Source organism: Pelecanus crispus, chromosome 1 (assembly GCF_030463565.1).
Source record: "Pelecanus crispus isolate bPelCri1 chromosome 1, bPelCri1.pri, whole genome shotgun sequence".
NCBI classification, from domain to species: domain Eukaryota; kingdom Metazoa; phylum Chordata; class Aves; order Pelecaniformes; family Pelecanidae; genus Pelecanus; species Pelecanus crispus.
In genome coordinates this window covers 94299752-94442701 of record NC_134643.1, presented here as the reverse complement: position 1 = coordinate 94442701, position 142950 = coordinate 94299752, and the positions used below count along the sequence as shown (strand labels likewise).

At 49.4% G+C, this 142950-nt stretch overlaps 3 protein-coding genes across 3 annotated transcripts in view; all 3 read right to left on the bottom strand.

Moving 5' to 3' along the window:
• GPR156 (G protein-coupled receptor 156) overlaps positions 1 to 13231 on the bottom strand; it is a 15726-nt gene extending 2495 nt beyond the window's left edge. The window contains exons 1-7 of the mRNA XM_009487188.2: positions 13127 to 13231; positions 10266 to 10402; positions 7809 to 7944; positions 6793 to 6903; positions 5633 to 5758; positions 4988 to 5083; positions 1328 to 1564 (exon numbers count right to left, since the gene is read on the bottom strand). Coding sequence (XP_009485463.2) covers positions 1328 to 1564; positions 4988 to 5083; positions 5633 to 5758; positions 6793 to 6903; positions 7809 to 7944; positions 10266 to 10402; positions 13127 to 13231 — 948 coding nt within the window. The remainder of the gene's footprint in view (positions 1 to 1327; positions 1565 to 4987; positions 5084 to 5632; positions 5759 to 6792; positions 6904 to 7808; positions 7945 to 10265; positions 10403 to 13126) is intronic.
• A 28399-nt stretch (positions 13232 to 41630) lies between these two features.
• Positions 41631 to 54664, bottom strand: LRRC58 (leucine rich repeat containing 58). Its single transcript, XM_075710707.1, has 4 exons — positions 54165 to 54664; positions 44902 to 45030; positions 43309 to 43586; positions 41631 to 41839 (listed from the first exon to the last, which is right to left on the bottom strand). The coding sequence occupies exons 1-4, from the start codon at positions 54662 to 54664 to the stop codon at positions 41631 to 41633; spliced, it is 1116 nt and encodes a 371-aa protein (XP_075566822.1).
• A 5868-nt stretch (positions 54665 to 60532) lies between these two features.
• FSTL1 (follistatin like 1) lies at positions 60533 to 116341 on the bottom strand. The gene is made up of 12 exons (XM_075710601.1): positions 116254 to 116341; positions 115220 to 115347; positions 114224 to 114283; positions 71608 to 71712; positions 70213 to 70342; positions 68968 to 69000; positions 67209 to 67339; positions 64309 to 64427; positions 63419 to 63531; positions 62112 to 62222; positions 60841 to 60938; positions 60533 to 60577 (listed from the first exon to the last, which is right to left on the bottom strand). The coding sequence occupies exons 1-12, from the start codon at positions 116339 to 116341 to the stop codon at positions 60533 to 60535; spliced, it is 1161 nt and encodes a 386-aa protein (XP_075566716.1).
• Between the last annotated feature and the right edge of the window lie 26609 nt (positions 116342 to 142950).

Genomic DNA, 142950 nt, shown 5'->3' with positions numbered 1-142950 from the left:
AAATAAAATGTTCAAGGCCCCCAGGCTACAGCAGAAAAAATGGTACAGGCAGAGTGTAAGTATAGCTCATCAGCTCCTCCACCCTTGCTCCAAGAGACCTCGCGCTTGGCAGAGCATCGCCAGCAGGCTTGGTGCTTGTCAGAGGAGGTTTGGGTCCTGCTCCCATGGGCTGGTCATCTAGTGAGTTGGGACTCTACAGTTACACTGCATCAACTGAGGTAGGAAGGGACCTCTGGAGATCACCTAGTCCAACCACCCTGCTCAAGCAAGGTCAGCTGGAGCAGGCTGCCCAGGACTGTGTCCAGCTGGGTCTTGAATATCTCCAACTGTGGAGACTACACAACCCCTCCAGACAACCTGCTCCAGTGCTTTACAGCCTTCACAGAACAAAAAAAACCCAAACTTTTTCTGATGTTTAAACAGAATTTCCTGTGTTTCAGTTTGTGCCCATTGTCCCCTGTCCTGTCAATGGACACCACTGAGAAGAGCCTGGCTCCCCCTCCCTACTTCACCCCTACAGGTATTTATGCACATTGGTGAGATCCCCCAAGACAGGGCTCTCTCTTGCACAGATCTGCTCTTTCTTCAGCTTCACCTCTTCCTCCCTTTCTCACCTCATTTCCTTGAGCCCAAACATCCCTCCAAACATAACGCTGAGTAAACAACTGTTTCCTCTCCCTGTAACAATGGGAGCATTTTTCCCACTAACATCGTGGCCAGACACGCCAGCCTGCTCCTGGAGGACATGGGAAGCAGAAGAGCCTCGCCTTGCCACAAAAGGCTTCCTCAAAACATCTCCATGTCCTCCCCCTCACTTGCGGCAAAGCCCAGCTTCCTCCTCTGAGAGTGCAGAGGAGGACAGCCTCCCCTGGGGACTGCCAGCAGCCACGAAGCCTCCGAGCCTGGCGAGGCCATCTGGATTGCTGGAGCCTACCTTCGTCCCTGCCATGGACAAAAACCTTCGGTGGGAGCGGGTGCATGGGGTATGAGGAGAGGACAACTGCGTGACGGACCGATCCCACCACCCATGTGGAGGAGGAGGAGGGCAGCAGCTGCCTCGCCTCCACGCATACCCTCTGTGTGGCTGCCAGCCACAGCACGCTCTTGCAGGAGGGTTTCTGAGCAGCAGCTCTGCAATGCGCCTGCTCTCCTTGGAGACTCAGGGGACTTGCTTGGGGAAGCAGAGCCACTGGGGCTGTGCAGGTGAGCCCAAACATTTGGGGAAAGAAGCAGGAAAATAAGTGCTTTGGCCCACACAGCTGCTGCTGTTAAACTCTGAAAATGTGCCTGCTTCCAGCCAGGTGGTGGGACGGAGGTGGCAGCATACCTGTGGGACAAAGATGAAGCAGTTGATTGTGGTTGTGCACATGAAGATGCCTCCAGAGGTAAAACCAAACAGCAAGTTGTGCCAAGTGCGAAAGAAACGGTGAACTAAGCAGACAGTGCCAGCAGCCAGGAAAACGAGGTTGACCCCGACGATGAGCGTCAAGGACTGGTTGACTGGCGGGGAGCTGACATTGTCAGTCAGACCGGCCAAGTAGGTCCCATACAGCAGGAGGATACTCTGGAAGCAGAAAAAAGAGGTTTCCAAAGTGTGGAAAATTACAGCCTGATGGTGTCAACCCCCACCTCATACCAAGCCCGGTGAGCTCAGATACACTCAGCGCAATCCTAATTAATGCTCTTTGATCTATAATGCAGACCTTCAGTGTGCAGCGGTGATGCCACAGCAAACACCCAGCATGTTGCTGCAGGTCAGAAGTGGGGCTGGGGAGGGAAGGCAGGAGCGAAGGCACTGGCAGGCCATGGGGGTCCCAACTGAGGGGCATGAGGAGCCTGAGGGTCAGGTCAGCAGGCAATGCCGCGGAGCAGGGCATGGCCCGGAGAGGCAAGATGTGAAAACCCTTGGGCAGCCTGGAGCAGGAGCAGCAATGATGGAGAGACAAGAGATGGAGGTCCCTGTGGGGATGCAGCGGTGGGGTGCCATCAGGAGCAACGACATACCTCTGAAGGAGCAGGAAGGAGATTCAGAAGGACATTCAGAAGGAAAAAGCAAGGCAGAAGAAGCGGAGGTTTAGACTGGAGGGAAGAGGATGCACTTGGTGCCTCTTTAAATAGAAATCCTGGAAACTACCAGGTGCAATTCCTCTCCCTTCCCTTTGCCGTTTCCTGCCTGACTCCAGCAGCGGTGAAAGGGGCTAGAGAAGTGCTCTGTACACTGAGGCCCTCCCTCCCCCAGTGCAGGTCACTCAGAGCAGGCTTTCTTACCATGCTGCCCCTCAAGCACCCCACGCATGCATCTTTTCAGTGCGCTCAGGATTAAACTACCCAGCAGGCTGAATCCCTCCTTCCCTAGGGCACACTGGCAGGAAACACCGAGTATTTTTTGCCCACCTCTGTAGCACAGGGCATGGTCTGAATCATAGAATCATAGAATGCTTTGGGTTGGAAGGGACCTTTAGAGGCCATCTAGCCCACCCCTCCTGCAGTGAGCAGGGACAGCTTTAACTACATCAGGTTGCTCAGAGCCCCATCCAACCTGACCTTGAATGTTGCCAGGGATGGGGCCTCCACTACCTCTCTGGGCAACTCCTTCCAGTGCTTCACCACCCTCATTGTAAAGAATTTCTTCCTTATAGCCAGTCTAAATCTATTCTTTAGTTTAAATCCATTACTCCTTGGCCTGTCACAACAGGCCTTGCTAAAAAGATTGTCCCCATCCTTCCTATAGGCCCCCTTTAGGTACTGAAAGGCCGCAATAAGGTCTCCCCGCAGCCTTCTCTTCTCCAACAACCCCAACTCTCTCAGCCCGTCCTCGTAGAGAGGTGCTCCAGCCCTCGGATCATTTTTGTGGCCCTCCTCTGGACCTGCTCCAACAAGTCCATGTCCTTCTTGTGCTGGGGGCTCCAGAGCTGGACGCAGGGCTCCAGGTGAGGTCTCACCAGAGCAGAGTAGAGGGGCAGAATCACCTCCCTCGACCTGCTGGCCATGCTGCTTTGGATGCAGCCCAGGATACGGTTGGTCTGCCTTCAGGATCATTTGCAAATACCATCTAACAAAATCCCTGCTCCTGCAAAGACCCCGAATACTGGGAACATGACTCCTACATTATTTCTGTGCTACCCAGTAAGTGCAGCTGTCGGCCTTTTACTAAGAAACATTAAATTGTTATTTGGGCATCAAGAAGTGCTTTGTGACCTGTGGTGCAGACATTCTGTAGACCCTTCTGGACCCCTCCATGCAGTGGCTGCTTGATGACCATGACAGCCACTGCCAGGGTTAGGGTCTGGAGCGACACTCCTACAGACAAGAGAGGCTCACATGCACGGTCTTTGGTGAGACTCCCAGCTTCAGAGCACCATGAATTCTCAGGAGGGTTGTAAGAGAGAATGAGACCTGCCTCGCTGGGAACTAGGCTGAGACCCTGCTTCGTAGGATCTGCACTGGATCATAACCATGTTTACCATGGGGCACCTCCAAATACATGGCCCAAAAGCAAGCCAACTCCTAATCCCTGACCAAGACGAAAACCAGCACCAAAGTCCCATTTAAAATTCATATAGTCTATCTGGGACACAGACAACAGCACTGCTGTCTGGGAAACTAGGACTTTCAGTAAGCACAGGACTAAGTTTTTTGTTTGTTTGTTTGTTTGTTTGTTTTAATCTTGAGCAGAGGACTTTGCTCCTAATTCCAGGCATGTCCTTGGCAAGTCATATCTGCTTATTGTTCTGTGCCAGTAAAACCAGGATAATACACTGAGCGGCTTCACAAAGGCCTGAGCACATTAATGCCGTGGAAGATAAGAAGTGCTAGTACACGCAGAGATAGAGCCTACTCTCACATTAGTATAAATCCAGATCAACTCCAGAGAAACCACTAAAGAAATAACTCCATGACCCCCAGCAGATAGATAGGATCAGGGCCAGGTTCAACACAATGATAACGAAGAGTACCTGGGACTGGTAATGAGAATGTTCTATTCCAAAAAGCAGTTTGTAGGAGCTGTAGGCAAAAGCATTACCTGTCTAAACCCTAACACAAACTGCAGACAAAATCAGAGGCAGAGACACAGCACTGAAAGCCCAGGGAATGCCTGCAATCCCTAGCACCAAAGGACTTTTAAGGACAGGCTAGATTAATGTCTTTAAAATGAAGTGTAGGGGAGAGAAGGAGTTGGCCGTGGCGTGAGGTCTCTTCCTGCTCTTTTTCTTATGATTTTGGGTAGATGGTCAATGAGTATTTTACAGTGAATCAGAAAGGAACTGCCTGTACTGCACGCAGAGGTGGAGCCATTCTCAAAGAAAGGCTGTGATCTCACAAGCTTCATCAACATCAGCTTTCTGAAATGCATCCAGCCTCTGCCAACCCAAAGACACATAAGACCACAGATAATTACAGCGATAATTATGCCTACATAGTTACATCAGTATAATGAACTCTTCTGGAATAAGAACGGCCACGTGCTAAGCTACACCAGTGAAAGTGTACTTCAGTGGTATAATTAAGCTGATATACATCTTGTAAAGGTAGGCACCAAGCACTTGTCATCAGCACCTCCCTGGAGTCAGAGGACTCGGGCTGAGCTGCAAAGTGCATCACTGCGGTGGATGGTCATCTGAGGCTTTTATGGAAAAAGTGTGCTTTAGAAAACAGTAAGACACAAGTTTTAAGAAGCGAGATAGATGAGGTGTAGGGGGGGTTGCAGGGAGTGAACTAGAGAGACAGTATGTGCACGGTATACATAAAAGAGATGGTGAGGCAGGGAAAAAGCGTCTAACGGCTTTTACAAGGGAATGCAAGAAAACATCAAGATGGGAAACACTGGAGATGGGAGGGCTTTCAAGATGAACAGGAGTAGCTGGAATCCGCATTTAGGCATGTAGCTTGGGAGGGTAGCGAAACTATGAATGCTGCTAAACAGTTTAGGCTATGAGACTGGGAGGAGGAGAGATACAACGCAAGAATCAATAAAGAGGTTACATACCTTAAACCCTAAAATAAGAACGAGCCAAAGATCGGAATAAAGAGATGCACAGGACTGCACCCGGCTCACTGAGCAGGTCATGCCTTTCTCCGTCGCCTAGGAGGCAAGCAGAAGGCAGAAGTGAAGGCTGCTGCCCGGGAGCAGGCACAGATCGATGGGCAGACAGGTCTACACATTTGAGCCGGTCTCCTCTGTAAATTCCTAAAAGGAAAGGCCAAAGCTGGTGCTGCCAGGGGCAGAGGGTTAAAGTGAGGAAGATTTTGGCACTCCGCTGCCAAAAGGACTGGTTAAACCTTTCTCTAAAGCTTCTGCAGATGCCATGGGCCTCTCCTTCACCAGTCCGCGTAGGTCACCTGGGTGACACAGATCATCCACCAGACCCCACTGCTTGGCAAACCAAAGCCCTGCAACCAGCTATCCCTTGCCAGGCTTGGGTGCAAAGACCTGGAAATTTTGCAGCGGAACCTCATCTCTGTAATAGACCAGACATAAACCCAACCTGGAGAACCCAGAAGGCTTTCTGGCCTTTTTTTCTTTCTATTTTTTTAAACAGCACCTCCAAACGCCCGACCACCCACCAACTTTGTCCACAGAGATCAGACAGGACACAGCACAATGTTCCACCGCCCCTCCTCATCCCTTTACCCGCAGCGAGACGCTGAGGCTTCGGAAACACTGGACTGGATCAGAGAATACCCACGTCAAGAGCAACACAGCGTCTGCCAGCACCAACGCTGCCACCATCGCCAGCAACTGGAGGTCTTTGATAATCTGCAAACACTCAAGAAGTAAGCATTACTGTGGGGGGCAAATGGGCACCAATAACCTCTGTCTCCCAGGTCTCTTTCTGGTTCTTTCTTCCAAGGGACATGTCTATCCTAATACTTCCCCCAGACTGGAGTCCAGCGGCTCACCTACATCCAAGTTGGCCACAGGATCTCTGTCTCCAGCTCCCAAACTCTTGGAGACCTAATTGGGCTTGGGGCCAGGCATAAACACTCCCTGATGGTGTGACTAGCTGGTAAATGCTATGACAGAAATCACCTCTTCCAAAAGAAGAGTAACATCCATTATGCCCATATCACAAGCAGAGACAAAAAGGGTGGGGGGGAAAAAAAGGAGCTGGTAGGATTATCATTTTACAAGTTTAACTCAGCCCCCGGTGGCTCAGGAACGAGAGTCCTTGCTGGCACCCAGTTCCCCTGCAAACCCTCTCATCTCACCTTTCCTCTGAGACCTACTTTTGTTGCCGTTGGAAAGTGGCCGCTGAAAGCTGTACGTGCACTGTTATATGCAGAAATTTATACAGGTGGCTGCCATTTCCCTCCCAGCTGCTGTATCCCCTTCCTTCAGTGCTGCAGAGGAGTTCCCTCCCTCCCTTCAAGAGGAGATCAGATGCATCTGGGGGCAGCCCTACATCAGACGCCCTTGAGGATACCTGGCTTATCGTCATCCCACAAAAACAATCAGCCCAGACCAGGACACAAACACCGGCGTGTAGCGTAATGAAGGCACATGGCCGATGTAAAATGAGAACAAGACCTCGCTCGGTGATGGGGCTGGGACTCCACCAGGAACAGGCAGCCTGGCAGGGCACCCGCCTGCCTGTAGAGGGGAAAAGCTCCTGCCTCATTGTGCAGGAAAAAATGAGGAGCTCATACCCAGCTAGGTGTGAAAGCAGACCTGTGACTGTGCCACCCATCCCTGTCATGTGGTGGTTTTATCTGCTATCCCGCACCGTTTTGGGACTTGCTAGTGTTCACCTGCTTGGAGACTCTGCCTCCCTCCGCATGCTGTGTACTCACCACCCGCTTGTCCGGCACCCGCTGGGTGAACACCTTGTAGAGCCGCCAGCTTTTCCCCAGGATGGGCCCAAACACCAGGGAGGTCCCCACGCACAGCAGGCAGAGCCGCACCTGCCGGGGGGGCAGAGCGAGGGGGCTGAAGGGGCAGCCACGGGGATCGCAGGGACACCCCGCGCCCTCCCACCCAGGGATGCGATAAAGATGGGCAGGGATGCGTCTATGGTCTTCTGGCTTCTGGAGGGTCATAGCAGATACTAGAAAGCTGACTGCAGGGTGAAATAAATTAAAAGGAGTGTATTCCTCTGCAGGCATGCCTGCTGCCTGCCTCTTCTTCCCCACCCCGAGAGGCTCTTGTTGGAGGAGCAGGCAGGGAGAGCCAGGCAGCTTGCGAGCAGCGGGGGCACGGAGGGTCCCAGCACCAATAAATCACTCGCTGGCACCTCCATTAATTATCCTCAGCCCGGCAGCTGAGCAGGACGGCAGGGTGTGCTCTCTCCCACATCCTGCTCTCCCACCCAGGTGCATGCACAGTCCCCGGTCTGGCAGGGTGGCTGCCCCAGGTCAGGACATGGGGGCTCATCTGACAGGTCAGCATTTTGATGAAGATCTGCTTTGCAGCCAAAAACCTTGCCTGCAACCTCGTGGCATCTGTGCCGCATTGGGCAGTGGCTGTGCAGAGGATCTCATCTCCCTTCAGGCTCCCCTCTACCTGTTGCACTTTTACAAGCCCAGCAGCCTGCCTGCCTGTGGGGCAGCTGCCACAGGCGCTGCCGTCTCCCCTGGGGACCTGCCTTGCATCCCCCCCGGTGCGGCTGTGGTTTGCAAAAACAGTGAAGGCCATTCAGACAGAAAGCATCTGGTTGTGTTTTGCGTAAGTGAAAACCACAGCCCAGCCGAATGCACCCAGCAGCAAGGTGGCGACAGGCTGCAGCTAAGAGAGAGCACATACAAACATGCATGTATACGCATGCGTGTGCATGTGTGAAGGCACCTGTCCCAGCAAACCCCCCGCTCACCTGAATAAGCTTTTCCACTGAGTCTCCGGATGGCAGGCTCTGCTCCTGAATCCCAAAGAGGTAAGCACTAGTGTAAGTCAAGCCACTGCCCAGCAGGGTCACAATGTTCAGATTGGGGCTGGACATCTTCACAATCCTCCAGGAAACAAAGCAGGGAAGGCGGTGACAGTTACTGAGCGTCATGACCTGGCAGCACAGGGGCAAGGTCCCCTTACAGGGATAATGATGGCCATAAGGAATGCTTGACACACTGTCCCCCCCAGTCCCTGCTTTCCACTCCTTCTCCAAAAGCTCAGCCATTGCTCCATGGTGCATACCCCATCCTCTCCCCTGTACTGCTGGAGTGCTTCACTACCCTTAAAGTATTCATTTTGCCCTACCCCAACAGTCCAGTAGGACAGCAAGATCCGTTCTCCCCAAAATAGATGGGTACCAGGCTTTCCCCATGGCACCTCTACCCCCTGCATGGATCTGCAGCACAGAAAAGTATCCCTGAGGCAGCTTCAGCCAGTGTCTTTATGGATAAAACTCTGGCAAGTCACGGGCTTCTAGCAGCAAAGCAGACAGGGTGACCGCAGCCATGTCTCTCTGCTACCAGAGCCCGTGCCAGGCAGGCAAAGCCGTGCAGCAGTGCCAGCACGTGCTGCGGCCGCACATCCCCACGGCAGCACAGCCCCACGGTCACGCAGGTGGCATGCAGCACAGCGCCCAGCTCGGCCCCCCAGGTTCAAGGCCAACATCTTCCTCCGCTGTCCTCTGCTGTAAAGGGGCAGAAGTGGAAAACCTCACCAACGAAGCCCCGGGGTGACTGACCCCAGCAGTGAGCTTCAGGTACAGCAGCTACAAATGCCTCCAGGAACAGGCTCTTCCCACTGCTCCTTCCTTTGAGGAGATACCTCCACCCTCAGCACAGTCTCAACTTCAGGAAGCTGCCAGCAATGCTCAGGTTACAGCTTCCCCTCTGTAATTTCACCCATCACTCATAATCCTCTAACTGTATTCAGGGAGGGGAGAATCGACCCACCAATCTCTCCTGACCTGTCACTCTTCTCCAGCAAGCCCATCAAGTGAAAGCTGTAGCTCCTGCCATCCCCCCTGCATAGCTCAGTCCCTTCGATCTGCTGCTAAGTTATTGCATTTCTCTACCCTTGAGCTCCCTCCTGGCTTGCTGCCTCGCAGACACAGAGCCTGAGATTCAACCTGGCTCGCTCCCTCCCTGCCTTCCTCTGCCTCAGGCCCTGGGGAAAGATATCCATCAGCTCACCCTCTCAGCTGCATGCTGAAAAAGGTCTCCTTTGCCCTCCCACGTTCAGCAGACAGACCTGTATTTATTTGCTGCAGTGCAAATAAATAACGCACATTAATTACAGCTTCACTCTGAGAATATCTTCAGAGGCCTAAATAATTTGGTAATCAATTAAGATGGCCACCAAACTCAACACCACTCTGCTTCAGTAAATCAAGTGCTTGAGACCGGGATGCAGGTCATGCAGCTACTGCACCGCAGTAGGCACGGGGCTCAAGATAAACCCTTACGAGCAGGACCCTCCTGGCTGTACAGTGGTTATAAGAAGCATTAACACAACCAAAGCACTGGAACAGCAACAGCCCGGGCTGCACACAGATGTGCCTCTCTACAAAACAACAGCACATGGAGCACAAAGGCTTTGCTAGGTGAAGCGTGGGAGAGGGCTGTATCTCTATGGGGGAAGCAGTGAGACCAATGAAGCTGAGAAGGTTAAGCTGAGAGGAAGGCTAAGCGCTGGCTGAGACAGTTTGAGCTACAAGGAACTGCTGAGCCTTTTGCTTGATTTATGCTGCATTCAGGGGAGCAGGACTTTTTACATCCTTTGTGCAGACTGAACAGCACCAAGGAAAGCCTGCACTTCACCACCAGCTTCTCTCATCAATGGAGATCATGTTCCCCACCAACGTGGACAACCACCAAGATCAGAAAAAGTTAGCAATAACTTCAGAGTACAAGGGGCCCAGCAGCAGGAAGGATATGTGCGCACTGTGGAGAGCACGGTGGCTTTGCTCATGGGGCTGCACTGCTCAAAGTGATGCTCTCAAGACTGTGGAGTGGAGAAGGAGACCAGCTCTCTTTCTGCTCAATCCTGTTGATGGTTTTATTGAATAGCACCTTCGGGATGAGACCATGCACTGCTGCCTGTGCTATGCCGGAGGGCATCCATGCTCTGTCTTGTTCACAGCTCCCTGACTTGGGGAAGAAGGGAGCAGGCCAAGCAGGACTGTCTCCACCAGTGATCAATACTGGGTGTGATGGAGAAAGCTGCAATATTCCTGGCATTGCCCTTGCTTGCCCCATGCTGCTGCTTCAGGCTTGCACCCTCCTGATCCTTAGCCGGCCATCAGCTCAGAGACTGGCCCTGAAGGAGCCCAACCCCACTGCCCCAGCTCAGGGGAGCTCTCATGGCAGAAGAGGGAAGCCCTTACCTGTTTTTCCTGAAGCGAATTGTGAAGACAAGAAAGAAGAGTGCTAGCAGGACTCCTCCAGTCAGGAACGTCCACACAGTTCCCAGGAGAGCAGCAGAGAAGGACGGGGAGCTCTTCCCACTGCGGTCAGAAGATGTCTGGGGGATGCAAAGGGGATGAGGAGGAAGAGGATGTTGCTGGCATGGTCACTCCCACATGTGCTCCTGCTCAGCCAGAAAGGACTCAAACCCACATCTCCCAAACCCCTCCTCATGAGCAGACACCCTGGCACTAGACCGAGAACTGCTGGCCAGGCTAAGGAGATGTGTGTAGACAGGACACATACTCTGCCACTTGCTGAGCGCACAGGAAGACAGGGCAGTACAGGAGCCCTCTTCTTACGGCCAACTAGCTAAATACATAATGAAGCCGTGCAAGTGACTCATAAACCTCAGGCAGCCCTAGTCATGGGAGAGAAGAAAATGGGTGATAGTTCCCCACTGTCCTTCGCTGGAAAGAAACCTCTGGAGAAAGACCTCGTGGCACCCCACTTTGTAGCACGCTTCTTTGTAAAGTTGGGTAGGGCAAGTTCCCACCCTTACCCCTACATGCAGCAGATAACCAACCAGCCGGCTGACGTGACTGGGAGCCAGCAGCAGAGCTGCCAGTCAGTGCAGAAAACGTAGAAAAAGGGAGTGGGACAGCGTTTTTCAGCTGCGTTACGCAGTGACGCACTGAGCTGGGCTCCACCCGTCTCCCAGCTGGCTGGAAACTAACTTGGTCCTAGGCAGACATCAGCTGAGAACTGGCTTTTGAGGGACACTCCCAAAGTGGGTATGATGGAGGCACCTCTCTCCTTGCACACAAGTGACCTTATGGTTTTAAATCTCCATTTTAAAATAGTCTCTGCTATCTCTCTATTAACATTGGATGGATAAAATGATCCTATGTGAAAAAAGAAACCTGTTTCCACTGCGGATCTAAAATACTCCAGCATTTTTAACGGGGTGTGCACGTGTGGGTTCATTCACACATACTATGTGTGCATGTTACTGACATTTTTTTTCCCCCCCTTTAAAAAAAGCATTACTTTTACGCAACTGCTGGCACATCCCCTTTAAGGGGAAGGAGGAGGATGGGGACTGAGCTGGGAACACACACCTCCTCACTAACTTCCCTGGTGCTAAGCCCTTTCTCAGGTATTCCAGTTCACGTGCACGCAATTTCTATAGCAGAAGACTATTTTCCCAACAGCTGCCACTGCCCCAAACTCCCAATTCTTCCTTCAAAGTCTGAGCTGTTTCTGCTTCCAGCCTTGCTAGAAATAAATCTAGCAAGGAGAAGTAAGGCAGTCATTTTGAGCCATGCCTAGTCTCCCTCTTCCCCCACTGGGCTCCATCTCCTCTGTGCGAGCAAGAACAAGGCACAGCTTGGAGAATGAGAGCCAATGCGTAATTCTTAGAACAAAAATGCGTCACTGCCAATGCGAGCATGGCTGCTCTGCGGGCTCCCGGCAGCTCACATGCTGGTGCCACGCTGGTCGCAGGGCTGCTGGGGAAGGCAAACCCCTGGCTGGGAGAGACAGCCAGCCGAGAGCCGATGCTGCTGCTGCTGCGTTATGCTGGGATACAGCTGCATGCACAGCTCAGCCCCGCTTTGCAGCAGCATGGAGGGATCCCTGGGGAGATACTCATCTTCCTCCTGCAAACTGCTCCCCACCTCCTCTTCTCTCTCCCCATCCCCTGGGGTGTCTTTTGGCTCTCTGGGAAATGAAGACCACACCAGACGGTGGAGAGGGTCAGCCAGGTCGGTCCCCCCCCATGCCTACACCAGTACTCGCTGTCCAAAAACCCCATCATTTGGCATGAATCGGGGCCATCCTCCCACCTGCCTGGAGCTCAGAGGGGCTGACGGGGCTGCTCGGGGCCAGTATGAGGCTGTAACGCCATCCTATTTCTGCATCCTGCCTGGCCGAGCCCGAGGGTAACACGGAGCTTTTGTCAGTAAGGTGAGCAGGGCAGACTCGGCATCCCAGGGCTCCCACACTTCACTCCCAGCTGCATCCACCAGCAGTATCTTTCCACCTCTGGCTGCTGCCGAAAGCGCTACTGCACCCTCTTCCCAGCAACCACCCAGGGATCAGAAACACCGCTGTGGTCTCCACCTTTCCTTTCCCAACACCCCCCCTCACCCCAACCGCTGTTTCCCTGGATGTTGATGCTACTTGAAGTTGATGGAGCGCTTCGTTTGCCGCTGAGCGGAGTAAATCCTGGCCCTAGCAGGGGGAATATTAATTGTAAAGCAGCTGCCAGAGCCAGAGGAGCCAAGCAGCTTACGGTCTTCTAATTAAAGGCCCGTGGTCACGCAGGACATGGTGGAGAGCCGAGCAGGCCAAACCTTGCTGGTCCATCCAGCAGCCCCATGTGGAGCCAACTGCAACCAGGTGCATCCCAGTGTCATTTCTGCTGGCTTAGTGGTGGTGGGGAGGTACCATTTATTATAGATGATGACTTTTAATTAAATCCTGCTCTATTCATATTTGAAAAGCACTTTGAAGTCCCAGGGGATGGGAAAGGTCAAGGGCAAAGAAGGCCATCCCAGGCCACTCCTAAGAGGCTGTCATGCCAGCTGACACACGGGAGGGCTGCTTGACACAACCTGGCTGTCGTGGCTGCTTCCTCACCTTCTGCCCAACTGCTGGGTGTCATCTGGGCAGGGCTTGTCTTGGAAGCCATCCCAGGAGGTGACAGCATGCAGCCTCCGGCTGGACCAGGATTGCTTGGTGGCTGTGCCCCTGTGCCCCCCTCTCCATCTCTCCACCCAAATCCACTTCTTCAGAGCAAACCTCATGCCCCAGCGCGCTCCCCCACCTCTGTACGTACCACTGTGACAGTGCAGAGCTCCTGCAGCACCCACTGCTGCTGCTCCTGGCTGCCAAAACTGGAGCTGCCATCACAGAGCTCAGAGCAGTTGAATCCCGGCTCCATAGCACATCCTCAGCCGTCATCCAGCCGTACCTTCGCCCCTGCCGGAAGGATGAGGGTCGGCTTTCTCCAGCGAGAAGAAGCCTTTGGCATATGCTGGATCTCCCCCCTGTCAGCAGGGCATAGGGAAGGGGTCTGGCAGCCCAAGGCTGAGCTTACCCAAAGCGATGCGGTGCACATCCAGAGCCAGGATGGGGAGCGCCCACCTCCTGGTGTGCCTAGGGGTGTCCTCTGCAGCAAGGCAAGTCAGCACAGGGCATGGCTCCCCACAGAGCACGGTGGCATCCCGATCCCTGCTACGCCACCCTGCAAACCAACACGCACCAGGGTCATGGCGGCCCCCGGCCCCTACACCCCAGTTGCCAAGCCAAAATCGCGTGCCATGCTGGTCTAAGCTGGAGCATGGCACCCCGGCACCCCGAGCTTGCTGCAGCTTTCCTCTGCCGATGCGTTTTCCTGCACCGGTGCAATTTCAGGGCATACCTTTGCAGGCCCCTCCCTGGCCACAGCAGCCACTGCTGGTTTACTGGCACCATCCCTTCTTCCAGCAAAGAACCAGCAAGTGAAAACAACAACAAACAGCAACAAGTGTTGCCATCGCCTAATGGGACCAAAACCCCAGCCTGGGCAAGCAGGGGAGGAACACGCTTGAATGACGCGCGTACCGAAGTGTTTTGGCTGGCTCGGCCCAAGCGGCAGCCTGGCTAGCTGAGGAGCGGGTTGTTTATTAAGGAGATTTAAAAGCCCAGCACCTCCATGCCCCCCATCCCTCCCGGCGCTCTGGCTGCCAGGTATTGTCCCCGCCTGCGCTCGCTCCCCTCGCACCACCTTTGCCTCTGTTCCCTCTTTCATTTCTCTTTTTGGTGGGGATTTTAATAGGCCTCATTACCATTTTAGACATGAGGTCATACTTATCCTCAAGCATCCTTACTCAATTACCATTGTCACCGGTTTTAATTAGCTTCCAGCGCACGACCATAAGCAAGTCTCCCGTCGTTAACAGCTGGGGAGGAAGCGCAATAGCTCACTCCCTATTTGCTCCTAACAACAGGTGGGAGGAAAAAAATTATCCATATCGTGCTCCTCGGGGCTGCTCCCCAGCCAAACATCCCCTGCACTCATACCCTGTGCCTGGCCGGTGCTTCATCCTTCCCTACCACTACTCCTGACACTTTGATCCCCTCTCCTCACAAGTCCTTTCTTTGGAAAAATTCCCATCATTACATGAGCAAAGAAAGAGTAAATTTAGAACAAAGCATGGTCACCAGGACCTGGTCTGAAACTTGCTGTTCTTCACAGGGGATAATCAGGATTCAAATGGCAGAAAAGCTACGGGCGTCGTTCTCAGCTCGTGCACATAAACTGATTTTCAGCTTTAGAGAAGTCGCTTACAAGTCCCAGCCCAAAAACATCAGGGACAGCTGGCCAGTCATCCAAAATTAGCAGAGCCACCTCTGAAGCAACAACTGCAACTCTCCCACTAGCAGAAGCCCCAACATACCGTGGGTCTGGATGCTGTCCTGCCTGCGCCAGGACTGTCCCCAGTGCAAGATCAGCTCACCACGTCCTACAAACACAATATCACACTTTAGCCAGATTTAAGATTTTACATGCATAACAGAGATTTTTTCCAAGAGAGCTGGTGCAAGCCAGCTCCATCAAGCCTCCCTCTCTCTCTAGCTTGTAAACCGTGGTGGCTTTTCCCCCACAGCAGGACTACCCTCTGGAAGTTTCCATGCCCTTCATCGTTCAGGCTGAGCGATCAGACAAGGGGTATGGCTGCAGGAGATATCCAGCTGCTGCAGCAAATGCCAGGTATTGCAACAACAGTAGAAGGGCAGCGGAGAGGTGGAGACAGGCTCCATGTGAACAGTTCAGGGATAACACTGGTAAATGAGATACCGCATGGAGGGGCTCCATGCAGTGCCCAGGGATTGGGGTAGGAGAGGGGCACTGAACCTTTGATGCCGAGAAGACCTGCAGGCGAGCACTGCCCAGCCTCCCAAAGGGCTCAACTCCTCCCCGTGCCCCCAGGGGTGTTTAAAGCTAAGGGGTCCCTCTATAAACCCCTGTAACCTCCTGCCATGTTAGAGGGGGAGCCCACCTGCCAGGTGGACCACTACCAAGGCTGGCACGAGGCCAGCAGGCACGGCCCTCCCACGGCTCACAAATGGAGATGTTTCCACAAGGAGCCCCCATCCCCTGGGAAGCCGCCCCTTGGCAGAGGGCAGAAGCCCCTTGGGATCTCCCCAGCCCCCACCCCACTATTCTGCAAATGGCTCCCGCGCAATGTGGATAGCAAGCCGAAGCCAATTAGCGCTCATTAGTATGCAACAAAGCAAGCACCAGTGTGGTTGTCACCAAAAGGCAACAGGCATTTCCAGCCCGGCTCCTGCCTCTGGTGAGAGCCGGCAGGAACGCTGCTCCACAGCCTGGAGAGCATCGGAGGGGGACCGGTGCTGTGGGGGATCACTGCCCTTCAGGGTGAGGTTGGGCGATGGCTGGGGGGACAGACAGCAACACAGGCAAGAAAACACATCCTTAAAATGCGAGGGTCTCTTGAGGGCAGAGACTTGTGGGGTTTTTTGGGGTTTGGGTTTTTTTCTTTTAAGGCCAAAATACCCAACAATTCTGGTGGATCACTTCCAGAGCAGAATCACAGAATGGTTTGGTTTGGAAAGGACTTTCAAAGATCATCTAGCTCAACCCCTGTGCCATGGACAGGGACTTCTTTCACTAGATCAGGTTGTTCAAATCCCTGTCCAGCCTGGCCTTGAATGTTTCCAGGGATGGGGCCTCCACTACCTCTCTGGGCAACTCCTTCCAGTGCTTCACCACCCTCATTGTAAAAAATTTCTTCCTTATAGCCAGTCTAAATCTATTCTTCTTTAGTTTAAATCCATTACTCCTTGGCCTGTCACAACAGGCCTTGCTGAAAAGATTGCCCCCATCCTTCCTATAGGCCCCCTTTAGGTACTGAAAGGCCGCAATAAGGTCTCCCCGCAGCCTTCTCTTCTCCAATAACCCCAACTCTCTCAGCCTGGCCTCATAGCAGAGGTGCTCCAGCCCTCGGATCATTTTTGTGGCCCTCCTCTGGACACGCTCCAGCAGGTCCATGTCCTTCTTGTGCTGGGGGCTCCAGAGCTGGATGCAGTGCTCCAGGTGAGGTCTCACCAGAGCAGAGTAGAGGGGCAGAATCACCTCCCTCGACCTGCTGGCCACGCTTCTTTTGATGCAGCCCAGGATACGGTTGGCTTTCTGGGCTGCAAGCGCATACTGCTGGCTCACGTCCAATTTTTCATCCACCAGTACCCCCAAGACCTTCGGCACAGGGCTGCTCTCAATCCCTTCATCACCCAAGAGGAGTTAGTTCTCATTTTCTGTGTTTGTCACTCCAGAAACATTAGGCTCCTGTTTGGGTAATTTCAAAAGAAAATTCAGCTCCTAGAAAGAGGAAGGGAAAGGCTGAGAGCACTTTGTGCTCCTGTTAGCCTGAACATCACAGAGGGAAAAGGGAAGCCAGAGAGTGATGCCGACTGAAAGTGGAATTTACTGTAGTTTGATTTTCAAACAACAGACATGAGGAACACCAGGAGAGCAGTTTCCGACAGCACACATGCCCCGTGGAAGCAGTCACAGTGTCAGGTGAAGTAAAGCCCTTGCTCAGCCTGCTGGCTCTGCTTGCCTCGTTCTCCTCCCCTTGCCACCCTCGGTCTCTGTGGTATTGTATCTGCTGGCTGGTTGGGTCATAGTGGCTAGTATTTGGCCATGGCTGAGCATCGGCGTGCACGTGGACATGATCTAACAAGCCTGAAGTTGATAGAAAACCAATGACTGGACCACATGAAAAATATTAGCACCACCATCTTCTAACGTAAAAAGGAAGCACTGACTGTTAAAAACAATATTCGGATAAAAGCAATTTGCAGTCACCTCAATGGTTGATCTTCAGGGCTGGAAAACCTGTTTAGATCCTTCAAGACCCAAGATTACTTCTCTACCAATGCTGAGCAACTGTAGACTAATGCATAAATAACCCTCAAAAAAGATGCAGTTGATGACGTCTAAATGCACATCTTGACTCTCTCAAAGTTCCTTCTTCCCTTCAAAACCTTTCTTTTGAAAAAGCAGAGGAAAAAAAACTTAGAGAAGCTGAAAAATTGATGCAGCATGTATGGGCCCAGAGCAGGAAGAAGAAATGTTTCACCCCAACCGACTCCTTTTGATTTGGCTTTGAAAGAGAGACTTCTTCCCAAAGAACAAGGCAATGTCATGGCTCGGTGAATCAAAAGGTGGAAAACTGAAGACGTCAAATCACAGACAACAGAACAGTTGCATTCAGAAAAGTGCCAGTTTTCATGAGCCCTGCAATCCTGTCTGGTCATATCAGCCCTGACAGAGAAATGGTACATGTATACTTCTGCAAGGGAAGAGCAGAGCACATCTGGAGAAGCACATATGTTGGGAAGAACCTCTTGGGAAGATGGCTCTGTGGCCAGCTGCAACCCGTGGCTTTGCTGCACGCCAGCCAGCCAGAGAAGAACAACCGGGGGGAAGGAGCAATGTGCAGAGAGCAGAGCCGCTCCTGCCACCTCGGGAGGGGAGCAGGAGGACCTCAACTCACCCATGGCGGGTCTGTGCTGCTACTGTCACTGCTGATGGGAGACGGAGGTCTGCTGGTGGGGACCAGCCCCAGCTAGACAGGATGCCAGGCCACACACTTAAAATGGGAAGGTGTATGGATAACTGTTCCAGCAAGATGAACGACAGGAGATGGGGTTTTGCAATTCAGAAAACACTGGCACTTCTGAGACAGGCTCCTGCTTTTCCCTTCTGCTCTTCTTGTCCAACAAGATCCCTTCTTGTTTGACCTGAGAAACCTGCAATATTGCCAACCTCAAGGCGATCAAAAAAAATCACAAGCTAGACTTACTGCAACACCCCCTCCAACGGAGCTAGTTAAAAATCGTGAGTTAAAACACACAGTATATCTGAAGCTTATTTTTAATTTATATTTAAAACTTCAGCGTCTAAGTTTTCACGCTTTCCTGTGCAAACACAAAAGGAAAAAGAAAGAAAACCAAGAAACTCTGCTCATCACGTAATCCTAAAACCTGGGTTACAAAGCCCCAGTCCCTGGGAACACCAGGGAGCTGCAAAGCCTTCACCCTACTTCCCAGGGACCACGCCGCGCTCTTGCTCCCTCCTGCTCTTGCTCCTGAGATTTCCAGAGGCACCTCCAGGCCTCTCAGATATCTTCATCCCTGGCAGACAGACAGCTAGCTCATTGCACAGCCACGCGATGGGTCACGTCACAGGGCCCAAACTGGGTCACCTTCCCACCCAGGCAGTGTCCCCGGCTATGCTCCCGCTCTGTGACCCATGCCCCGGGCATGGGTGATAACCACCAGGAGCTGCAGGACCTTGCTGCACGCAAAGGCAGGAGATGCAGGACAAGCTGCTTGTGTCTCCCAACACACAGGGAGCTCACTGGGTGACTCTGAAACCTGAAATTCCGTGTCGACTGAAGCTAGTTGCAATTTTGAAGCCTCCCATCTGTTTCTGATAGGATCTCCCACGATCACGAAGGCAATCGCTTCTGAACACTGACCTTACCGATCACCCCAGCGCTGCGTGTCTGTCGGCTGTAGGTCCCTCAGCTCGGGAGGATGGCACCAGGCTGGCACGTTTAGCTCTGCGTCTAGTCTTTTTAACTTTTTAAATGTAAGTTAAATACCTGCCCAGCTCTTTCCAGTTCTGTGGTTTACGTTTTGAATTTGAAGAAACCTCCATGCAAAAAAGTCATGACTTTTTTGAATCACCAAGCGGTTCTGCAAGGAGCCGACTCACCATCTCCCACCAGGGAGCTGATAAGGCTTTTAACTCTCTAATTGCTATACAATGATAGGCATGAGAGAAATAGAGACAGACTAGATTGGAGATGCTCAAAGGAAGGAAAACTGGGAGGAAATACTGAGAGCCAGGGCCAGCTTGCCGCAGATGAGACCAACATGACCAGAGCTGACAGGGAGGTGAGCCAAATGCCTGGAGCTGCCGCTGAGCAATCCTGTGCCACGCGAAGACCCGAGCCTTCCCATGTGCCCAGCTGTAGCAGCAGCTGGGCAGCACATGGATGAAATGAGTATAAACCTCCCTCCCCGAAGCAGCTGCGAGCCCAGGGGTTGGGACCCCACCACCCATCACGCTGAGCTCAACCCTGCTTGCAGCAGGCAGCTCAGCAGGGGTCCCCACACAGTGCCCAGCCACAGCAGGAAACAGCCAGAAACCCCTCGGAAAACTCCTTCCCACCGAATTTAAGTGACAGCATTGGTACCCCCAGGTGGAAGCCCACCTGTCTGCGTGACTGAGAGAGGCAGCGGGATCTCTACTGCAAGACAGCAGCCTCGCCACTTGGGGCTAAGGTGGGCGAAGCTCCTCGACCAGAAACAGGGCAGGGACATGCCCCAAGCACAGCTCTGAGACGACGCGGTGCTGCTCCTCAGCCCTTTCCCATGCCCAAACCTCTGCCCCCCGGCTGGAGGTTGCGGTGCATAACGCCCCAGCAGCCACGCTGCATGAACAATGAGGCCGAGCAGAGGTTTTTCATCACTCTGGGCAAAATCTTGGGGTTTCACTATTCCATAATGACTTCATCAATCATTTCATTTATTAGTGGGAGACCGCACCCGTAGGTGCTGTTCTGCCTCCATGGGGCAACCTCCCCATTTGCCCCCAAGCCCCAGGCCAGGAGGGTCTCCATCCCAAGCACCAGGCATGTGGTGGATGACCTGAAAGTGGGCAGCAGGAGCTACCCCTCCAAAAATACACAGCCATTTGCATGCTGACCACACCTTCATTGGAAACAGCCCCGTCCTGATTGCAGGACGAGACTGCATGGCCACCATGCCCTGTGCCCACAGAAACACGTCTCCTGCCCACCAGGCTGCCTGGTGCACCCAAGGAGAAGAAACGTTGGAGGCGTGCAAAAATCCCCAAGCATCTGCTTCGCGTTTTGCCATCCCTGCATCCCGAGCGGCCGCTGCGGGGCAAGCGGTGAGTCCCCATCTGCAGGGCTGGTCAATCCGGGATCCCTGCCGGGGATCACTCCCGCATCCCTGCCCCATGGAGGCTGGCACCTTGCCACAGGACAAGGATGCTGCAGGACACCCCGTTGTGGCTGTGTGACGCTCGCACTTGCCCATTGGGACACTGACTCAAGGCACCATGACAGCGTCCCAGCGCAGCATCGACAGGTCTCGGTGCTCAGAGCCTGGGGTCCCTGCCTATCCACGTTGCCTCCATTGCCATATGGTCCTCTCCTGCTTCCCTCTGGCCATGAACACGACCTCCTTCAAAAAACTGTCTTTTCCCAGGCCACTGCTGTCAAATGCTGCTGCTTCCCGCTTTGTGCGTGCGCCCTGATACACTGCTCTGAGGCATGGCTCAGACCCGAGCACCGCTGGCAGCTCGAGCATCCCTTGCACCATCAGCTCCCTCTGCCTTCAGAGGGAACGGCAACGGGCTAAACAGCTTTACGGGAAGGTGCAGCTTGCAATTTCTTCCTCTCTTAACTGTACCATCTTTAGAGAGCCGCCATGAATAAGAGGTAAAAAAGCCAGATGATTTAGTATTTTGATTTACAAGAGAGATCTACCTTGTGGTTGAGGTGTGTATGACTTAATTAAAAAGCAGAGGCTCACCCCCACTGAAGCTGTTTGCTGCTGAGCTATCAAATGCAGAGGAGGAAGAGGCCGCAGAAGGGATATTTTCATCAAGTTCCATTTCGGATCGAGCCTATGCCCTCAAGAGCTCTCCGTTTCACAAGCTGGCAGAGAGGCACAGTTCATGCAATCAGACACCGGCCCCTCACAGCCTCTGCAGCACCAGCTTGCATTTTCACAAGCAAGGCTAGGATGGCCGGGTTGCAAAGCTGGATGGCTGCGAGCACGGGGACAGCTGCTAACCCTAACAAGCTTGGCATCTTTTTTCTTTCTTTCTTTTAAATTTGGCAAGATTTTAGAAATCAAGTGACATATTGTCTCCCGGAAAGAGGAGGCAGCACGGAGCGCCGCAGCTCTTTCGCCTTGCCCCTGCTGGCCAAGAAGTAGGGAATATTTCCCCCTAGGAGTCAGATTTAATTTAAGGCTCTGAAAGCCAGAGATGTCCACAGCTCATCTATCTCACCTCCCAGGTACTGCAGGCCACCAAGCTGCACCCACTGATCCCTCACTCAGGCTTCTCGTCCCTTTACTGGGCAAAGCCCCCACCCCATCAAGGGACAGGGCCACAGCAAGGTTCCCACGAGGTCTGCTGGCCGGGGCTCTCTGCAGACAGGGCAGAGGCTCGCTCAGTGGTTGAGAGGTGCAGCTCCAAAATTGGAGGCACAGCTGAATCTGGGTGGAAAGCGCTACTTGTAAACTGTGCAAGCGCAGGGGTCTGCAACAAGAGAGGGGTATGCAATGCTCCGGCACCAGGTGGGTGAGGTGATGCAGCAGATACATCAAGGATGCATAGGAAATGCCAGCTGCAACTTAACTCTGACAGCTCCTGGTTACCAGGGATCCAGTTTCCTTGACCTCTTCCTTGCCCCTCTCAGGCTGCAGAGAGCCTGTGGGGCAGTGGAAAATCCAGGTCTGGGTGAGGGCTCCATGAGCCACCCTCCCCGATATGTGCCCGAGCCCCGGGGTGCTGCGTGATGCTCAACTCCGGCAGCCAAGGAAGAGCAAATGCACTGGATCCCGGAGTGCTTCCCGGGGGGCTCTCACCCCCAGCAAGCAGGGGCAGGACCGTGGATCCAGCGCTGGAGGGGCACACGGGTCCCTCTCTCTGCGTCTCCCCCAAGGGCGCAGGTTGCACTGTGGGGAGGGTTGCAACCTTTCTTCCCCCCAAATTAAACTCTGCAACGCACGCGGCTTGCCCAGGTAGCAGCAGTTTCGTTAGAAGAAGCCAAGCAGCGCTGCAACTTCGCATCTTTGCATCCTGCAAGACGGCCCTTTCCTATGGCAAGGTGCCGGCAGGCTCCCGCTCCCGCAGCCCCCTTCTACGGCGCTGCTTGCCGTGTTCGGGACGGTGTTTTCTCGACAGCTACGAAACAGCGGCACGAGTCCGCCACCATTTCGAGCTCAGGGGTGTACTCTGGGCACCGCCAAGCCAGCCAACGGAGGAGCGCTCCATCCCCAAAACGCCACCCCAAACCTGGCCTGCCGGCCACCGCCGACCCCCTGCTGCGGAGCGGGGGTGCTTGGGGGGGGGGGGGGGCACGTTTTCCCCCCGGCAGCTGCCGGCCCAGCCCCACGGCCCCGCTGCTCTGGGGGTCCCGCAAGGCTGCGCCCACGGCCCCCCGCTCGCCGCGGGGAAAGGCCACGGGGAGCAAAAGACTCCAAAGCAAAGAGGCTCCGGGGTAGAAAAAGCAGCTCGGGAGGTGAAGGGCACCCCTCGGCTCGGCCACCCCGCTCTGCTACCGGCGCGGCGGGGCACGGCAGGCCCGGCTGGAGCGGGGCAGCCCCGTCCACCCCTGCCGGCCTCCCTCTCCCCAACCCGCCCGCCCCCCCTCCGAGACCCCGACCCACCTGCGGGGACGGCAGCCGGGCCCGGGGCGCCAAACCTGCGGGGCTGGCTGGCTGCAAGCGGCGCGGGCGGGCGGCTGCCTGCGCCCTCTCGGGCCGGGCCGGGCCGGGCTGGGGCGGGGAGCTGCCCCCGGCGCCGGGGGACGCGGAGCTCCGCGCCGGCTGCCGCCCCGCAGCGCCCCGGCTCGGCTCGGCCCGGCCCGGCGGGGGCGGGCGGCGAGGAGGGGCCGGGCGGCTGCGCTCCTCCCGCCCGCCCCGGCCCGGCGGGGCTCCGGCCCCCTTTGCCTCTGACCCGGGGCAAAACTTTTCAGCAGCGGGGGGGGGAGAAACCCGGGGTTTTGTCCCGGTGGGGTTGGAGCCCGCTTCACGCCGGCCGCCTTCTCCCCACAGGCTGTCATCGCGCCTGCCCGCTTCATACAGCAGCAGCGTCACCCCCTCCCAAAAACACCCCCCGTGCCCACAGCCGGGGCGAGCGGGGACCCCCCCCCCGGCCCCGCCTGACCTGAGCCCGCCGCCGCGTCCCGTTAGCCCCAGGCTCCGTCCCGCCGCCCCACGGCAATGGCCATCGCCTGCCCCCCCGCCGCAGGTGGGGACGCGGCCCAGCCGGTCACCGGGCGCTGCCTGCAGCTGAGGCAGCACGAAACCTCCACGGCTGTGGCGAAACCGGCCCGAGAAGGTGAGTAAACGCGAGGGTGGCCAGCCTTGCGCTCCGTGACCTGCTTGTGCAGTTGGCTAGTGGTAGCCAGCGTGACTACTGCAATAGGTATGTCTGCGCGAGCAACACTCAGTGTCATGTGGACAGACCCACCGCCTCTCTCGGCATCCCCATGCCGCCCATTTCCCGCTCCTGCCTCCCACAGCCCTGACGCCCTCATTAACTTCTTGCTCTCTCCCCACAAGACATCCACTCCGTTTTACTGGATTTTCTTCCCCAGCTCCAAAAGCCGGAAGCTCTTCTCTCCTGCCAGCACCAAAGTTTCTCTCCCAGCCTGCAGCAAAGTGCCAAGCACTACTGGAAAAAGTTGTTTGCATGGCCGTGCGGGTTTTCTCTCTTTGTACGCTTCTGTTTACCTCATTATCCGACTCTGGCAGGCCTTGGCGTGAGCGGTGCTCATTTTTCACTCCTGCCCATTCCCAAGCCCACAGTGTCGTGGACCAGATGCAGCCTTGGTCCGAACGGGAGCGGAGAGGTTTGCGCAGCCCTGTTAGGTCTGCTGTGCCGTGCGGTGCTGTCGTAAACACACGGACCTGTTAGTTCCCCAGCCCAGTAAAAGCATCCAGTTTGCAGCCACTGGTTCTGGCAGCAGCTCCCCACCCCCTTTTACTAGATCTGACTGATGTCCCAGATGAGAAAGTGGGGAAGCTGCAGTAGGACCGCTCCAGTCCCTTTTCCCATCCTCTTCCAAAGAAAAACAGAGGGATGTGCCCTTCCCCAGGGCGTCTAACACATCACCCCCTTGAAAGCGTTTTCCAGCCTGGGCACCGATGGGTGACGAAGGCAGATGTGCCGGGGGCCAGTCCTGGAGCTGCTGGTGGAGTGGAGGGTCATGTCCGGAGCAGGTGAAGGAGCTAGGAGCCTTCTTACTGCCACGTGCAAAGGAGAATGAAAGAGCCCCTTGGAAAGCCTTGAGAGACCAAGGTCCAGCCCTGGTGGCCAGCAGTCTGAAACCTGGAGGCCCTGAGATGGATTAAATCTGTATTTTGGTATTGGAAGCAGCACCTCGATTTGCCGGGGCACAGAGCATCTGCAGCTCACAGTGGCTGTGATGAAGGTCCCCCATGTCTCAATATCTCTGGAAATCCAATCTCTTTTAAAACATGCAGGCTCTTAGACTGGACTTACCAATCTGGTCTCCGCCTCTGTAAAACCAGGTTCATAAACCGAAGCGTCTCACAATGAGGAGGGAGGGGAGAGGAGCGGGAACCTGACTGTTCACACAGAAACAGGAGCTAGGTGCCTTATTTCTGGTTCCTCCCAATGCCAACAGAAAGCACTCGTGTTGCCCCACTGACTCATGCTTATTACTAAGCTACTTGTAAACAGCGATAACGAGTAATCGCCGCTTTGTCCGTGCTTTGGTTTTGCTCCTGGGTTTAGCTCTCAAAAAAATCAAAGCTCCGGGGGTATTGACATTTCCGTGGCAACTGTTGCAGATGCGTGCATGTGCGTCACCTCTTATTCCTCACCCAGCAGAAGCGGGACCGTGACCTCATCCCAGTGAGCCCTGCAGCCCTCCGAGGGCTGGGGCATCCCTCCGGTTGTCATTTGGTGTTGTCAGACAACACCCGGCTGCAGCCAGGATGCTAGGGACTCCAGGAAAATGCCCGGGTGTTTCGTTTGGAGGCAGGAAAGCGAGTGCTGTGCTACAGGTACGCACCGAGGAAGGACTTGTGCTGCCGGGCAGGCAGGAACAGGAGTCCGGAGAGGTGCAGGTGAAGGCAGAAAGCCTATAGTTAGGGTGAGTTGTGTTATTATCTCTGCAGAGACGAGGCCCCTTTCATCCCAAAGGATCCTGCTGTGCCTAGAGAGCAGTCAGCAACCCTGTGCTGGGAACACATCACCCCAGGCCAGGGTATAACTGGAGTCCAGCGTCGGCATGGCTCAGCCTGAGGCTGGGTCCTAGGAAGGGAAAGCAAAAGCTGAACTCAGTTGAAATTGCTGGAGGAGGCAGGATGCGGTTTTCTCCAGCTGTTTTCCACGGCTCAGCTTGGCTCATTCCCTGCTCTCTTTAAACATCTTGTTGAAAAGTTAGACTGCAGAGCTACCCAGAGGGGTTCAGTGTCCCCCAACACTGCCCGATAGGAAGGATGAACCACCAGCTCACACCTCTTCACTGCTCCTCTGGCTCTTCATCCCCAGCACCTCGTTCATCCTGCATGGAGCTATTTACGCGTTATGCCTGCTGGATCCTTCTTGGGAGTTCTTGGCCACCTGAGACACAGCACCTCCTTTTGGAGGTATGGCCCATGTCATTTGCTCCAAGATGCATACAACGATTTTATATTTACTTCAAGTATACTGCTGAAAAAAAGTGGGCTTGGAGCTGATTTTTGTGGAATGAGACCCCCTACTTCCCAGTCGCTAGCAGTAGCACCTCTCTTCTGGGGTCCGGCAAGTAGCAGGGTTTCAGTCCATTCAACACATACACATTGTCCACCCTCAAGAGTTCACAATCAACCAGAGGGTCGCACAGACCAACATCAAAACCAGCCTCTATTTTAACTACGTCTTTTGGTCATCTGCTAAACTCTTCTTAAGCAATTCACTTTTCAGTCAAATTTCACTGGATTTGTCTAAGTTTTCTTCAGGACAAATTGCAATTTGTATTTTCTTCAGTCTGGGGAAAATTAGTCTCTTTGAAAATCAAAATTCATGTATGACTACCTACAATTGTCCTGACTTTGCTCACATTGATTGTGATGAGGCAACTAACTGCTGGTAGCTCAGCGACAAATTCTTTACCCATCACCATGAATCTGAAAGGGAGACAGCATGTGTTGGATGGATGCATCCTCTGCTGGGAAATTATCATCCAGCAGTCTTAGAAACTCTCATGAGACTTGGCTGTGGCCTGCAGGCAATCTCCACAGATGTGTCCTAGAATTAAATTATCTATGCAAATACAGTTTTCTTTTCACACATTGCAAATAAGCCTGTAGAGAGACATCCGTCCTGGGCCTCATTTGATGAGGTAGTCAGTTATACACACAGGCGTGCACAGAGTACTCCCTCTTGGGCTTTACTAATTAGCGTGTTGATCTACATACAGTCTGCTCTGAGTTACCCCTCATTCTAAAAGAGGTAATGTTGCTATTAGCATAAAGCACCACCCTTATCTCTTTCACTCACTATCTCCTTTCTCAGCATGCAGTAGCCAGCAGTTGTAACATCTCCGTTAAAGAAAGCATCTGGCCACACTTAGGCAACACCAGTTTTGTCCGATTCATTCCTAAAAGTGAAACTTTTTCACTTTTTTCCTCTTATTGACAAAGTTTCTTATTCTGGAATTTAAACAACTGATCATTTTCTTCTTTTCATATACCCACTTAGTCCACGGTCCCTTGAGTTTAAGTTGTTGAAGCTTTTGCCCATTTGAAGGTTCTCTTTGCAGGGTTTGTTGAAAACATCCTGCCTTTTCCAGCCCATTTCCAAGCTGTGTGGCTGGGTGCTGGGCTTTGGACAGGCAGGCCATTCCGTAGCACCACTCTGTCCCCACAGACCAGGGCTGAGTGCCCCACACAATGCAGCCTCTCGGCAAACACCAGCTTCGACCTCCAGGAGCTTCTGTCCTCTCCTCCAGCTCACAGGAACAGGACCTTTGAGATGACCACTTGGACTTTCTACTACTTTTCTGAGGCTCCTGAAGTCTTGTATAATCTCTTGCTGTTCCCACACCACCCTGTTGGCTTTGTGACTCTTCCTGAATGGATCTTCTTCCTGAATGGATCTTCTTTCTTAACTCCTCTTCATTCTCCTTAAGGGAAGCCACCTGTTACAATTGCTTGCCTTATGAAGGCAACTGGGGACATGTGTGGGCCACTCTTGGAAATCGAGCCAAAGAGCATCACTGAGGGAGGTTCCCACTGCTTGCTCCATTCCTCCCAGTACATCCCAGAAGACTCTCCATTCAGATGGTGAAATCTCTGCCAGGAGAAGTTACGTGCAGCTGAGGACAGCAGTATGGACCAGGTCACATTTCCTTTCAAGCCTATTTTCTGTGCTTCCATGAACCACTTTAGGATGACTTCGTAACTTACTCCTGCCACAGCAAATTATTAGGCCAGCTAGTGCTGCTCCATCCAAGGCAAGGAAAAAAAACACGCTTTCTTTGTAACACACAGCCCTGCATCTTCCCAGATTTGACATAATCTCTCAGAAAGATGATCTTACAATCTTTGTATGGTTGATATGGACCCCACTGTTGCTAGGCGGTCAAGCCAAGATCTTAGGAGTGACCCAGGTGAGGACAGGAATAGGAAAAAGTGGGGAGAACCAGAGGAATCCAAGGAAAGACTTCAAGAATATGGTGGAAGAAAAGCACCTACTAGTGACGTGAGACCCCCATCCTCTTGTAAGCAAAAGCTATGGCACTTGGAACCTGTCTAGGGCAGGGACATCAGCTCCACTGTGGTTTCCAACATGCTTAGAACTGAAGCTCACTCCCACCGGTGAGAACTGGTTTGCTAGCAACACCCTACTAATCCTGCCTGTCTCTTACGCAAAACAAGACTAAACCAAGATTTGCTTGACACCAGGGGCTCAGGTCAGAAAGTCACTTGGGCCTGAGGCATGACCTCCTTCCAGCCACCGTTTGACTAGTTCCCTGTAAGAAAGGAGCTGGTGCTCGCTGCCAGTGGAAAGGCTGGTCTACTTCAGCTCTCCCTGATCCTTTCTGCTCCACCCATTAAGCAGATCCATGGGGTGTTAAAAACTCTCTGTGAAGACTTTCTGAGTCCCACCAGTGGCAATGCTGGATGGGGATCAGCCCACCTGCAGACGGGGCAAGGGGGGCTAGATCTGCTGCAAGAGCAAGGCAGCTGGACGGAGCAAACCCTCTCTCAGATGTGGGAGAGAGGTTGCCAACCTTTTGTAAGTTGGTTTCCCACACTCTTTCTAATTATTATTTTTTGGGGATGGCATCAAGAAGAAAACATGTGGTTATGAATTAGGTACTGCGTCAAGGAAAAGGGGGCCAGGGTTGGGTTTCTGAGAAAGGACCAGACTGACCCTACACTGCAATGTGTAGCCAGTGCATAAGGAAATCGAGGGAGGCTGTGACCAAGGCGCTTGGTGCCTCCTCCACCAGAAAGCTATCTGGCTCTGGCAAACAAGGATGTTCATACAGATTTGGTGTCAGGGCTCTGCAGCAAATGATTGCGTCATCTTTGATGAGATCCTCTCCAACCAGTTAGGACCATTCCCATTTTTAGAGTGATATCCTAAGGGAATGAAGCTTATTCAGTGCATGTGTTTGTCCAGCATCCCCTCTTCACTGACAATTTTTAAACCACCTGGCAAATTGCAACAAATTTAACAGTGAGCTGGGAGTCTCAAAGCTATTACATTTCTACAAGTTCCAGTGACTGGATGGGGAGAAACCTGGTGAATCGTTCCCTCTCCCACTCCAGCACAAGGAAGGAGCATGTGCACAGCTTTTATTAAACATCAGCAAATCTCTCTCACAGGGATGGGATCAGGCAGAATCACACCTTATGGCAAAACAGAGGGTCTGCTGGTGGGAAGACAGGGCATCCTCAACTGAGCTGCCCACAAAATGACATGTTTTCTTTACCATAATATAGAAAATGGGGGAAAAAACCAAAGAATAAAGCGGTTTTCTGCTTGTTGTTTTTTCTACTTGTATTTTCCATTGGATACTTGGTTTTCTTCCATTTTCGGTGAGCGAATGACTCATGTCCTCCAAGGTTAGATGGTGCTTCAGTGAAAGACCAGTGTACCTGGGTGCCACACTTCAGAAAAGACTGCAGAGGACTGAGCTCCCAAGGGACCAGCTGGGGTTTGCCCAAGCCCAAGTGCATGCTGACACAGGATACGAGGAGTTTAGCTAATTTTAGGTAAGGGACCGGTCATGCCAGATGCAGTCAATAAGACTGCCCGCTCCTTCCTTTCATACAGAGTCTCAGTTTAGCATTTTTATTAAAGGTTTAGTATGACCTGGAACCCAGGGGAAGCATTCAGTCTCTTTGATGCTAATCTGAACCACCAAACCTTTTAAGGTTCACTTGGTGCTGCCAGCAACACCCAACCCCAGCAGTGATTAGTGGTCTTCTGGGAGGTATCTCAGCCTCTTAGGATTTGACAGGGAAACAATAAAGTCTGCAGTGGAGCCGAGTTTCAGCTGTGCCCGTCTGCTAAATAACAGGTGGTAAATGATAGTTTCCTTCAATTGTAGCAGTTCGTGACTACTCATGAAGTCATATAATGATCTCACCTCAGTTATTCACCATGTTCTTTCTTCTACCTGGCACGGTGAAGATGTTTTTCTTTCTAACAATAGAGAACAAAAACAAAAACAAACTCCTTTCTATTAATGCAGAGCTAACACACATGCAGTACACAACAGAAGCATCCCTTGTTCCTGGCCCTAGCTGCCACTTTTGAAGCATTCTTCCTTATAAGAGTTGGAAAGACAGCCCACCACCTTCCTTTTAAGGAGGTCCCTTGTCACAGCAGGGGCCTGGGACTTGTCTCCCTGGCTGCTAAGAACTCTTCTGCCAGGCAAGGACAGCACATCCCTGTTTCCAGATCCTCACAATGAAGGAAAACCCTTGTTCATGGCAGTCCTTAGAGACAAAGACTTCAGTCTGAGCCTCAGCCACGTGGAGCCGAGGGTGTTGGTGGGAGGTGTTCATCACTCAGTGTTTGTTCCTGAGGCTGATGGGAACGTGTTGAATGAGGAGATTCCCACATCCATACTGAATGGGCCATCCTGGAGCAGAGACCAGCTGGCTGCACCCTTACCCATTCCCGTGGGGACAGCTACAGCATGCTGGGGGCCAGTGGTGGACAAAGGTGTTTCTGGGCTCGCTAGAAAGAAGAGGAGGCAAGAAGAAGGAAGGACAGAAGGAAGAAAGGCCACCAACCACTTGCACAAGCACTGTGGAAAAGCATGTCCATGCGAGTGGGGATCCTTGGCAGAGTGGACATATGTGCTGGCTGCCAGAGAAGGGACTGCAACATGCGGAATCGAAGGGAAAAGGAGTATGATGGGGTCATGGAAAAATTCTTATGCAAAAGAGAGAAGAACGAGAGAAGAAAGGGGTGCTGTGTGGAGGAAAATGAGAGTAGAGATACGCCAGTAAGGCTGAAAAGCTGAATCAATCTGCTAAATCAATGTGAAGCCTTGACTTTCACAAGGACAGCGCCATTGACTTCAGAGACAAAGGCAGAATGGGTTATGAGAAACAGGGTCAGGAAATGGAAGTTACCACCATCCACATTTTGATATCTATAATAGCAAGAATAATTTTGTAAACTTGAGTTCAGGGAAGGAACCGGGGCAGGTGGGAAGGTAAAAAAAAGAGGACTCTGAAGGAACCGACACATGCCCCTGGCAGCAAGTATCTCTAAGAAATCTGCCAAGTCAGGAGAAGACCAGTATGTCCAAAGAGCAACAAGTGCAGAGATGGCGAGTAGCATGGAGAGAAAAAGGCAGCTGAAGGGAGGGCTGCTATGGAGTTCCTCCATGCCCAGGGTATAATACTCATTTACGGCATCAACACAAGATGTTGTACAATGAACTTACATGGTGGGGAGGACAAGCACATCCTGCAGAAAGAATAGGTTGAGCTTTAGGACTTGAGGAACAGTGGCTGAGCGACATTAAACATTACCGGTTTTAAGGGGTGTAATTTAAGATAGGCCACAACATTGCTGTAAGCCAGGAGTTTGTCAGCTGAAGGTAACAGAGAAAGTGGAGCAGGAACAGGAGGAGGAGTGATGACTGAGAAACAGGGCAAATGCAAGCCTGGCATGCAAGGAAACAATTGTTTCTTACTCTTTGTAAAAGCTGGCACAAACAAATTTTAAAAGCAGAACTATTGTTTCAAATGCGGCTTTGCAGCAGCTTTCTGTGGATGCGCAACACCCAATTTAACAACCGCTTAAGTATGTCTTATCCGTTATTGGCACTGATCCAAATATGCCCACATTTTACACCTAAAATACAGGTCTCATGATAGATTTTCCATGGCCTTTAAAGTTGTTTTGGGTCAAGGATGTGTACCTCAAAAATCACAGATCTCTAGTACAGAATTTTTAACTAAGCTTTGAAGCACTGATAAATAAGCTCACTGCTTTGTTACCACTAAGAAACTCAAAGCAGCGACTGCAGATTGCTTACCCCAACATTTAGAAACTGAGATGGGAAAATATATTACAACCCACAACAGTTTTTATAACGCTTTTAAATGACAGCAAGCAATCACAGACTTCATAGAGCGACACGCACCAGCCCTGACACTGTGAACTCCTCAGTCTCTCTGAAGGTTTTGAAAGCCATTCATCGTGGGCTGCTTTAAAAGTAAAAGAAACACACCTTTCTTTCCTAAAAAAAAAAAAAAAAAAGCCTTTGAAAAGTTTTATGACTAGATGTTCACCAATGAAATTTGCATAGAGAAGACATAGAGAAGACATTTACTACTGAATAAAAAAAGATCATGAAGACATTTGTCAGCTTTTTTCACCTTGGAGAATTATGAAAAAAGTTCATGACAAAAGCAACAGGACTTTCAAGTTTGAAAACGTCGTTTCTGTAAAAGGAAAGGGGAGAGGAGAAGAGAAAGTCATTGCTGAAATGGTTGGGCTGCCATGTAAAATTCAACAGTCAGGTGGAAACCTCTCGCATCTGGGATGTTCAGGCACGTTACAACGAGGAGAAAACATGGGCAACGGAGGATTTTTTTTTACCACTCTAACCAGGAATGCCAGCATTGACATCTGCTCATAAAACACCAACTCAGCTTCTGCAACGATTAGTTAAACCCAAGGGTGCACCAGGTGTACAGGAAGTAGCCTTTGGTAAATACATTACCCTAGCACCTGGAGCAGTAGCAAAAGATGACTGGAACAATCTTTTCAAATGTCATTTCAACCTTTCGGTTGCCAGGCTGTTACTCTGGGCTTCTCTGCAATTAATGCACTGCATGAACAAAGTTACCACGGACCCATGCCCACCTCCTCTGGTTGCCTGGACCAGGACTACAACTGTTACAGTTGTCTGGAGAGCCTTTGGAAGGATGAAAAGGTTTTCCATTGGTGACGAACCAGCCATCATCTTAAGGATTTGCTGGGTTGTGATAACCATGAACGTCCTCCTCATCCCCGATATTACTGAAGGATTCATCTGTTGGTGCATTAATGTGATCAATGTGAAATAACTATTTGTGAGGCATATTTCCGTATTTCTAACTTGCTACATCCATATCCATGGAAAAAGCAACATCTGTTACCTTTAGACATGATGAAGTATGTTCCACCTCTATCCATAGGGCCTGTATCACACCACCATTGCTATTTAAGTAACGTCAGACCAGAGCAGATATGGCTCATTTTGTCATGTCAAAGTATCATCGGGCTTCACCTTTGTCCCCAGAAAGCTGGGGACAACACTACAATGGTTTAAAAAAAGCATCAGGTGAGACTTAGCCTCACTAGACACTTGTGATGTGTGGGACGGCATAGAAGGCATATTCCATACATTTGTTGAAAAGCTACAGCTTGTCTGAAGAGGGACTGGAGTTCAGAAAATCCCGTTAAAGAGGATATTCCCTCCTCACTCACCTGTTTCAGAAGCCACCTTCAGACCCCATAACGAATGGCACAGATCACCACCTTGCATTGTAGTTTTGCCAGGAGACCACAAAGGATGTCAGAAGGTGTTCTCTGTCGGGACACCCTTGGTTCAGAAGCTGGTATTGGGTTTGAGGAATTATCCAGGGGGTCTATGTTCCTTCAACCATAAGAGGAGCCCCCACAAAACTTAGGTAACTAGTAGCATGACACAGCAGTGACACTTTTGCTACCCATTTTCAATATGCTTATCAAAGGTAGTCACCTTGGAGGGGCAGATCCGCGACTGTGGGAGCAGAGCCCCCATGACAACCCTGAGCAGAAGGATGCAGCCACTGAGGAACCTCTTTCTTCAAGAGAAATGACCTTTTGGATGCAAAAGCTCAACTGCATAATGGCAAAAGCACCTGCCATTTCCTAAGCCGAGGAGATACCCCACATGAGCCTCTCTTGTTTTTGTGTGCAGCGCTCAGCCAGGGCTTTGCCTCCCCCGGACCACATATGGATGTGCGCCTTTAACATCCTTGCTAGCAGCCCGGCCAGCTCTCAGGATAGCTTGTTTTTGGGACAGCCACCCACACCATCAGCAGTAACTACAGTAATTCCCCCTCCCCTTGCACATTGCACATGCATTTTACTGAGCTGTTGATGGAAGACAAACCCTGCTAATCCCCTGCTGTGCAAACGGCATTGCGTTGGGGCATTTACATGCAACTGGTGCAAGTAAACAAGCACAAGCTCAGGCTCCTCCTTGCCACAGGAACACGCTGGCCCTGGGAGACGCCCTGCCTGCCTTTGCCCTCTTTCCTGGGGGGAATTCACTAGCCACAATCCCCTGCTTGAAGTGGGGAACACAGGAGCACCCCATCAGGGCTTTGCCAGCCACTATTAATGCAGGCCAAATTTATAGCAATAAACCAGAGCAGACAGATACTTTTAAACTCCACATGAATAGCTAAGATGCCCACAGGCCTTTATCAAGAGATGGAGAAGTGAATGAGATGCTCCTGGACGTGCTCCACAGCAGTTTTCTTCCTCATGGCCCACAGTCATAGAGACCTCAGAGTGCAGGGATGAAAAGCCCGCTGCCGTGACAAGCCTGGAGTATGCCAGTTGGCAGCATTCGATCAAGGAAAGTTTTTGCCTCCTAAGGCCATACTTCTGCGCTCCACATACACCCCAAACAAAATTTGCTTTCCTAAAAGCACTACGAAGTGTTTCTAGGCAGGATGCTTGGAGGGCTGTGCTTGGGATCGTGGACGAGCCAGGGCCAGGTGCCCAGGCTTTCGGGGTGGGCTTTCCCTACAAACCATGGCAAAGGGTCATCTCTGAACAGGTTTTCAAAGTGCAAGGCAGCCAGATGGGGTTGCAAGTTGTGAAAGACCAACATAAAGTTTCAGACATTCCTGGACCGTTTCAAAACGTGTTTCAACGAGCCCAGTCACATGGGTTTTTTTGCAAGGCCTTTTATGATTATATCTCTCAGTAGAAGACTCACGACTGCTTTAAAGACAGACAGAAAAACAAACAAAAAGATGCAATTTAACTCCAAATATCTTAAGAGAGTAACTAGGGAACCCAACTTTGTAAAACACACTGCAGTGTTTATTTGAAGATAAAAACTACTGCTGCAAACCACTCCAGTCTGATTTAGATTATAAAGGGTGTTTGGTTATATAAATGCAAGGGATGTTTTAACATCTTCCAGCAAGCTGCTTTCAGTAGCGCTACGCACAATAAAAACAAAGTGCTGGGTTCAGCCAGTGCTTTCACCAGCCCCCTACACCTGCAGGGAGGTTTTACAAGGAGGGGGTTGAGTTCAGGGAGCCCCGCGGACCCTCCAACCAGGAGCAGAGGAACACGGGGAAAATCAAAGCACTGCCCTCAGCAGCTTGGAGGGATCCTCTGCCAAGGAGGCTGCAAGGCTTTGGAGAGCAACCACATAACATTGTCCGGCACAAAGGACAATGTTTGCTCAGTATTATGCATGTTTGTTATAAAGTCACTTTTGCTGCAGATGCCAGGACCCCCAGGAATTACAGAAAAACATTTTTCCACAATGGCATTTAACTTTCCTATCCATTTTCAAAGCCCTAAGGCTGAAATTTACTCTTTCAGGAAAAACCACCAAACAAAACAATCCCATACCTTTCATACAGGTCCTTTCACCGGCAGTAGATGTTTGTGTCCTTGCTGATGTAAAGGGTGATATGCTGACCTGCTGGACTTCAGCTTATGACCTCCCACCCCAATACGAACCATCGTCCAGATGAAGGGTTTGTTTGCCCTCCCACTTACCAGTTCCCCAGCATCCGTGTCACAGCACAGGCAAGGACCTTGTAATACTCCTGGTCTTGCACATTCCCTTACACGAGCAGTGGTGCAGCTTGGCGAAATCACTGATTTGCCAACACACCAGCAATGATCTTCAGAGATGTGTAAATGGCAGCCAGCCCTGTGGGGCTTTGACGCTCTGATCAAAGTGCTGTATTTAGGATAAACGTACAACTTGCTAATCAGTACTGACTTCAGGTCCTGCTTTTTCCAGAGTCAAGAAGGGGTTACAGACAGCATTTGGACAACACTCGGAAGGTACGTTAATCCTTTGCCAGTCTGATAGCAAGCTTTGAGCTGCCACCAATAAGTCCCAGGCCAGGACAAAGAGAAGGGTCCTGGGTGTTCCCCGGATGACCAGTCCTTGAACTGACACCAGACGAGCTGCACCCTCACCTCGCCACAAAAGACCAGCTGGAAGCAGGACTTGGGCTCTGCTATGGATTGCCTTCCCCTCCATCCTAAAAGGACCTTGGCTGCTGTTAAACCTCCTTGTCAAAACTCTCCACTTTGCTCACTAGTGAGAGGGGAGACTGCAGCAAGCTGTAGTACAAGAACACAGGCTCTCAACCCTCCTCCGGTAAGTCACCACAGAGCAGTGGCTATTGGAGAGGGAAGAGACACTCGGACATGGCATGCCATCTCCAGACTGTGACTAAGGGTGCAGATGGCCCTGGCCTTCTTCAATGCGGCACTAGGACTAACTTTCTTCCAATAAATTTTTTTAAATCATTGGCAACTCACAACCTTAGTGCAGAGAAAAAGGTGCATACATTCAGCTCGCTCTTGATCACCTAAGGCAGCCCACCTGAGTAGGAAACATATAGCTCTACTTTATGAAGAGCGCTTCCAGAGCATCGACACAATGCTCCCTTTTAGATCTGTGCAATTCTGCATAAGCCTAAAATGTCAATTTGACATTCTGAGCATCTGCTTTGAGCATCTATGTAACTCATATTTCATTTACACTCTTCTCATTGCATTAGTACTAGAAGCAGAGAAGAAGGTTTGAGAGCCAAGATTTGCTCCTTGAGATTAGAAGATGGGCAACTAATGTCAGGAAGACGTTGGAGACTTTGAGAGACTTCTGCACTAGGAGGAGATCATACCACCAGAGGCAGAGAGATTGTGGACTCTTCATCCTTGGAGGTTTCTAAGACTCAGCTAGACAAACCCACAGGGACCTGAACTAGCGCTGGCGATAGTTCCACTTAAATGAAGAGGTTGGACTAGAGACCACCAGAAGCTCCTCTGAACCAGCACTTCTATGATTTTGTTTCCAAATATAAGAAAGGTATTAAGAAGGCACAGAAAATAGTATCTTTAAAAACAGGCAAGAATATTCTCAGCCTGGTTATTACAGGCAAGGTCACTGCATTCCTCAGTATTTTATGTTATTTGAAATGAGGCTGCTGCATAATTTGAGAGGTTTTTCATTACATATGAAGTTGAACCATCTCTGAAACAGTTCCTGCTGAAGTTAATACCAAGTAATTCTTGTTTCCCACTGTCCCATTTTCCAATACACTACACTTCTGCACTGACAACTGGTAATTGCACGGCAGGATCTGAAACATTTTGGCAACAGATCACAAAAACTCTTCAGGATGTAAAGGGAAACATGGGATTACACAAGAAATGGGAACACATTAGCCAGTTAACATGATCAGAAAAATTAACATTCAAAGAGTCATTTACAGGTTTCAGGATTAGCGTATTAAGTGGGAAACAATTCAAGAAGTTTAGAACTGTTGCTTCATATTGCTGGAAAACTCCACCATGACACTGCCTTCTCTTGTTCATATATTTATCTTGCCCGTGAGTTACTTCTACCTTTAAACTGTGGAGCAAATTTCTGCAACACCATACCACCAGTAAAACAGGGTCTGGTCTGTCACACTCTCTGGTCTGTCACAAGTGGGCCCCAAAAGCCAAGAGTTTCAGCAGTCCCTTTGGAAGTCTCACCTACTCTTGGTTTTACACAGCACAGGTCAAATCTCATCCATTCCCCAACGATGCATAGCCCTATTTTTGGTGTTTACAATTCTGCAAGGGTTCTGCCTGCAGCAATACCAGAATCGAGATGCCGGCAAATAATGGACAGACACTGTAGAAATAACATTTTTGGTTTAGTGTTTGCAATTTGTTTTACAGCTCATAATGAAATACTGTTAGAGATATTCTACATTCATACATTTCTAGCAAAATACACTTTTAAAAACATAAGGCACTTTAAGACTCCCTAAAACAAACGCTCATGATAAAAATTCAACAAGAGGGCTGGATGAGAATCCTTTCTACCCTTAATGTTCAGGTCAGTAAAAGATCAATCCTCTAGTCAGGCAGGCAAATGAAATAATCAATAGAAAGGTTTCCAAGATAGAGTTACTGCTGTATTAGTGTGCATTCTGAAGTAGTCTGTTTGAAGTATCTTCAGTTGGGGAGGGAGGGCATGGTGTGAATAAGATGCACTAAAATAGTTCTTTGAACTGGGTAACAAAGACACATTGCAGGGATTAAATTTCATTACTTTCATTGGATTAAATTCCTTCCATTCATTATTGCCAACAAGAGTAAGGAACAAAAGGAGCTGGTTCTCCCCTCTTTCCCCCCTACTCCCATTATAATTCAACTCAAGATTCCAAAGACTTAAAATGACCAGGACAGAAGCCCATGAAAAACTGCATCTGGCCACTTCAGAGTACGTTTAAATATTCATTACTGACTTCCTCAAGTCTCACCTCTTATAAAGAAAGAGAAACATAAAAGAATTGGCAACTGTATAAGTTGCTTCCAGTCAAATTGGTATTTTGCTTCTTTTTAACACCACCCCACTGTTCACATGAAGTACCTGCATTCAGAAAGGCACCAGCAGCTCCCCTTGGCAGAGAGCTGGCGGGGCAGAGGATGAATGCAGGCAGGGCCCTGGACCCCGCGGGGATGAGGGAATGAGCGACTTCGCTTCACACGCTTGTGTCTCGGATTAAGAACTGTTTCAAAAGCCAGACGTGCTGGGCTGCTGTAGCAACAAGGGGACTGATACCAAAACACTGACTGAAGACTGCACTCAGAGACGCATCTGTAAGAACTGAAATCCACACTTCAAAACTGACAGAGCGCGCTATAATGCTCGCAAACCCACTGTCTACTTCTCAGGGCCCCTGAGAAGGGGACGGTAGGAACCATCCAACAGCATATCTTCACGTTTTGTCTTGCCTATTTTATTGCCCAGTACGTTTTCCAGCCTTTGGGGGCTAACAATTGCTGGAAAAACTCAACTCCCGCTCAGTACATTAGGCACTACAGTACAAACCTGCATCCCTAGTCCTCTCAAATCCACCTCTGAGGGAAAAAAAACCCACAACTGACCCACCATTTGTTTTTCTTACAAGTCCTTGATTGTTTTAAATTCTGACTTGCTTGAATTGCACTTTAAAGCCCAGCAGCAAAAAGAAAAATTGGTAGCTATATTTGGGAATATATATATACATTTTTAAGAGACAAGACACTTCATCAAGTCCAAAAATGCATAGAGATATCAACTGCATAAGCTGTCAAGTTTTGACCTGGCTACAGTGAAGAAGCTGTGAAAAAAGATTAGCCTGTTAGCCCTATTAGAACTGGGGCAGAAACGGGATGCCTGTTTGGTTAGGAAAGAAAATGCAGTTAAGGATCAAGCTAAATTAGAACCAGCCACCACTGGTCTTACCCTACCACACACAGAGGGGCTACTGTGCAAACAGGAACTGTGGTGAAATCTAACTTTGCGAAGTGAAAAAATGCATGACTTCTAGACAGCTGCTGATAAAGAGAAGAAAGGAAAGTGGTACCTCATGGCCCTGAGCTCAGAAGATCTTGAGATCTCAACTTGTGTGGCTCACTTTCACTGGCAGAAGAGCCAAGCTCTAGATCACTCAGTTGCTCACTACTGTTATAGCAGCAGCCAATTTAAAATTGTGGCTCTGCAATCAGTTTACTGACCTCCAGCATCGCTATGACAATATTTACTTGGGACAGGAAGAAGCATCTGAAAAAGGAGATGAAGCACAAAACACAGGCCTCTCACTAATCCCAGTTTAACTAACAGCATGCAGTCAGTTTCTCTCAAAATCTGTAGGTTCTTCTTCCCAAGCAAACCTCACAGAATTTGCTAAAGTGACATCCAGTTGCTTTGCACATATACCTTATTGTGTCTTAAAAATAGACCTTAAGAAAATGATTTGGAAAGGCACAGAGCACATGCAGTTTAGTTCCTTGTGGATCTGTGTGTGTGTGGAATCTTCAGACTAAGTTGCAATGATTAATAACGGATGGGATGCTATTTTACAACCAGATAATTTCTTTCAAATTCCAGTTCTCTCCACAGGACACCAAGGAAATGAGCAGTGCTGTCAATGAAATGCAAGGCAAGAAGTTTAGCCTGCATACCAAGACAGACTGGAACATACAAAATTTCACAGACCTTGTTCTTCAGGTCACATTAAAGTAAAAATTGTAGTCTAATAAAAAAAAAAAAATCACTAAAGCTAGTTACAAAGAACAGAATTATCAAAGTGCTTTAATATTTAAAGTGTCAAATATAATTAAACAGGACCATCAACACAGAGGTGCCATAAGATATTCAAACAGGTACATGTGTTTTCTGAATGCAGGAGAAGAGCAGAGGTTTTTAATTTCCCCTGTAGGGCCAAAGTGGGTTAAGAAAAGTTTTTCTTGTTCGTTTAGCTTCTTAACACAATGTATTTGCTCTGCTCATGCATTCGAAGGCACAGTTGGGTTTGCTCTATTTGAAACTGCATCAAAAGGACTGTCTGCCATGAAATGTTAATAAAGGGGCAGCTCTCACTGAGCAAAACACACAACCCCATAAAGTAGATTTACAGATACCTGTCAATTCAAAATATTAATTTTTATAAGCTATTTCTTGATACTTAAAAATTCTGAGCTATTTTCTGCAGCTTTCCTTTAAACATAGTTTAAGATAACTGCATGTGTTATTTGAACAATCCAACAGACTGCCAAAGCTATTATAACAAGAGCAAATGCAAACAAATAAATAAGGAAGAGGTTTCAAAACCACCTCGTGCAAGATGCTCAGACAACACGCCTTAGCCTCCCTACTGGCTTTTCCTCTCATGTTATGAATAAGAAAAAAACCATTCTCCACAGAACTTCTCTCAATACTTCCAATTCATTAAGCTGCTGCCTACTTTAAGCAGATGACCTTAAAGACGGAAAATAACTCTGTACCAAGCATAGCAAAGCTAGCTGCAGCAGGGGGACATGGTTGTTTAGAAACAAGAAATGTCAATCAAGACCTTTCCTGCAATTCACAGATACAAAAGCAGATTTGCTCCAGTAAGCTGAGACTCAGAAACATGACATCACACCTGGTCCCTTGCACAGGCATGTATGGCCACAAGTCTGAAGTAACACCAAGTCTCAATAGAAGAACTCGTCTGTTTTCTGAAGGCACCATAAAGACAGCAACACTCCCAGTGTAATGGGAAGAGGCAGAGGGAGGGAAAATAACAAATACAGTTAGGAGGAAACACTAAGAGCAGCTTCGTATAACAAGGGAGAAAAAAGGTGGCTCAGTTCTATTATGGCTGTAACATCTGTAACAGCACAGAGACCCTACACCTCTAGGCAAAGGAAGAGTAACCAGAGCTTGGAAAAATCTACTCCCAACAACAACAAAAAAACCCCAACTCCCATTTTTAGTCGATGGGTGTAAGACCTGTAACTGAAATCAAAGGAGACAGCAAAGAATCAAAATGCTATATAAAACATTGGGGTCCATACATACTCACATGGCATCATTAGCCTGTTTCTGATTTACCACAGTGTTAAAAGATCTGGACAGTCTCCTTTGCTCTGCAGGATGACTGAAGTCCAGTGAAGTGTCATATATTAAAACCCTTCTCAATCCGCCAGTGAGAACAAATCCCTCTCCCCAGCCTGTACGAGGGAGGGGGGGGCGTCCCCCAGACACGAGATGTTTCTAACAACCCCATGCACCCTACAGGCAGTACACCACTGAGTTAGTTCTCCTAAGCAGCAAGTCTAGGCTTGCTAAGATGTTCTGCCCCTTACATGGACTTGAGGACAGTTTCTCGTGAGCCCTTCAGGCCAGAGGCTCATGCTTCGCTGTTCCATTATTGCTTTTCAAACACGCTCTCGCTCCCCATTATCCCAGAAGGACTTTCTGCATCCTGCGCGCAGCGACGCTGGCTTCGTCCTCAGAGTCAGACTCGCTCTGGGAAGTAGAGCTCTGGGAGGCAGAGCTGCAGGGAGAGGAGCACTCTGGGGAGCACAGGTAGTGCATCAGCGGGAGGCGATACTTCCCACAGAAGTCAACAAACTTGATTTGTCTGACGCAGCTGTCAAAGTAGACACCTGTAAGGGCAGAAGGAACAGTAACAACATATGAGATCCTGCGTGGAGAAATCTGTAAACTCTGTGAGGTTGTTGCGGCTGGTGCAAATGCCTCAAATTAGGATTTAATTGACACTGCACTGGATGTAGAAACACAAGGGATACTGGAGGAAGAGAAGGGACCGGGACACCTATGGAAATGTGAAATTTCTTATTAAAACCAAAACAACTCCTGTAAAACTATATTGGGTAGGTGATTCAGAACAGCACACTCTACATGAAAAGACACAGGGCAGCTACTTCCAAAGAATTCATCAATTCTAACCATTAGGGAGAAATCTCAGGCTGGGAATTTGCAAATTTCCTAAGTGTCAAATGAATTCATCCACTCTATTTTCAAACTTGTAAAACCTCTTCTAGCAGCTAGCAAAAATGCATTCACAAATAGACCTTCATAGCTCTACTTTTCTTCTGCTTGAGTGAAGTCACCATGCTGAGTTTGGATGCTACTTTCCATGGCAACAGTGTGGCTGTAACACACAATTACGTTCTCTTCCTGTCACAGCAAGTGATTTTAGACAGTGACATTTTCAGAAGTTTCCAGCGGTGTTTTAAGTCCTAGCTGGTCTGGAGTAAGCTTTTCTCCTGCAGTATTAGAGCAATGCTGCAGTACTGCGCTAGTTCATAAGGAAAAGTGAAAAAGAGCAAAACCAATCCACTGTTATCCAAGCTGTGCAAAACTGAAAAAGGAAACATTTCTTTCCCTTCCAACACAAGTTCCAACCCTTCCATCTTTGCTTACAGAGCATGCTTTGATATTGTCCTGTAAGGAGATAAGATAACAGACTGCATTATGACTGCAGGGTAGATACTAATTAATGATTTTTTTTTTTTTTCCTTAATCTTCTAAAGGCCAACCGCACAGATCATTTACTCTGGATAAAGATTAAGCATTAACCCAAATTAAGCCCAGGCATTTCAGGCTTTTCTATGAAGTCCTCTCCTTCCAGGAACGACATGCTAGTAGTCTCAAGCAAGAGCTAAACAAGTTGCTCTTGGTAACTGCCAAGCGCTACAGCCTCCCTCCTCTTTTCCATCCAGAGGTGAAGCTTGCTGTTCAGCACGAGTGCTTGCAAAAGTTCTCCTGTCCATTACTTAGTCTGAGCTATTTCAGGGCAGACAGATCAGAAACTTCAGGCCATAAAAGCATAGTGGAGTGCTGAGATGAGCTGCAAAGACTCTGACAGAAATACTGCCTCACATTCCCATGCAAATACAGTAAACCAGCACTACAACTTTGAACATCGTTCCTAAGTGAACAAGGTTCCTTAAAGACAAGTTTGCAGGAGACCTGGAGCCAATGAAATACGGCTAGAATTTGGACGCAACAATACATCTAACCTGACTGAGCTACTGAAGTCGTGGCACGTCACAGGGAAAGAAAACCCCTCAGGTAAAAGCAGGAAGCAGAGCACTTAAGGAGTACTTACCCCCGCATTTAGGATTGGGGCAGTTGCTGGCCAAGCTCAGATATCGGACAAGGTTCTCTGGGAGATCGCTGGGAGCGTAGGGAACGTTGCGAGTTTTAATTGTGCGTCCAGCCAGTTCCTGAAGGCTTGGGGGATTGTAGGTCAGGTCACGGACAAACCGAACCACCAGCGGGTTCCCACGCAAGCTCAGCTCTTCCAGGTGAACCAGGTTAAGGATCTCTCGAGGAAGGTAAGTCAGCAGGTTATTGTGCAGGCTAAGGGAACGCAGGGAATGCAGCCTGAGGATGAAGATGGAAACCCAATCAAGATGTGCAAGCAAAATCATTCCACAACTGCATTACACACAGACCTGATTACTGTCCTCTCTCCCACCAATTTCTTTTCCTTTGGCTTTTCTTCCTTTTAGAAGCATAAATTCATGCTAAAAGATCGGCTGTTACTCCAGCACACACAATGCCCTAGAAAACTTTGCTCAGCTCTGGAATTCCTGTTAAAGAAACACAGTCTTAAATATCCTGCTGTCCCTCTCGGTGTTCCCCACACACACCCCAGAAAAGGTAGCACAGAACAAAAGTATACAAACTGAGTGCTTTTGGGGGAGATAATGTTTCCTTGTACCCACTGTGTGCATCAAGAACGGTTCCATGCAATACTTTGAATAAGTCACCTGTTTTCGCTCATGCATTAAAGATGATTGCTGGTAGGCAGCCAACCCTGGAAAACCCCATGTTTTCATTGCTTGCGGCTGCATTGCCTTGTGCTGTGATACCACCAGATCTCAAAAGCTAAGCAAGGCCAGGCCAGGCTAGCATCAGCATGAGTAACGAGCAGTTTTTTGGCTTTTGGAGGAGGCATTCTCCTCTCTCAGGAAGCACAAAACAATGCTCCAGCACAGCATCCAGGGATGCTCTCAAACCAATACAAGTTACAAGACAACTGGGCATTGTACATCAATAATAATCCCACTACACCATCAAATTCCAACTCAGAAAACTCCATGCTCCCATTCAGTTGCTTTTGGGGTTACAACTACACACTGAATTCTTCACCTCCCATCTTAAGCTACCCATACAGAGTTTGCAGTGTCCTCCTTCCCCCATTATGAAACAGATAAAAGCAGCAGCTTATCCTCTAAAGCTGTGCTGTAGGATTTAACAAACACTAAAACATTCTGAGATCCTAGAGTAAGAAATGCCAAGGGAACACAGGGGATGGTACAACACAAAAAGGCTTTGGGTGAAAGACAAAACCGACTAAGCATTCGTCACTAAGAATACGGTAGCATGGCAGTTTATCTCTTTTGAGTTGCCCAGGTACTTCTCAGGGCTCCCTGTACAAATCTATTAATTCACCTTAAAGTGTATACTTGGTGACATATTTTTTTTTTCCCCCCATAACCCTTTGATTGAGATTTCCATATCATATATTCACTGTCTGCCTGCAGTGCACCATGCTAAGGATCTTCTTGTTCAAGTCTAGTCACATTAACAAACTGAAGGACAAATAGGTCTTCCCAGGTGCTTTTATCCACACATGCAGAAGAAAAAGTTCAGAGTTAATTACAGCTGGTGGCTGATGACAGTAAATACTCACTGTGCCAGCTGAGGTGGAATGCTTTGGATCTTGTTGTCACACAGAACTAGATAGCTTAGAGAAGGCAGGTTTGCTAATTCAGGTGGAATTGAAGTAATGAAATTCCCTCCAAGGTACAGAAACTCTAAACTGAAAAAGAGAAGAGAAAACACTGCATTATTTCATTAAAGTCATTTCCAGATTCATTTAACACTAGGTCTTCTCATCTCCTGCATTTCTTGAAGAAAATTACAGATGACTATGTATGAGACAATTTGCTGAGGGGAAAAAAAAAAAGCCGAGTTGCACATCAAAATTACAACAGAGCTGCTGTTTCACAACAGATGATGTTGAGATTTACCTCCAGCCTCCTGCAGTCACCATTACATCTGTAGGTAGGCACCAGACAACTATGTATTCCTACACCAACCCCACACTCAAAGCTCCTGCTCCTATTTCCAAGGAAGAGCAGGCTGCGCACACAGGGTCTGCAGCACTGACGCAGCTCCTGCTGCAGCCAGTGGGAGTTCTCAGTTTCAGCAGGAGCAAAGCAAGACAGCAGTGGCTCTCCCTGAAAATCCCGGCCCTGCACAAGCGCTAGTCGCTCTTTATGGTATCATTTGACTCCTCGGTGACTAACTGCAGCCTTTCAGCAGGAGTCAGAGGCAGCCGCTTTGATACAATTCACACACTGACAACACCACAGGTGCAACACCACAGAGTGCATCTAAGTCACACAAGTACATGTATGCAATTTCTCGGGTAGACTGATTTCAGTATACTGAAGTCATGGAGCCCAAAGCTACCAAAAACGTTACCTGGGCTTAACTGCAGTTTGGGCCTAAATAAAAAGAATAATTCACTGGATGTCCTGTGAAAACTCAGTGGATGGGAGACAGGAACAAAGAGAGACACTAGAACCCTTCTGCCAGGTGGAGTATCCAGTATTTGCTGTGCACCTCTGCCCTTCTAGGAAAAATAATTGGCAAGCACTTCTCTTCAACATAACAGCTTCAATTCCCCATCGCACACAGCCAAATAGGTTTGCTCCCTGGTCCTCAGACCTTGTCTGGAAGAAGAGCAAAGGCAGGTTCAGGTTGGGTACTTCTGGCTGGCAAGAGACACCATTGCTAATCACGGTCTGGACAACACTTCTTCCTATGCCTGAAACAGGTGGGTCCTGTCTGCAGGTGTCTGCGGTACTCACGCTGATTCAATATCTCCAACACATACTCAGGGTAGCTGCCTAACTACAGCGTACATGGCCCCCTCTGATCTACCAAGCATCCCCTGCAGGTCAGAAAGGAGAAGTCATCCAGGCTCCATCAGCCTTTCTTTACAAACAGCTTATAACCTCCTTGGAGTAGGAGACACCTTCATCTCACCACAGCACCTCAGAGAGGCTACAGATACAGCTGGCAAAGGAACACGTGACCAAACCACCCAAAGGACATGGTGCTCAACCCAGAGACAGTCTAAACCCTGCAGCTGTGCCACAGCATGTGTGGAGCACCAGGGAAGCTCCTCCCTGAGGTTTCCCCTGGAATGGAGCAGAAGAACAGTAGAAAGAGACTATTTTGTTGAGTTCTTGCAAGAAACTCGAACCCCAAAGATCCAATGACAGCATCTGCTTGGGCTACAGAGACCCCTAACACAACATAGAGGTCCACCTGCCCATCAGCAAAGAAGAGAACAGCAGAGAAGAGAACAACAAAACCAATGCAACACACGAGGAGACGCTCGTGGAGCTTAACTTCCCCTGGATTCACTTACTTTTTTGGGGTACGTCAGAGGAAAGCTAAATACTGGAGATGTGACAAAGTGGGCATAGAATTAAGCCATTTCTAAGCCTTAGATTTAAACTGAATTTGACTATATGAAAGGAAGTAACTATACTTGCTTCAGCTGAGAGATCAAGTGGGACAGCACATTTGGAGGTTATTCTGAACACGCAAGGAAGTACACAGGAAAAAAACCACCACCAAAACCCCACTGTTCAAAAGCAGCCTCTCTTCCACAGACAAGCTCTAGGTGAGGAGTGGGGGTAGGAGGAAGGTTGCTGTGCAGAGACCACATCAAGGGGAGATTATTTTTAATTAAATTTTGATCCCCTAACAAAGCCCTGAGTGTTAACCAAAATTCCTCCTTCAACCTCCATTGTTTCCCAAGGTAGATTTAGGCTTCTTGGCTCTCATTAGGGACTTAACTGCTGACCATACAATTCCTAGACATATTTTAACTCCATGCCATCGCTGGAGCCCACACCAAAAACTGCTGGGCAAGGAAATTCTAGTAATGTAGATTTCAATGTTTAAACAAGGTTTAGATATGTCCAAGTTTCCACTTCCTAGGAAAAGTGAATAATTAACTCTTCATCCTCTGTGTTTGAAGACAATAATGCCCGTAAAGCCACACTGTGTACCAACACAAACTACCAGGGAAGGGGAAGAGGGGTGCAAAATATATAGTAAAAAATGTTTTTGAAATTCATTTCATGGCATGAAATGCTAAGTTTCAAGAGCAGCTTACTGCCCAAACTAAGCTTGCAAAAACACTGCCTACAAACTACTTACAGCTTTCAAATCCATTCTTTGTGAAGTCTGTGTCATGAGACCATTCACCGTTACACTAGCTAGGATATAAAACCCCAATATCAGACTACAAACTGTCTCTAACTAAAAATCCACTAAATAACTCCTTCAGTGGCAACAAAGGGCTTCTTAAAAATTGTTTTCTTCTTACCTATCTCCTGAATTGCCTTTTTGAGGTCAGTAGATGAACAACTCACTGGGCCCAGTCTTAGTACAGCAAATTCAGAATTTGCAACATCAACTTAAGATATTAATTAAATGGTACATTTATTAAAAAAAGCACAGGGAGGAGGTTTTGAAGCTATAAAGAAACCTATTTTAAATACAACAAAGATATTCTTATAGCTGAAAACTATAGCTAAGCACTGAAACGCTGCTCAGTAGGCAGAAGAGATTCGTAACTCCCATCATCCAAAATACAATTTGCTAGAAAGAAGGATCTAGCCTAGTCTTGGCTGAGCAAGATGGAGAAATTAACAACAGTCATTTCTGCATCCCATTAAAGCATCAAGAATTGTTTGAGCAAAGCTAATCACGACACAGGTGAGGACTTTCAAGAGACACAACCCTTTTGTATTAAGCACTGGCCACACCACTGGGGCCACAGGGCCACAGTTCATGTCCAGCTCATCTACTCCTGGCCTGATTTTCGTGTCGTACTAAGCCTGTACCTACAGGCCAAGGCAATGCTGGCTCTCGAGCTGTCCTACTTGGGGGACAGTTTGCTGCTCGGTAAGATGAGGAAGAGCACTGCTGAGCTCTGCCCTCCTCACAAAAGAGCCCCTCTAATGAGGCAATCCACAACATTTACCATCGTTTTTCACAGGAGGACCATAACAGAGATGGGAGTGAGCTTAGTGAATATTTATAACTAACCTTTCACACTCAGGCCCAGTTTTTCTGACAATCATTAATCTGCATAGTCATTTGGACCAGCCAGCTAAGGTCTCGTGCATCGCTGTGTACACAGAGGGAGAGCCGGAATTCTTCTGTACTTTCAAAAGTCAGCCCAGGAACTTCAAAAAGCCAGAGAGCAACCAGCCTCAAACAAATGTAAGCTCAGTTCCTATTTCCGCAGCTAGAATAAATGATATACTTCCAACCTGCGACACAGGATCTGGCTGAGCGAGTTTCAAGAGGGGACAAACACTAAGAAAATCCATCGCAACAAAACCCAAAAGAAACCCTATTTGACAGAGTAACTAACGGAGGCTGACACTTTCTCTCCTGCCTTTTAGCAGTGTTTACAAATACACTAATAAAAGGCCAGAGCCCCTTTTCAGCCCCATATCCAGCAGGCCCCTCGCTCAGCACAGCCAGCGCTAATTGCTGCCAAGCAGCAGCCAGCACGCCAAGCCCATCGTGTGTCCCCCCTCTCTAGCAGGGGCTTCCACACCAGCGGGCTGTATGGTGGCTGTGTAAATCCTTCTATATACAGGAAGGGAGTGGGGAAACGCTCAAACAACTATGAATTGATTCAGGTGGTAGCAGCAAAGTTTAACATGCCAAGAGACTGTACATTCTTGCTTGAGTATGTCCTTGAGGTTTGTGCTATATGATGATCTGGAAAACAAGTCAAAAAGCCCCAAAACACTCAGTAAGTAAGAAGAGCCCACTCTGAGTACTAGAGGTATTTTGGATACCCTATCAATTACCATGAGACTTTCATAGTCATGTTTCAAGGGGAGAATGTCTTCTGGCACAGAAGATACTCAAATTTTCAATCCACTGTTTCCCCACAGATGCTTCTTTGGATAAAATTTAACAGCTGACATCAAACAGATGCATCTAAATAGGTAATCTAAAACAGAAACAATGAGCCTGAAATAGCTCCAGGTCTTTTTAAGATAAACTTTTTAGCAAGAAATTTCCAGGGCAGTTTTGAGGCTCACGCAAGGGAGGAATTTAAAAGCAGCCCACAATACACTCCTGTTAACCCTGTTCTACGATTTGCTAATTCCTGAGAGAACTGCATAGCCTTTGCTGACACGCAAATTTAAGATCAAACAGTCGTCTGAAAACTATTTGCAAAACGTTTGAAGAGGGGAAGAAAAAGGGAGGCAGCAAGCAGATTTCCTAATGCTGTATCTTTATCAAAGCTGCACTTGCCGTTTTTCCCACACTGTAACAGCCGTTCCTAAGTGTATGCTTGTCTAACATGCTTAATACTACCCACAAATAAAAGCAAATACTCTGGTTTTCATTGCATCTAAGCCTTTACACAAAACTTGGATGAATCCAGTTAGGCGTTTGAGGCCTTTGATCCCAGCCCTTGCACAATTGCGCTTTACTAGAGGAATCCAAGCAAGAAGGAAAGGAGCATGCATGGCAGACGCCTGGAAAGGACCTGGCTCTTCTCCCAGGTCTTTCCACCTGCTCGTGGTGCTCTACTGAGCGCAAGAGTATAAACTCCAAATTCGCACCAGGAGATTCAAGGTATCAACTGCATTTTGCTAAGCTCTTGAGAATTTTTCCCATTACAGGCCACTTGCAAGACATTTCTCCAAGCACGCACATTGATGAGGGCAATCTGTGCACCCTTAAGCCAAAAGTCACAGCTGGACAGCAAAAACCAGAGCTGTATTTTACCAGACTTGCCAAACAAATTTTGTCCAGAATGGGCACAAGCAGATGACCGCACTTCTAACTCACCAGCTATATAATACACGATGCCCCTTATTGCATCCCCAGCTGCATCAGCAGAGGAAGGATACACACAACCAATGCAGCAGTGGGATGTCTATGCAGATCACAGTTCAGGAGCTGCTGGGGGCTGTGAATCGCGTCTGAGCAAGAATGACTGACCATAACATCTCACACTGAAAACACAGCAAGGTCCAGGTTGGAGGGAGAACTATAGAAAAGATGACACTTGTGTCTACTAAGCTCATTTTTTTTATCTAGCAACAAACAGGAAAGCAATGCAAAGAGGGCTGCTCTCATCCATCTGGTCCGTTTTCTACTCTAAATTCACAGCAACAGCCAATGCTGCCTTTCAGGTCTTGCACTGTGCTGACACTGCCAGCTGACAGTAACTAGGGTGGTGGGTATGCAGAAGGAGACTGAACATGATTGAAAAAAGCCCTCAGCAGGGCCCACACTTACCTTCTTCCTCAGAAACTTAAGAGGCCATTGCAGGTCACCATAGGCACTTATGGTGGAATTAGGAGGAAAGAGCATTGCTTTTTCCACTAATACCTCCCTAATGGAAAACATGAAGCAAAGGCAATAGCCAGCATGCTATGACCAGCATCACCCTGCTGCCATCACCAGAGCAATCATGATCATCCACTTGTGAAGCCATTTGAAGGAAGCTTCAAGCATTAGGACATCTACAGGTGGTCCCTTCTACAACAGCCCAGGAAGCAACTGATAATCAGGTGAAAGGCACATATGTTCTGCAGGATCTTGCACTGCACACTAAGATTTGATTGGGCAAGGATGGGGTAGATGGCCAAAGCTGGCAGGACTGGCTGTGGTTCTTATCACTGTTCATTAACTTGCCAAATCACTAGGAACATGCTAAAAGAAGTTTTTTTGCACAAAATGCCTGACCCCAGCTTGCTGCAAAGTTGTGGCCTTATTACCTTCATATGAGTAACAACACATGGCACGCATCTCTCATTCCAGGGCCTTTGCCAGCATGTTCCTTCTCCTTCGGCAGATCAAACCCATCAGCTTTCTCCTTCACCATGTAGACTCTTTACCTGCTGTATTCCTGGCCTTCATTAAAACTGACACGCTACCCCCTGAAAAACTACAACAGGAAACTGTATGGGGTGCAGAAGAAAGATGTGAGGCTTAGTTATCACAAATTTAAAAAAAAAAAAAAAAAAAAAAAAATCTCATCAGAGCTCAGACATTCCCTGGAAACATAAGAAGTATTTCTAGATCTCTGCAACTCTGCTCAGCTCTATAATCAGTGACTGAAGCAAATGGGACGGTGCCAGGGTCACAGGAAGAAAACTGCTGGCCTCAGGAACTCCCGTCAGGAGGAACGTGTCCGGTCAAAGTGCTGCCTGCATTCCTCTGTGGTCTCAGAGACCACGAGACATGAGAAAAATGTCTTTTATGGGAAATTACTTATGGAAAAAGGATCCAAGTCTTGGCTTGCCAGCAACAGCAAGATGGACACTTGCAGCTTAAGCTGCGAGGTTAACAGAAGCCCCAACACCAGCACCAGGTCCCACCTCCTGTCCCAGAGTTCAGAAGCGAATAGATGCCTCCACGTTGCCCTGCCACAATAGCTGGCTCTGCTCTGCCCTTGCTCAGGCTCGTTTTACCCACTTCACTGCTATGCATGCTCACGCTGTAGACACGTCTTTTGTTGGCAGGCAGGAGGAGGGTCTGGCAGCATATATGTATTTGCTGTCTTTTTGGCAAGGGTGTCAGGTCACTGGTTATCTGGCCCCCAAGGACTAGATTCAGGATTCCCTCTGGAGGAATATTAGATTATAAAGTATTGTTTTCTCCCAGCTCTGGCAAGCAAGTGTGCTGCTCCCTTTTGTTACTTAAACAGTCCCAGATACAGAAGAGTCACTGATGGCATAGTGGTAAAGAAGCTGACAATCCTGGTGGAATGTGGATTCACTATCTTGAGCTAGAGTTCAATTACGTTATGGTGACACGTTAACAGAAGTTCAATGAGTTAACAGTGATTGCATGGGCAGCAGACATAAGCTGGGTCTAGTCTAGTTTTTCTAGCTGACACATCACTTTGTAACGATAAAGAGACAGTTCAATAGCCTTGTCCGCATTTGCCCTCTCAGAATTGTCATTCTAGGGTTCGAGCATGACCAGCCCAAGAAAAGCTGCAGGACAGGACAAACAGGAGCCCTGCTTCAGGGCAGGCCAGAGGAACAAGGCAGAGTAACCGTGCAGCAGTAGTTTGACAGCGGTGCAGCATGGAGCATAGCACACAGCCCACTGGGGCACCACATGCAGTGCTACGAAGCCTGGAACCTTCCCGGGGTCAGCAGCATAACAAAAAGCAGGACCGAGGTTTGTCTTCGGCGGGGGGTAGGAGGAGAGAGAGAGAGAACCACAACCACAGATGAGAGCATGTAAGCAGCAGTAGGGAGCCTCTGCCTCAGAGGTGGGCGCAACAGTCAGATCCCAAACACATCCTGAATGCTACCAGGCATGCCATGGAGACAACGTGGATCATCTCCCACGCACAACTGCCCTCCTCCATTGGCCTTCTCTCCCACGAAGCTGGTGCCACTGTCCTCATTTCCTGCGTTATCCTTGAAGCAAGCTTCTGAACAGAGAGAAGGCTGATGTTCCTCCTCCTCCTCACAACAGCCCCAACCTAGGACCCAGCCCAACTCTGCCGAGAAGGGCACAAGCATTCTCTAGCACTCAAAATGCCTCATACGATCTCTCAAACTTAGCTTAACCCAGCGTTGCTCCAGATCCTCAAACAGGTGCACGCTGTGCCACCTGGGCAAAACCCGCGTGCCCAAATTGTATTATATTGCAGCAGACAAAACCATTTCCCGCCAACACTCAAGCAGTTCTGGTCCCTCCAACCTAGGGCCACAGGAGACAGCACGCCACACGCAACATCCTGCGCTTCCAGTGAATGCAGCTCTGCTGAGCCATCGGGGCGAAGGCAGCTACTTAGGGTCAAGGCTGCTGGAATTTATCTAAGAGAGGCTGCCTCTGGCAAGTCCCTTGGCAAAGAGCTGGGGTGAAGAAAGTTCAGACCCAAAGTCTTAGCACAGAGCCACACAGGGGCTAGTCTGAGGCTTGAGAAACCAGCAGAACACACTGCCGTGCCCGCGTGTAACACGCGAGTCAGAACACGGTCCCCAGCTTGCCCAGGAGGATGGCAGGCTTCAGCAGTACCTATCCCAGGTCAATGCGGGCAGTTAATACCCAGTCCTACCTAAGGCCTGTTCCCACCCCACCAGCGTTCCCAACTGCTGTGATTCAGCTGCGGGTTCCTACGCCGTCAGCCTGTGGTGGTTTGATCCAGCCCCAGAGCCGGACGTACCGCTGCACCTGAGCACAGCCTAGGGCTCTATGCTTCAGAAGATCCGTCAGCTCACCTGTCAGATCTACGTGAGCCAGGTGGGTGGAGAGAAATACAACAAAAAACCAACCATGCCAGCAAGCACCCTGATGAGACTGGAGGAGCATCGGCAGGAAGGCCCTACTGTCTGCATAAGCCACAACCAGGTCTTTATTCTCCTGTGCAGTCCATCGTGCAGCGGTGAGCTGCGTGAGACCGGGGGTTTTATTTTGCTCTGACCTAGAGATCTGTATTAGAGGGAAGCCACGGAGCGCCTTCTGCGTGTCAACACTTATACCAACCACACTGTCATTAGGAGAACCTCCCCTGCACGGAGGCAGCCCGAGGACTAGGAAATCCTGAGAGAGGTGCCCGTTTTGCGAGCGCAGAAGGCCCACCATCCGCCCGAGGAGCGGCTTTGAGCTTTGGTAACTCCACCTGACGAAGGGGAAGAGACACATCAGCAGCAGCGGTGCTTGCAGACACCTGAGGCCGGACAGAACGTGCTCCCCGAGCGGCAGCGAGACACGAGGCGTGCTGCCGGCGGCGCCCGGCTTCCCGGCGAGAAAATCCGGTTGGGTTTGCCTGGCAGCCGCCGGGGCTTTCGCCGTGGCCCCGGGCACAGGCCCGGCCCCGGAGGCGCGGGGGGCCCGTCCCGCCCGGCGCCCTGCCCTCACCTGCGGAGCTCCTGGATGTCGGGCGGGATGCCGTGGAGGCGGTTGCCGCCGAGGCTGAGGCTCTGCAGCCCGCGGAGCCCCAGCAGGGCGGGCGGCACCTCGGCGAAGCGGTTCCCGCTGAGGTTGAGGACGCGGAGGGAGCGGCCGAGCGGGGCCTGCCCCAGCCCCTTGGGCAGCGAGCCGGGCCCGCCCAGCCGGTTGTTCTTGGCCAGGAGCGTGTGGAGGCGCGGCAGGGCCAGCAGCTCCGCGCCCAGCTCCGCCAGCCCGGTCCCGCTCACGTCCAGCACCTCCAGCGCCGGGAACCACTGCGACAGCCCGGCGGGCAGCGGGCCCGACAGCCGCCGCGGCGACAGCACCAGCCGCCGCGCCTCGGCGCTGCGCCGCGCCGCCAGCTCCGCCGCCAGCTCCGCCTCCGCCGCCGCTGCCTCCTCCTCGCCCTCCGCCGCCGGGCCGCGCCGCGGTGGCTCCGGGGCCGCGCCGCCCGCCGCCGCCGCCGCCATCCCGCTCGCACCGACCGACGTCCCCGCGCGCCGCCGCCGCCGCCCTTGCGTCACCCCGGGGGCTCCCACGCCTCGCCCCGCCCCGGCCCGCCCCGGAATCTGAATAGCCCCGCCGCCCCCCTCCTCCCCCCGTCGCGGCCCCGCGGCCCCATGCTCGATCCCGGGCGCGCCGCCCGCCGAGGCGAGCGCGGCCCCCGCGGCCGGAGAGAGGCGAGCGCTCTTATGCAGGTTGCGGGGCGCCCGCGGGCTGGCGGCGGGGAGCGAGGGCGCCCCGCCGCGGCCCCGGAACGAGCATAGGAGTGCGGCGCGGAGGCGGGGCGGGGGGGGGGGCAGCGTCCCCGCAGCGGAGGCCAGCACCCCCGCGGCCGGCGGAGGGGGTCACCGGCAGCGCCCCGAGGGAGCGTCACTCACCCCCGGGTCACCGGTACGGCCGGCGGGCCTGGCCAGCCGGGCTGCTGGAGAACCGCTGGGTGCCCGCGGGGGGCCTGGAAATGGCCCCTTCGAAGGGCCAGGCTGGCTGAGCTTGGGCAGCGCTGAAGCTCCGAGTCCCTCTGACTGAAAAAATGAAAAATAACCTTCCTCCTCTCCTTTGGAGTCATCCTCACGCCCCGGGGGAAAGGCACGCTCTCCTCCGCCTGTGCCCCGGGCCTCTCCGGGGCGGTAGGGCCTGGCCCGAGGCGTCCCTGGCCTTGCAGTCGGCTGGCGCTTTGCCCAGGGTTTGTCTGCTTCGGTCCCGGCACCCGAACAAGAGGTGCCTCCCCAGAAGCGCCTTGGGGTATCTCCTCGCCGGGATGGGCAAAGACAGCTTTAATCTTGAGCTAGGGCATTGGCAGGAGTCAATCCACAACACCCACGCCTGGCAGGCGAGGAGGCCGGATGCCGGGTACAGACTGATAGGGAGCTGACCCTGGTTGTGCCACATGCGAACAGGCAACTCGAGGTGCGCGATTTCAGTCCCTCGCCCTTTGGGCACAGGCGAGCAGCAGTGTCATCAGTCATCGCCCACGGGAAGAAGCAGCAGCAACGTGTGATGACAATGAGAAGATGAACAGCCCAACGAAACTTTTGCCCTGACAAAGTCCAGGCTTAAGAAGCAGACTTGCTTCTTTCTGATGCATAGAGGAACCAAAAAGAAGGGAGCGGCAATCTCCCACCACTTAAAACATCATCTACATAAAACTTACATACAAAAAACTCTCTGTCAGCTTAGAGTGGAAGGAAGCCACAGTAGCAGTAGTGCAGCAACTCGCTAATACTCAGATGTGCTTAACTCCATAAACAGATGGGTCACAGTTTTTGCCAGGCCTCCGCTAGCAGCGGGCAACAGATGTTTTGCTCTTCTTCTCTCCCACCCCAAAATAATTTCGCTTCATTAAGTATGCACGATGCACAGTATTTATAGTGCTATCCAGCTAAATTTGTGGCTGATGCTTCCTTTCATTCCTTCTTAAAATCCTAGGAAATTCTAGCAGTAGAAATTAAAGTAATAAAGCAGACCCACTTTGCAGTTGAGCAGCAAATGGGCACAGAATGCCACAGTTAAGAGTGCATACGCAGCAGCTGGTACATGCTAAAGAGGCCATTTGGTGTGGAAAGTAACATGTAAGAGGCAATATCGAATGGTAAGACATTATCCTCCTGTTATATGACACCATTAAAGGCCATTTCATCACTCAGCTCAGCAAAGGTGACATGAGCCATTCAGCCCTGTCTTCATAAGGTCGTATCAGAAACAGAAGGGACCTCAGGAAGGTCACCAGCCTGTTCTCCCATCTTAGGGTAGGACCAGCTACACTTGATCTATTCCTGACAGCTGTAATTCTAGTCTGTTCTTAAAATCCATACGGGGAGGAAGTCTGTGAAGTATCAAGGAAGCGTCTTCCAGTTCTTCACTAACCTCGGTATTGAAAAGCATTCCCTGATGTCTCATCTAGATCTGCCTTGACCGCCACAGCTGAAGCTAGCGTCCCATCCACCACAGGGAGATGGGTATGTTCATCTTGGTAGCAGTCTCTGCCCGAAGACAAACATTTACAGCTTTCCTTCTTAACTGTGCCTAAGGCTTCTGATCTGTCCTTGTAAGTCGCGTCTTCAAGGCCTTTAGTTACCATTTTTACTCGCCTCTGCGTTCTTTCCGCCTGATCCACCTGTTTTGTCAAAGGCACTGCCCAAACCAGAAGGTACTCAGCTGAGGCTCCCCCGATGCCACACGGGACAGAGTGATTACCCCGTACTTCATTGCCCGTGTCCCTCTGTATTCTTCCCATTCTACAGTGGTTCGCCTTTCTATCGGCAGCATGATCCTAACTTATGTTCATCTTGTGATCACATCACACATGGAGAGCTGCTAGGTTTTTCTTTCCCAATGGCACAGGTGTGGCGTGTGCTGGGGGAGCGAACGGGGGATACAGAAAGGATGGTGGAGCAATCTCATCATTAAAAGCACACAACTGGGAGGCAGGAGTCATGCTGCCAGCTGCATCTCTGCCGCTGGTTCACCACATGATTGCAGCATTCCACTTCTCTCTGCTGTACCTCAGTTTCCCCATCTATAAAAGAGAGACAGTCGTGTCTCACATTTGTCAAGTGCATTGAGATCTGTGTGTAAATGTGCAAAAAGACAGCTGAATTTTTTTTTTCCTGAAAACAAGGAATGTGGCTTGTGAGAAATAAACCAAAAAGTGTGATTTTTAAAATTTTCATTTATTTGGCAATAATATCCAAACCCCCGCTTCAAAAAAATTACAAAATCAAGTAAAATAAGTGCACTAAGGAAACCTACGGAATACTGATAACTTTCACACACGCAGAGGAGGGAGCATAGAGGGAGGAGTGGGACTTGTTTGTTGCTTAAATTTGGCTTTGGGGGAGGGGGGGAAGCCTTCCCTGCCCCTTGCAGTCTGTACAGCAGTTGTCCCAGAGGGCAATGGCTGTAATTCAGCACTTCCTTCCCCAGCAGCCAAGTCATGCTGCAGAAGTTAGCGACCGACCAGCCTTCTGTGGGGTACAGTCTGGGCATCGCTCACCGAACGGTTGCCCTTCCCCTCGGTGTGGGGAGGCAAGATGTTTCAGTCCCCTTTGGGTACCGTAGCCCTTAGAACCAGCATCGGTCTCCACAGCTGTGCTTCCCTTTGAGGGCACAAGGAGGAAAAGGCTCCATAGGCGCGGCCCTTTCTGTGGAGGCATGTTACTGCACTCCTACCCTGCTGCCCCAGGCTGTCCTAGGATGTGTTGTATGGCTTGTCAGAGAGCTCAGCTTGCCTTGCCCAAGAGAGCAGCCCATCCCTCTGCCTTCAGTGCAAGCACAAGCTCTGCAAACCTCAACTGCCTGTGTCCACCTCTCCAGCTGTCCCCAGCAGCCATCCTCGTAGACCACACATCCACAGGAGACAGGAAGGGGACCAGGGAACGTATCGCACAATGCAGCCTACAGAAGCCCTTCAGCTGTGGATTGGCCTCCCCTTCCTGCACATGCTCTGCTTCTCCCAGTTGGGAGATTTTCCTGACTGGACAGTAAGATGTTATCCCCATCCAGGGAAAGCCTTTAAGGCAAGCTGTTGTGTTTTCTCTAAGGCACTTTAATGATCCAAGCTGGAAGGAAGTGAGCTGGGAGGCACGAACTATCTTTCAGAGCAGGGTCACATTTATTAACAATGTTCCTGTGGTTCCAGATCCAGCACGTGAAGCTGTTTCGCTCATACTGTTGGGGAGGAGCAAGGATATGAAATGTCTAACAGGTGCTCCTGTTCTACCCACCACTTCCTCCAGTGCCACCAGAATACAAACAATGACTCCATCCCAGTGTAGCATTGCCCCCATTACCCTCAGCTCCTATGGACTCATTACCCTCACCTTCACAGGTGACAGCTTCTCAAATCCAAACCCTCATGGGGAAAGAACCAGCCCCCTTCTGTATTTATTATGCCAAAACCTCTGAGCATGGCGGGGTAGACTATGATTCTCACTGGAAATGTGGCACTGTGCCAAAGTCAGTGGAAGTCCTCTGGGTTCACATCAGGAAAACAGCTCAAAGACCAGACAGCCTTTAACAAATCTGGCTCATAGGTGAGACCACAGGAGGGACCAAACCTTCTTTGCCTACACCTGCTAGGTACCAGCTCATTCTTCCTTTCCAAGGAAAGCACTGTGCAAAAAGGGGAAGGTTGGGACAAAAGCCCTGCTGATCTTCACTAAAGCAGAACATGCTTTTGCAAATGCAAGTGGAGTTTCACTTGAGTACGCCCTAGGGACTGCAAGACACCTGGCAACGACTGCTGAAGTGGCTCACAAACAGAAGTTGGAAGTCACAAGCAGTCATCTCAACTCAGGGTATGTGCCACTGCTTAGGATGCACAGCAGGGGCATGAAGGGAATGTGGAAACAGGATGTTCAGGTGTGCGAGTGTTATGAAGTACACTTGACAATGGCAGGAGAAAATCAGCTGGGCTTGAGGCTACAGAGGTGATTGTCAACAAAACAGCATTTTGTCTGTATCTAGGACCAATGCTCTGAGAAATGAGTCAAGGGATGTGAAGGGGGTCAAACATGGTCTGATCAAAGACACTGTGAAATGTGTCAGTAATGAGGCTTCCTCCCCTGACTCCAAACTCAGACCTGGAATCAAAGAATAATGCTGCTGCCTCACCCCAGAGGGAGACAGAAAGCCCAAGATGATGGCTAATAGCCCAGACTCCAACTGAACAGTTTTCTATGTAGTTAAGCCTTTTAAGACACCCTACTAATGGGATTGCCTGGTCCCTCTGTCTCTGTAGACTACTTGGCACTTCTCTCTGGGCAATTGAGAGGCATGAGCACATGGTCAATGCTAGCTAAGGGAGCAAGAGCTAGAAAGAGCTGCGCTGTCAATCTCTGCCTGGTAAAACTAATTACATCCAGTCCCGTCTCTTCTTCCCATGAGGACACTGCTATCCCCAGTTGAGAAATACCTGTAGTGCAGGGCTCACAAGTTGTTTGTGGTGGCTGAGCGCAGTGCAATACAAACTGTGCATGGGCTTTACAGCACTGTCAATACAAAAACCTACAGGCTGGGTTTTCTTGAAAGATCTAGAGCTACGAAACGTACAAAAGCTGAATTACTACCATAGGAAACAGAGTAATAAAAAACCAACAAAACAAAAGGGGGAGTCAGCATGTGAATGTGATAAGAAAAAAATATGATAGCACCTCTAAGGAGGAGGCAGGGAGAGTAAGAGTGAGATGAGGTCAAAAGGAACCATGTTGTGTGGGAGCCCACAATGTACTGGAGGAGCTGCTGGGGACAGTCTGGTGGAAAGCAAGGAGGAACGTGCTGGACTTATGCCAGCAGCATGGCACCACAACTTCCAGGTGTCACACCAGGCTGACCAGCTTTGAGGAGCTCGAACCAAGTAAGGGTAAGCAGGGCAAGGTCCTTGGCTAGTGATGCCCTGCAGCGCATGTGCTAAGCTACAAAGCTGCGGGGCCTGTATTTCTGCAGCCAAGGCCGGTGCTGACAATTGTATCGACTGTAGACCCCCTTTTCTATCCAGCACTGACCTCCGTCCTTTCCCCAGATCCAGGGGAACAAGAAAACCCTGTTAGCTCCTGGAGGGAGCAGCTGTCTGCTCTGGGAGAGGGTCCCAGAGGCTGCTGTCAGTCCCTCCCAGCCTTCCAAGGCCCCAGCAATGAAGCTCCCTGAACAGGTGGGCTCTGCTCCCCTTTCCTGGCCCCACTCTCTGTGTATTACAAAACAAACAACCCATCCCTATACAATGTAAATATCTGTGACTGGGCAACTGTAGCAGACGCTTGTGCATACTGAGATCAGTACTGGAGGACAGGGTGGCAGGTTGGGCCCATCCTCCTGGGCTCCTCCAGTGTGGAGGCCCCTTACATCTCCTTGGTGCTCATTCTCTTGGTCTTCTCGGCCGTCTCCTAGAGAAAGAGAGCACAAAAAGTGAAGCTCTGCACTGACACAGGAGCTGGCAGTGCCCTGAAGCCTTTGGTCCATCCACAAGCTCTGCCAACACTGGCTTATACGTCAAAGCCCCACACCTGTATTTGTCCCCACAGGCAACAGGGATCCCCCTTTACTGTGCTCCCCCTTCTACCCGAAGTCTCCAAGTGACAGAAGCAGAGGGAACCCCTCTGGCGAGGAGAGACCTAGTGCAAGCAGACCTGCCCGGCCTCCTGCTAACCTGATGCTTCTGCAGTTCCTGAACGTATCTAGCCAGCTCCTCCTCAGTCAAGTCTTGATCAGGTCGCTGTCTCTGAGCGGGCACCTTCTCATTCTTCCCTGCAAACAGAAATGGAGATCAGCGTTATCACAACTGGGGGATGCACCACAGAGAACAAGAAGCAGCAGGTCAGCCACAGCATACCTCAAGCTTAGGAAAGCTTTGCTGGAGGAAGGCATGGGTTGGCTTCTTAGAAAGAGAATGGGCCTTGTGGCTGCCTGGGACTTTAGAACCTGGGTATCCAGTCTGTCCCTGTCTCTCCTTCCCACATGATAAATAATAAAACCACAAGGAATAGGCTGTATATTACTTAAAAGAAGCATCTACAATTAGTTCAAACATCTTGGCCTCTTATAGGGAATAAACAAGCTCAGTGCTATCCAAGTACAGTAACTGATGCTTAATGAAGAGATAATTTCGCTCAGTGGAGATGCAACTTGCTGATGTATCTGATCTGATTCTCTGGTTTCATTATCTCTCTAGCAATAGCCTCTAACCTCTCTGCTGCTCTGACATGGGCAGACAGTCAAGGAATTGTCTGTTGTTCACAACTCCACCATGACTTCCCACAATTGTAACGCAGCTGTAAAAGTTTAAAAAGGATCTTCCAAAGGAAGAACAGACAGACCAACAACCGTGCCTTACAATGAACACCACCTCCCTTCATCACCATTATTTTCTTTTTTTTCTTTCTTTTGACTTCTACCGTTCTTATGGCAAGAAGCTAAAGTGCTTTCTTGACATTACTAGATGAAGTCTCCTATCTCCTCTCTGGGGCAAGACAAGACCCTAGCTCCCACTTTAGAGATACCATGAACACAGATACAGTGAGGATACTGACACACATACTGGAAAGCTGACTTGCTCACACCTACCCATATGGTTGCAGACAGCGACCTATTTGGCCTGTGCATGCCCCAAGCCAGCTGGATACAGAGTAGCTCTGGTCTGGAAGGTTTGGTGCTGGACTTTCATGACACCAAATCCAAACTACAAACCCCAGCAGCATTACCCCCAACCCAGTTACACACTTTCTGACCTCTAAAACAAAACCAGCTTGGGTTTGGCCAACACGGAGCATGGGAGGGTGATGCAGAAACCACTCAGAGAGAAACTGAGGAAGAGCTGGAGAGAGGAGAAATCTAGATAGCTGGTGCCCTTGGAAAGATAGAAAACAACCCCCTCTTTTTTACAAAACCAAATACAGTTAACTGTCTGGAGAGCGTACGGACCCTCGCATGTCATTGCAGTGCACACCCAGTTCCCACAGGCACAGACGCAGCGGTTGCACTCCACCTGGGTCTCTGCTCCATCCTCATATGTTTCATCTTCCAGGGCACACTCTAGAAAGGCAGAAAACAAGGGCAGTGGCTGTGAGATAGCAAGCAGGCTAAAGACAACATACTTTGGAGATGCCTTGAGAGAGAAGAGGTACACAGTTTTGGAAGCGGCCTTCCTTCCCTTAACTACCGAAAGTTTCATGATGACTAAAACATTCATGCTGAATTTGGTGCGTGAAACCAGCCAAAAAATAATTTGGGAAAGTCCAAATGATTTTGTTTCCTCAAAAAACCCATTTCAATTTCTCGATTCCAAATGAAATCTCAATATCGGATTTCTTTGAATTTCCTAATCTGTTATACATAGAAGAGAATGCCCAAGTGAAAGTTTTGGTTACTCTAAAAGAATTCCTGTTCCAGGTGGGGAAATGATTTGTGTATTTGCTGTTGCCCTGAGAAAGAAAGGGGAAAAAAAAGAAAGGTTTCTCATTTCAGCTCACGTTTCTTCTCACAGCTCTAATATATGTTTAAGTCAAGGCCCCCAAAGAACTCAAGGACCCGTATGGTGTTAAGTGAAAACCAGCTGATCATGCTTTCTGGGGTAGGTGCGGCATCCCTAGCTTCCCACTGAAACAGGCAACAGAGAATTCAACTTAATATTCCCTAAGAAGCATAGCCTCTGTCTGCTCCTTGGTGCCACCACAGTGGGATGTAAATCCGGCACCTTTGGACCAGCACCCCCTGAGGAGACAATTAGATGAATGGCTAAGGCACGCCTGGTAAGCAGAACACTAAGCTGCTTCCACATGAGCTGTAGCACTAAGCAGGATTTGGAAGGATAGTGAACTTTGAGATGTTCATCAGGGAGCCTCTCTGTGTGAAAGAGAGAGCATAGCCGGACTTCGGTCTGGTCTGACTTTCCTAAGTTACCCAGACATGACCCCCTCATGTGATTTATCTCCACGCTGTTAAATACATGCCTTGACCTTCCAAGCATACCATATCCATTCAACCTATGCCCTTGCTTCTAAAATCCAAACCTTTTTCATCACAAGAGCTGTGGGAGCTCTGCGACAGAAAAAGCAGTACGTTTGACAACACAGGGACAAGGGGTCCTGTCAGATGGGAGGTAGGCGTATATCAACATTATCTCTGGGAGCGGAGTTACAGCATCCGATGTCTGGCCCAAAGCTTGTCTCTTTTCTTTCCTCCCTTCCTAGGACCCCTCTGGTTTCCAAATGTAAGTGAGGAGTTCCTACTTTTCTCTGGAGGGTTGAAGGATGGGCTGAGGCACTTGAGAAATTCATTGAAGCTGAGCTTCCAGTCAGCATTTTCATCTGACAGCTCGATGAGGGCATCTACGCAGAGTCCCCTGAAAGGAAACACAGAGGCATGTTCTGCACAGGGCTGTACCTGTACCTACTGGCTTCAGACTACAGATGAGTAAAACCAGTAATAACTAGGAAGGCTCTGAGATGCCTGGCAGAAGTGGCTTCTCTAAGGAAACCTCACTGCATATAGACAAAAGAAAAACAGACACAAAATACTCTGTTGGCTGGCAAAGGGCTGGGAACCGAGGAGATATTCAGAACAGCAGGAATAGGAGGACCTTGTTGACATCTACACGAGTCACATGAGTAAAGATGCAAGCACAGCCTAACCACAAGCAGCCTGTTCTCCTCAGTCTCACTCACAGTGGCACACACATTAAAATGGAAACCTCTCAAACTACATTTTCATGCGATGCTTGCAGCAGCTCTAACTGCAGGCTGCCCATGAGCTGTGTCTTCCCACCACCTTCCTCACACTGGATCTAGCTACCAGGCAAAAGGTGAGTAAAGTCCACTGGAAAGCTAATTTATTAGGAAATAAAAGACAACAAATTTTCTGTCACCCAACTCACCCTCTGGCTGCACACCTACTAGATTTAAGGCAAAAAAGGGTTGGAATACATGCCTAATGTGAAGGGTAGGGGTGGGACTGCTCCTTTTGGTGGTATTCACACCTAATTAAGTGAGAAGCCACTTCATACACAGTTATCTTTGTTAGTCCCAGCCCTAACTGATATTTTCCATGAGTGGATTTTCATGTCCCCTTCTACCACATCTGGCCCCCTGGCCCTCCTTCTGGCATCCTGTCCACTGCCCACCTGAGCAGCTTGTTGGTCTCCTTGTCCATGTAGGTGGTGATGTTGACAGCAGTCTCATTCTGCTCCACAAACTTCAGGAATTCAGTGGAGTCCAAGCGAGAATCGCCATCGTCAAAGCTCTGTAGGGAAAGATGGGAAGATGTGAGAGGGTCTGATTTGTCAGTTCAGGGTATCCCTTCCTTCTCCCTCTTCCATATGTACTTAGCATTTTGAAAGCTTTAGTGAAACAGGTTGCATCATCCCTGTTTTACACAAAGAACAGAGGCTCAGAGAAAAGCAGCAACATATCCATACTAGCATCAGAACCGGGAGACATGATCCTAGCCTTGTTCTCACCGATAAGCTACGCTGCCTCTCATTCACCTCCTGCTGCTTGATTTATGGCTCTAACCCCATTTCTTCTCTTTGTTCCAGCCAGCTCTTAGCCTTCTTATATACTGCCTGCCTTAAAGCAGACCAGTTGCATTCAAGGAGGTGTCAGCTTTCCAATACGTGTAAATCCAAAGCTGTGCCTGGATGGTGACAGTGACAAAAGGGAAAATCACAGGAAGCAATTTTCTGCTGATCCCAAAGAAGGAACAATTTAATGCAACAGCACAATGCCTCGCCACCAACTTCGTAAGGTCCTGACAGGACTCCTGGCACTGAACAGCAGGATTTTTAGCCCTGAAATCCTGGCTGTACTCCCAAAGAAGTAATTGCATTTTGCCTTCCTGTTTGGAGATGTCATATCACAGTGCTGGGCATTCAGCAGGAACTGCTGGGCCCCCTCAGAGACAGCTGCATTGCAGGGAGGGGAAAATGAATTCTGCACACAGACTGCCGCCAGCTAATTTTTGCTGTGTGACTTGGGGCAGGTTACTGTGCCTCCTCCTGCAGTGCTTCCAGGAATGCTGGAAGAGACACTGCCTGTTGTTACCTCTATGTGGTTCAGGAGAAACCTGTAGGGCTAGGGGACTTACTCTGCGCGCTGTAGCCTGTATATAACTGCTCCACTAACGTGTTTCAACTTCTACTAGACTTTGAAGCCTCTCGTCCCGCTGTTTCTTGTGAAAGTGGCTGCAGTTCCCTTAATGACTAGGTTAAGCTAGTTTTTTTGCCTTTCAATCCTATGGTATGCATTTATGTGTTCCCCCAGAGACACTCCAAAACAGAGCAGCTTCCTACTACTGGCCTCACTCCTCCTGAAATAACGTCCTCGAAGGTCAAGGCCTGCCTGATGTACAACCCACATCCCAGCGATCCACACAAGCCAGGCTTCCAGGAGGGAAACAGCTTAATGCCACATCTACAAACCTCCTCCCCACCAAGGAGGAAAGGGAAAAGCTTCGTGTCATTTTTGTCTCCAGTGTTTATTACCTGCAGTGCAGGAATCAGGCCATTTGGAGAGCGAAGCCCCAGGGCTGGGCATGGCAGAATTTCTCCAGCGACAGCGGAGCCTCATTAGTGAAAAAAATTGTGTGTGTTTGAACCCATTTAGTTTGCTTTGCTTGTATTTGTCCCAAGTTGCTCCAAGCTCTGAATTCTGCTTTAAAATTATTTCAAAGCTTTAAGGGTTGTTGATACGGTGTACTACCACCTGACAGAGAAGGAAATTCCCCCTTTGGCCCGAGAAAAGGTATGGCTTTGTCATGGAAACTTTCACCCACTTGTGCCTGGGATCAGTGCTCCAGAAAAAGGGGGACAATAAAGAGAACATGACACTGTCTGCCTCTGAGCTGCGGCCATGGGATTTCACCAGCTCCCTGACAGGCGTGGGGCCAGGCTGTGTGGTGGCAGCGGAGCAAGCCTGTGGCTGGCTCATGCATTTCAGCAAAGGCCATGGCCTGGGGAGACTCCCTGCAAAGGCGGCTGGGGACACCACGTTTGCAGGGGGAGGGACTGTGCAGCTCCCCTCTGCAGGATGCCGCAGCTTTCGGGTGCTGGCAGGTGCCGACGGGGGTGCCTGAGGCAGTGGGCCACAAGTGGGTTTCCACAGACGGAGCGGCATTAATGTCTACAAAGGCAAAGATGCTCTCCGGAGCGCAGGGACCAGTTCCTCCATCTCACCAGGGGGTGCCATTGCCATGGCAAATTTGCTTGCAGCGCTAACTCCTGTCAGGCACCATTAATCTCTTGCTGTCAACAGCATATGATTTAAACACTCTCCCCCTCTCCCCACCTGCTCCTCCAGCTCCATCCTGAAATGCTTTGAAGTCTTTATCAGGAGCCCAGCTTGAGGGGGAGGGACGCAGCAGCGCATGTGGCAGGAGCATGGGAGAAGCGTGTGATCTGCTGGTTACAAAAGGGGGTGGGGATGGGCTGAGGGACAGACTGACAGGGAGGAGGGAAGAGGAATGGGATTATTGCAGGGCCCGAGGCTCATGGGCGGTTCCTCTCTCTCTGCAGAGCACCAGGGAACTGCCAGCTCTCAGCCACAACTGGGCCATACGCCTTACAAGCAAGTATTCACCTTGAAGCCCTAAGTGTCCCCTATCCCCATCTCAACATGGCCTTGGGACTGTCTGGAACAAAGGATCAGCAGCCCCTGCCCGAGCTTCCTGCTCCTTCTACCTGCATTTCCAGCACTTTCACCCACCTTTTGTCCTCTGGCTATCTTTTGTCCCCTGAGATCAGTTCTTTTCTCCCCTGCCACAGGCATACTTGGCCTGCCCTCCTTTTTCCCCAGGGCAGGTCAGATCCCCAGGGATGCTCCAGGTCTGGGCTGTTACGTAGCCATGTCAGTAGCTCTGTCAGCAGCTGCTGCAGGCAGCCCATAACGCATCAAGCTGTAGGACATACCAGACCTCTCCAGCCCCCATCACACGCTGGACCCTCTTGTGTGGGCACATGGCAGCTGCTTTGCAGTAACAGGGCAAGAAACATTCTCTGGCCTCTGAGGCAGGCGCTGCTCTACTTGCCTTGAAATACTTGTCCAGGACTTCACTGTAGTTGCTGCCCTTGGAAAACCAGCCATCTGGGATAATCTCAGCTTCCAGCCACTGGATGACGCGGCGACGAAGCTCGTCCCTGTCCGACTGGTAGCAGACAACTGTAATGGGAGAAGGTGTAGCAGAAGAAAAAGCAAGGATGAAAGAAATGAAGTTGGCAGGGAGACCACAGAGAGACAACTGGAAACAAAGGCCAGCCAGCCCGCCCTGATGGCAGTTTGCAGGCCCCTCGGTCCTTGGAGATGTGCCACTGCCAGATCAAAGCAGGGGTGCCATGTGATGAACGGCGGATGGGCTGTGGGTGACACCATGTGGCAAGGCCAGAAAACGACACTCCTGTCAAAGCTCTTGTGCCTTCCTGTCCCTGAAGCTTGTGGAAGAACAACCCTGAGCTGACTCATCTTGGTGTGAAGAGTCCCCAGACTGAGGGAGGAAGGTGACTGACAGTGTCCTCAGGCTTCCCGATGCTGTGCAGAAAAGGCATTCGGCCATCAACCCTCAAGACCAAAACCTCTATCCTCTGCAAGGGCAAAGACTAGACTGAGCAAGCCTTTCCACCACACTGTCCCCAAGACTTGAATTTTAGGGCCTACTATCTCAGGAGGTCTCGTTTCTCAAAAGCCCCGACTCGTCCACTCTGATTGGAAATGAGAGAGGGGTCAAGCTGGGCTTGTTCACAGTGCTCTCCACAGTCACAGGTTTCTCTAGGTAGATATCACTTTGTGTGCTAGTACCAAACCATGCATTTAGAAGCAAAACTAAAAGTCTAGATCTTCTGGCTTCTGTGAGTTGTCACACCCGCCCAGAGGTCAATGGAGCCAGAAGGGGAATCAGTGTGCATTCATGTCATTCACACACACTAAGGATCTCCTTCTGAATCCAGTGACTACAATCACAACCAGACAGACAGATGCGGGGGGAAGTCAGGATTCTGCATGTTTCATTTTGAACTTCCTTGAAACTGCTTTAAGGTGGTGGCCATGCCCTGACACGGCCCTTTGCCTTAACCTTGTACGAGGGTTTGCTCTCATCTGTCCTAGGAAGCTGAAGTTGATGATTATACAGCTCCAGCACTTAGAAGCTATGGATAGGAAAAGGGTCTGCTGATGAAGCACAGGCCATGGACCCAAAATCCATAGTCTAAGTATACAAGGCAATGCATAAGGGAGGAAACCAGGCACAGGGAATCAGAGACTTGTTGGCTGATGGAAGAAGTGGTTCGGCTACACGGCCCGACTGCCTTGACAATGTCCCATTCATTACATAGTGCTGCCTCTCTGCCCCTGCGCCCATCAGTTAATCACTCCTGAAGCGAAGTCTTCTTTCGAAAGAGTGCTCTTGGAGTTGGGAACATAGCTCCACAGTTATTGCGGCTTAGATCCCCAATGAACTATGCAAAAGCGGGTCTCTTCCTTCAGTCTGGGCGATGAACACACCTTGTGTCCCTAGGGGCAAACTGGGTTTCATTGCACCCTGTACATGCTCAGAGTCCCTGAGGCATCCCAGCACAGGGAAGAGTCCAGGAGATGTATGAGCTCTGAAAGGTTACCCAAGAATAAGGAGCTGGGCAATCACATTTCAGCTGATTTATCAACTCAGACTCTGCTACAGCCAGTGCAGAGGTATGACTTCTACACAGAGCTGTGCAACTCCCCCAGCAGACCTTCCTCCCCATCTCTTTTCCCATATTCATACAGAGGCCCCAGCCAGAAAGGAGATGGCTTCTTACCTGGACTTGCAGCTGGATTCTCAGACTTCTTCTCTGTTAATGGAAAGACAGAAGAGGACATTTCTGATGCAACATTAAGGAATATGAACCTCTTCCCACCCTGGGAACTGCTTGGGCAAGAACAGAGGAACCTGGGAGTCTTTGGAAACATGAGGGCCACATATATGATTAAGGGACTGAAACATCTGTCACCCTGAGGGGAAACTGAGGACTATTTAGCCTGGAGAAGGCTCAGGGGCAATCTCATCAACATTTATAAATCTGATGGGAGGGAATGAAGATGACTGAGCCAGACTCTTCTCCATGGTGTCCAGTAACAGGGCAAGAGGCAGCAGGCACATATTCAAACACATGAAATTCTGTCTGAACACAAGGAAACACTTTTTTACTGTGCAGCTGGTGTGACAGTGAGTTAAACAGCCCCATCATTGAGGCAAAATCCTTGCTCCTAAAGTTCTTGAGGTCCTTCATGAACATGGATCGTAGTATGGGCTTTGGGGGTTTATTCTGAAGAGTCTGACCTTTCCCCAGCAGGTAGACTGAGACACCCGCCTGGCTGAATCCACGAGCTCAGAGAGAGGCAAGCAGGAGCAAAAAGTTGCCCTGCTCTCCTGAGTGCATCCCAGCAACCCAGGGAGACAATAGCTCCAAGATCCCACCACAGCCAAGGTGTCAGGGTCCCAACTGCACTAATGAGGGCCTTAATGGACCTGCCAACCTCACCTAGGGTCTCCATTCACACTCTCTACCCACGAGCCCAGGAGCTCTATTTCAGCTGATGCCTTGGCCCCTAGTCCTTGCCTGGGATTATGTGGTAGGTATGCCTGACTCCAGCTCTGTTGCAACCATTCCCATACCTGCCATAGACCCTGTTGATCTAGGCCCTGACCTGGTGACTGTCTTCCCACCTTGATCTCAGACCTGCTATAGACTGCATTGCTACGGACTTGTCTGGCAATAACTGGCCTGTGCCTGATCCTGGTTACCATCACCAGAACTGATGCTGACCTGACTTCATGGCTTGACTTCAGGCCTACTTCATCACCACAAACTTGCCTGGTGATCTGGACTCTTGGTTGAACCTGGCTATCATTCCCAGGCTTGCCCTGTTTACCCTGCTCTGCAGCTGTAGTACTGGGTCCTGGCTGGCGAGACCTCTGCCTTACCTTGCTATCACACTTGGCTCCCAGCTCTCCCTCCCTTTAGAGGGCAGCCGGCCCTCATCGCTCCCTGACACAGGGTTACCTTTACAGTGGCCATCGTAATCCACCTGGATCTTGGAGCCAGTGAGGCAGGCATCACGGTGCAGCTCACAGTGGTTCAGGTACGTCTTGCCATTGCTACCGCACACAGGCCTCTTGTGAGGTTTGCATTGCTGTGAGAGAGCCAGAGAAGACAGCATTTTACCTGCCTCTTTGGGACAGCTAGAGGGAGGCAGGTGAGTCCCAGCATCAGCCCAACTCAACAGAAACCCTTGGCCCAGCCCCCTTGGCCCAAAAGGTGTTTGGAGCAGACTGAACACTCCCATCGCCACCCCAAAAAATCCACACAGAGAAGCTTGCGGGTGTGGATTCAAAGGCTTCATTTTGTCTCAGCCTCCATCACCACCACCACGACAAGAGCCTTCCTAAAAGCAGAGCCCAGCAGAGAAATTGGTGCCTAGCATAAATACTGAGCGTAATCCTGCAAGTGCTGCTCTGTGTGCCATGGATGTGCCTGTCCAGAGGTGCTTCTGTGAATCTGTTCTGTGTACCTCTGCTTGCTCAACTCTGTTGCATCTCTTTGTAGACTCTGCTCCACCTTTCTGCAACTGAATGTATAGTAAGACATCAGCCACAAGCAAACAGCACACCCCACAGCAGAGGGAGAGTTCACCACTGCCACTGTTCAGGCTGTGGGCTTCTTTCTTGCATCCCTTTTGGTCTGGCCAAGCCTACCCAAAGTGACAGACTCTCTTCCTGCTAACAGGGAATTTCACTCTCCAGTGCCCAGGCTGACTGCATCAGAGCTGCAGGCTCTGCGGGAAGTGGGAACAAAAAGCCTCACACCCATTCCCAGGAGCCAGGCAGGAATGGTTTGAAAGCACAGAGCAGAGCGGAGTAGGGAGACACTGTGTCTCCACAGCCGGGAAAGGCTCTTCTAATCATCTCCAGCTCCCTGCTGGAGGGAGCTATTCATCCTCACAGCACTCTACCACAATTATTTCCATTTTACAAAAGCTGATTTTTAGTAGGGTGCTTGTAACCTCCTCAAACAAGATGCCAGCAAGGGCAGGCTGTCTTGGAGCTCGCAGACCACTCCCTATAGTGCACTCCAAGGCCAGCTGCACATCAATACCCTACTGGGCTCTCCCAACAAAAGACCTCCAGACAAGTCTCCTGTGCGTGTAAAGACCCTACGCAGTTGTGCGAGTAGCACAGCTGCAACCCCCAGACCGTATCTACCCTGCAGGACTCTTTCCCCACACCAGACTGGGAAAGGCCCTGCTGTTTGAAGAGCCACTGTAAATTTGCAGCTGCTCCAAAACAGCCATAGCCTCATCCCATCATGAGATCCTTCCAGCAACCAAAACCCAGACGGGTGGCGGTGGTGGTGGTGGTGACATCCATCCCAGACGCAGAAGCTGTGCCGCCCTCCTACCTCAATGCAGAGGCAGGTTGGCTCTCCCTTCTCTGTCACTGCACATTCCCGCCCAGCTCCGCAGAAAACATTGGCACAGATCTTGGATTTGCTCCTTGGCTCTTCCTGCAAGATACAAAGTAAAAGACACAAAATGCATCAAGTTACCTGGAAGAACAGCAACACAGCTTTAAAAAAATAACACATTTAACTTCTAGACTGGACCAAAGAGCACCAAGGCAGTAAGACACAGATTACAGAAGTAAGACACAGATTACAGAACAAGAGAGGCATGACTGCAATAGGTGGGCAGCTCAGACAATAAGCAGGAGCAGACACAAGAACTAGAGCTACAGCCCCAGCAATAGAGGGTCTCCTTAAGGTCATTCCCAGAAAATCACCTAGGAGAACTGGAGCAAACACGAGTAAGAGAAAGTCTAGCATGAATGGCAAGAATAATTGCTCATGTCAAGGACTGCTGTCTTCAAAATTTTTTTCATGGAGGGTATGCAGCAGTAATGTCTTTGCTTGAGACATTTAAGGTGGTGGTGAACATAACCCTGGAGAAAGGTGTGATACCAAACAGGCAGAAGAAATCGCCATCTGACACCAGATAATGCCCCTGTCACAAAAAAACTTCACAAAACTACATGACCCATTATCTTGCCTCCACTGGTCAAGATTAAACACTTCAAAGGAGGAAACACTGTCATAGATAATTATACAGTAATCTTCTCACAGAGAAAATTTCTTCCTGGTCCCTGACAGCCAGCACTGACTTATGCCCTGCAGCACAATTTATATGCTTTACAGTTTTCTCCTAGCCAAAGTCATCACAAGTGTTCTTGTTGTTCACGTAACTGTTAAATCTTTTTTTTTTTTTCTGAGTCCCACTGCATTCCCAAACTGGTGACACCTAGCAGGGAAGATTTCCACAGGTTAATCATGTTTTCAATAAACCCACCATTTACTTTTAGCAGTTTAATGTCTTTTTATTCTTAAACTTTTAAAAGTGCAGACTGTTCCAGGGGTTCAGACTTTGGAAACCCTGGTTTAATTCCCTGCTTTGTCATTGATTTCCTTTGTGACTCTCATCTCATCTAACATTTTCCACCTGGAAGTTAAGTATGTGGTTCAGGCTAGCCAACTGGCTTCCTCAACAGCCTCAACAGTTTTGTATCAGAGACAGAAGATTGAGGAATGTAAAATAATCACTGAGGTAGGTCAATCACATCAGCTGTGACTCTTCTCTCTAATACACAAAGCTTTTTTTTACCTTCTCATTTGAGTATTATTCTTAACCTCTGCTCATTTGTGGTATCTTTGTACCTCCATCATATACTTTTGAAAGTAGGTGATCAAAAAGGAGCAGAATTTGCCTGAGGAACAAGCATTATTGATACATTTAGTAACAAATGCTGAACACATTTTTTCTATTGCTGCTTTATCCTAATTTTCTTTTTTTTGTTTTGCTTTTAAACCACAACTTCACAGTGAGTTGTTGTCTTTACTGAACAGCCCACAGTGACAGCCAGATCATTTCCTGAATGACCTTGCCCTGATCTTCAGAATATTTTGTCTGCGGGCCTACTGCACAGTCATCAAGCCCAAGAAGGTCTTTTCAAAGCATTGCAGGATTCCCTCCAGGTTTGCATAGCGACAAACATCTTTCCTACTCTCTGCAAACGTTCCTATCTCGCTGCTTGTTCTGTAAAATAAAAATACAGTATTCAGACACACCAGCCCTAGCTCAGAAATGTACACCATGTCCCAGGCCTGCTCACCCCATGAACACAGTCTGTTATCCTCCCTCTGCCCCTTCGTCCTCCTTTCACATATTGTTTCTGAGCTATGAAAGACACTCTGCCCCTTCTGCTGCATTCAGCTCTCCTTAGTTGCCTTCTGGTGGAGGGCTGGGGTAAAAGATCTAGGCACTTCTGGGGTGGGATGGAGCAACATGAGTGCTTCACTGCACAAAGCAACATCACACAACTTAGGGCAGGAAAGGAAGAATAACTCATTTTGCAAAAAGCACAAAGAAAAAACAAATTCTCCCAGGCTAGAGTCTGGCTAGGGCACTCCCACACCTAAAATGCACTGTAGGCACCTAAGTGCTGATCTATTTAAAGGGTTTCAAACAACGTGCCCACCCCTTCATTGAACCAAAGACCAGAAAAAAAAGAGCTAGATATGGCTTTGAACAGCCACCCACCAAGGTCTGTAATCCAGGTGCCTGGCAATAGATGGCAGTACTCTGCCTCTCCTTGCCAGACAGGACTGCCAGCAGCAGGCTCCCGGCCGTGCCCACCGATGCCAAACCTGGCTCTTGCCTCCTGGGCTGAGATGGCATTGCTGCAACCGCAGTCAGCCTCGGCAGGCGTCCGCAGGGACCGAGCTTGGGTTGCAAGACTCCTCTCCCCTCACCAGCTCGCTGGAAACCAGGCCCGCAATGCGGCTGTCCTGGCCACAGCTCCCTCCCCTGTAGCGCCGGAGCCCAGGAGCCGTCCCGCAGCTCTCCCGCTGGCACCTGGGGCAGGGTTGCTGGCAGGGTGACACGGCCAAAGCAGCCTTTGAGGACAAACTGCCTCCTGCCAGGCTAGAAAGCCACGTTATTCTGGTTTTTCTTATTAATCAAAGCAAGACAGTTTGGTGGTTGCTTCTTTGCTGTTGTTTTAAGCTGTCCTAGGCTAGCAGTGGGTCAGAGCTGGTTGCCACATCCCGCCACAGCTGTCTCCACCCCAGGGGTTTGCTAGAGAAAGAAAGGAATCAAGTTACTCTGCCTGCCTGCCCTCTCAGTCTGGCACAGGGTTTCTCAGACTCAGCTTGCTCATCCTCCCACCTGGCAGCAGCAGCCATGGCAGGAGCTGGGTGCTGGCTCCACCTTCAGTGAAAGCAGCTCTCAGCTTCCACCCCAGTTCCCAGAGCAGTAACTCAGCCCCCTGTGCCCCCCATGCTTACCCCATAAACCGTACTTGCTCCATCGACAACCTACAAACCATAACTTCTTGTACTTGTATGCTCCCCTCCCCAAATCCCCAAGACCCTCACGTCCTTCCCTTCACCAGACATCACCGCTCCTACCCTACATCTACACACCTTGCACCTGCAACCTGACCCTCTGCGGCTGCTTCACAGGTCAAGGTGCGCTGCTCTGCCAGGCACTAGCAGCTGCTGCTGCAGATCCTGCCTTCACCTCCCGCAAGAGCCAGAAAACACTTTCCTCCACCAGCCTGCACACAGATGAAGTTAGCAGTTGCCGCTGCTACTGCTTGGTACAGCCACACGGCTCTGAGGTGGTTCACAGCACACCGCAGGGTGGAAGCTCTAGCAGCTCCTGGCCGCCTTCCCAGCAAATGCCTGAGTCTCCTGTGCATAACTTGGGAGTGTAACAGAGATGGCGGTGGATGAATGGACGACTACAGCGGGGGTCTGCGAATGAGGCTTTATAATCTTCACTCCTGATTCTCTGGTGACTTCCCAGGTGCTACCAGCCCAACTAGTTTCTTGTCACAGATATTCTGATCTTACCTTGGACCTTGTCATGTTTGTTCTTTATAAAGCTCCATCTGCTGGAGTCATGTGAGTAAGCAGGGATGGCAGCTGCCACTTCCATATTAAATAGCTCGTCCTTGCACGTACCATGTAAAAGCTTGAAAATGTGAACTGCAAAGGTTTAAATACCAGGTCACAAAAAAAAGAAAAAAAAAAAAAAAGACTCCACAGTCTACTATGTGTTTAAATGCCATCACCCTTAAATTAATTTCAGGATTTGGGGGCTGGAATCACCTTTTTTACACTACTTCCTCCCTGCGAACTGCCATTGCCTTTTCTGTCACTGTGGGCTTGGGAAGTGTCACTCATCCCTGTGCACAGCGTGCTCGGGCATGCAGAATGGAAAGGGCAGGGAGTCGTTACTAATTGCCACACGGTGGTGGCATTTACACTGCAAGCTGTGACAAGGCAGTTCCCCTCTTCTGCCTCAGGTGAGATGCCCAAGGTCTCTCTGTTTGGGCAATGCTTTTAATTACTCCTTTGCTGCCCAGAGAGCAAGTGGGAAGGTGTAAGAGAGGTAGGCATGAAGCCAGGGCAGGAGCATCTGGACTCCGAGCATCTGCCATGGCACAGGGGCACTCCTGACTCTTCACCCCACAGCCTCCGCAGGGGCACAACCTCCTTAGACATCTTCTCCGGCAAAGATCATGGAGAAAGCTGTTTTCTATTGCTCATGGGCTAGAAACTCAGGGCAGCTAGGCAGCATCGTGTACGCATAGGCCAGACTGTCTGCCAAACGGGGATGGGAACGCAAGCTGCTTCTGGGGGGCTGGGAAGTGTAACCACATGGATGAAGGGTTCTTGCACGCAAACAGGCAAGTGCCAAGCAGAAGACCCGAACTGACAGTGCAGCGAGCCACACGCAATACTTCTGCCTCGGCTGTTGCTTCCTAGGGAGCAAGGAGGAAAAAGAGACATTTCCAAGGCACCCGCGGGTGAGAAAGCCGACGGCAGCGCCAGCGGTGAGGGATCACCATGGCAACTGGCAATGCGGGGCCTCAAGGTGGAGAGCTAAAATTAGGCAGTGGGAAGGGCTGTTTCTCATCTCTAGCAGCAACCAGCGCTGAGGAGTCAGACCCCCCAACACAGTGTAAGCATCGATGTCGGGAGCATTTCCGAGCCCCTGCTGGAGCCCGGATGTCCAGGACCAAGCGTGACTCGATGCGCCGACACACGGTGCCTCGTGCAGGTCTGCACAGGGTCCCAAGGTCCTACAAGCAGCTGTGCCTGCTCCAGGCTGTGTGAAAACAGTGCGGTGTCTGCGGCAAGATATATGAGTGACCACACGCATGAAGGAAAAGAGGCATCGTGGCTCCTTGCCTGCTCACGGCAGCTCTCCTTTGGCTGCTCCCTCCTCTGGCCCATGCTGAGCCACAACCGCCTGGTGTCATTTGGTGGAAATGGGGACTTTCCTGACCAGCCTGTGAAAGCTGAAGCTATTAACAGTTCAGTGACAAATCACCTCTGTAAGTAAGAACGAGCTTCCACCTGCAGAGAAGAGCTGTGCAAGCAGCTGCATGTCCATGGTGCCCCGTGGCCCAAAGGGAGCAGCAGGGATTTCTGCCATCACGCGTGCTCTGGGAAACCAGCAAGGAGACCACCTTGCATGCTTGAAAACAACCCCTCAGATTGCTTTTGCTTTCTGCCCATCTTTCCTTACAAAATCTCCTCTTGGAGATCTCAAAAGTCTTTTTCTCAGTAGCCTGTGCTGCACTGGAGAAATACTACCTGCCGTCCTGCTCCTACTGACAGGAGTAAAAAGCTTTTCTGCTATCAGCAGCAACTACAGGTCTTTTTCCTCTTTTGGCATCAGTCTGTGAAATCCATAAAATGACTTGACCCCTCATATAGTGCTCTGTGCTGTTTGCTGTAAAATCAAGGCTTTGCATTTTTGCCCTGCCTGATGTGTGAGGAAATCGAAGTGCTCTAGAGCTGTAGCACCAAAAGCTCCTCCAGGAGGCAATCCCATGTATTATACAAACTTGAGTACCACGCAGCTAAGGCAAAACTATTGGGCACCAAAATCACATCTGGGGTTGCAGGACTCGCACAGATTCTCACACCTCAGGGAAGGCAGCAGCAAAAGCTGGGAGGATAGATATAACCAGATATACAATTCACAATAGACTCCCTCTACACAGACAGGGAGAAACGAGCTTTGCAGCTACATATTTGAGGCAGTCCTCCCTATGTCTTCCTGTCCACATCTCTTTTGCCTGTTCCCTGCCATGACTGACACAGGAGTAGGGATGCAAGGGGTCTCGGAATGCACCAAGGAGCCACCTGTAAACAGCACTGCCTACACAATTTCTAAACCAACTCAAAACCAGCCACAAAATCTAGTGCTTCATTCAGCTGTTGTCTTGGCAATGTTTTCTCCTCAACGCAGAAAGATTTGGAGACACAAGGTGCTAGGTCAACGATACAGAAAGCTAAGACAAGAAGCCATGTCTCCTGACTCCCAAGCCTCCCTTCTCCTCTGTTGTGGGGCTGGGAGGGAGAAGCGCTGCATTGTGCTGTGATACCCAAAGAGAGGGCTGGGCAGCAGAGCAGCTACGGGCCATCAGGAAAACTTAGCAACTCATGTACAGCGATGGCACTGAGAAAGCACTTGGCTTGTGCATTTCAACCCGTTACCCAAGCGTGCCTCCAGGCAAAACAGCTCTTTCGGCAGTGTGCCCTCCTGCAGAGTTCCAGGGAGAGCAGATCCCAGTTTGCTGGAGGGCACCCACGGGCAGGCAGCCTCTCACCTCTGGCCATTCATCTTGTCGTTCTGGTTTGTGGCTAACAAGCAAAGCGCCGGTCCCTCCCCGCAAACCTGACCTAATTCCTGCAGCAGCTCCCTGGATCCTCTAACACTCTGGTGTGACGGGGCGGAAATTTTGCAGCAGTGTAAACTGAGCAGATTAGCGTGAAACAAGCAGGCACCCCCGACGTTCGGTTTGCCATAAATAGGTAAGGCGAACATTGCAATTTCTCTTCCTTAGGGCTATTGCCTCAGGACATCTGCAGACTCTGGAAGAAACCCCACACAAATTATCTTTAAGTTCGACTTGGAAGATTTGATTTTCAGTTGTCAAAGATAATATGGAGATAAGCCCAGCATGTGGGGATTGAACCACATCTGATTCCCAGTTCAGCTCTCCAATAAAATCAACCTCCCAGGACATCATCACTATTAGGATGGCACGGTGGGCTGTGGAGTGATCCATATCCTCTACTCTGGAAGGAAACCTGCCATCAGAGGTTGCTGAACCCACTGGTGCAGGGTCACCAGCTGCACCCTTCCTCAGGTCTGGTGTTATCCAGTCCCACAGTGGCACCCTCTGGAGCCACCCCCCAGCAGGAGGTTCCCCTCCTCTTGCCTCTGGGAGGCACAGGGTACTGGTCCTGCAGCTCAGACCAGCAAAGGTGTCAATGGGCAGCTCAGAAGGCTCAAAAACAGGCCGTCCCCAAGCTAGTTAGTTAAAAAGGAAAAAAAAAAGATGTTTGCAAGGCAACGTCTGGACCAGTGCTGGATTGATTCCCCAGGGCACTGTGACCAGACACATTTGACAATGTCCCCAGTGCTAACAATATACGATTTGAAGGGTGTCAGCATGAGGTCTGTGCTGGATGCAAAGGGGTCCAGCACCATTAAAACTTCAGGATTCCTCCCTCCCCCAAATCCTAAAGCCATTCTGCAAGCAGCAGAACTAATGAAGCCCAGTTTCCAACAGCTCTCTCTGCATAGCCTGCCTGTCAGCTAGTTATAGGGCAGCGTATGGACTCCTTCCTCAGAGGGGGTCTTCGCAGGCCCCTCTCATTAAGTAAGTCACCTAGAGTCTCAAAACCAGCTGGATCCCATTATCTCAGAGGCCTCCACTGCTTTATCAGCTGTGGCGGAAACAGGCCAAGAGATTCAAGACTCACTGGAGGCGAGAGACAGGCAGGCAGGCAGGCACAGAGAGCCTGCTGACATAGCTTTGCTTCCTCAGGGAACCAGGCTGTAATTCCTTTGCAGAGCCCCGTGAAACACCCCTCTGGCTCAGCCTCTCGTCTTGACAGACTCAACACCACTACCGCTTGCAGTCCTGGGGGCAGGTCCTCACCCCAGCCCCAACTCCAGTCCCACTTCAGTCTCCCCCATGCTGACCCTTGTGCTCCCTCCCCAATGTTTTCCTTGAGTCGGAGGACAGACCCCATCTCTATTCTGCTTTCATCTGTCCCTCGGAGCTTCCGTCGCTGAGGTATTTCAGCCAGCTGCAATCCATGGCTGCGAACAGCCATCCAGACACAGTGCTGGGAGCTGCTGCACTGCTGGGACGCCTGCCACAGAGAAGCACATGCCCCAATCCAGTCCCCAGTCACCACCCCTCTTCCCAAATCTCTCCCTCTATCTATTCCTATTCTCAGCTGACATCCAGGACTGGCTTGCTGTAAATACATCACACAACAAAATGCAACCCCTTAAAAGGCTTTTGAATGCTTAATAGATGAATATTTAATGACAGCTGACTTTTGCTAACGGGAAACAAGCCAGAGCATACATCTCTGCCCATGCTGGGAATCAGGGTGTGTTCCCAGAGAACTTGGATTTTGGAAAAGCAGGCAAGGGAGGAAGGGACCTGCAAGTCCCAGAGCTCAGAGGAGGTTCCTTCTCTGCAAAAGCTGTACCTCACCCATTTGTGTGCGACCCTTCCTGCCTTGTTGGCTGTTCAGTCTGTGATCTGTGAACTGGCCGTGTCCATCATATCAGAGCATTGAGAGGGACAGCAGTGACGCTCTGACCTCTGTGATGAGAGGGGCCCATCAGGTCAGTGACCTCTGCATGAGGCCATGAAAAAACAACATTGCCCCTGGCAGCCTGTTTGTGCGTATTTGTCCATGGCTCTATCAGGGAGATGAAGACGTCCGATTCTACTACTGCTACACAAAAGACTGCCTTGGCAGTATCGCCTTGCAGAGATTGGCAGGGTGGACAGAGAGAGCTCTACCTCCCCAATGACCCCAGTGGGTATATGGCCTGGCCCCCTGACAGGGACTGCAGCCCTAACACACCAGCCATGGCTTTCTCATGTCCCACGGCAAGCGGGCAGGAGCTGGTGCCTGCAAGGAAAGGGAAGCAGGAATTGGGAGGAAGAAGGCTTTCTCCCCGCAACCTAATCAAGAGGAGAAAGGCATCTGCCAAACAGCTGATTTCTCTTACAGCGCGATGCTGCTAACTGTTACGGAGCCAGGCACACCTCTCTCGGGGACTCCACTGCGCGAGGGCTCTGTTTTCCCTTTTAAACTGGAAGGAATGTCTGTGCTGTAGCCCCCACAACCTCATATTTTCCACCACAAGGCAATGACCGGTGAGGCCCCATAAGGGGAACAATGACATGAGAGTCTGGGGAAGAGGAAATCTCTACCGCAAACAAGTCTGGAAAATGGCTGCTAGAAGGAAGGGAGCTTGCGTCTGGCAGCGCTCTCCCTGCTGCAGCCTCGCTCTGCCGCTCGCCCTAAAACCCCCCTCGCGCTCACAGCCTCAAAAATGTAATGGCTCACAACTGCACTGTCTCTTAGCACTCTTCCCTCCACCCTTCCCTGCAGCACTTCTGGAAGAAGGGGCTGGATTCCCTCCTGCCACATCATGCAGTGAAACTGCCAGTTCCTCTGCAGCCACCAGGATCTTTCTTGCTAGCGCTAGCTCCCAGCAAGGCACGGAGGCAAGAGACCAGAGACTGATTTGCACATGCCAAGCTAGCCGAAGAGGCTTCAGCTGTGAGCAGGGCAGAGTCAGTCCCATGGGAGGAGAGGAGGTGCTGCTGCTGCACCGCGGTTCTCAGGGGGAGGAATCCAGTTAATCGCTTTGTATTTGGATAAGAAAATAACCCTCGTGCACAGGGAAGGATCTCAGCGCACATGAAATGTCCTAAATGAAGTTAGTCCCACAGGACCTGTGGGATGAGATTGGTATCATCTTCTCGTGTGACAGACTGGAAAAGAAAGGCCCAGGGGAGGGGACTTGCTCAAGAATGACCCGAAGGCAGGGGCTCAGCTTCCTTTGCCCCCTGGTCCAGAGCCAGGACCACTTCACAATCTGACACAAAAGTCATACTCCCTGCTGGGGTACGACCATCCTTCACAGACCGTGAGTGCCCTGGGCCAGGCTCTGTTTTGCCATTGCTGGACTTCTGGGAACTGCAATTCTCCATCCTGTTTTGTTTAAAACATAAAAATAAAAACAAGACCAGCATTGACTCCTGACTTGCAGCAGGAGGGGGCTGTTCTGTACGTGGGTAGCGCATGAGACAAGTCACAGCACCTTAGAAGTGGTCAGAGGAAGCCCTTGCCGACAGGAGGTTGCGAAGGATGAGGAGGATGAGGAGTTTCTCCTCGGGGCAGGCAGCCAGAGGTGAAGCACCGTCCCAGCCTCCAGACCCAAGCAGAACTGTAGATCACAGATTCCTCTTAGCTATTAAACACAGACCCCACCACCTCTCTCCTTCTCCAAGCACACCCAGGCTCAGCAGTAAAAGGAAGATTTCTCTACCATCTGGCTTTTTCCCAAAGGCATGCTCCTTCCCCTGCAGGACAGAAGAAGTCCAAGTCCACTGAGCCCAGCACCAGAGCCCTGAGATCATTTGCCCCATTTTGGGATACACTCACTCAGCAGCCCTCCCCCCAGTCTGAGGCAGTTTTTGTGCCTTATGCAAACTCAAGCGTTCCCTTTCAACCCCTAAATCTGTGGTGACCCACAGCTCTTTCTGTATCATGGTAGTCCCTCTTTTTCCATCCTTCATCCCCCTTAATTTCCCACACCCAGAAGTCCTGCAGATTATACTGGTCCTGCCAGTAAGTTTTGTTGCCCCCTTTTCTGGCCAGCTGGGATGATTTATTTCTGAATGGGATCCAAATCTGGCACATTTCTCAGCCATTGCCTGGCTCCAATGAAGGGAAGGGAAGAGCAAGCTGAGCAGTTGGAGGCAAGTTAGGATTTACAACCCTATCGCATGTCCTCACCTCTTCCAGTAACTGGATACCCAAGAGGAACGTGGAGTGCAGGAAATGCTGAGGTTTACCAGCAGCCTCCGGCTTCTTGCACAAGAGGCCTCAGTAGTTTTGCTCCCATCACTAATGCAATGGATTTGAAGACCCTTCTCCCCAGCTCTGTGCCTTGGTCCTTCTTTACCTGCTTTCTACCACAGCACATTGCAAAAAAGCAATGGAAATCGCTGTGTGATTGGAAGGAAGCACTGAGTCAGCCTCAGTGTGGTAGGGAGAGTGAGAACAGAATTGGAAATAAGCCAGTTTTGCAATTCCCATCTTCTAGCCTTGGTCAAGGACTTGCTCAGCTCCTTATTAACGCAGAGCAGCTGCAGAGCTGCTCCACTCAATGGCTCTGCTGGAGATGGCTCTGCAAGAGCGAATCTTCAGAGGATAGTGCTCTCTGCCACAGTCATTTCTCTCCTTTGAAGCTTCTTTACCACATGAAAAGTCATGAGATTCCCCTTTACACAGTGGGAACAGTGAGGAAGGGTCAGAGTAAACCCCATTATTAGGCATTATTTTGTCTAGGCAACTTTTCTTGGCCCATGGTCTTGACAGAGTATCCCCTTCCTGAAACCATACAGTCAGGAATAGTTATCAGACTCATGGGAAAATCTGAAAATACAAATCTGCAAGAGGGGAGAAGTTTGAAAAGGCTGGGGTACTAACCTGGAGTCTACTTATCAGTGGTATATCTGCCAAAAAGGCACAGCTCCATCAAATGTTAAACTGTGTTTGTGTAGCCAGAGGGAGCTGAAGGCAAGTCTGCCAAAGCTTTGTCACATTACAACCTTCACAACACAAACTAGGATTGCAGGAGGTGGGCAGATGCAAAGAAAGCTCTCTAGGTTCTCATAACCTCAGCTTTTACTACTGAAGACCTGATAACTGGCAGAAAGGCGTGTGCGCCTAGTCATTTGTATTGGAAAGAGGAGAGGAAAAACACTGCTGTAAAAACTAAGTGAAAATTACGCTGCACAAGCATACAGACTGCAGGGATAGATGTGCATGTGTTTTTCCCTGCTCTCAGAAACATCACATCAGCAACAAGCAAGTCCCATTAAACTGCAAAGACAGTTAGTTACCTGACAGCCCCACACTTGGAACCACAGAGTAGTGGTGTTGGGCCACCTGGGACCCAGTGCAAGGGGAACTATGACCCCTGAGTTACAACCAGCTACTTCTTTTCAACTCCTGCTGCCCCTGTTATCCCGCAGAAAGCCTCCAGCCCAGGCACCAGCACCTGAAACCGTCCCTGTGCAGAGCTAACACTGTTTCACACCTATTCTGAAGAGGCTTCCCTCTGCAATACGCAAAGCGCTGTAAGTCTCTCTGACTTGCACTTAATGGCTGACCTCTTTAGTGAGACAGCCAAGAGGAAGCTCTGATAAGGCCATGAGAAAATTGGTAGCATCGCTATGAAATACATTATAAAATCCAGTCACTATGGTAACTGCCACAGCTGGGAGGAAAGAGGAAAACTTTCAAAGTCCAGCCTTCCCAGGGACACCCCAAGGATGGGTATCACACCGGGCTATCAGTCGACAGCTGCCTGCACCCACTTTGCCCCTGCACTGTTACCTGGCAGCTCATGCTGAACCCGCTCTTGCTGAAGATGCTTGGCCAAACACAGAGGCTTTTTCTTAGGCAAGCTGCTTGTGCTTACACTGGCATGTCCTCGTGGGTCCCCCATCTATTGCTCATTTAACCCAGCATAAACAGAAAGGGAACAGGAGATAAACTATGCTGTGTGGGCTATCAGTGAGGAAGACGGATGGTATTTCCCCAACACCCCCTCGACCTGTTAGCTTACAATCTGTTGCTCTCACGATATACCTGTTACAACTATGTTCCCTCTCACAGCAGCGGAGCAGTATATAAAATGAAGGGCAAACATAATTGAGTAGTGAATAACATCTGCTGTGCTCATCAGAAGTGGCATGCCCTGTACCCACGCCTGTAGTCTCAGGGAAGCAGACTCAAGTCACCCCCACTTCTCCAAGAGCAGAGCTCCCCTTAACAGCCCACGGCCTCTGTGCTAGGCTGACAGCACTGTCTTGCCAGCATTTGCAGCCCAAAGGCAATTCTGTGACTAAGAAACAAGAGAAGTGATTATTGATTTCCTACAATTCCTAAATAAAGCTGGGTAACGTTTTTCAGACAGAGAGCTAATTCACTAGAAAATGCAATTTGAGGTTGACCAAAACTATTTGGAAATTTGTGACCTAGTTCAGGGAACAGCTTTGATTCCAAAATTATTTCTAAGATGAAGTGAACTATTTTCCCTTTTTTGTTTTGAAAGATATTTCATGAAGTGTTGTATGTAAACTTAAAGGTCAAAGAGAGCAAAACAAAAACATGTTTTGATAAGCTTAGTAACTTTTTGTTTGGTCAGCCCTTTTTTTCCTGTTGAGAATAAAAAATGAATTTCAGCTGACCTGCAATGAAATTTTTGGTTTGACTCTCTAATTCAGCTAGGGAATTTAAAAAAAAAAAATTCTCATGGCTTCATTCCTAAAACATCATTATTTGGTGTCTAAAGCAACCTATTCTTCTCATTCTTTCATCTCCTTCCATCTGGCTCTTCGTGACCATGTCTGGAAATAACAAAGAACTGTTGCAGACATCTCTCTCCCCCCCTCTCTGCAATCATGGAATTTTCTCCTGTCTAGTTGGGAAGACTGTTGATGCTGAGTCCCATGGCTTGACTTTAAAAACCAAACAAACAGAAAAATAAAGCCACAGCTCTATTTGGTGGTTATGATAACCCAAATAGATGTTGCTTCAGGGAGAGCATCCTCTCTTCCGAGTCACTCCAGCAAAGCAAACAGCACTGATTTAACGAGGCAGCTCCCAGTCCAGATTGTACCAGGGCTGCAAACGCCCTTTGCCATCCCTGCTCTGCTCTGGTCCCCTCTCAAAATGCTCAGTCCCGTCCCATCACTTCCCATCCCTCAGACCCAGGAGCCTGCGCCTGCCTCCTGGCTGAGACACGCACGGAGTGCTGCAGTCCTCAGCAGAGGAGAACATCATTCCCACTGCTGGCACCAGCCAAACCCAGCTGACAAGCTAATGGGTGTCAGGAGGTTTGCATGCAGAAGCTCAAATGCGAGGCTGATATCCGCCCTACGGAGCGGTACAGAGATACTCAGGCTCGCCTTGAGAAGCAGAGAGTGCCCAAGACTCATGCAGAGACAACACAGCACTGCCTGTGGCTTGGGAGCGGGTGCCTGGGTCCTCTTCCCAGCTCTTGTTCCCTGATGGGCAATTTCAAGAGACTTGCTGCTGTTGCTTATACATGCATCCACAGGTGACTCAACTTGCAGAGACATAAAGGACCTGAGCACACCACTGCAGTCACTTAAAAATGGGGCTTTTGAACTTCAGTAGCCTACCTAGCCGCAAACCAGTAAGGGCAGGCAATGAGCGCCAGCCAGATACAATGATGGAGACCCAAGCGCTTGCCTGTCTCTCACTTCTCTCACTGCTCTGGAGACAGCGACGAGGCATTAGTGACTTGCTATGAACTTCGGTACTGCCCTGGGCTAGCAGGAGAGGGTGCTGAGCCCTGCTAGTGACCCTGAGGCTCTCCACACCTCCTGCAGCCTGCATTCCTACAAGAGGGATCACGGCTTGAATTGCCTCCAAAAGCACGAACTATTCTCTAATACTTCTTGAGCTCTTCCCAGGATGTTTTGCTTTCTGCCCTGTGGCCTGGCTGGGCTGTGTTTTGGAGATGAAAGGCCGTGAGGGCGCACAGACGCCGGCATCCTTACACATTCCTGGCTCGCAGGCTTTCCTCGAAGCAGCTGCAGGCATGCTGCCGGAGAGGAGGAGCTGCCTCCCAGCCCGGAGAGAGGGCTGCCACTCTGCCAGCTAGCAAACCCGTGCTCGCCAGGTATGCTGCAAGGTCCTGGCACAAAACCCCCCAGGGCCCCCAACCAGCCCAGCAGAAAACAAGGGAGCTCCCCTGCTTGTCCGAAAGGCTACAGTAGCCTTAAGGAGACACGGTGCAAAATGTAGAGGGCATGATCCTATCAGCACACAAACCTGCTTAACAACATGTGTTTCTCATCTCTTTTGTCCCCACAGCTCCCAGAGCATGTCACAGACCGAGCACATGAAGCATCACTGCCCACCTCTGGGTGACGTGTGCTATAGGGAGGAAACCCAAAGAGCACTTGAGGTCTTGGGCAGAAACTTCAGGATTTGTGCAACACTGGAGTAGCCAGCAGGAGCTTGAGGGGCTGCAACGTAGACATTTGCATGCACCCCCATCTCCCCTGCCCAGCTCTGGCACAAGCCAAACCAGATTCCCAAGCCCAAACACTGGAGGGAAGCTCGCTCGTGGTCTTGGCATGCAGCTCAGCCCCATCGTGGTGTTAAAGGGAGTCTGCCAGTGGTCTGGCAGGATTTCAGCCCAACATACTGTCCCCACCAGTGGCTCCCACTTAAATTCTGGCACCGGTGCAGAAGCTCAGCCTCAACCCTCACAACCAGCAAGAAAAGGGGCCTCCCTGTGCCTCTCCAAACCCACCTCTCCCCTTCCCTCTGGCAGGGCAAAACTGGCACAGCTCAGGAGAGCCAAAGGCAGCTCTCGAGGACCACACCAGCCTGCGGCACAGGCTGCTGGCAGAGATAAGCTCAGAGCCTGGCTGGCAGCTGCAGCCCTCACTCCCTCATACACCAAGACAAGGAATTATAAACACTTCCCTGTCCAAAAAAAAAAAAAAACCAAACCCAACCACCAGAGAGGTGTGGAAGAGAAACCACCAAACCAGCTGGATCCAAAGGGAAAAATTTTGGCCTCACTGAAATGAGAGGTGAAACTCCCTCTGTCCTGAGGGGATCTTGATGCCCTCATTGCTTTGTGCCAGCAAACCAGAAGCATGCCAACAGACTGGGGCTGGGGACCGCTTAGAAAACTGTGGGACTCCCTTGGCTGGCGACTCTGCCTGTTTCTTTGTGCAGGGGCTGGCCTGTTGTGGCCTGTGTGTTGTTGGTTCCTGTTGTGAATGCTCTGAAAAACAATGTCCTTGCAGTTTGTGTGTATCATATGGTTTGAAGCAAGTACTCCCCTATTTCCCTCCACTGCCATGACTCAGAGGTGGGCTGAATTAATGGCATGCACTTTCTCTGTAAGTGTATAAATGGCACCACTGCCATATGCACACAAGACAGATTACAGCCAGTAAAGGAAGATGGAGGAAAGAAGGGGCTCTTTTTGGGTACCCTCTTTAGATGGGTCCTTTCCCCCATGCCTCCCTGAGACAATTAGCGTGCTTGTTTCACACCACACGGACAGTCAAAACGGCCCCCTTCCACACCGCCTCACAGAAGTCACAGTGCAAGAAAAGGTGACTTTGTGTCACCCGCCTGATCACCAACATAACTCATGGCTGCTGTAGGAGCTGTGGCTGGCACAGCTCCATCCCTGCATCCCAGCACTGCTGAGCCTTGGGTCCCCCTGGCACCGTCCCTCCCACCCACAGCCTTGGCCTGGACGAGGGAGCCCCAAGCACGGGCAGCAAAGGCACCAGCCCAGAGGGGAAATTTGCTGCCTTCCCTTCACACCACCACTGCGGCGTGGTGTTTTCAGCAAAGATGCTCCCAGTAATAAACTCAGTCCTCTGGGGTGTCTCTCTGCTACATAACCTTTCCTGCTGTCCACTGGCTGTTTAATTTCTCTCTTGAGTGCCAGACCTTCTCTTTGTTAGCGCTGAACTTCCTCCAGCTGCTGGCAGCTCTCTTTGCTCTGTGTTGTCAAACTGAAGGCTGCTTTCCCCCCCCACTCTTGATTGATTTTTACTCCTGTGACTTTGTACTGGTGGAGCCTTCAGTTTTCTCAAGGGCGTTTGGTCAGTCATGGTCTCTGAATCCTTTCTAATGCTGTGCAGTAAGAATTTGGGTTTTGGCTCTTTTGGTCAAAAGGAAACTTAAACTGGATCTCCCTTTTTTAGCAACGATCTCTTGGGCATCATGCCCGCATTCTCTCGAAGAGGTCAGAAATAAAAGCTTTAATCTTTGTTGTTCAGGAATCTCCCTGGAGCCTGAGGGAAGATCTTCACAAGACCCGAGTGGCAGGACTTGTTGGTGACATGCAAGCCACAGAGACGGGTCTGGTCGTGCCCTGCCTCCCCGCCAAGCTCTGGCTCCCCACTCCCCAGATGACTCTCCTTGCCCCGTTTCCCAAGATACTGGTCCCACTGCCCTCCAGCAACACTCTCCATCACAAACGCTTGCCTTTGAGTGACAGACTCGCTGCAAAGCTCCCAACGGGATCGCACACATGTAGGAAGCACGCAGGGCTGGGAGGCACCTCGAGTCACCAAGTCCATCTCCACACTTACCAGTGCCCCTTCTGCGTACAACTCCATTTACATGATACTGACTAAAGGATGTTATTGTTTGCTTGTCTCACACACACTGAAAGCCTGGTCTCAAAACCCTCTTACAGTTGTGAGCCCTCCCCTAATGTCAAGACTGTATTCATGGCCAATTCATACCTATTTATTCATTGTGGCATATGAATAGATTCTATGCTTTAACTTCACTTAAAGCATATGAATTCTATACTTAACTTAAACAGCACATTTCCCTCCTTGGCATTTCATTCTCTCGTCCTGCCCAGCATAAGGGAGGAAAATAGATAGCAATAACAGATGTCTGTCTTAATAAATAATGCTCTTTTATACAAGCAATCTCCACTTTGATTGTTATCAACACCACTTTTAAAGAAGCATGGGATCAAAAAATCTTCCATTGCAGTGGAAATCTGGGGGACAGGCCAAATCAGGGGCGAAAATATGCAGTTTAACACCATTTTATGGCCAGAAGAGGGCAAAGAAAAATTTCAAAACTGAATTTAGTATTTTTGCTGCAGTGCAAGCTTAGCCAAGACTGTAATCAGGACAATAAGTAATGACCGCCAAATTCCTGTTCCTTCCAGGAAAAAAGAATCCTCCATACAATAAGATGTGACATGCAAGATTAGGGATGGAGACGGAAAATAGAAGGGATTTGCTCTTGATTGCATTAGCCTAGGAACAAACAGAACAACAGCTCCTAATGTGAGGCAGCTTTAGTTGTGTTTCAGAGAGGGAGCAGCCCCCTCCAGAACCAAGTTCCCTACTGTTTTGGAGCTGATATCCATTATTAGCCATGCTGTTACCTCAATGGGCAGCTGAAAGACAAAAGGCAGCATTTTCCCCACATTGTAAACGCTCCCCAATAAACCAGGGCCACATATCCTGCAATTAAAAACACCATGCTACAGGCAACAATAGCTGTGGAGGCTTGGGATCTGTTCATGTATCTAAGTGCATGCGCCCCCACAGATGAAGTGTGTGGAGGGCTCAGGAACAATTCCTGGGAGAGAGGGGGGAGGAGGAGGAGGAGGAGGAGGGTAGGGATGCTGCCACAGACCAGCTCACATCTGGCTCTCCCACTTTGTTCCCCTAGCTATAACTCCCATGGAAAGAAACAATTCTTCTTGTGCAGCTTTTTGCAAAATCTCTTCAGTGGGACCGCACGTTCATCCTCTTCCTCGTTCCTCGAACAGCCCCTGTGACCCCACTTCCAAGAAGGCTGGTTAAGCGCAGACAGTTTCAGACACCCACGCCACCCCTTCGTCTCCTGCCGTCCGGGAAGGCGTCCCACGCTCCTCCCCAGCACAGGGACCTGACCCTGAGGAGCCAGAGGCCTCCAGCAAATCCTCTGTCACTGCTGGCATCTCCAACAGAAGGCAGCAGACCACACAGACTTAGTTGTCCTCTCCCCGATGAAGAATGATCCCTTCAGGACTTGAGGCTCATTTTGAGAATGCAGGAGGGACACAGAGGATGGAGTAGAGAGAAAAGGAGGGAGGGAGGCTGCATTGTTGTCTCTCCACTCTTGGCTGCTGTTTGGGTAAATAATGGACTTCTGTCTCCAGGCTTCTAATCAGCTCTAAATGCCCCCAAAGAAAGCAAACAACAGCACAATAGGAAAGCCCAGAAATAAATCCATTTCATTATAAATTCATTGTTTTCATTCAATTTTTCTTGCTAGTAAAAAATTTAGGTTAAGCTAAGCACCTTCTTTTCCCAGCAATCTCTGCTGGCTGTCGGCTAATGCAACAGAAAGTTAAGCTTTTGACAGTATAATGGCTTTGTTATGAAAAAAATACAATTATATTATTTCCCAAGACAAATTCTACAGTATTAAACAGCTCAGCAAAGCAGCATTGTCCTTGAAGCTGTTGGTGAAGGAATTTTACATGGAGAGATAGGAGGACAAGAGCAGCTTTAAAGGGAGATGTATTTTACTGCATAGATCTCCATTGCTCAGAAATACAGAAGAGATCCTGTAGTAGGGACACAACCCATATGCCGGATAACTGAGCTACGCAAGCTTTTGCCTCTACGCTACTTGCAGTTGTGTCACCAGTAACTAGAAATTTTAACTGCCTGAAGACTCTTCCATGGCACGCATCAAATTCTGTCATTTCATCAGTGTCAGTTCATCTCCATACTGGTGTTTCTAACAGACTGATCAGCGATAGCTAAGACTACTAATCCAGGAGTAAGGAGGAAGAGTTTAGAGTACTAAATGGAGTGAATTCATAACAGATATCACAGATATTTCGGTAATCCTCCATGTCTAGGCTAATGCCAGCAAAGCTGCTTGATGTTCAGCCCGTGACAGGAATACCCCCAGGCAGCAGAAGCCACAAAGAGCTGACTGAGAGTCCCCCTCGCCCGCAGCAAACACCATGCAGAAAAGGAAAATTGAGGGAACTGGGCAGTTCTGGGATGGGTACAGAGCACTGAGGCTCAGAGCCTACACTTACCCTGGGAAATTCAAGAGGGCCAGGCACTAGCAGGAAAATCCCAGGCACCCAAGCTCAAAGACCTGGGCTGTCGAACCATGAGCAGGGCCACTGGTGTGATCTGCAAGTTCTCAGACACAGTTAGCACAGAGAACCGGTAACCTAGCGGTAATTCACATGCAGCCACCCTAATTAGGGGATAAGACAGTTTAACAGCGTAGATGTGGGCCATTCTGTTTCACATGGCCTCACAGTCAGCAAACAGCCCCATGCATGTTTAATTTCTTAATGCAAATATTGCCAAAGCAATGGCAGAATCTCAGCCACAACCTGCAAGGAGTCAAGCACCACGATGGGAAATTTAGTAATGGCCAACACAGAAACATCATTTTCCATGCATCTGGCGTCTGCAAGACATCTTTGTGGCTGGAAAAAAACAAGGCACGCCGAGCCGTGTATCAGAAGCAGCAGCTCTGATCCACCTCCAGCTTTGCTTGGGTTTGTAATTTACAGCTTGACCTCATCTGAAGGTCCTCAGAGGAACGGAGAGCAGTTGAGCTGGCTGATTCACAGAAGCCAAGGTGTCACCCCACGTTATGGGTGCAATGGGTAGCAACCCAATGCTTAAAAGCAGCCTGGTGCTTCTGCTTACGAAACCATCTTTTCTGTTGCTGAGAACTTTGCCAGCACTGAACTGCTCAGGTTGAAATTTTCCACACCAGGTGTTTGCCTCAGGCTGACTTTTCCTTTTTAAAGTGTCAACAGAAAAAGGTCAGTGGTTTCTGAGAACAAGATTAAGTTGTTTTGTCCATGTTCGAGGAATTATTGAAGTAGTTGTGCTCAGAACACAGAACAGTCTTCAGTGCTTCTGCAAGAGCCTGAATTTGGTGGGAGAGTCACCCTGGTGCCTCTTGCTTGTGCGGAGCTATCCACATCTCTCAAAGACTGTAGCAAGTGTGTGTGAGTCTGCGTTTGTGGAAATCACCAGTTTACACGCAGTCAGTGACCTTTCTAGCACCTAATTACTTCTGAAACTTCAGTCCCTACTAAGAACAATCCTTCCCCTTACAGCTCACAGATCCTGATTATGTTGCCCAAACACTAGCTGAACACGATGACCAAACAAACTCTCTTCTGGGATTGCAGGATTTCACAGGCAGCTGCTGCTTGGGGTACAGCATGGAGCGATGAAATGAAAGGCAGGGGACTGCATCTCCCTTGCAGGTCATCAGTCATTACAGCCAGCAGGGCTGATGCCAGAAGAAAACAGTAACTTAGGACAAATAGTACAAGGGTGGAGAACTGAATCAGCAGGTATTTTGCACAGAAGAGGCAGGCTCAGGACATGACTGAGACTAAAGAGAAGAGGGTGGGGCAGGTAGGACATGACCATCCATCCCCTGGAGGTAGAGTCCGATGTGGAACCTTGATCCTGGGGCAGCAGGTCCCAGTGCGTGTTTTACATTCTCTCATCAAGCCAGCTGCATGGTGGGATCCAGCTCAGAGCCTGAATGAGTACCAGCACCAGTTTGAATGCGCAGGTACTACAAACCCTTTGCCTGTGAAGGTGGCTGAGCTACTGCTGCTCCACTGATGAAACTGCTATCCTTCCCAGTCACTCAGTAAGCAAGCACTGTGGATCCAAGAGCCAAGCACACAGGCGGCTCACACCTCGTCTCTGACCTTCAACTGCTTTTAGTTCATATTTTCTCAAAAGAGAAGCATAGCCCTGTGCTCTTAGTGGTATGGAGTCAACGGTTGCCACCACATCTCTAGACAGAGCATGAAGATCACCCGAGGTGTCAGCTTCATTTGCTTGTTTTTGTCTGCAGTGAGAGACATGTAGTAATAGCCTACCTTACACAGGTTTGATGGCACTTTAAGTAATTAACCAGCAAATGCTCTAACAGGCTGAGACAGATGATGCAGCAGACGGCAAAATATAATTACAAATGCTCTGTACCACAGCGACAAACAACGTTGAGGAATGACAAACCAATTGCAGCCAGAGCTCAGCACTATGGGTCCCAGATCTCTTCCTCCCCAACAGTAGAACAGCACCCCTCTATGGTACTCACTCCTAGAAGGGCCAGGGTCCTTCTGGGCAGCTGAGTCTTGCCAACACAAGGCGCTGCCTCCAAGTGCCATTTGCCCTGATCACCCAAGCAGCACGTATGTCCCAACAGAAATGAATTTTTCATGGCAGCTGGAGCTGCAGCTCAGCGGATTTAGAATCATAGAATCGTTTAGGTTGGAAAAGACCTTTAAGATCATCCAGTCCAACCATTAACCTAACATTACCAAGTCCACACTAAACCAATCAAGGGTAGACTAGACTAAACCATGTCCCAAAGTGCCACGTCTACCCATTTTTTGAATGCTTCCAGGGATGGTGACTCCACCACTTCCCTGGGCAGCCTCTTCCAATGCTTGACTACCCTTTCCGTGAAGAAATTTTTCCTCATATCCAATCTAAACCTCCCCTGGCGCAGCTTGAGCCCATTTCCTCTCGTCCTATCGCTAACTACTTGGGAGAAGAGACCAACACCCACCTCACTACAACCTCCTTTCAGGTAGTTGTAGAGAGCAGTAAGGTCTCCCCTCAGCCTCCTCTTCTCCAGGCTAAACAACCCCAGTTCCCTCAGCCGCTCCTCATAAGGCCTGTGCTCCGGACCCTTCACCAGCCTTGTTGCCCTTCTCTGGACACGCTCCAGCACCTCAATGTCTTTCTTGTATTGAGGGGCCCAAAACTGGACACAGTATTCCAGGTGCGGCCTCACCAGCGCCGAGTACAGGGAAACAATCACCTCCCTGCTCCTGCTGGCCACACTATTCCTGATACAGGCCAGGATGCTGTTGGCCTTCTTGGCCACCTGGGCACACTGCTGGCTCATGTTCAGCCGGCTGTCTACCAACACCCCCAGGCCCTTTTCAACCAGGCAGCTTTCCAGCCACTCTTCCCCAAGCCTATAGCATTGCATGGGGTTGTTGTGACCAAAGTGCAGGACCCGGCACTTGGCCTTGTTCAACCTCATACAGTTGGCCTCGGCCCATCAGTCCAGCCTGTCCAGGTCCCTCTGCAGGGCCATCCTACCCTCCAGCAGATTGACACTCCCACCCAGTTTGGTGTCATCTGCAAGCTTACTGAGGGCGCACTCAATCCCCTCATCCAGATCGTTGATAAAGATATTAAACAAGGCTGGCCCCAAAACGGAGCCCTGGGGAACACCGGTCGTGACCAGCCACCAACTGGACTTAACTCCATTCACCACTACTCTCTGGGCTTGGCCACCCAACCAGTTTTTTACCCAGCAAAGACTACTCCCGTCCGAGCCATGAGCTCCCAATTTATGCCGTGGAGCTCAGGAACACGGGATGGGGGACATCCAAGGCAAAGCAAAGGTGGTGGAGCAAGATAAATGACAAGGCAGTGGCTCACTCAGAAGTAAATGGTACCTACACAGCAGCCATTCCAGCAGTGAAGGTGATTGTGCCAGACCTTGGGAAACATCCCAGAAACCTTAAAGCTTATAGCAGCAGTGGAAGCCAAGATCTCTGCACAGACAACAGATCTCCAATTACCAAAGCCAGTTCAGTTGGCTTAGGGACAGGTTATTTCCATGGGGTTTTTTTGCTTGCTCATTTAATTATTACATTTTTTGTGTGTATCTGCTTTCCCATATAACAGCAAGAAGCCAGACATCAGGAATTTTTGCTAGGCCTCCCTAATCAGAGGGAGTATCTGTGATGCAACTTGCAAACACAACCCTACCAATGCTTTGAACCACTGGGGTTCCCATGTATCACTCCTCCTTAAATTGGAGGTGACCCCTGCTGATCATATGAGGTCAGCTTCCCAGCCTCCTGGGAACCATGCTACAGAAGACTGATGTTCTCCTATTTACCTTTTGTATCCACACCTCCCTCTAACCTCCCTCCTTGAAGAGAAAAAAATCATCAGAACTACTTTGGTTCTTCTGCCAGGGCAGAGTTTTCCCCCAGACAGCCTAATGCTCACAGATGCCAAAAACACTTAGTGATAGGGAAAGGAAACAAAAGCCTTCAGCCTTGCTGGAAACCCAGCCCACAGCACCAGCCTAACGATGCCTGAAAATATCTTCTCTGATCTGGGGTGCCCAGCTCTGCAAAGAGAGGGCAGCAGCCACGCTCTCCCTTTGCTAGCAGTGACGTAGGAATGGCTGAGTTAAAGTTTATCCACAAATCCCCTTGTTTGTGGAACTACATAGACGACACAGAGACATCTGTGGCAAGCTGAAGCTTGGTGTTTTACATGCTTTATGTCAAAATCAAATCAAATCAAAGACAGGGGAAGCACGCTGAATTTGGACGTATTTTAAGTTAAACATGCATAAAAGATTTGGCATGTTTCCCTCACTTAATGCAGTACAAATAATTTTGGTATTCGACAGAGAAAATTTCCCACTTAATGAACGTGGCAAGTAACTGAAAAGAAGGTCACACTATTTTTGCAGTTTCAATTAAGCACAGGACAGCCCCTGCTTCTGCTGCACCATTAAGCAAAGTCTGTGTGCAAAGTTAAGCGGCTCTTTTGCAGCCACGGCTGCACTGGGGAGGTGAGAGGAGATTCTCCTGTGGGACAGTAGGTTCTCCTGCAGCACCCAGTGAAGACAAGTGGATTTTTGCCATTACTTTCAGAGGGGGAAAAAAATGAACTCCAATAGACATAAAACTGAAGCAGACTAAGGGTTTCAGAAGGCAGCCTCTGGCAAATCCAGCCACAGCAGTTTAAGACATTAGCTTGCACAGCTGTCTGCCAGCCTTGGCTGTCCACCTTGTCGGCCAGCCAGAATTTATTGCTCCTCTAATAAAGTCAGCAGAAAGAAATACATGCTTGTGCTTCAGCCACTACAGCTTGCAGCCCAGTGTATTAGACTGAACTGCTGACGACCATTGATTTTCAGTAAGATCGCAGACTCGCAGCTGTATATCCAAGGAGGGGAAGAGCAGACAAGAACAGAACAAAATGTCTCCCTCGCTGTGAAAGGCTTAGAAGAGACTTGAAAGAAAATGGGCAAATAAAGAGGCTAAAGAGCTAATGAAAGATGTTTATTCTACAGAAATTGCCACAGTGCCTCTCTTCTGCATCCTTTGCTGTTGGCAAGACTGGTTTGGCTATCTGCTGCTTGCCCCAGGTGGAAGGGAGATGTAGGGGCAGAAGATAAAGCCAGGTCTGCAGAACTTATCACCACTGCTCAGGCCCCTGCTAGCCCAGAGCCCACTGTAAGAGTGGGAACATTCTCCATCACCTCCAGCTAGAACCAGGTGTAACAAAGCCGAGAGCTCTCCTGACCCTAAGGCCTGCACTTCTGACACTGGTCTCCCCTCTCCAGGGCTCGGTTCCAGGAATGACATCGCCTGAATGTACAAGCAGTCTATTTTTACAATTCCTAATGTATCCAGACCCTCTTTTCCCATGCAGAGGAGAGATTTCAGTGGTAAAATGGTGTGCATCGAAAGAAATTAAGATAGGAAACTCAGAAGGGACAATAGGTTTTCTTTTTCAACAAAGATTTAAGAAAACCCAGGAAATTCACATACCCAAAGCATTTCTTAAAACGTGTTCCTAGAGCTGGCTTTGACTCAAGCACACCAGGAAACCAGTGGTAGACTTTTGAATACTGAGAAAAAATTGCTTAGGTACATATCATTGTGTATGTGTAGACATTATTCTCACGTATTGATGTCATGCTTGCCATGCTGAAAAAAGTTATACTAGATGCTACCTGTACAAATGTGCAAGCTGTAGTAAATAAATATAACATGATCTGTTTCACCCCACATGATTTTAGAAGTAACATGTGATATTATGACAATGTACTGAGCCACCATAAACAGATGCAGAGTGCTGCAGGCCATCTTGAGGTTTTGCAATTATTCAAAGTCTAGTATCATGCAATGAAAGGTTCAGTAACACAACACCACACTTCAGTATTTGAGTAAAACTTCTTGGTTTGCTTTTCAAAGAAAACAAACCTTACTTTTCAGCTCCCCAATAATTTGGGTTAGCTCAGTTTGAAATAAATGCAAAAAAAAAAACAAAACCCACACAAAACCAAAAAGCCCCAAACAACCAAAAAAAACCCTCCATATCCCAAAGCAGCCCCAAAAGCTCCTTGCTGCAGGTCTAACAGGCCTCCTAGGATAAAACTTCCAAAGCTTGCCCCGGTCTTTTTCCCTGCCAAACGCCCAGACCCTGTGAGGGTGTAGAGACTTCAGGTCAGACGCACACGCAAGATACCAGCTCTAGAAAGTTATCCTGCTGAGCTGAAGGAACAGCATGGATGTGCTCCTTTAGCCTACGACAAAAGCAAGATATGGTAAATAATCCTAGCCTGCAATGAAAGATTTACTGGAATTGCAACATCTTACATCTTTATCACAGCCTATGCAAAGCCAGCTGCTGGCTGTATGTCCCTCCTTGCATTGCAAGTGCTCTAGCACATGTAAGACCCGAGCCATTTTGGTGTGCTAACTCAAAAGAAAACAGCCCTGACCAAAGACACACTAAGCATCTTAACAGCGAACATGACTGGCTATCACATCTGTGCTGATCTGTAAGAGGTTTTCACTCATGGGGACTTGACACCGATTCTCACTTCCCGTATGAACCACAAAATCCTTACCTATGCAAGTATTATGTGCTCTTGTGCTTGGTACCTTTGACTCTATGAAACCTGTACATAAACACAGACGAGTACCAGCACAGTCCCAGCAGTGATCATTTATACGAGAAACCTTTAACGTTGCAGTCAGCAGCATCAAGTCCAGGATGCAGCACCAGATGAAAATCAAGTATCTACAAGGGACACTGCTTGCATCCCTTGTAAGCAATTCAAGACATGCTCTGTGACCTGTCCATCACATCCCTGCTGTGTGATGGTCATGGAAGCGCTTCAGCTGCCTGAGTTTAATCCTCCAAGTCCTTTGTTATAGCAACGCACAGTTGACTTTCATGAGCCTCAAAGCCTCCAAAACACCAGGATGTCAGCACAGCCCTGCCACAGGGACCCTGTTGCTTCAGTCACATCAATGTCCCATTAAATCTTGTCATTTCTTCCCCTTCTTATACGTCATCAAACACACTAACCAACAGTCCATGAGACACATGCTTTACTTCTGCATGCTCTATGCATGGACTTTACTGTGTTTCTTCATGTGACCTGAGTTTTGTACCTTCATCTGAGCCAAGACATTGAAATTTCCCTGCTCCCCCCCTTCCCTGTTGGAAACCATGCAACTGCAGAGAGATCAGACTACACTAATACTGGGACAGCAGCCAGCAGTACGCAGTGTGCCTGGCTTTTAACAGCTAAATCCTATCAAAAATAATGATGCAAATACGGGCACTCCTCCCCAAGACATCCTAATGCTTTCAACAACCTCTTAGGAACACAGAATGCTGCTGGATGGGACAGAGCCTGAAAGGAACAAATTTGGGCCTCCTGGCACTTCCTGTTTGAACACCTGCTGGCTAAATGAACAGCTCTAGGTCTGAAAGGAGAGATTGCTGTACATCAGCTGCTGTATCAGATAGCTGCTTCCTGAGAGCAGGCATGAACTGCACCACACTATCATCTAAACGCAGTCATGAGGTGGAAAGCTCTCCTTTAAGGATCTCATGCACTGATGTAGGACCAGGGATCCTACCAAAGCACCCACCTTGAAGTACTCGGTCCCAGAGCAACATCACCATTTAAGAGACAAACTCCCTGGTTCTCTATAAAGCTTAGATACATTATCTGTCTTCAACACCCTGGGTTTCAGCAGCTTAACCAGTACCACACAGGAAGTCTGTGGGAAGCAAAACTGGACCTTACAAGTCCTGCCAGGTAAGCACATCCCCACCCCTCCTCCACAACACTACTCTACCCACACACTGCATGAGTGCGAGCAAGAACACAAAGCCTCCCTCTCGCAGAGTTAAGCTGATGGACGCAGAAACATCCATTGAAGGATGGTCTCTGTATGGGGAGTGAAGTCATGGTTCCCTGTATCCTGAAGTACATCACCTAGTGCTCTTTGGGGTCCCTCTCTGGAATAAGTGAGCCCTTGACAACTCCCCCGTCCCAGCAAGGGAAGCACCCTGCGGGCGGACGGCCCCTCGGGGAGGTGGAAATCGCCCCCCTGCCGCTGTACGCTGCTGGAGGCTGCGAAGGAGAGGCCTCGCCAGGCCCTGCTGCAGCCCCAGCCAAGGGCTCTGGCAGCCTCTTGCTCTGCTGACCGCGGGGAAGCGCGGCAGGGATGGGCGAGCAATCCCTGGGCCGCATCCAGCACAAGCTACGGCACGGCTCCAAGGCCACGCCGGCCGCACTCCTCGTCTCCCCCGCCAGACCCCAGCACCCGCTGGCCAGGCCATGTCCTCAGAGCTGCCAAAGCTGCCAAAACTTTCCCAAGCCCATTATTCTTGAGGGTGCTGGAGGAGAAGCCCACCTAGCCACACTCCTCCACCCCGGTGACACACGGTGACTCCCGCAGGTTTTGTACAAGAGGAATGATGGAGACAAGCCACAGCTTCTCTGAGAAAGTGTTAGCGCTCTCTTGCATCAAAAAAAAAAAAAGAGCAGCCAGCAAAGGTGCCTCTCTCGCAGGGACTGTGGTCAGCAGCAGCGGATGGGATGGGGCAGGGAGGGAGGCACCTCCTTTCCCCTCCCCGTGCTCTGCTTTCCCATGTTTTCTCTCATGCCTGTGCAAAGACAAAAAATGAAAAGCTATGTACCCCCTCCTCCCCATCAACTGGAGTTTTTTGGGGCAGAGTCCAGTTTTCAACTACATCGGGGCAGAGGAGGAAGAAGAGGGAGCATGCAGGGAAAGCAGCAGTGGAGGCGCTCACCTTTCTCCATTGCAGCTCACAGGCAGAGCAGCCTGCACGCGCTGCAAAACTGCTCCTTGAGACATCGTTTGCAAGGAAGTTTGGCTCCAAGTTTAAAAAAAATAAAATCACAGCCCCAGGAACACAGGGCGTTGTTGCCTCTTGCCAGACTTTTATTGAAAAAACGGGTTTTGAGCTCGTGGCGGAACACAGGGTGAAAACATCGCTTCAGGAGAAGGAACCACCTCGTCTCACCTCTTGTCAGTGACCAAAGAAAAAAGGACTTCTAACTAGCATGCCCAGAGAAAAAGTGCATGAGTTTTCTTTCCTTGAATGTCTCTGCTACCCAATTAAGGCTGCCTTGCAGGAAGATGCCTTAAAGCTATGAAAGCACAAACCTTCAGCCTAGCCCACTCGGTCTTGCTGAGGTGTGAACTGGAAGGGACTTGAGAACAAGAAATGCAGAGAGCTTTCTACTTTCTCTGAGAGGAGGAAAAACCCCCAGACATCCATATTTAAAGATGAAGTTGGAACTGGAAAGAGAAAACAAAAAGGGAGTATTTTAATAACCCTGAATCTTTATTATGCATTTTTAGTAAGGAAGCTTCCCAAGGTCCAAGTCAAGATCCAGCCCAGTCTGTGACAAGCTCTGTACAAACACATCTCAGAAGAGAGTCCATGCCCCTGGGGCAGCAAGCAAGCAAGATTTGCTCTTGGAAAAAAATCCGGTATTGTTACTTGGTTAGAAATGGATCGTATGAGAAGGGTGGAGTGAACAGCAAGAGAGCTGGCTCTGCCTCCACCTCTCTAACTGTATCCAATGCGGGTCACACTCATGGATGATGGCTTGAACTGTCTAGAGGTGGGGCAGCCTGCGTGCTCTTCCTGCCCCCCTCAGTCCCAGGACTGATGCCTGTGTGTAAAACAAACCAAGCCACACCTAGAAACAGACCCAGCCTCTGACACCAGATAGAGCTCTCCCTCCCGACAAAGCCTAGCTCACGCACCAGCCTCTGCTGTGAGGGAAGGAATACAAATCAGAGCGACAGCAGTATGTGCTGGCGCTCACATGGGACTTCACAGTGCCCAGAGACATGCTCACCAACGCAGCCTTTCACAGCTCTCGGGCCCCAGTTCTGCAAATCATCACTGCTCAGTTTAGACACTTTAAGTGTAGGCATACAGAAGACCATGCATTTCCTTGCCATTGTGCCTAACGCGTTAGCAGACTGCGTTAGCTGCTCTCCCCGCCCCAGGAGCCTGTGCACTCAAACTGGCCCATGAGCCCGTCAGCCAACTGGTCTGATGTCGAGGGCCCCATGACGGAAGAGACACCACGCTCAGGGCACTGGCTGGGGAGCGTACGAGCTCTAGCAGGGCTCGACTGAAGCTGCCTGCCAGAGGACAGGCCCCAGCTGGCCACCGTGCTGTGATACGGCCCTTTGCATACTACAGGGCACGAGCTGCGCTGAGCATGCACCCGCGGCCCCCAGCCCAGTCAAATCTCACCTCTGAGGTTGAGGGTCGAGAAGCCCCTAAATCATAGAATGCTTTGGGTTGGAAGGGACCTTTAGAGATCATCTAGCCGAACCCCCCCACAGTGAGCAGGGACATCTATTGAGCTTTAACCTAAGCGTGCATTATAGGAAACTCAAAACCAAGGCTTTAGTTGGTGATGACAGCAGCACATTTGAGTACTGTGGGAAGACTCCTATTACGAGAACTTTGCCACCTAAGCTTCCTGATGGTGTGTGGGTTAATGTATGTAACTCCCTAATATTAAATTAGGGCTCATACTGGTTTTGTCTTTCTTCTTTTTACAACTTATATTGCCCAAGGCTGTACAGATGCCCAGTAGCAGCACACGGAGATGCCCAGTCATCACGTTGCGAGGAAGCGCTAACAGACTGGGAAAGGGGATGCAACGCGTGGAGACCCAGTATTGAGCAAAGGATTAGGAGACATACCTTACCATGGGACACCTTGAGGAGCTCAGACTGTTTAGTTTACCAAAGACAAGACTGCGAGCGGTCCTTGTCGCAGACCACAGTTACAATGGTGGGGAATAGACACGCGGTACTAAAGGCCTCTTCTGTTTAGCGGATTAAACACAAGATTCAGCATCCGGAGATCAAAACTAGACAAATGCAAGCCAGAAATGAGGTGTAACAGCATGTGGGTAATTAACCACTGCAGCAACATACCAAACGCAGTGGTATTTTCCATTTGTGGTAATTACTTAATCAAGACTAGATGTTTTTTAAGACACGCTTTAGAGTCCAGAGCAAATGGAATTAATAAAAAAAGCTGGATATATGGGCTGTATTATGCAAGAAGGCAGAAATAAAGCAAAATAGCTCCTTCTGGCCTCACCATCTACTAGTCTATGGGGAAAATCGCCCCTTTTAGTGTCAGCGGAGTTGGTAGACAGCCATATTTTTAGCGACAAGACATGCTGATGTTTACATGAAACAGTAATAATAATAAGTTGTGTCTCACCCACACCTCTAATCTGAAATTCTCCAAGCTATTTACTGTCACTACGTCGGTAAGCCTGACAACTCACTGGCTGATAAATTGGCATTATCATCCCCCTTTCATCCAGCTTGAACTTTTTCAGAGCAGCTAATCCTCTGCTTACCATTCACATGGGAAACAGTACACTCAGGCTACTTGTCATCTTGGGCACCTACTTTTAGGCCTCTTGGTGAAAAAATGTTCACACAGGCGCCTCGCAGAAGGTCTCGGAGTGGGAAGCGGCTCAGCACATAGAACTGTGCAGCAGCTGCCTACTCTGGATGCTCATCCCCAGTACACATTCTACAGCACTCAAAAACTCTGTACAACCTCCCTAGAAAAATTCTGGTAACAATGTACTTTTTAAGACCAGAAGTCAGCAGTTAAAATGTTTTTTTTTAATTAAAAAAGAGAGAATGTTTCCTCGTTGTTTTAACAAACATCTAAACATCTTCATGTACAACAGACAGACCAAAAAAAGGAGTAATTTCCATTAGTTACCATGACAACCAATGGAAATCGCTAACAGATCTTCTCTCTCTTGTCAACCTTTGGCAGACCTGTCAGGGAAAGCAAGCGACTATGCCCCGTGTAAGATTCTCTACTTAACTAGAACATATAGCTCACAGGGAAATCTACACTGCCATAAGGTCAAGTGCTCCCCTTACAGCACATCTCCAGTTTGTCTCCTCTTGAGATACAAACATCCGGAGAGATGCTTGTTGCTCCCCTCCGAGAGCAAACACCCTCCAGAAATGCAATCCCCACTGCGAGACACCCCAGCTCTCCCACTTTATGCCCCTCCTCTCTCTCTCTGGTTCCATAAAAACATTCAACCACCTCTTCCCTCCCATCTATGGGCCACCAGCTCACATCTTAAATGTGGCCTATACAAGCCCTTTTTCCACATCTTTACTGCCTGGCAAGAAATTGCTGTATCACACAGCAATTCTGGTCCACATTTTATCGCCATCTTCCTTACTATTGTTATCACTGTTGGTAAGGATAATGACCTGCAAGGCCTGCTGCACCTTCTACATGAGAGCTTTTAAACTTAACAGGAATGCATTCAGCTTCATAAACCCTTCTGAGTGGCACAGCACCATCATTATCCTTATTTTACAGATGTGAACACCACAGCTTATAGAATTAGGTGCCTTCCCCAAAGCCTACATACAAATCATGGCATGATGATAAGAGCGAGAACGAATGGGTCTGGAGAGAAGAGTCTGTTTGCATTTTCTTGATGCCTAACAGGCTCCAAAGTTGTTTGAACCACATATGCTCAGAGTCCCCTTTAGTCCCTCCACCCTGCCAAAACCCCACAGCAAATAAATATAAACCTGAAAGAAACCCAAAAACCCAACAGTTGTCTCTGTTTAATGCTGGTTTACTGTTGACCTTGCATCTGCAGCCAGGACAGCCTAATTCACCCCAGTGTCTGGATGAGTGCTGCTGCACTGCAGAAGTACTTGGCAGTGATTTGTGAGGAGATATTAACACCCAGCTGTTCTCCAGTCTCTTTCAGTTTTCACGTGCACAAAGTTAGGAGTGGCCCAGGCACTGCACTGACACCATGCGGTTTCAGGCTATTCATTTACCACAGCAAGATTCAACACTCACCCAAAATTCCCAAATAATCTGCACTGACTGCAAATTTTGCTGCACCTGCCTTCCGCATCCCCATCCCAGGTCTGGGTTGCAGGAGTTACCAGCAAGTTACTCCATAACAGGGCTGAGTAAGGTGACTCTGTGCGCATGCCTGTGCATGCGCACGAGGGGTAACAAACCACATTTTGTGCCCTATGATTAAGCACACTTTGGCTCAGTTTCCTCCATGACACCCTCCTGGGGGACTGCAGACAGCTCCGAGTGCCAAGGAGGGAAGGCGCAACCATAAAGCTCGAAGCTGAGCAACAACAAGCTGTTCTACAAGCTGCTTCCCACAGATTCCTCTCTCGAGGTTGACTGCATTTGGTGGCTGCAAAGGTATGAACTATGATCAGAGGGATGTAATTATAAAACATTTCTCTGGTCTGTAGTAAAAGCTGATCTCATGCTGGAGCTTTTCCCTCAGTGTCCCAGTTTCAGCTGGCATAGAGTTAATTTTCTTCCTAGTGGTTGGTATAATACCGTGTTTTGGATTTAGGACAAGAATAATGTTGATAACACAGGGGTGTTTTCCTTACTGCTGAGCAGTGCTTACACAGGGTCAAGGCCTTTTCTGCCTCTCACCCCACCCCACCAGCAAGCAGGCTGGGGGTGCACAAGAAGTTGGGAGGGAACACAGCTGGGACAGCTGACCCCAACTGACCAAGGGGATATTCCATACCATATGAGGTCATGCTCAGCATATAAAGCTGGGGAAAGAAGAAGGAAGCGGGGGGAATGCTCTGAATGATGGCGTTCGTCTTCCCAAGTAACCATTATGTGTGATGGAGCCCTGCTTCCCTGGAGATGGCTGAACACGAATTCCTTGTTCTGCTTTACTTGTGTGCACGGCTTTTGCTTTACCTACTAAACTGTCTTTATCTCAACCCATGAGTTTTCTCACTTTTACTGTTCTGATCCTCTCCCTCATCCCACTGGGGGGGAGTGAGCGAGCGGCTGTGTGGTGCTTAGTTGCCAGCTGGGGTTAAACCACAGCACTCAGGTAGGGCAGTAACTACTGTACCACAGTGTCTGTTTTTACAAAACTTAGAGGAACATAGTATCTTGTGTTCAAAAAATGGGCAGATGTGGCACTTTAGGACATAGTTTAGTAGGCATGGTGGTGTTGGGTTGATGGTTGGACTGACAGTCTTAGAGGTCCTTTCCAACCTTCATGATTCCTAGTTTTTATGTTCATTAAAAAAAAATCCAGCCACCAAGCCAGGAAACATGAAATTAATTATTACTCTCCCCTTAATTGGTGTAGTGGTGGACTTGGTAGTGTTAGGTTAATGGTTGGACTGGATGATCTTAAAGGTCTTTTCCAACCTAAACGATTCTATGATTCTATGATCTTGTAGGAAATTAATATACTTTGCTAAACATGGCTGAAACTGGCTGTTGGGTTTAAAAGAGGTTCAAAGGTACCAACGAACAGAGAATAAGATCACATAAACCTCTGTTTCTTTAGGCAGCCAGGGGAAAAATGTTCTGCTTTGGCAGGAGAAAGGAAACTACAAGGAGATTAGAAGTGGGTTAAGCATGTTGCTGAGGGGCCCCGTAAACTGGCTACGTGTACAAGGTGGACATAACTGCACAAGGGAGACACCGATTACTGTTGAACATGGGGGCATAATTAGGACTGTTGGGACAGAATTAAAAGATTAATGGTCTACTTGTTCATAGAAGAGGTCCATGAAGATAAACTTACTGACTTTGAGATACTCCAGAGCATGGTATCATTTTTCATGGAACAGGAAGGGGGCATCACTTACTGGGGATGTGTAAAACTGGATTTGACAAGACATTAATGACCACGGTTTGTACAAGGAGCTACTAATCCCATGGCACGCAGCAATACCTTGTAGAAGAAACAGTATCTTTTTCTAAAGGGGGATGCTTTGAATGGTCTCAAAAAGCATTATCACATTTGTCACTAGCCCCTCTGAAAAGCTTGGTGAAACACATGGGCTGTGGGGAATCATCCTGCAAGCCTGAGCACGTCTTCCTGCATACACTTCTCAGGTGAACAAAGGCCTGAGGACATGCCTCTCACCCTCCTGAAAGTGCTCCTTTCAGCTAGGCAGGGCTGGTCACACTGCCCCAGCCACAGCTCGGCAGCTGATGTGACCAAGGAGGCACTGCGAGCAGCCACCGACGTGTGCCACTGGCCACACCGCAGCCCGACCCTGCAGCAGGTCAAACATGGGAATGCTCCTTGCCAGGGACAGCACAGGCCACCTGCCCAGCCCTGGGCATGGGAAAGGCAATGCGCTGCTTGCTGAGCAAAGCTCAGCACATGAACAAGCCCAGATGCCAACACTTGCTCTTTATCTGCACACTGGGTATAAATCAGTCAGTTAAAGAAAAAGATTTTTAAAAGTACTCCCTCTTTACCCTTAAACACCATCCTCTACCAACAGGTCTGGAACTCAGTCCTGTGGACGCAAGAAATGGAGCTCCATGAGAAATGGAGCCTCTATTGCAACCTGACTTCTCTGCCATCTGCCCACGGGGCAACCGGAGAAGGGGAGCGCTGCCTGAATGAGATTAGGCGCATACTACTCGCGCGGCATTCATCATCTAGGGGCTGGAATACCCCAGAGCTTGCATTACGTGGAGCAAACACGCTGTCCTCAGACGGGAATACCACAGCTTTTCTGCCAAGTTGAAGGCAATGCCTTCAACGTGAATGCTTGGTCCCCTGCCACCTTAATCTTCCAGAGCCCTGGGTTTGAATGTGTGAGCTGCAGACCGGAGCTGGGTCACAACCTCTTCGGTTATCCCTGAGGAATTTTACTCACCCAGACAATGAAATGATCCAGACACAGCAAAAATTCCCTGAGGAAATCTCTTCCTCCTACATATAGGAAACGAGACAACAATTCCAATCCCTCATACTTAAGCTTCCTCAAATGTAAACATGAAAAAGCGGCCAAAACGCAGGAGGGGAAGAAAGTCCCAGAGCAGCAAGGAGTACATATGCAAAGAGTTACGTCATGCAGAAGGAAAGCTCTTGGCTTCGGGCTACAATTACCAGCACTTAAATGGCAGGGGCCGCTCTAGCATGGAGGAGAGGCCCCCCCGGCACCATCCTCCAGATCGATTTATCATCGGGAAAACTCCACCATCAAAACCATCCCTGGACAGCACGGAGCTGGAGGCCAACCTGGCACCTCGCCAGCGCCTGTCAAACACTCCCTCTTCCATCTGTCCCAGCGGATGGACAGAAAGTCCTTATTCTGCCCCACTGACGCTGAAGCCCCAAAATGCCTCGCCCTGGCAGCAGGGTCACAAGGAAAGAGCGGCCAAGGGCAGCATTTCTGATGGCAGAAGGCACACGCAGCCCATGGGCTCCTGCGGTAGGACAAGGTTCACCAGTACGTCTCTCCATCAGAGGCAGGTACCTTTGCCAGCCCACCCCTATGACCCCACTCTTGCTTCCCTCTTATCCAAGATTTTAATGCCCTCTTCTCCCCTCCCCTGACTGGGAAGGCTTGAAAAGACTGTTTCAGGCTTGAGTCTTACTCCTGCCACAGCTACCTCCACAGCAACTCCTTCCACTACCTCCCTAGGTCTCCTCACAGATAAAGAAACAAAGTTGTTTCTGGCTATAGATAATCTTTGAAGCTATCACTATTTCTTGAAAACCTGTTGTGGGGAAAAGCTGATTGAGCTTGGAAAGCTCCACCAGCATCCATGTTCCCAAAGCCTCTTCAGAGAGATCCTGTATCAGGACTGAGCTAGTAGCAGGGATGGGATCAGGAGGAAAATGTACTGGCTAGGGACAACCAGCAGTGGGTGACAAATAGCTGTCCAACCGGTCCTTCTGCTCTTCCAAGCCCAGTGCTATCCTGGTTGGGAGCACAAGGTGTGCAAATCCTCTCCCCTGCCACTGAAACCCAGCTGCTCTGACTTGGTGTTTTTGTCTGTTTCTCTCTATTGTTCCCTCAAGCTGGTTTGTTGCTCTTTGCATTGCAAGGCCCTCTACAGAGATATGATAAATTGAAAAAAATCCACTAAATTGATATGCTTACGGCTTTCATGCTGTGTAACAGAGCTGCAAAATGAAATGAGGGAAAGATGAAGGAACAAGAAGAAAAGCTGGTTACTATGGGGTCCATTACATAGTGTTACAGTATTTAGAGAAAGTGGTTAGAGGTCCATCTCTGGGACAGCAGTTGACAGGGTACAGCCAAGAGAAACACTGTACAGAGAGCCATCCTGCAATGCCCATAGAGAGATGAATGAGATGGGTTCTAACAAGTCTTTCCTCTCAACCTCCTGCTTTTCCTGGTGCATTGGGTATTTTCCTCAGAAGCACAGGAGAACTGGCACTCTCTCCCCAGTGAGACAAAAAAAGAGATTCCAGTCTTCAAGCAGTGTTTAGTTTCTTCTGCCAAAATATTTACTTAGCTGTCAAACAGTGGAAATGTGGGATCCACCTACAGCTGAGCTAATGAGATACCAAATCCCTCCTCGATCATCCACCCTAAACCCCTTGTTCTTTCCAAATGTGTTGGTCCAAGAGAAGCCTCCAAATTGCTTCCAGGTTATGGACCCCTTGACGCACTCCAAACAAGGTGCGGGTGTCTCAAGAAATTCCACATATGCAGACTGCAGCATGAGCTTGCTTTTCTTCATCATCTCTCACAGACAGCCTACATCTAATCCACTGCCCCAAGCAACCACAGGCCCAATGTCAAAACTGAGAGCTACAGTGTAATAAATGAGAGAGCTAAGGCATAGAGCAGGTACTAAGATTTCATAGGAACGTCTATGAACTTCACTTCTGGGTAGCTGGTTTGCACAGCGGAGAAGGGACATAGTCACTCATTACTGCTGGCTGGTGTCTTCAGCCCAGATCAGAACTGGAGCACATTTGAGAGCAAGTAGTATGAAAATGCCATGCAGTCGCTGCTTGTGCTACACTTATCTGTGCTTTAATACAGCACTGAAGCCTCCAGGCCTGTTTATCTGCCATTTGTTTATTTACTGCTGCAAGGCCTAGGAACGGCAATCAGAGCCCCACAGCACAAGAAGAAATAAGCCCCTGCTCTAACCAGCTCACATCTAACTTAGTACACTAGCTACGGCAAAATCTACAACCTCTGGGAAAGTTGAGAGGTATATATCCCCATGTCTGCCACCCAGACGCAGGTCTGGAAGGAGGTACGCTTCACAGTGTAACAGCAGTCTGCTCTTTTCTTTTGCTGAGCTCAGAGACAACGTTGTGAGGGATAAATCTCTCCGAAGAAATGCTGGTTATTCACAGATTAGCTTTGACATCGTAGGACAGCAGAAGCTGACCCCCCCGCGAGGACAGATGCAACCCAGCTAAATAAGGCATTTCTGGGACCCAATCTCATCTAGCTCACAGGATATGTGGCAAAAACACAGCCTGGTTAATAGGAGTCTCACAAGCCCAGAAAGACACATCTGGCTGAGATTTGTGACAAACTCTCTTCTGTACAAAGAGAAACATTCCCCAGCTCATGTAACACCACACAAGAAAGATCAAAGGTGCCCCGGTGCCTCCTGATGGGTAAGCAGCTGTACCAATAACAGCAGCTGGAAAATGCAACAGGAGACTGTCGGCCAGTCCTTTCCTCCTGTGCTGGGAGCAGAGATGCCCCCCAGGCAGCCCCCAGCAGCAGCCCCCCTGTTAATTACCGGCAAGGAATTTGCACTGTGGCAGATAAAGTCATTCACTCAGCTCCAGCACATTTGCACAAAGCAGCTCGGATCTGACAGCAGCTCCAATCTGAGAAGAGCATCAGGGTGCCATGTGCACCTACGTGCTACGCGACATCTCTTCTGCTTCAGAGCTTGCACCACACACACTGCTGCTTGAAGGTTATGGTCCCTTCAAAACAGCCGGCGAGGTTGTTTAAACACTTGTAGACGGGGCATTTGGCCGGTGACTTCAGCGTGGCATGAGGTGCCTCAGACAGAACCACCTGGTTCGTCTCCCAGACTCTGATCCCTGGGACCAGCCGCAGCACAGCAGCTGCCCAATGGCACAGCAGGCGCCTTAAAAACCAGGCTTTGCACAGATGAGCCTTTGCTGTGCGCCCAGAATAGAATCACGTTTTCCCTGCCTCCTCATTTAAAATATGCTTATCGCCTTGAGGCGCAACTCCAGCAATGCCTGGTCTGGCACTCAAGGGCAGAATTTCAAGGAGGAAGATGCCTATCGGTCCAAAACCAGCTTGAGGAGAAAAAATGGATGCAATTTTTCCTTCCACTGAAGACTGAAGATGTGCCTGCTAGACTAGACCTGGGAAGCTAGTTTTATTACATTAGCCAGTTACATGTGACTGATGGGTTTTATTGCACAAAGCCAGCGCATATTAAAACCAGCCCAAGCTACCCACACGATTGGCACCATGGTATCTTTTCTTTCCACTGCCATGGACAAAATATCAGCAAGAGGAGGACTGAACTGCCCACAAAGTCTCTATCACTAATTTCAAAGGCAAACGGACCCTTCTTAAAACAATGGCTTCAGGGCCAAATACAGCTATGCAATTACATGAGGATCTCAACTTTAATTTATTCACTTTAATTTATTAAGACAGCAGTTTTTAGTCTTCACCACTGCAAAAACGTGGGAAAAGCTTAACCAAAGCAAGCTGACAATGCTGGCCAGACTCTGTGAACAGCCCAGTGGGAGGAAGTACACCAGGCTTGACAAAGAGCAGCTGAACTCCCAGCTCCATCTCCCCCAGGGCACACAAGCACTCTGCTGGCAAAAGGGGCACAGGACTTGGAAGGGGTTGAGTGTTGCCCTCCCTACATGCAAAAGCAGTCAAGTTGGATCGAGAGGAAGCGCTCAGGTGAGTCAGGCAAACGGAACTTAGCCGAAACCTTTATCTTTTGTCTTCCCCATAACACCCCTTTTCGGCTTTTCACATGGAAAAGTTACACTGAGGGAAAAGGAGGTGGGGTGAAAAAAAATTAATCCCAGGGTTCCAACAGATGTAGACACTGCAGACACTGCGCTATTAGAAAAGGTTATAAATCTGCCTCCCGATGCTTGTCATCGCTGTGTTGCTTGGGGGTTATTGCCCCCTCAGATTTGTCACTGGATCTCCTTGCAAGGGGAGAGCATCTAGCCCTCCTCCTCCTCTAGCCCTTTTCAGCCAATATGAGACAAGTCAGATTAAACTGTTTACATAACTCTTTCCAAAGGCTGGCTCGTTTGGCTAGAAACGGGTTAAGGATAGTTCAGGAGAACAGCTACAAGTCTGGGACCAATCTGTGGGGAATGGTCTGAACAGGCAGAAAAATCGCAAGGAGCAGAGGGCAGGCCAGGGCAGTGACCTCTCCTCTTGGCAAGGCTGGATTCAGGAAAGGGCTTCTGTCCACAGCCTGCACCAATATACTCATGCTGGCATAAGCCTCTTTGCTAACATCTAAAATTCACAGTGAAAATAACTTTCTCGATGATTCTGAATCAGGTCTAAGCCAAAACGAAAAAAGAAAAACCCTCACTCTTATTTTGAAATAAGTATGCTGGTATAATTAGGGTGGTACTGCCAGTGGAAGTGCTCCTGCACACCACCCTTCAGACCTCATGGACACAGTCAAACAGCGACTGGACTCCTCTCCAGTGTTAACTAGGTAACTTAGTCCAGCAGGATATGAACAACTGATTAACTTTTAATACATTCATCAGACATTTCGAGCCTCTCCCTTCTCCTCTATCACAATGGATGCTTCCCCAAAATCACTCCATCTGCTTCAGAAAGCCCCAGCTGAGAACACTTCACCTCCCTAGCATCCCTGTTAACACTAGCGAATGGCCGCCTCATTGAGACACTGACCCAGGAAGAAAGAGATAAAAAGGACTGTCTGAAGCTGGTGGCTGGCTTCCATCCGAGAAGTACAGTTCACCGTCTATTGCTCTTGTGACTATTACTGAACCGGGCCAAGAAAAGCTCCCAGGTTTTGGCACGTCTCAGATTTTCCAGTCTGCACAAAATCATGCCAGGAACATTTACTGAAGCAATTTCTTTCTTTCTTTAAAGACTCTAATTATGCACCTAACAATGCTGTAGAAATGAGCATTGTACAGAAACCCCAGTACAGTTCATATATAGTTTTGCCGACAAAAGGACTGGAAGCTTAAGGCTCGGTGTTAATATTCCAAACATACTGAAAGGCACGAAGTGCAAACTGCAGCAGAAACAGGAGAAATAGAGAGGTTATCACTTCCAACATCTGGAAGAGGGAAAACCACACAGGAAAACGCCATACTAATCTTACTAAACGCCAGTGATGCAGGAGAACAGTAACAAGAAACATTTAGAAGGGGGCAACCATCAAAGCCATCTCTGAAATGCAAGCAGCTCACCTGCAAGCACAGCCCACTACCTAGAAAATGAGGTCTAGATATCCCAGAGGGTGGGATACTACCTGTGAGTGAACTGATGTTCACCACTCAGCAGCTACCAGCAACAAGGAATGAAACTGAACCCCAAAACAAAAGTTGTCTCATGTGTCAATTTTCCCTGAAACCGGACCCAAACCTCACTCATCACTCTCAAGTTTTGCTGAACTTAGACTGGAATTGAACCAAAACATTCACTGGTTTGACACCTGGACCACTACCCCTGAAAACAGTCAAATCATTCATTTATCCACTCAAGCATGAACTGGCCTTTAAAACCAAGTTTTGAACATGATGGCTGTACGTTTTCCTTACTTGCAGTTTGCAGATGAGGCACAGAGACATGATAGTACTTACACTTGGGAAGCTATCCAGGTATTCCAAATTAAGACTACATTAGGCAAAACCCAGGATTTAGCACTTTGACCGCATCAACATAATGTTAGTGGCACCAGTGAAATCAGAAATCAAGGGCCAAACACATCTTGGCTATGTTTCTCCTGGTTACTGACTCCAAGAGGCTTTACTCTGACCACTGCCATCACTATTTAGCTGTTATTATCATTCATCTTATGGATGCGCTGCTGTGCACTTCCTTCCTACAGAGGTTTCACCGTACATTGACCAGAACTGGCTAAGGTTTATTTAGGGTACCTAGGAAAATGAATAAAACCAATCTGGCTTTTTCGGGACAGTGTTGGAGACAATGCGTGGAAACGCTGACTACATAAGTATGTCACGCCTTGGGAAGAAAGTGTATTACAACATTATCATGTAGAGGCAGATGTGAGATGCTAGCCCATACTACAGCTGGGTCCCGCTCCCCTTGGTTTTCACGATAGCCGCGACTAGAGCCATAGCTTGAAGTGTCGGCTCGCAACCGCCCTGTCTCACCTCCGCTCCTCACGTGCCCCAGCGTTTGCATTGTCTGTTCAGCGAGCGGCTGGCAGTCGCGGGGAGTTCGCCGAAGAGCTTTGCTTACGGGGACAGAGCAACAGCGACGGGCTTCACCCTAAACCCCCCCTCTTTGCCATAACCTGGGAAGCGTGGTCCACGGGTGGGAGGCAGAAAAAGAGGGAACCGTTTGCAAGAAGTCAGACGTGTTTATGCATTTTTTTGCGCGGAGCCAAACTGCGATGCTCTAGGGTGGGGCTCACCATCTGGGAGAAATATGTAGGGAGAAAAAAACGCAGGCAGGGAGGACGAGCCGCCCCCCCGGGCGGGGACCGCTTCCCTCCGAAAGCAGGCTCGGCCTCCCTCCCCAGCCCAGCTTGAGTTCATTTTCCTCAAATCACTTCCACATTTCCCCTGCCGTAATTATAAAATATTTTGTTCCTGACCTCACTTTTACGGAGGCCGCCACAACCGGGAATTCAGGCACCGTTTCTTTTCTGTCAACAGAGCTGGGGGTGGTGGTGGGGGGGGGTGTTGCGAGTTGGGGGCTTTCAATGGTTTTCAATGTCATTGCAGTAAAAGAAGGGGAGGGGGAAAAAAAAAAAAAAAAAAAAAAGAGTGAAAGAAAGAGCGGGAGAGGAGGGGGGCTGCCGAGAGGAGCCCGGCCCGCCGGCAGGCTGGAGGGGGGGCCCGGCCCGGGCCGGGCGGGGACGCGGCCCCCTCGCCCCCACCGAGGGCTCCGGCGGCCCCTCAACTTCCCTCCCGCCCCGGCTCCTACTTTCCCCCGTCCCGGCGGTTCCCCCTCCCCGGTCCGGGTGCCGCCCGCAGCCCGGCGGCGCCGGGGAGGGGGACGCTGTGGAAAACGCCAGAAAGGGACCCCCGCTCCGCTTCCCCCCCACCCCACCCCACCCCACCCCCGGCCCGCCCCGGCCCCCCGCCCGGGCCCGGCGCCTACCTCGGCTCGCAGGCGGGCGACGGCCAGCAGGGCGCAGAGCAGCGGGAGAGTTTTCCAGATCTGCAAGAGAGGGAGCGGGGGGGGGGGGGGGGGGGGGGGGGGGGCGGTGAGTACGGGCCGGGCCGGGCCGGGTCGGGGCGAGCGGGGCCGGGGCCGCCGCCGCCAAACTTCCCGGCCTGGCGGCCCCGCTCACCATGCTGCGGGCAGCTGGCGGCACCGGCGGGGCAGGAGGAGTTGCGGAGGCGCCTCTCCCGGCTCCGGCTCGCTCGGGAAGGGAAGGGGAGGGCTCCCCCTCACCCCGACCCGCCAGCCCGCGGCTCCACCCCCGGCCCGACCCCCGCCGCCTACCCCCGCCCCGGGGCCGGCTCCTCCCCGGCCCGCCGTGAGGGGGCGGCGCCCCCCCCCCCCCCCCCCCCCCCCCCCGCTTCCCCGGACCCCGCCGCCCCTCGGCGGTGCCCCCGGCCCTTCCCCTCCCGGAGCGCTCGGCGCCCCACGGGGGACCACGGCGGCTTTTGCTGAAGGCTGAGGAGCGTCCAGGGGACTGGCTCGGCCCCCCCGGCCCAGCGAGTGCCCGGGGAGGGGGTTGCCGCCCCGCACCACCGGGCCTCACACCCTGGGCCGGGCAGAAGATGGGTCCGGGGAGGCCCCCCCAGCCCTGCACTGGTGGGGGGCCAGGAAAAGCGGGGAGCCACCATGCCAGGGCGCAGCTGCCCGCCAGCCCGGCCGAGAGCACCCCTTCCCTTCCCAAAAAGGGGAGAGTGAGGCACGAGGTGGCTTCTCCGCAGGCGAGGCGCTGTAGAAACCCACTGCCACCCGTGCTCCGGCCCTGAGGCCATGCTGAAATCCCGGCCACGGCTACGGGTGCCGTTCGTGTCGGCGTGCGGCGAGGCTGAAAAGTAAGGGTTTAAGCCCATATGCGTTAGGACCCAAATAGCGTTGGCTGAACGGAACAGGCATCCGGGGTGTTGTGCCAGGCACAGGGGGCCAAAATCCCACCTGAAATGCCTGGTGCTCATTTGCGTATAAATAGCTGTGATCCTCTTGTTCAATCTCTTCATCTCTGAATTTCAGAAGCCTCTGGTACCTAGAAAGCAGGATCTGACAGTGCAAAGACACTGTTTGTCCTGGGCACATACAGAAATCTGTGTTACAGCAAACAACACCATGACACCAGTTGTCAAGGGCTTTTCCTTGAGTTTTGAGGTTGGTTGTAACCAAAAATGACACCACTGGCTTTGAAATCCCATCTTCCTCTGTAACCAAGCATCCCCATAAGCCATCTATCTTCTTGCCCTGCTTTATTCTGTGCCCTAAACACAAGCGGGCGCCATGGGAGAGATGCTGGTGTGTGTCCCCTCATCGTTCACCAAGGCCAAAGATTATTACAGAATCATAGAATTGTTTAGGTTGGAAAAGACCTTTAAGATCATCCAGTCCAACCATTAACCTACACTACCAAGTCCACACTAAACCAGTCAAGGGTAGACTAGACTAAACCATGTCCCGAAGTGCCACATCTACTCGTTTTTTGAACGCTTCCAGGGACGGCGTCTCCACCACCTCTCTGGGCAGCCTGTTCCAATGCTTGACTACCCTTTCCGTATTCTAGCATCCTGCTGGAAGGAGCAAACTCTGGAAAAGAGTTCTCCTGGATCAGTCCACATCTGGACTGTTCACGGCAGCTGTGCCCCTTAGCTGTGCTTCCTCAGGCTCTGCTCCCTCACTCTGTTCTGGTTTTAGGACTACCGTTACTAATTTTGCATTTATAAAGCATCCTCCCCAGCAAGTTCTGCTTCTGTCTGTGAGCGGTACTAGCCTATAAATCTATCCTGAAGAGATGTCTAATTATTTCACTGCTGATGCTAAGCAATGTGGTTTTCATTGTCTTTTTTTTTTTAAACTCACCTTTCACAAAGTACCTCTTTGTTTTGTAGTCATTGATTGCTTTGCCTCATGACACAGCGCAGGGAGATTTATGGCTGAACTCAGCTGGCCTCTAGTTTGCAGAAGCATCATAGGATGAGCCTCACCCTGAGTCACCCTGATGCAAGTGCAACGACTGGCAAATGATAAATACATTTTAAAAGATTCATCAATTTCTGGCCTCTTGATGCCCATCTCTGCGCAAGCGGTGCTACACGAGGACACTATTTCCAGAGGGTAAAAGTGACTCACACCACTCTTGGGAACAGAGCACTGGCAGGGGTCTCCCAGCTCCCGCGCTCCCTCCCTGATACCATGGGCAGTCACCTCATGTAAGTGCGATTACCCACTGTGCTGGATTATATAGGTCGCCATGAGCATGGGGTTTTTTCCTGTGGAATCAAAGGACTGAATATGAAACACAAGGTAAAGGATTAATCCTCCATTCTGCATTGGCATTCAGGTACATGATAGCGTATTTCTTCAAGTTAGTTTTTATCATGTGGAAATGGGTAGAGGTGAAAACCAAAAAGCATCTCTAATGCTAGCATCATAGTGTTACCACAGGAGGACAGGTGCCCATGAGGGGAGACAGGTGTTTGTACAGCTACCCCATTAAATCAGATAAAACTTTTGTGTGCACATGAGGCCTGAGTATCTTTGGGGGGGAACGGTCTTTAGCCCTTTGCTGGAAAGATGACAACAGTGACAGAGCTGGAGTTGTTTGTGGGAGCGTGGAGGTCTGTTGTGTCAGAAATCTTACCAAGGCAGGGAAAAGGTGTGTTATCTCTTCCGTCACAGGCAGCACAAAACAGTCTCAGCACAGACACCAGAGCCTTAATGTTGCGTACAAAGACACACATTTTATAACCAAATACACGATGTCTGACAAACTGTTCACTTTTATTCCAAACTGTCACCATTTAAAACTGTAAACTGCAAAGGAGCAGTGTGTACTACCTGAGTGCGTAAGAAATAAATCTGCCGGGAATCTTTGCTCTTTCGTGACGAACCCATAACAAGGAGCTTGAATCAGAAGCACTAGAATAAGGGGAAAGCAAATGCATTTACAGTTGTGGTTTCAAGCTGTGGCCATAATGGATATGGTAGTTCATCGCTGGCTACACAACCAAAGTAGTATCATAAAAATGCTTTCTGCTAAAAGCTTCATTATAAGGGTGAACGATGCTTGCCTGAAATTTTGAAGGTTGCAATGCTCTGGTGGGCCAAAGAAATTGGGAATCATTGCTCTACAGGGAAGATGTTATTCTATTATGTATGTCAATATTTCATTTCTGCTGATGCTTACTTTCCAGTCACTGCTACTTCTAAAACAAACATTTTGTTATACATATGGGATCACAAATTTGAGATACACATACACGTACACCCAAGTGGCCATGCAACCGAAATTCAGTAACAAGCTGTTGCCTGAGAAGCAGCGCAAACGAAGCCTGGACTCATGCAAGCGTACATCTCATGGGTGGATACATTCTCCTGTGCTTCATAAAGTGCAGGCTCCAACTGAAGCTTTCTCCATTCTTGGGGCACTGTCAACATCACTCCCCTGGACTCTCTGGTGTCTCATGAGGGCTACTGTAATGCTGCAGCCTCTCCCTTATTACTGCATGTGCACACATATACACCCAAAGTGATAGTGTAAGCCTCATTTCCTCGGGAAACTAAGCTAAACGTGTGCCAATAAATTACTTCTTAAGCCCTCACCCAGCCCTTGTGGCTATACCATGATATCACCCTCTCCACATTACCTCACTCCCATCCACCACCCACATCCTTCACGTCTCCTCCTTTCCCCCCTGCCATAGGAAACATCAGCCCTAAGGGATGGGGTTGTGATTGCAGCATTGTGCTGAAGTCAGTGACTGCCCTGCCTGCACTGCATTTTAGGTGACAATTCAAGAAACCAAGTTGTTTGGCAAGTGGCCTTCATGATGGAGCAGTAACCTATTGTCATGGTTTAGCCCCAGTCAGCAACTAAGCACCACGCAGCCGCTCGCTCACTCCCCCTACCCCGATGGGATGGGGGAGAGAATTGGAGGAGTAAGAGTGAGAAACACTCCTGGGTTGAGATAAGAACAGTTTAATAATTGAAATAAAGTAAAATAGTAATAGCAATAATAACAATATTATAATAATAATATACAAAGCAAGTGATGCACAATGCAATTGCTCACCACCCACTGACTGATACCCAGACAGTTCCTGAGCAGCAATCACTGCTCCCCGGCCAACCCCCGCCCCCCCCCCCCCCCCCAGTTTATATACTGAGCATGACGTCATATGGTATGGAATAGCCCTTTGGTCAGTTTGGATCAACTATTCTGGCTGTGCCCCCTCCCAGTTTCTTGTGTACCTGGCAGAGCATGGGAAGCTGAAAAGTCCTTGACTAGCATAAGCAGTACTTAGCAACAACTAAAACATCAGTGTGTTATCAGCATTCTTCTCTTACTAAATCCAAAACACAGCACTATGCCTGCTACTAGGAAGAAAATTAACTCTATCCCAGCCGAAACCAGGACACTTATCCCACTGAAGAGTAAGAAATTTGCAGCAGCATTACTTGGTGGAATTAGGAAGCAGGATATTATTTTTGAATCACAGGTATGCAAGATTGTAGCTGAGAAGGCTCGGCTCATGTGGGACTGGAGACATCCGCGTTGTCTTGAGCTGCGTGAGCAGTGCCTCCTCATGGACCAGACTGCAGCTCTGCAGCAGAGCCTGAGGAAGGGCCAAGGGACACCTGGGATTTCCCAGCAGAAACAGGCCAGGACTGTGAGACGTGAGCGGGGTTACACAAGCAAAGGTGCAGGCGTCAGACCTGAACGAATGGTGGGATGACCGCGAGGTTGATGTGAGAGTCCCCAGGGCTGTCACGCATGGATCACGCGGACACCTCACTGCCTTGGGTGAGAACTCAAGCCTGCAGCAACCTTTCCCAGGTGTCCCCCTGATGTGGTGGTGCTGATTTGACATCACCCCCAGAGTGTGCTGTGTCCTGACTCCCCCGGGGAGCATTACCAGGACCTTGCTCCCAGCCTGTGAGCGGGGAGTAGCAGGTTGGTAGGAGTGAATGGTGTGTAAGTAAGGAGGCAGCTTCCTACCCTGAATTTTTGGAAGATGCTGGATGACTCTCATCATCTCAGCTTCCTACCTGCAGCACACCACCCAAACTCTTAAGTTTAAACAGGATGGGCCTCTAGCATGCGTACCCAGCCAGGTGAACTAACTCAGGTCTAAGGCTTCTCTGGCTCAGGGAGAGTAACTCAGGGAGTTACTTTTATAACCTAAATTCAAACTCAGGTAAGAGGTAACTGTGATTAACCCTGATGTGACGATACACACATGACATGCAGATAACTTAAATCTCCTCCTTTTACAGCACAGTTATTTCTCACGTCCATATCACTTTCCTGTAGTTTGGTCACCTTCCAGCCTGCGCTTTGTTAAATATAGCTATGTTTTTATCTTCTTCTAGCTTTGCTTTTTGCTTCATTTCCTTGCTCTTGTAATTTTCTTTCTCACTGTGGTTTCTTCATTTCTTGCTCCTGCTCCAGCTGCAGCATTTGTACTAATCACGATTGCTTAAAGCTCTATTTCAGGCCTGATGTAGTAAAGTGCTGCACCTTTCCCCTTTTTCCCCCCAGCAGATGTGTTTATTTTGCAGGTTTTACTGGGGACATTGCTAGCCAAAGGGCCCACAAGTCTGGCACTAGCAGGCTACGTGATTTGTATAAAATGCATTCTCTAATGGTTAATGCATTTGATGGGCTTTTGGATATTCCATTAGCTACAGCAGTAAAATGCCTAAATAACTTTGACAGCCTGGCCCTTAAACTTTGCCCTTGGTATCCCTTATTCAAGGTGAGATTTTTAGATTTTCTAACCTAAGGCAAGTTCCCAAGGCATCATTTCCTCACAGACTTCATCCAGCCCCAGCACCCAGGTGTGATAACCTAGGCAAGCCATGCCCACCAGCAGCATCCAAAGGACAGAACTGCAGCAGTGTCCAGCCTGCATAACTGTATCCAGTTTGCATCTGCCACAGCCTGGCCAAGGGTAACTTGCCATTGTCTTCTAGCCTTGAATTACACTCAGATCCAAGTCATGGTGCGAGAAAGGAAAATCTGTCTCAAAACTTCAGTGTGGAAACAGTCCCTCTATCCTGAATAGTGTAACATGCTTCTGTCTCAGCATGTTCCTCATGCCTGTTCACTGCAGCTGTTTCCAGGCCATGATGCAGCACAGGTAAGTGAAATGCTCCTGCTTTTGACTCTGCTATGGCACATGCCCTTTGTAAAGAGGCTGAGGGCACTGGGCTTGTTCAGCCTGGAGAAGACACCCTGTTTGGAGCAGAAGGATGGTCTACAGACTTCCTGACGTCCCTTCCAACCTGAATTATCCAATGAACTTGTTTGGTTCTATAAGTTTGCTACATCCTTCAAAATAAAGCACTCTCACAAGAGAAGTCCTGCCCAGCCAGAGGCAGATTGGTACCATCCCTGAAAGAGCTCTCTAGGATGCTCCGAGCCCATAGCCAAACAGCTCAGGGTTGACAAACCCATTAGCTGTGCTCTGGGGATACGGTCCTGTCAGAATTTCTGTGATTCCTTACCCACAATGAACACGGCTCATGCATCTGGAGCGGTAGCTGGCATGAAGGAAACAGGGGTCCGGGGTAGTCCCATGGCCCCTACTGGGGCTGCCCTCCACCCTCACGTGGAATAAGGGCTATCCCAGCTCCTCCACTGCACAGATGCTGGTTGGTCACACAGATTGGTTCATAGAGACTGCCTGGCACATCTACACTGATGCAGAGGAGATGTGGCTTATTGGCTTAGACAAGCAAGAACCTTATTCCATCCAAACAAGGCAGTCACTAGCAAGGCACCTGTACCCACATTTATTTTGTGGGGTCCTTGCCTGTGTGCTACTGCCACAGCTTGTTGGAGTTTGACCTCAGAAAGCCCCTCAGAAAGGTCTGATAATGCCACAGGCAACTGCAGGAGTCTGGCAAAATAAGCCTTGGGACTGGCATCAAGGTAAGGTGTCGTCCACTGTACAGGCAGTTGAATTGGCCCGTATGGTTCATAAGATGGATTTTCTAGTTTATCTAACACTACATCACAAACCGTCACGCACGCAGGTACACACTGCCATGGAGATACACTCCTAGGTGGAGTCCCCACTCACCACCACACCTCCTAACATTGCATGCACTTCACAGCGCATACTGTTAAATATGACATTATTCTCCTCCATAAGTGAGGAAACAACCATCACTTCTTTCCACTTCCTTCCCCACTATCTCCCTCATTTTGCAGATATGTCCACTGAGAAGTTGCTTCTGGTAGTGGTCACTTCTGATAGAGCATAGAGTCTAACCCAGGACTTTCCTGTGGCAGGTTGAAATTTCAGCTACTTTGTCTTTCTGCATCATTGAGCTACAGTGATGTACTTGGCTCTGCCATCCCCAACACGCTATTGCAGCAGAGCAAGCGGTTGTCTGCCACTGGCAAATCCCGATTCGCACAATTAAGAGCACTTTCTCCAGTAGCTGAAACAGTAGGGGGTTTGTGCTCCTCAGTGTAGCAGGAAATCAACCCAGGATGTCTTGAGCTCGGGCACAGGCCATTATAATCTATCAATTATATTGGAACTTGCAACAAAACACAAGCGTTCCACATGCCACTCACTTGTCTCACCTCTCAATTGCTGCTGTCACACAGGGGCAAGCTTAATGTTTGACTGAAATACCCAGCAAAATTCCCCAGAGGGGTGCTAATGCCTGCCATCCTGCTGTAAAGAAGCAGGGTCTCTCTCTCTTCACCAGCCAACAGTCATCACTTGCAGCATGGCTGTGGGACCCACTGCTCTTGACTACCATGTCAGAGAGCCGGTGCCAGAAGAGCCAGAGGGCATTTCAAGGGAATGTGTCGATTAGCCCCCTTCCCACGGCCTTCTCAGTCGTGCCCTTCTTCCCTTCCTGCAGCCTTTGAACCCTCCTCAAGCACTGCTTGCAGCCAAAACTGAAGAATTGTTCCAGCACTGGGCAGAGGAGGTGCTGTGGAAGAGCCCCTGGAGGAAGATGCTTCAGAGCATGCTGAAAAAGTGTCTGCTGGTGGGGGCAGATTAGTTGGGGAAATCAGCTTCTTCAAACTAAGGATGCTGGCAACAAAGGTCTCTCTGTGTCCCACAGCTGAGGCAACAGGGCTAGGTTGCACCTGGATTAATATGAGCATGACAGGAGATGCTGGAGTATGTGGACCCAGCCCTGTTTTGGGAAGGGTGGGCATGGACACAGTGCTAATGAGCCCGGTGAGATGGTGGGTGGATTTCGTGCAGAGGCTTTTGTGTGCCTCAGCACCATGCAATCCATCTATGACAGAAGGGAACTCACAGACCTCTGAGGTGACCCTCTGCAGAGCAGATCTGTCTGGGGATGTCTCCTAACCTGCATAATCATAGAATGATAGAATCATAGAATGGTTTGGGTTGGAAGGGACCTTAAAGATCCCATGGGCAGGGTCACCTTCCACTAGACCAGGTTGCTCAAAGCCCCATCTAACCTGGCTTTGAACACTTCCAGGGATGGCACATCCACAACTTCTCTGGGCAACCTGTTTCAGTGCCTCACCACCATCATAGTGAAGAATTTCTTCCTTATGTCTAATCTAAATCTACCCTCTTTCAGTTTAAAGCCATTACCCCTGTCCTATCACTACATGCCCTTGTAAAAAGTCCCTCTCCAGCTTTCTTGCAGTCCCCCTTCAGGTACTGGAAGGCTGGTATAAGGTGTCCCCAGAGTTTTCTCTTCCCCAGGCTGAACAACCCCAACTCTCTCAGCCTGTCTTCACAGGAGAGGTGCTCCAGCCCTCTGATCATTTCTGTGGCCACCCTCTAGACTCGCTCCAACAGGTCCATGTCCTTCTTGTGTTGGGGGCCCCAGACCTGAATGCAGTACTCCAGGTGGGGTCTCATGAAAGCGGAGTAGACGGGGAGAATCACCTCCTTTGACCTGCTGGTCACGCTTCTTTTGATGTGGCTCACAATATGGTTGGCTTTCTGGGCTGCAAGCGCACATTGCCAGCTCATGTCCAGCTTCTTATCAACCAACACACCCAAGTCCTTCTCCTCAGGGCTGCTCTCAATCCATTCTCCGCCCAGCCTATATTTGTGCTTGGGATTGCCCTGGCCCACGTGCAGGACCTTGCACTTGGCCTCGTTGAACTTCATGAGGTAATCTGCCCACAGCTGTGTGATGAGGGAAACTAAGTGCACCTCAAGATACCACCAATTCACTCAAACACAGCAGATCCTGGCTCTCAACACTTACAGGACTGTCAAGATGCATCTCAAACTCCCTTCCTGTAGCTACCTACTTTACCCTTACATTATATATATACAAAAACCTCTTATGGACTGTGCAGGTCAGGTGTATGGTTCAGAGGACAGAAGTTCCTGGGTTCTCCCACCCACACTCTGAATAATTTTGCTAGCTATTTCTCATCCTCCAAGGATGGGCAACCCGCTAGCAGAGAACGTGCTCAGACACACTTAACTATTTGTCCCAGCCTTTGGCAGAGCCTGGGATGCTTGCTAGAATGTGTTCAGGAAATTTGCTGCCCAAAACTTGTTTGAGTTGTGTGAGTTGTGCCTGGTCAGTGGGGGCTGGGTGTGGAACAGCAGCTCTGTGAGTCAGCAGGGGTCTGTGAGACAAGGAGGAGAGGTCCACACAGCCTTATTTAACTAACTATTGCAATGTTCAGTACACAAATTTGGGATGGCTGTTCTGGTGGTCTATGAGAAAGCTTTGGAGTTGGCAATGTAAGTTTGGACAGCTGATCTAGGACACAAACATAAGCTGAGGGACTCTTAGAGAAACTGTGCTGTTAAGCAAGAAAATGTGCAATGTGTTAGTAAACACAGCTCACCCGAGAGACTAGCTCTTGTCATTGCTTAGCAATGCTATGAAATCATAGGTTCCCCTCCCAGCCCTGGCCTAGGTGGTGGAAACAAGGGCTTTTAGTTTTCCCCCATACAGAGGGTGCAATGCCTGTCTTCAGCCAGAGCTATCATTCCCTAGGAGATGCTAAGCACCCTCGGCAACACCACAGAGGCTGGCAAGTGCAGTTGCTGAGCACCTGCAAATTGGGCTGTTGCATTAGGTTCTAAGTATGGAGAAAGTGTCTGACCTTAGACATCCATATTTGAACATGTTGGCCTTTAATTGCTGCAGCCAAGCTGCCCCAGTGGGTCGGGATTTATGCCAGACTTTTTACATGTGAGAAGAGGATAAATAGCTGTAAGCAAAGCCAATCCAAAGGAAAAGGTCACTGCTTTCAACCTGTGTGAGAGAAAGCTTTTGGATTGGAAATGTTAGTGACAGGAGGCAAAGTGGATAAGAAGCTGTGATTGCAAACTGGATGAGTTGTCCCAGGAGAATGGAAACTGGAAGAGTAGGACAGTGGAGCTTGGAAGTCATACTTACTACTCTGGGCCAGTGCAATGCTGCAGAGAACACCGAACTACCTTAGATGGCAAGGCAAGGGAGGTGAGAGACACCTTTCTGGCAGCACAACGGACTGGAAGAGATGAGCAAAGCAAGCCATGGGAAAGGATGAAAGCACCATCAGAGGGCTTGGAACGGGGGACAGGCAGGTTCATTCTGAATGGCACAGGTTCGGGGGGGCCTGCCTGGTACTGGGAGGCTGAGGGAGGGGACAGATTCACTGTGGAAGTGTGGCATCTCTTTCCCAAATCCCAGCTGGACAACCAACGCTCACAAGTTCATTGACTTTAACACAAGAACAGCCCCACCTTTAGAAACGGAGTCTGTTCACTGGCTCTGAACCTTTGACTCCATTTAAATGTCTATGTCCATGAGTTCCCATAGCAAGAGGTGCAGCCATTTAGAAATAGCCCTGTTAGAACCCCAAATGCTGAATAAAATCTCTCCACTGAACCCAGACATCCAATTCCTTTCACAAGCTTCCACCTATCTCCATTTAGCCAAGTATAAGGTCATCTGCTCCAGACAAAACACTTGGCTTGGCAGTTTTGGCTCCTATTGGTACCTGTCCTGGTTCTGAGTCCCAGTTTGGTGGGAGATACTTGACAGACAGGTGACACAACAGGTCTGGATGGAGCCACGCTTTGTAACCGACCCCATGCAAAGCTGTACATGATGTACACAAGATCTGGCCAGAAGCTCTGGGACAGGGATGTTAGAGGCCTCTCCCACCATACCACTCCCCAGGAAATGCAAACCTGGAAATGACCTGGCTCTGAGTTAGTGCTGAGCCTGGAAATGACAAATTAACATAAGCTGTGAATTTGCATACTTTTCAGCCATTTATGGCCTTGTCTGAGCCTAAATAAAAGCCATGGTCTCTGGAAAATTTGGGCCCATTTGTCAGCGAGGCATTCCAGAGAAAACATCACGTGTTTGTTTCATGAAGTGAAGTAAGATCTTTGTTCTGCATGCTTTTTCCCCCCAACTTTTTCTGAATGAGGCAGTTTTGTCCGGGGATTACAAGCCAATGTTCCAATCCCTCACAGACGTTTCCCATTATCAGAGCTGCCTCTTGTCCTCCAAATCATTTTCCACAAGACTCCTGTAACTTAGGCTGGGAAACGAAGCCAAGAGCTCAGAAGAAAAGACCCTATTCCAGGCTGCTGACAAGACTGAAAAATGCTGTGGGGTGTTGCTGGGACCACCCAGCCTGAAGCATCCTCAGCAGGGGAGCAGTTGAAAAAGATGCTAGTGGTGGGAGGAGGCTCATTCTACTGTACAGCCATTTAAACATCTTGGTAAATTAACTTTGATGAGGTGTAATCACACTGTGTGGAATTGGCTATAGAGACCGGTGGTAGACAACTGTGACTGATGATTAACTCTGCAGTGTCCAGCACAAAGGGCCTTTGTGTTTCATCCTTGAGAACTACTCGTATTTTGTGAGATGCCCATCTCTGGGGATCAAATTGCTCCAAAACTACCAAAAGAGGTTGGAGGAAAGGAAGGAAAACTCAGGTGAGGTTTTCTGTTTGGATTCCTCTTTCCCCCCATCAAAGCATCATCCTCTGTTGGGGGGAACCACATGTATGGAGCTTGGAGCTGGACCACCTACTTACTGCACAGACCCAAGCAACTCCCTTCCTGCAAACAGAAGCCAGCTACTGGAATGGCATCAGGGTCCACTCTGCAGACTCCCTGTCCTGTCAAGCTCAGCTGCAGAGGAGGTCACCAAGCCGGGAGGACACATCTGAAGAACCCATGAAGCCCCTTTCTGCATCCTCACATAACTTTGCCATTCTGCTCCTTGGAGTCTTCTGCTGAAATTTCTCCAAACATCATGATCTCATCTGCCTTGAGAAGGAAATTGTGCAATGCCTTATTTCATGTTTGCAAGAAAATTAAGGAGCCACTAGATGAGAACTATCCAGAAATGAAATTAGGTTCCCTACAGCACATACTTAGGGCCCCTTCCAGACAACTCAGCTCTAGGAACTGGAATAAAGCTACAGCAGAGATGTAAAACAGATACTCACAACCACATCTTATATTGCTGCAGGAAGATTTGCCAGGACTCCTCTGTCAGCACCCTACCCAGGAAGGAGTGGGGCTCTGTTACTCCATAAGCAAGGGCTTCCCTAGAACAAGGGAGGTCTGGGCAGAGGTGTACTATTCCCAATGCTATATTTTGCATTTTGTCAGGCTGTTCTGGAAGGCAAAAGGCATAGGCAGGCCGTCTGGTTTCCAGGATCAGAGCTTATGACTCCTACCTTCTGGACCAGACCTCATTTCAACTGGCTTGATGAGTTTGATTTATTCTCACTTGCAAGCCCTCTCATTTCAACAAAGGTGTTGGAAAATTCCTCATCTCGACCTTTTCGCCACCCTAAGCCTAGCAGCATGTCTCACCAACTCTAGGTAAATGCTCCTAGCACCTGGTTAGATGGCAAAAGATGGAGCATGGCTACTTCCTTGGCAGCTGTTTGCAGAGCTGAACTGACTATCAAAGTGAAGGGGATGTGATCTGAACACCTCTGCCAGGTTGGGCCTTCATGGGCATTTGGGTTGTCCTGCAGAATCACAGAAATGCTGGCTTGGAAGGGACTTCAGTGGTCATGTAGTTCAGCCTCCTACCTGAAGCAGGGCTATTGCCAACATGCATTTGGTTGACCATGCCTCTGTCTAGCCAAATCTTGAAAATCTCTGCAGATGGGTACTCCACCACCTCCCTGGGCACCTGTTCCAGTGTTGCACCACTGTCCCAGTGAAGTGCTTTCCTGTCCTCCCTAAATTTACCCTTAGCCCCTCCAGACATGGGGGTTCCTCAGCATCTGTAGGGGTCTCCATATGTAGGAGATCAGTGATCTGAAATGGAGCTGTCAACTGATCTGAGAAACTTCCTGGACCTGCATGGATCTTGGCCACAGATGGCCTGAGTCACTGTCAGAGACTCCGACACTATGGTCTACTCAATGTTGGGAATTAGCTTGAATTTAGGCTATGGCTCCAAAGTAGGAGTTACTGTCATTCTATAGTTTTATATTCAGGCATTAATAGTGTAAACTTGCTACAAACCTAAAAATGACCTAAAATGCTGACTGGAAGTACATAACTAACTACACTAATTCTTTTTTACAAATTCCTCCTCTTGCATTTCTTTCATTAATAGTGGGTAAATATGCATTCGACTGCACAGAGCCACCTCCTGCTCCTGTTCATCTGGTCTGATCAGGCATAAAGTTGGTTAAAAGCTTTTTTTTTTTTTTTTGGAGCACAGATACAGCGACAGTAGGAAAACCTGGCAAATTCAGCTAAGACTAATGGTGTACTCCTTCACCCAGCTGAACCACTCTCCCCTTTGGGGGTCATATCTTGTTCTTCTTTTTCTTGCAAACATAATACTGCAATGGTAAGATAAACAAAATTAAAAACAATTTAGTCACATTGTACAGTCAGAGCAAAATCCCCAAAGCAATGGTGATTTTTCCTTGGCTGCCAAGAAATGCTGCCCAAGTGAAATCTGTTCTGAACAGATGAGACACTCTGGTAAGAAGGTGATAGATCATTTGTCAGTTCACACATATATAAGGAGAGATACGGGATGCCCAAGGAGAGATATCAGCTTTTACAACTGAGAAGCAAGTAGAGGTAATAGTGAAAAAAGGGGAAAAACAAAAGGAAATATTGGTGTTTGAAAAAAAACCACAACAGAACTGAGTCAGATAAACTGTGATAATTCAGATCTGGAGGGATTCATCAGAGTGTGAAGACAGGACAGGTGGTAAAAGCCACGGAAAGTAAAGAATTTAAAAAAAAATGATCTGTCCTTCAGTGGGAGGGTGATACCTAGTGAAGTAAGATGGAAGTTAACAGAACTAGATCACATAACCCACCTGCATGGGTTGTTTTCCTTTTTAAAAAAATGTGTTTCTTTACATTTCATTGTCTTTTAATCACTGGTCCGTGTACAAAAGTTCAGGGTTGGGGTCTTGCCACCCTTTCAGGTTGCACACTGCATATGCAGGAGAGCCACACTGATATCAACTGAGCTCCGTAAGGTGTAGCCTGAAGGTACAGCCCTTGCAAAGCCATCTGCAAAGCACCTTCCATGGCAGCTTTGAGCTAGGAGCTGCCTCGCTCATTTTGGGAGGACACTTCTGACAACACATTGCTGAAGTGGTACAAGGGCAGGGGGTCACAAATGCTTTTGCTTCTGGGCAGAGGCTCAGCTTCTGTAAATCTCAGAAACATTGGACTACGTGGACAGAGAGACAGCAGAGGGCACACGGCAGTGACGGCAGGTACAGGTCAGCTCCGGAGCAGCCCGCGGTTAGACCACACAGTAAGCACACACAGATGTCTCCTGATGTACCTGTTCAGGGAAGAAGGCGAGTGTGTCACCCAGAGGAGGCAGACATCAGCCTACAAAAAAGGGGAGGGAAGAGAAAGGGAAGTGGGGAGCAGGGTTGTCCTACCTGAGGTGACAGCACACAGGCTGGCAGAGGCCTGAAGAGCAACTGATGTGAGAGGGTCACTTGGGGTTTCACTGCAATGCAAGGGACAATCTGAAATAACCTTCCATGTCCTGATGGCTCAAAGCATTTCAACTTGGCAAGACTCTCATCTGTCCCATCTTCCAAAACAATAAAGTAAAAAAAAAAACAAACCAAAACCAACAGCAACAACAACAAACTCCCACACTGTGGTATCAGAGGGATACCCACCAAGAACAACAGTGGGTCTGGAGCCTTTACCAACGGGGAGTGACAGCCTCTGTAAATGGACCAGCAGGAGGAGAGGATGCTGCCCATGCACTGACAGCATGTCCCACCGAGGCCGGTGGGCGGCGGATGGGTGGCTGCTGCCCAGCCACTCCTGGTGACAGTATGACCCAGCCCTAGCTTCCCAGTCTGATTCCTTCATTCCTACCTTGCCCGGTCCTTCCTGTACCCAGGGCTGGTTTCTCATCCCAGTCCCTTTTTCTCTCTGGTCATTGCCTCCACTCTTCAGAATCGCTCCCTGCTTGCTTTCTCCACTTGGCTCCCAAAGCACCTGCCTACCTTCAGCTTTGAGGCTCAATCTCCTTCCTCTTCTCCCCGGCATTCCCCCAAACATCCGTCTGCCACTCCCAGGCTCCCTTCTCCATCTCCTTGTCCAGTCACCCACCCACCTCTCAGTCTCTTTCCTCAGGCTCTTCACAGCCCTTCCACCTCAGCTGCTTCTGGCTGTGTCTCCCACTCCCAGTCTGATCTCCCCCAGTAGTCCAGATCCTACTGCTCCTGTCCTACCTATCCCTGGTGACCTCTTGCCACCCACAGTCACTGCCTTCTCCCCATTTCAGGCCCAGGAGGCTTGTCCCAATACAACCCCTTTTCTTCCCATCTGGTCCTCGCCACTCTGTTCTGCGTTGCAGGTAAACGCCTTTCCTTCTCCAAATTGCTTGGGCAACAGGCAAAGGCAGCAGAAGAGCACATAAATAACAGGCTCCCTGCCTCCAGCTGGGAATCAAAGGGGCGAACTCGCCCACCCTGTGAAGAAACTCATGCTGCTGCCCTCCCCCAAACCTATGAAGATCCGAGCTGGTATCCATGCACCCACCCAGTGTGTGGGAATTGTGCAGGTCATCTCAGTGGCCTTCAACTGATGTGGTGACATGGAGATATGGGCATTGTGTTCCTCCTCAGGCACAGCTCCATTTTACTTTCTCTAAACTTTTGTTTACTTTCGAGCAAAAGCACTGCTCTCTAGTGGAAATGCTTCATTTTAACGTTTGGGTATGGAAACATAATAAAGCAAAGCCCTTTTAAGACAAACAGCTTTGTATCCTTAGGAAAAGCAATAGATGATCTGTGGACAAATGTACATCCTCGGGTCTTTTCCTGATGGGAGATGGGAAAGACTGTGAAACCTGTTGGCTGCAGCCTTGTGTCCCTAATGACAGTACTTAACATCAACTGACCTTCCTGACCGACAGGTTACACCAAAGCTTCCCATTATTTCACAGCCCTATAGAATGCAGAAAACACAAGCTAAAGCCATTTGTTTCCCTTTCCACACTGATCTCAGTAAAAAAAAAGGAAGTGGGCTGGAGCTAAGAAGGCTGAGTACAGCAGGAGGAAGAAAAAAGTTGTGGCTAAAGAGTTTGGCCAAAGCTGGGACGAGGGAAAGGAAGAGAAGGAGGGGACAGACATTTTTTGGGAACATACTGGACTCCATCTGAAAAAATAACTGCTATTTCTCCGCCTTCACAGGCTTTTGGAGCATTCCCTGCAAAAGAAAAAACATTCCAACAGGCACATTTTTTTCTTTTGTTAGAAATGTGACTGTTGGTATAGCCAACAAGACAACCCCTCTTTTACAGTGTATTACAAAACCCTGTCAGCTCCTGGCTGCCAAACATTCACCGTTTGTTTGTACTGAAATTTTCCATTCTTGCTCTCCGTCTCAGACATGTATTTCCTTTTAAGTTCTTACAGAAATAGCATCCTTGCTTTCTGAAAAGGGGCTTGGGAAAAGAATAGTTTTAACAGTGCAGACTTGTTTTTCCAACCATTCCAGAAAGGAGTAGAAGTTCAGGGACCTGAAGCAAGAACTTTAGATGAGAGAGAGGAGCCATCCCCTTAATTTTTTCCTTTCAGTTCCTCAGCTGACTGTATCAGACCGCTCAGGAAACTGTGTTTGGATTTATCAGCACAGATACCCATCTTTCTGGGCTACAGCTAACTGGTTGCTGTGGCCAACTGGTAGAAATAACCAGTGGACCCTGGCTGAAAACTTGATCCAGATTCCTTTGATTTTACAGAGGAGTTCACACTCCTAAATCTTGGCAGCCTGGCACATTCCTCAAGATAAAATGAAAAAGTTCCTCCCCCACCCCTTTGTGACTTTCCTTTTTCTTGTGATACTTGCAGTGTTGTGGCAAGATCATGAAATTTGGCAGGATACATAAGTCAGGGAGAGAAAGATAACTTCATTTTTTTTTAATGTGGTCTCATGAAAATCTGTTCAGATTTTGGGTTGAAGTACAAAATGTCACAAATTTCCATTTCCCATCTGTGACTGGCATAGCACAGCTTGTGGTTCTGGCCACTTGCCATAACTCCCTGACAGTTTTATTGCCAAGTGCAAGCGCTGGCCCTGTGTCCCACTCTACCACTTTCCAGAGAGCTTTGGTCCAGCTGATCTACTGCCAGCAGAGAAGATGTGGCCAAATGTGATACAGGAAAACTCTTTGATGGCTGATGTCTAGGTGCATGTGTACTTCTCCCCCACCAAAATGAAGTGTTGGATTACTAGAACATTGGCCCGTAGTATCCTTGTAGCCAACATGGGGTGATATGGACTGGATGAGTGGACTACAAAGTGTGTGAAAAACAGGTCAACATTCCAAAGCCTAATAGGAAGCCAGTTATGAGTAACATTCCTCAGGGGGTCAATACTGGGACCAATACCATTTAACATCCTCTTCTACAGGAGGAAAAGGAGCCAGAGAACACCTTAAAGAGTTCACAGACGATATCAAACTCGGAGAAGTGGTGGGTATGCTGGAGGGCAGTGCTGCTATTCAAAAGGACCTAAGGAAGCTGGAGAAGTGGGCTGGCAGAAACCTCATGAAGTTCAGCAATGACAAATGCGAAGTTTTGCACTGGTTGCAGAGCACCCATTCCCAGTGCAGGCTGGCTGCTGGCTGTCTAGAAAACACCTTTGCAGAAAAAGGCCTTAGGGTCCCAGAAGACTACTAGTTGAACAAGACTCAGAAGTGCACCACAGCAGCCATGTAGGCCAAACGCCTACTGGACTGCAGAAGCAAGGGAGCAAGCCAAGGGAAGGGATTATTTCCTTTTAGTCAACACTCATGAGGCTGCATCTGGAGCACTGATTCCAGTTCTGGTCTTCCCAGGGTATAAATGATGTTGATATACTGAATGGGGTCCACCAAGAAGATCAGGGATATGGGGCACATGATGTATAAGGAGAAGCTGAGGGACCTGGGTTTGTTCATCCTGGAGGAGAGAAGGTTGTGGGGGGCCTACTTGCTGTCTTCGACTAAAGAGAGGGTAATGAGAGAGTCAGACTTTTCACAGAGGTCCAAGTTGAAAGGCTGAGACACAATGGACGTAGGTTGCAGCAATGGAAATTCCAACTAGATTTAACAAAAAAAAAATCCCAACGGATTCTTTTTGCAGGGCAGAGTGGTTGAACACTGGAATATAATCATAGAATCATAGAATCATTTAGGTTGGAAAAGACCTTTAAGATCATCCAGTCCAACCATTAACCTACACTACCAAGTCCACACTAAACCAATCAAGGGTAGACTAGACTAAACCATGTCCCAAAGTGCCACAGGTGCCTAGAGAGACTGGGGAATCTCATCCCTTGGAGATTTTAGGACCCATCCGGCCCCGAGCAACCTTATCTAACTTTAGAATTATGCCTTCTGGGAGTGGGGAGTTGGATTAGAGACCTCCAGAGGTCTTCTCCCACCCACGAAGTTCTCTGACTCTGAATACATGCAACTGTAGGACAAACAACAGGACTGAGATTTGCTTAAACAGCCAGAGCTTTAGAGCTGAGGTTTGGCCAGGGTGAGAGACTGGCATATGGCTACAGTTGGGTAAGCCATAACTCAAAGCCACAAAAACTTCACTCAGCTCATGCTGTCCTCAGCATTTAACTTGTATTTGATTAAAGCACCTTGATTTGCAGAAAGTAAATACAGAACATTCATTCCTTCTGCTGCGAGTTTGTGCTACATCCTGGGCCAGTGCTGCAGTGCATGGTCACCTGTCTACTGTGAGCAGATCTGGTCACTGGGTCTCACAACTATTGTTGCTGGAGGGAGCTGAACAGAGTCACCTCGGTTTATAACCTGGGGTGGTAAGTGCATATTCCCAGACTCATCCCCCTTGTGTGACACCCATTCTGGGGATGTGGACCCTCTTGCCCACCGACTCAGTCCCCTACTAGTACCTGAGATATCTGAGCCCTCCCAGTTAAGTAACCCCACTCTGGGAGCTCAGCCTGTAGATAAATCCTTCAAAGACAGTGCAGCAGGACTGAAAGCAACACAAGTTTCACAGAGGAATTTTTTAATCTCACTAAACAGCTTACATTCCTCAATGTCCTAAAATGCTCAAATTACAGACCTTTGAAAACAACAAAAGCCCCATGAGTCGCTGATATTTTTGGTGAGCCTGGTGCTTTGGGATGGGCGAGGACCGACTTGTCTTTTGCAAATGCTTATTGGATGTGACATTGGTTAGCCCACCTTTAAAATAAGCTCTCTTTTCTCCTCTCTGTGTGCTCAGGTGGGAGACCGTGATTGCACAGTCCTGCTGGCCATCTCCCTCCCCTTGCAAAATTGTTGCCTTTCTGTTGAGATGAGCCGAATATTAGATCACAACTGGGACCAACGCAAAATATCGTTTGGTGTTCAAAGAGAAAATAAACCCCATACCTCTTTCTTCTGACACCTGTTGCAGATGAAGAGCCATTCTTGCTTCAGTGCTTGTTTGTCCCCTAGTGGAGGTGTGGGAAATTTGGGGGCTTCATGTTGGGCTTTCAGAGAAACAGAGGAGTTGGCAAAGTTTTTCTTTTGTATTTTAGTCTTTGGTTCTATCTGGCTCACGTTTTCCATTTTTTGGTCTGAAACCACAGGTTTCTTCTTTGAATTCATGAATGTCAAAATTCATAGAATCATAGAATCATTTAGGTTGAAAAGACCTTTAAAATCATTGAGTCCAACCATAAACCTAACACTGCCAAGTCCCATTAAACCATGTCCCTAAATTGCAGGAGTCAGTCTCTGACACTTTTGATACCATACCAAACACCCAAAGACTTGCACTGTCTTAGCTGCAATTGCCCTCAGCAAACCATGATCAGCATTGAATTAAGTCAATGTTTGAAGCCTTCCTCCTACCCCATGGCTCAGTTCATCTCCACGCACACACAAGTACACAAACAAGAGGAAACAGGATCCCAGAATCACCTGCTGAGTCTCTCTTAAAATTCGCCTCCCCATCTTTACAGCCCACCTACAAATGGAAAAAAGCTCAGAGCGTGACATACAGTGCCATTTGATTCAAATAAGGGGCAGCTGGGGGAGGCAGTGGACAGAAGAGGAAGAGCTTGCCATTCCACTTGAACTCTACTGTGTCATTTAGTAAGCACATCCCTTGTGGTGTAAATGGCCTCCCTGCTGGTGACGTTTCTAAGGCCAGCTCAGAAATTGTAGATGATAACAAGTATCTACGGTACAACAACTCTGTGCATGTCTTCATTGATAGCTGGCTCCCAGCTCCCCATGGCTCCCCCCCCCGGACATAGTAATCACACAGACAGCACTTGACATCCCAGGAACTTCTCCTGAACCATCTCACCCCACTGTCTTCATCTGAACAACTGCAGGCATCACTGTATACTGAGTGAATATTGCCTTTGTGGGATTTGACACAGTGTCAGAAAATTTGTTAGCTAATGGCGTAGCTAAACAAAATGTACTTTCTAACAATAATTTGCAATAAGTAGGCTGTGGTATCTCTTCTGTTGAGTGTATCAATTGTCAGGTGCTGCCCATAACACAAACCATGATTCATCTCTTGCAGTACTGTTTCTGTTTGAGCAACAATGTCTGATATTTCCTTCTACCCGTGCTTTCACACCATGTCAAAAAAATGTATGTTTTCTTTTACTTTCCTTTTATAAAGCACTATAGCAAAATGCCCTTTACCCATCTTTTTTTTTTCAGGTCCTCTGTATCCATCTTGCTAGGAATCACTGTTTCTTCCTCACCTTTCAGCCTTAGTCGTTTCTCTGCAGACAATGTTTTTCTCATTCCAAAAGTCTGTGATAGCCAAGGGAACTTGTTGTTCTTGTGCAGGTCACTCTGCTCTCTTTGCTTCTTTTTAAAATCCAGCACATCCCACACTCGGCTTCTCTTGCGATTTGTGATAACTTAATTGTAGACACTATAGATTCCTTCCTCAAACTCTTCCTCCTCTTCTTTTCCTATTCTATAAGAAATTTCAAGGAAGAAGATATGCTAGAAGAACTTTTCTTCCTCTGATTATTTTCCCTTTCCATTTGAATCTTTCTAGTTTTAGAATTATGTGCTAATGACTCTGGTACAGGAGCACGAGGCTTGTTAAGAACATCTAAGGGACTGTGAATTGCTTGCAATGTTAGCCTGTGGTCCAGTATGTGCCAGAGAAAACTCTGCCATCCAGACAATGGCAAACAAGTGCTTTTCTAGGAATAGAGTTTTGCAGCATTGGCTTCAGTTCATCCATATGCTACCAGAGCTCCTTCCTACTACTTTAACTGTCTGATGTGGTGTTTTCCTTGCTTTTGCTGATTTAGCCTGATTTCAAAGCAATTGCTTTGGAGTTCTTGTTCAAGGTTTCCTTGCCACTACCCCTTCTTAGTCTTCCTCATTTATACCCTTCCCACAGTTCATAAGCTGTACATTTATGCTGCTCATGGTATAAATCTTGATAGGTATGCCAATATTCCTTGTGAGGTTGCTGACTTCTAGAGGGAAGTTGCTGTTCATTAGCTGCTTTCCTTATTTTGAATCAAATCTGATGCCTCCTCTTTCTGCAGCGTGGACAAAATAATTCAGTTCTCTGCGTGGATTTGCATTTTGCTGTAACTCAATTTTAGCCTGCACTCTCTGCTGCTTGTAGGTAATGCTATTAGGGTTTTTTTTTTTTTTCATGTGTTTCTATGGGTCTGTCATGCATAAGAATGTCATCAACAGTAACTATCGCTCTTCACCAGCTTTGTGTTATTTCATGAATCTTTTGGGGCATACCTCCAGGATAGGCAGTATTTTAAGAGGCAGCCACTTGAAATGCTATCTTCTTAAAGTCATTAATACCCTGCTTTCTTGGCCCAGCCTGAACTGCTGGTGCCCAGATGGAGCTTTTAGTACATGAAGTATATTTGCTGTAGAGAGCAGATAGGTGATCTCATCTTGGGTGTGTAAAAAGCAATGTTTTCTCTTATTGCTTTCTTTGTGTCTCAATAGCCTATGCAGCTATAGATTATAATGATGTTTCTCTCTTTGTCTGTGATTATTGTGCAAAATCATTCCAGTGCTTCCTCCATTTGCTCAACTGTCTTTAGCTGCAGCACAGGCTCTGCTCCCCAGCCCTTTCTGAGTCTTGCTGGTGCTGGGTGTCATGGTGCGTGCGCCACTGGGTTCATAATTTTAGGCAGCCGCTGCTGTCTTGCAGGGAGGGGTTGTGCTGGCAAGGGAATCCCAAGGGAGCCTGGGATGTCATCCTCAACAATTCCTGCCGATTCAATTCCCCTGCAGCAGAGGAGAAATCATCCATCATCTGCCGCCACAGCACAGCTCCATTGCTGGACAAGTGCCCCTGCCCCAGCTTGGCAGCCACAATGAACCAATGAGCAGCAATGCCCAATGTGACGAGGCAAGCCCGAGGTTCAGCCAGGGAGTCGAGACCCCGAGGCAGGGTCAGGGCTCCCATCAGCAGGGTACCAGCCTGGCGTGCACACCGTTGCGGTGCAGCTCAGGAAGGGGCCAAGCATGAGAAAGCCATGACTTAAAAGCCGTTCGTGGGCTAAGGAGTGGGGAGACCCCACAAAAGTGTCTCAGCAGAGCCATGCAGGGGATCCTGCACAAAAGCTTCTTCCAGCTCTTTTTTCCTCAGCAGCTCTGAGTCTGGAGCTGCCAGCCAAAATCTGAGAAGGGGGAAAGGGCCCTGACAAACTGTTCATGAGGCGTGTGTTTGCCACTCCATCCTATGCCTTCAAAATCTGGGAAAGCATTTGACTTTCTCTCCTGTGAGGCAGACATTAAGATTTCTTATCAGATTTCAGGGACTGAAGGCTTTTGGTCTCAGAACCAATTTTGCTGGCATTTCTATAGCACAGAACTGGAGATACTTGACAGGTTGATGTATACCTGCATGAAACACTGCATTTCCCTGCTGTGCCAAATGCAGGTCTCTGCATCCTGCCAGTCTCGCAGTGGTGTTCATGGGGTGGTTCGGGCTGTGCTTCTCCTTTACTCTGTCCCAGGGTGGCAGCTGGTCTGTGCCTCCACGAGAAGGTCCAATGTCACCAGCATGTCTCCTAGGCCCTGTTACCAGAATTAGAGATGCCTCACTGCTTTTCTCCTGCTCTGTGCTGTGTCAGGAAGAGTGCAATGTCACTGCTGCTGAATTGTTTTTCTCAGAGGTGCTCTGCAGTCACATGTGTGGGTAGGGCCAGGTAGCATTCCATCTGCTCAAATGACAAGCTCTCACCTGAACTCCTGAGAGCCAGGTCTGCTTGTTGCTTTGCACAGTGCAATGCATAGCACCAATGTCCTGCTGACGTACCTCTGCTGCATGCTTTGCTTTAATTGCTGGATGTAGCTCAGGCCCTCTGCTTCCTCCCTCTTCTCTCAGCAATGCCTATGGCACTTAGCTGTCCTTGGCTCTCCATTTTATGAGGCACCACCACCCCATGTTCTTTTTCTAGATGCCTGTGCTGTCTGAGCCCTCTCTGTTCAAGTCCTAAATGGTTCTTCATCACTAATTTTCTTTGTGCCCCTTTCTGGTTTGACCCTGTTAAGACCTCCTCCTTCAGCACATCATTCCTGCCTGCCAAATGAGAGTTTGCCTTATAGCCTCAGCTATCCACTCACCACCAGGCTCATCCTGCCTAGCTCTTTGGTTTTTTTTTTCCTGGATAATTTGTGTTTGTACAGAAACATTTTCCTTTGGAGAGCTTCTGTATGCGTGCTGTTCCCATCCAGACCCCTGGTCACACTCTGCACCCCCCAGGACCCTGCTCTCACCCTCTGCCCTTGCAGACACCCTCTGTTTGTGCTTCCCCCTCTTCAGGAGCACCCGCCCAAGCTCTCCTCCACTCCAGCCTTGTTGACTCCATGGCAGGGAGCAGTGGGGGCAGCTGGGGAGGGGAGTCAGCAAGTCAGGGTCAGGATCAGGTCTGGGGGCAGTAGTGTCTGTTCCCCACCATGTCCCTCTGTTCACACTTTGTTATGCTCTGGATGCCTTCTTTTGCACTTTTTTCCCACCAGACCCCCTCATACGTGCTTTGCTCCCTTCCAGTCCCTTTCTTCTAAGCTCGCTTTGTCTCCCATCCATTTGCCCTGAATTTCTCACCAGTCTCCACCGCTCACAAAGTGTTCAGCTCCAGCCCACCTCTTTTACTGTCTTTCCAGAAATCCCCTGTGCCTCTGCTCTGCTCCCCTCTGCTCCTTCCCCTCACCTCCTGCTCCCCTCTCATGCAATGCCCACATTTCTGCCCATGTCAAGGAGGGAGCCAACATCTTACCAACTACTACTCAGAAGACATTTAAGTGTGGGTTGCCAGCAACCGAAGCCATCCTGCTCCTGCATCATTGCATGGCTGGGCAGCCACTCAGACCAGCACACTTACCCTGTGGACATTTTCCTGGGTTAATTTCCAGCCAAGTAAGTGAGCTGATCTCATTCACCCTGCAGTCTCTCATGCCAGGCCCACATGGAGGGATAAGAGGTGGCCAAAAGGCCCCAGAGGAGCAGGAGAAGAGAAGTGGGACAGCCCCTTTTGTCAGCATTGCAGCATCAGGGTAGCTAAACAGGAGCATGCACCACACGCTGGGACAAATCAGCAACAAGGGGATGCTATTTGGCTTCTTTGAGCAGCCTGATGACTCTCACAGGTCTTCCTTGCAGGGAGATGTTCAGACATGTTTCTTTCTGAGTAACACTATCAGGGGACCAGCAAATGATGCAGTTTGGAGGTAATTATGCTCAAAAGCACAATCAGAAGAAAAAATGTTCCCTCTGGCTCTGCAGGCATGAAGTCCAGTGTCAGCAACAGTAAATATGGGCCCTGAGCCATAATACAAATAATGAATAACAGCACCAGTGAGGTTGGCTTTTCTTTTTTTAATCTGGGGAAACTCTGCTGGGAGACTGCCTTGGTACGGGTATAAAATGGGTGTAAAGTGAGAGCAGAATGAAGCCCTAGGAGTATGGCTCTTACTTCATGTAGGAAAGGCTGTTCAGGAAGAACTCCCTGAAATCAGAGGAAAGTCATTGTATTGCTTGGCACCTGCCCAAAGTGATTTCATTTTCTGTTCAGGATTAAGATGCATTAATAGCCTGAGGGCAGCAGTTTCCATGCCAAAAAATGCCTTTCTTCCCCCCGCCACCCCCTCACTTGTTTTAAATATGAAGGCTTGCAGGTCAAGAGTGAACACCCAGTGAGTATTAATTGAATTATCAAATGAAAGTGCAGCAATATCATTTTCTTTCGAGCAAACACTGAGTTAATTAAAATGTGCACTCTGAACTTGGCAAATTTCACATTAGTCATGAGAAAGGTACAGGTCTGTCTATTGCAAAGGCAAGCTAAAAATAACCAGAGATATAGCACCAGAATGGCAGCTGTTAAGACTAAGCCACGCTAAAAGTTTTTCTGGCAAAGCTCTATCTCTAAGAGTGTAATGTACCCTCTCCTGCTCTCTACCCGCAACCAATATAGCAAAGCTGGCAAAAGTCTTCATGTAAATGGGATTGTGCTGGCCAGAAAATACTTTTGGTCAGACAGTTGTGCTGTCTTTGGGGAAACAGTATAACCTGTATGGGCCAAAGCACTCCTGCTGACCAAATTGTGCCTCAGGAGGGAGCAAGGCTGGTACAGCTAGATGGAGGTAGCATTCAAAGGCTGCAGCACAAAAGCCTCCAGCACTTGGAGGCCCAGTCCAACAAACAAGGGCTTACCATGCTTCTGTCACCAGCTCATGGCCTCCTGTTCTTCCACTGAGTAACTTTTTCCATAGCAGGGTCACGATAGCAGGAGGCTCATCTACTATCACTTACATCTCTGTATCACTGTGGGTACCTGCGCAGGTCTTCCTTTGGGTCTCAACAGGGAATCGAGAACCCAGACAGCCAGTATGTGCAGTGGGACTGGACAGACATGGGGCAAGAAACCTGGAGTGTCCAGTGCCACCAGAGCTGATGCTGAGCAATTTCCATGTTGACAAAGCCAAAGCAATTTTTCCTGAAGGTTTTGTGCAAAGGACACGGCAAAGGGAGGGAAAGAATAGCACTTTACTTGAATACCACATTAATAAAAGTCTGTACACAGACCGAAGAGATGACTTACCCTTTCTCCCCCTTCCCAAACTCTGCTCTATTGCTTTGCTCTTATAATCTGAGTTCAGTTGATTTGTGTAGTGACATGCCAGTATGAAATTTGCCTTCTCTCCACTGCACCTGTCACTCTCCAGCAGATTGATCTGAAAACACAAAGTCACTTTAGTCATCTGACAATCCCAGGCAAGATGTTTTCATTCCTACCTGTGTAAATTTGGGACAATGTCATCTGCTTCAGTACATTCATTTGATAGCCGATGGAAGCCAAATAGCTATCTGAAAAATATGTGGTCTGTGAAGGTTGGCCAGCTTGCTGTACATCCAAAGCAGTTCAAGAGCAAAGGCTTTTTTGTGAGATGACATGGTCCGCTTGCTTAAATTGAGCCCTCATCCCTAGCTTGGAGGAACTGGAGGAATACTTATACAAGATGCTTAGAGAGGATCTAGTAGGTGGAGGTGCAGTGTTCTTACGGTAAGTTGTGGAAGAGGCATAGCAAATCTTCAATGAACTATTTTGTCTATGTATATGTTAAAGAATACAATGTCTGCCCACCAGTAACTCTGGGAATGGTAGTTACTTCTTCCTAGCTAGGAAGACAGGCTGGATTACCAACAGATACATTTCCCAATCCTCCATGCAGACAGAGCAGAAGGGTAGAAATCTCCTGGCAGTAGATGAAAACTGTCTGGAGTGGAGGCAGGATGGCCAGCGGCACACCACATCCATCCCAGAGGCACTGCCAAAAGACACTGGGGCTGCAGCAGCCATGAGGGGCCAGGGAAATGTTGCTGCACAGATCCTGCACTGCAGAGACTGGCTGGGGCTGCAGAAACTATCTCTGACCTAGAGCTGAGTATAAGAGTGCGGACAGGGGTTGACAGCAGGTCTACACCAGGAGACAGGCAGAGATCCCTTCCTTGTCTTTCAGAGCAGGAGCTCCAGGAGATGGCTTCTGCAGTATGGGCTGGGTACCACACAGGTACTGCACAGCCTAGCTACCCCATCCTGATCTGCTGGGAAGCATCCGTTCATCCCTAAAGAGATGTTCTCTTGCATCTGCCCTTGCCTCTACAAAGGAAACAGGAGTGTGTGGGGAATTTGCTGCATCTATTCTGTATTGAGTGAATAACAGAGGAATGTTTGTCTCTCATCTGAAGGCATCATCTGCAATGGATGTCACTCTCACAGAAACTGTAAGACTTTAGGAGGTGTGTTGGAAGAAGTGTGGGCATTAAGCAGAATAAAACATTTTCATTGTAAGGAAGATTTCAACAAGAAGGAAGGTGAACCAACATTCAGCTACAAAATAAAAACAAGGCAAATATAACTAAGAAAGGAGACTTTTTTTTATCTCTAAAGGCATCCAGAAGGTGAGGAATTCAGGTTGTGCACTGAAATCCCCAAAGGCTCATACTAGGTGCCGATTGGTATAGGTACCCTTGTAAAATGAAAACAAAACAGCTCTTCAAGAGCTTGCTGAAATAAGAGGCAGATAATAGCTGTCTTGGGGCAGCCAGGTTTTAAGACGATGCTTAGCTTGATTGAGGATGCATCTGGAAGTATGAATGGGCAGAATGCCATGCTTCTATGGAGGACACCACATCTGATTCTGATAGCCTAGAACAGCTAGAGGCAAGGGAGATAACATTGTGGTTGTAGCTACAACCTTGAAATTCATGGCAAGGCTATGTGCACCTGTGTTTTTATTATGCAGGTGGAGGTCAGACCACTGGACCATGCCAGGGGCAGGATGTGAGAGGAGAAGCCAGTAAGGCCTGTTGTAGGTGGCAAGGAGTCTTTGAAACACCTCATTTCATAGAAGACAGAGATAAAAGAAGGTCTGGTTATATGTCACCAATACCTCTGAACCCAATTGAGAACCAAGATCCTGTTGGGCTGGATGCAGCCCAGAGGACATAACCCCTGTTATGGGTTTCTGCAGGGAGCAGAGAGCTGGCTGCATCCACTCTGTGTCAAGGAAGCCTATGGCCAATGTGTCCATATGTCGTGGATGTGTAGCAATCCCACCCCATTTCTTGGCAGCTTTGTACCACTCTTTGAGGTGGGACTCTCACTTCAACAGCTGTCCCAGAGCCTCTTGAAGGTTAATTTTGTGAAGCAGTATCAGGCTGCCATAGCT

Coding starts and splice junctions, on each gene's coding strand:
- LRRC58 (XM_075710707.1), bottom strand. CDS start 54,664: ATGGCGGCGGCGGCGGCGGGCGGCGCGGCCCCGGAGCCACCGCGGCGC. Junction 43,587..44,901: donor ATTCCACCTCAGCTGGCACA/GTGAGTATTTAC, acceptor CTTCATCCTCAG/GCTGCATTCCCTGCGTTCCC. Junction 41,840..43,308: donor CCCCAATCCTAAATGCGGGG/GTAAGTACTCCT, acceptor CTGCCCTTACAG/GTGTCTACTTTGACAGCTGC.
- FSTL1 (XM_075710601.1), bottom strand. CDS start 116,341: ATGGGCATCAAGAGGCCAGAAATTGATGAATCTTTTAAAATGTATTTA. Junction 69,001..70,212: donor TTACGATGGCCACTGTAAAG/GTAACCCTGTGT, acceptor TTCCATTAACAG/AGAAGAAGTCTGAGAATCCA. Junction 63,532..64,308: donor GAGACCAACAAGCTGCTCAG/GTGGGCAGTGGA, acceptor GTTTCCTTTCAG/GGGACTCTGCGTAGATGCCC.